The sequence below is a fragment of the Lissotriton vulgaris genome, chromosome 1_1 (genome assembly GCF_964263255.1).
Source record: "Lissotriton vulgaris chromosome 1_1, aLisVul1.2, whole genome shotgun sequence".
Classification (NCBI taxonomy): domain Eukaryota; kingdom Metazoa; phylum Chordata; class Amphibia; order Caudata; family Salamandridae; genus Lissotriton; species Lissotriton vulgaris.
This window is the reverse complement of record NC_141685.1, coordinates 565,612,342-565,756,520: the sequence shown is the minus strand read 5'-3', so window position 1 is coordinate 565,756,520 and position 144,179 is coordinate 565,612,342.

Sequence of the window (144,179 nt, the reverse complement as noted above, 5' to 3'; positions counted from 1 at the left end):
ATCCAATTTTGCAAGAGTTCAGTGGGGTGGAAGCGGGGAGGTAACCCCAGATTTCCCAGTGGAAAGGGGCGTCCGGAAAGGTTGTTCCATGGCCCCTTTACTTTTCTCGTTATTTATCAACGGGATTGTTGAGAGAATGTTGATGGCTAGTGTAGACGCCCCGTCGTTAGCGGACACCAGGGTTCCGATCCTGATGTTCGCTGACGACACTCTTATTTTGTCTAAGACCCCCATGGGGCTACAACGTGCACTAAACATTTTCGATGCTTTCTGCACAGAGCACGGGCTAGAAGTGAACGTGGGAAAAACAAAATTAATGGCCTTCTCCCCAGGTCGCAGGAATTACCCCAAGATAACCTTAAACAGCAGCAGGTTAGATACTGTCGCAGAATTCACGCACCTGGGAGTTCAGATCGCAGAGGGCACTGGCTGGACACATCATGTGGATAAAGTGGTCTTAAAACACCAGCAGCTCTCAGGTGCTTTAAGGGGGGAACACCGTAAATCTAAGACAAAACCTATAAAACCAGCACTTATAGTGTATGACGCGAAGGTCTTGGGTGCCACATTATATGGCGCGGAGTTATGGGCTTGGGATAGTCTCGCGGTTCTACAGACTTCTGAGAATAAGTTCTTGCGAGGGATCACAGGACTCCCACAGAGCACCCCCTTAACCCCATTGTTTTTGGAGCTGGGTAGGCGTCCTATTGCCGACAGAGCCCGATTGCGCCCAGTCCTCTACTGGAGACGCCTCTGGACGACTCCAGAAATAAGACAATATGCAGAGGATTTTCTATGGATAATCAAGGAAGATATCTTCCACAAGATAAAATGGCTAAAACATCTGAAGTCCATGCTAGTTAACTTAGGGTTTCCAAATCTTTGGAACAACCCTGTGGGAGAAATCTTCCCTAGTAAAGAAGCTCTCAAAGAACAATATTGGGATTGGGTGGGTGGTAAGCTGCTGAAAGACGCCAGGGCCGATTCTATGTCTGGTCGCTTCCTGGAGACAAAAATCTTTCCTGTCCTAGAAAACTACTGGGATAACATCATGGTACCAATGGACAGAAAACTCGTCTTTCAGTTAAGGTCTGGATCTATCCCCCTAAAGAAACTGACAGCTGGCTGGCACAGACCGACCAACAATTTATGTCCAGCATGTGAAAATGCCGAGGAGAGCATAGGCCATTTTCTATTTGTATGTCAAGCTTACTCAAATCCGAGGAGAAAATGGCTTACGCCGGTATGTTAAAACCTGGGGACACGCGACAGCGCAGTGGCTCTAAGAATCTTATGTACAACAACTCAGGATTCGATAGTCATAGGGGTAGCCAAATACCTGGGTTGGGCTTGGGCAATTAGACGACGGTCTCTCGGGGGAATCAGGTAATCAGGTATTCCTTTTAATTACGATTTATGTAATATTATCTATCATAAACGGATTTTGTATGTAAACATTGTATGAGCTGCACTCCATGTTTAATGAATTTTTTATCTGTAATTATGTACTATTGTGTAAATGTTTTAAATGTTATGTGCTTTTATGAGAATTGTCTCGAATAAAGCTTATACAACAAAAACAAAATTTTCCATTTTCAGTATTGCCTAAAACACATACAGGGAGTCTCCTTTATGGCTTCACTGAACATCTCTTCTATACGAATTGATACTTTAAGTAGAATGAAAGCCATTCTTTTACAAAAAACTGGGCCACTGACCTCGGCCAAAGAAACCTATGATCTACAAGTCACAAGGACTTCTGCCGAGATACATGCCCTTTTGAATACAATCTGCCCTCTACATTTTGCAGAAATGTTGGAACGAATCTTAAACATGTCTGATACAAGTGGTATTTTACATCTATTTAGGAAGGTATGTTCAGGACTGTTAGCACCTTTTCAGGCAGTCCTCGGAATACTTCCCAACTTTGTGCACTCTGTGTTTGGTGAACTGCCACTACTTTATGGAGTAGTTGCAGGGATCCTATTTTTGCTTCTACTGCTACAATATGGTAAGCCAAATCACCAACGCCACTCCAAGCACCATAGAGCGAGTTCAATGGAATGTTTTGAGCCCATCGTCCAAATTCTAGGTTTACCTCGCCTACGAGAATTAAATACCACATGGTTTCTGTCATTCAGACCAATCTGGCAAGATTGCATCTTACCTGTTTTACACTGCCTGCTTTGCGGTGAAGAATGTGTATTAGACATCTGTCTAACACTCCCATCAGTCATGCCTACATATATTGATACTCTGCTGGACCCGGTAACGGCCCATGCTCTGTGCAGTCCCCAGCGGCTACCAATTCTGATGACGGCATTCATTGAGATCTCACAGATGCAAAATGCTACTGCTAAGGTACAAGAGGAAACAACAGGCGCGTAGGTAACATCCGATACCGATACTAACATTGCTGATGCGACCAATGCAATAGAAGATTTCATGTTTTCTCCCAGCCCTAACACTGACTTATGATTTTGGCACACAGTCTTCTGAGAGACTTTGAATTTGACCTTCATTTTTTAAAAACAAGGGACTAACTCCTATGATTAATTTTTTTTCTCCAAGTTTGTATTTTTCATTTTTTTGTAACAAATAATCTGCTTATAGTAGAACTATTCATAGAGAACAATAATTCTTTGAATACTTCCAGAGACAATATATGACCTTTGTCCAAAACTAAATGATTAAGTAATCTGATATGAAATTAAATGGTTTCTGCCCTTTTTTTCCTGTATTTACAAGCCATTTCATAAATGTGTATATATGTATATTCATTCTCTTAGCATTCATTGCCAACTTATGCGTAGAATGAAACATTATTTTAATATGTACAGCACCATTGCATTTTATGCATTGCAACAGTTTTCAATGCATGTTTTACAATGCATTTTTAGACATGTTCTTAGCCATCCATATGTAGCAATGTTTTAGATATGTTTAAAATGTTTAGGATTTAGTAACATCGTACATATGAAAGTGAAGTGGGTGTTGTGTGTCGATTTAGATTCCGTATGAATTTCCCAATTCATGCCCTTATATAGGTACAATTCGCATTGCCCTTTTTTAGGCATAGAAATCCATCCCTTTTTTAGACATTGCTCATGCTAACCAAATACAAGCATGGCTACTTACATTCGTTCATCTACGTCACAACAAGTTCTTGGAAAACAAACTCTTAAGCCTTTAGGGCTTCCCCTTGCTTGGATATTGATTTCTCCATGAACTAATTTCTTATTCATGAACATTTATTCCTTAGGGGTTCATTCATGACGTTCTTATGCCCGACTTTTACGTCAATACTAGCATTCCTAAACATCTTCAAGGTATAAATATACCATCACTTGCCATGGCAAACTACGGTTCGGTTTGGACTCGGCTCGCCACGGCAAGTTCCGAAGGAAGTCAAATAGCCACCAGACACACTGACCAGACTCTGCCATCTCCTCGCAGAGAATCCAGCTCCAGTGTTTCTGACTCCCCTTGTGGGGTGTTAGAGATCGAGTCCCAGAAAGAGATACCAACATCTCTCATTCTAAGGTATGGAGCTGATTATAACTTAGAGAAACTTTTGGCAAATCTTGGCAACTATAGCTAAACCAGACTATAGCTAAATAACACCTACTTCTTCCCTCGTACTACAGCTAGGTTAGGTACACTGGGGTAGGATTATTTTAGAAGCACCAGATGAGTATTTTAGCCTGTGTTATTTATGTATGTATTTTTATGAATATATGTCATAGTTACAGATCATGCTATTGCAGTATTATTTAATCCTACTGCTCCCACTGTACGTTTTATACTTTGCATTCTGTATTACGATTGTAGCAGTTCATATCTCTTGCATGAGAAATAAGATTATTCAAGAAACCCTTTTTAATTGAAACGCCCGTCTCACTATTTCTCTGCAACTCTGTAGAAACTAAGCATGCACGATTGACTAAGTGAAACGGTTATCTATTGTTTCCACGACTCTGAAGATATTGTTCCGACTGTAAGGGAAACAAAGTTGTCATGTTTATGCAGTTGTCAGAAACAAATCTCTTCTTATTTATTGGAGAAGTTTCTACTGACCTCTGAGTTAGCTGGCACACACAAGTAATTAAGTTTAATGTACTTGATAGAGACATTCAGACCTCAGTCCTATGTCAAAACTATAGTGTATATTATTCCAATGCGCAGAGCCTATCAGATATTTAGGAACTACACTACAATGGACTATATGCATTTATTTACTACTTCATTCAATGCACTTTAATATTCCACATTTAATCATGGGTCAGGTCAGTGCGGATACGTTTCAAGTAAGAACAAATTATACATATTAAGGCAATAGATAAAACTAAAACTTACAATCTTTGTGATATAACAATATGATGTAACAAACACTATATGAAGCGTGATACATTTATCTAAACATTATAACACATTATTTCTGGAGGGGAGAAGCCTTCCATGTCCTCTCCCCTCGGGTGCCCAGCGGGTCGCAGCCAGAAGCAAGTTGCGTCGGGCATCGGGGTGAGGGGGCCTCACAGCATAGTAAAGAGGAGTGTGCCAAAGAGGCTTGTTGGCACCTATGGCGCGCAAGCTTAGTGGCGTGTCCGCAGGATGGCATATGCACCGTAGGTTGGGACTTACAGCTGCATCGCAGCTTTGGCTAAAGCTGCTCGGCGTCTTCTTCGCATCCTGTGATCTGGGCAACTTGCTTAAATTCGCCACGCTTTGCATAGCGTGTACGTTGCCATGGAGTATGAGCCTCCTTAGTGATTTGGGCACTGCACAGAGATAAATGCTGTTAAAAGGGGGGCTCGCGTATGTAAGGAATACGGATATTTAAGAACTTACTGGTATAGCCATTTTACGGCTAAAGCTGCTCGGCGTCTTCTCAGCATCCTTTGGATCTGGGCGATTCGTTTACATTTCCTCGAGCATTGCTTAACGTGTATGTTGTCATGGGGTGGAGCCTCCTTAGTTACTTATGCAAAAACAACAATGGATGGACAGAATGCAGAACAATGTCATACATTCACCCCAGTACAGAAATCAGGGCCTAAATCCATCGTTTTTTTGCACTCCACACCACCCCAGTTCAGACATGGCCATATGAAAATCAACCTTGACCCTGTGCCTCATGGGAACAGTCCAGCCTGACCTGCCAAGCCAAGTCTTTCCTGGACCGGAATCAAGCATCCTAGGACCGGTTTCTGGCTATCAGCCGTCTTCAGCCAGGATAGCTTGACTCCAGTGGTGTGGAGAGCATGGGACTCACGTCTGAGCATACCCTTCCCACTCGGGGTGACACATGCAAAAACAACAATTGATGGACAGAATGCAGAAAAATGTCATACATTCACCCCAGTACAGAGATCTGGGCCTAAATCCATCGTTTTTTTGCACTCCACTCCACACCACCCCAGTTCAGATATGGCCATATGCAAATCAGCCTTGACCCTGTGCCTCATGGGAACAGTCCAGCCCAAACTGGACCAGAATCAAGCATCCTAGGACCGGTTTCTGGCTATCAGCCATCTTCAGCCAGGATAGCTTGACTCCAGTGGTGTGGAGAGCATGGGACTCATGTCTGAGCATACCCATCCCACTCGGGTGACAAATGCAAAAACAACAATTGATGTTACTTAGTCACTGCACAGAGATAAATGCAGTAAAAAGGGGGGGAGCACACTAAAGTTTAATTGCTGGAATTTTTCTCTTCCTTTTATGTCGGCGGGAGGCGCATCACGTGAACATGGCGACAATGGTGTCGCAAGTCGGCAACTGGCAGGAACTGGTGGATGGGCAAGGTCTCGATGGCAGCAGATATTGGCAAAGGATGCTGCGACTGGCAAATGGGCAAAGTCTCAATGGCGACAGACAGCCAGGCTGCTGTGCTCCGTATGATGACTAAATTGTAGGCGGTATGCAGATTGGCTCAGGGCAGGTTTAGCCAGTTTGGTGGAGCGGGTAGCCCACTAGCAACGCAGAGCCTGCTTTGAAGAGCTGCAAAGCATCTAGCATAGTTGGTGTGGGTATTGGTATGGCCGGGCTGATGCTACCGAGGGCTGGGGGAACACAGGCTAGTGTGGTGAAGATAAGCATGGGGCAGGTTATGTAGCAGCAAGGTGCTGTGAGGGGCTTGGAAGGCAGCACACGGGGGACTTGAGCCAAGCATAAGTACCTCTAATATGAACTGGTACAGATAGCGGAAATACAGGTTTCTGCCTTTTGGATACTCTGGAATACGGAAACCTGTCCTCGGGGTGGGGGAAGGGCTGTACAGCATTGTTACCCTTAGGTGGTATCACCTCCGGCCGTGTCCGCACCCAGTATTAGCGGGGCACAGTGGGGCTAAAAAGGCAGATGGGCTACATCTGTCCAATGCAGGGCTGGAATTACTCATCCACACTATATGGGGGGCTTTAGCGCAAGATCTGGAAGGTGAAGCAGCCTTTGGGGGAGAGCGAGAGCGCCAGTAGACTCCTCGTCCTGTGGCGGGGTCCCGGGCATGGAAAATGGCGGGGACTCCTTTTGTCGGGGACTGGATTAATCCTGAAACAGGGAGGGCAGACAATGGGGCTCCGAGCTGGCATGAGAGGGGGTCCTGGACTCTCTAACCCTACCTGAGATGCCGGTGCTTGGAGGAAGCAACTTTGTGAGAGCTGGTGCGCAGTAAAAGGCGCAAATCAGTGCCCTGGTGGCCGCGTCTAGGGGGTAGACGATGGGTAGTTACCTCAAACGGAAGCAATGGAGGTGGGTTGTGGTCTGCTGGTACAACCCGCATCCCGTGGGGCTCTGGAGATCCTGAATTGTAGATACAATTGTAACCTGCAGTTCAAATGAATATTGCTTAACACAATGTTTATCAATGTGTGTTGTTTTGGTAATAAAAGTTGGTTGAATGTTGACAGTGCATCAACAAATAAAGATGGCTTTATGAGGATTGATAAAGACTACGCAACAAGGGAGTAGCCTTTTCTTTATTAACATTAATTGGGTACTTCACCACAGTCCATTACAGTAGTAAACTTATCCTCCTGGTATATATGTCCAAGTATTTGCAGCTTCACAGTTTATCAACATGTGTCCGGCTGTCCGTACTTTTACTCCTGTTCATGCACTTGATCGTAAACTTGGCAGTACACTTTATTTGGCTGTACACTTGAACTTGGCCGTACACTTGAACTTAGCCTCCTTTGCCCACTGAGCGCTCACTCTGCTGCGTCCATTTCACCAGCAGGCCACAACAGACTACAGTCAGCAGTGGCACAACTTGAAATCCAGGACACTGCATACCGCACCTGCCCACCAGGGGTACCTGAACACAGGCAGTGTCCCCCCCCCCCCCCAATATTGTACTCCAGTCCATCCGTGTTGGGTTAGGGCAGTAGAGTCCAGGACCACCAGCAGGCCAGTCCCCTCCCCACCTACCCTCTTTACACGAGGAAACTACCCCCTCATGGGGTCCATCCAGTAGCACCCTTCTTTATGGTTAACTGTCAGCGATCCGCCGCTCCTACTCCCCGAGGCCTTACTCCTCTGCCGGGTAGGTGGGTGGGTGGTCGACGATGCTCCTGTGGCCACGGAAAGGTCCGAGAGGACAAAGAGGCCGAACCACTGAGGCACATCCTTAAGTACCCTAGTCTGCCAGGATGATGACACCCGCTCGGCCACTCCTGTATCTGTCTACTTTCCCTGCCCGGTAGGAATTTTAGCCACGCGGCGCGTCTAATGGAGCCCTTCCCCTAGATGCAGGGGGTCGCCTGTTCATAGTGCGCATACAACGAGACATTCATTCCTCTACATTCTGGTCACCCCCTTCCATCCCGCTGTGCCCAAGAAACTCTCAGTCCCATGAGTGGGGTGGGTCGCAGGACTGATCTGCAGGGAGCCCCACCAGCTAAAGCTCAGCAATGATAATAGATGGGAAAACATGAAGTATTGAAATGTAACAACTGAAAAGGAATAATACACTTCTGAGCACAGGAGGGAGATATTAAAAACAGCAAGGTGGCTGGCTGTAGGTGAAAGTGCAGTGCCTCAGTTATAGAATGGAAAGATTATTCACTATGCGGGAAGGGTAAACAGCCTTTTTTCCACTTTTGGAATCTAGGTTCATCTGTTTTGGTGTGAGGACTCACTTCACTCACATTAAGGCTGGGACGAGGAAGACCAACAAGGAGGTATCGCCTTTTAAATTGACTCTACGCCTTTCTGATAAGAAAGCCTCTGCTAGTTCAATGGAACATGAATCTTTCAGAGGTCCTGGGGGATTCTGGGATAGATTTGCAGAAGATCCTGCATTGTTGATCCCTTTAAATGGCTAATCGCATGCAAAACAAGTTAGTAAAAAATTACGATAGCGTAAATTGAGTTAATTATCGCAGCTCAAGTTTGGCTCAACAGCACTTAATTTCAACTTTCAAAAGGCTACACGAACCAATGTCATCTCTTAGACTATAATGAGGAGCTTTTATTCTTTAATCAGTTCACCCAGTGTCTGCCTGTCTTCTGTGGCAGCCCTTTGAAGCCGAGAAAGATCTAACATAATTGAAGAAATGTCGAACTACTTGACTCGTTTTCTCTAAATATAAAGGAATTAAACATTAATCAGAGCCCTGCATCTCAATTAAGCCAATTAAAATTATCACAGGACGTACGGTACGTTGCAATAGGGCGCTTTAATGTTTGAATACATTATCAACTTTTACCTAATCTTTTTAAAGTTAAAGCTCTGCTCATTATCCACACCTGCGACGCTTTACGGAAGGCCATAACAAAAAGGTATTAATAACTGAAATCTCCTTGGCTGGTTTAAGTTGCTCTCTCTGTGCTCTGCATAAATATGTCAAAATATACGATAATACCATTGATTGCTGCACATAAAAAGCAATTTCCCTGTTTTTAAGAGGCATGTTTTCTTTTGCAGCGAAACTGTTATCTGTTTAATTCTGCCCCTCCTCTTCCCGTCCCCTCTTCTGCATAACTAATGGGCGCGAGGCAGGCTCTCTGCTCTCGCCGGCTGAAGTACACCCACCAAGTCCATATAATTACTAATAATTTGTAGCAAGTGTTAATTGATAAACAGCTCCCTCTGGTAGCTTAATTAAAGCTGCAGGATAGCTCGACGATTTACAGCTGGGATTGAACTCAATTAGTCAACAAAATCTGCGTAGCCTGTTCAAAGAAGAAGGAGGAACTTTCGTCTTGCAGGGCTTTGGAGGATGTGTCTCGCAGTCTTTCTTCTTTCTTTACGCCAGTGCTGTTCGACGTGATGGGCTTCGAGACACCCTTCTGTGACACCACTCACACGTTGTTTTCATTTGTTTCTGCACGCCTTTTGTCAGGCTACAGAAAATGTTAAAACTTTTCTCATTCACTACAAACTGTGCTATAAAAATGCAATTTCAGAAAGAAATGTACATTTTAGTAAAAGCGTCCTCGAAGGGCCCCTAGACTAAAGACTCTTCTTTTAGACGCACTTATTTGATCCCTGAGATGTGTTTCTAAACTGGCAGACTGCCGCCCTAATTATAAGCTAACATAGGGATGCTGGCATTAGGGAATAACTGGAAATGTGGGAGAGCAGTGTGATCTTTTAAAGTCAGCGCAGCTCGTTCAAAATTGACTACCCTTTTATCATTTAGAACAAGAGGAAGACAACAACCCAAGACTACTCGAAGATGCCCCTGCGGAATTAATAAAAAAAGAGAAAAACGTGTCATCTCTGTTAAAACTAGATCACAGACTGACTGCAAACAGCTGCCAAAACATTAATTAATTTGTTTGCTAATAAATCATGGGTTTGTACTCGCTCAAAATGCTAATATAAACAAGCAAAGGTACCGTGGGTTTTTATAATGTCTCTAAATTCCTGCTTTGCCAAAATGTAAATATACCATCATACATAATTCAAAAAGAGAAAGAACGAGGGTGAAGGCATGGATTTACCTCTGGAAGCTCCCTGCCTCGAGTGTTGTAGAGCAGCGTCTTCATCACTGTCTTCTAAAATGCAAAACAGTTGGTAGACCTTTAAACAACACACTCGTACTAAAGAATGGCTTCACATTTAAATTCAGATAGCATTAAATGGAGCATTCCACAAAGTACCTCTGCCAACCACAGATGCTTCAGTTTCACCGTTCCTGACCCTCTTCCTCACTGCAGACCTCCTTACACCAGGTGTCCACACCGTTAGCCAGTATACTATCTAATGCTTTACTGGCTCGTCCCATTACACTATGACTGCATGCTCCTCCTAACAGAAAGATCACCAAGTAAAGATCAAAAATGGTTCCCAATCCTCCACTAAGGCATGAAGAAGTTGCTGCTCCTAAGACTTTGGTGCTGGACAAAAAACGGAAGGGCCAACTCCTCTAAAAAGTGGAAGGATGTTGACACCTTCAGTATAAAGTGAGGCCCAGGTGTAAGCACCACCTTATCAGGGAAGAATCTCAGAAAGTTTCTGAACATAATAGACCCCCAACTCACCTACCCTTCTTGCAAATGTGATGGCCACTAGAAAAAATACCTTTATCGTAAAAATGTCATTGAAACATGAGAGGGCTAAAAATTCACAATCTGGGTTATGAAAAACTCCTAGTGCAGTCCTTTGAGTCAGCAAAGTAGAAATTGCTAACTGCAGATCGAAACGTTCCTGCAAAATCATGTTTCCAGGTAACCGTAATCCCAATCAGCCCACAGTGAGGGAAGCTGACCCGCAGTTGGTTGGAGCCTTGTTACTGAGGAACACCATGCTTAGGCACCTTTCAAGGCTTGCCACCATGATTTGACTCTGGAAGAGGACATCTGGTCAGTGAAGTCCTACGTGCCTGCCTCACAATTTTTTTTACCCTTAACCCTCGCATGTGCCTATTCCGTGGAGACCCAAGCATACATCACTTACCGGCCCCCGCATCCTGCTGTTGCCAGTGATGGGAAATAATGTCAGCCAACAATAACTGGTATTAGTGGTGGTCGTTGTTGGCCGCAGTTTATTAATAACCAAAACATATTAATAACACAAACTGGTTTTAAGCAATCTTCCATTTTGCGAACTGTAACCATCAATCATACATGTCATATTACAAATTATGACACCATCTTGTGATAACAGGTGTCAGTCTTTTTGTGCCCTTCTTAGTTCGAAAATGGGACTTGTACACAAACCAGTTTGTTGACAGTCTATTGGTGCTCCAGTGGTTGGTTGCCCACGCCTTCTGCGTGTTGCGGAGGGGAGCTTACCTGTTGGGAGTTAGGGCCCCAGCTCGCTACCATTTGCGCCCTGCCGTCCGGCCGGGTCTGGGCCGCGAGTGCCGTCTCCTCCTGTTACTCCCCTCTTTTATGCCGCCACGTCACCCTGCCGTGCGGCATTCAAAAGTGAGTAGCCATCCTCTTACACACCGCCCGCCGGTGTGTTTCCTTAGCCAACCAGTGTAGGATTTCCGCCACGCTGCAGGGAGGCTCACGTCTTACTGCGGCTCCCCCCCTGCATCTGGTTCGCTGGTTCGTGGCTCCCCCTTTTTCCTTTTTTTTTTTTTTTTTTTACTTGCAACCTGCGAGTGTCATTGCACCCCACAAGTTATCCCAGAACACCTTCATCCCTTTTTCGGAGAGGTGCACCCCGTCTCGACCATAAAGTTCCGGGCGGCCCGGGTGGATGAGGCCGTGCCGGATTGATTCCAGGCCATTGGCGTAGCAGAATTTGTGCATTGCGATATTTAATTTCCTCCTCGCGTTATCGACGGCCTTGTTGGAGTCGGCACCTCTCCAATGGTTCCTGCTGATCATTTTGGACCAGACTACCGTTGTGGGGCCCAACCATGCTGCTGCTTTGGTGAGATCCTTTTGAATGGCCTGCCCGACTGCTTTTCGCCCTAGCCGGGTCAGGTCGTTGCCCCCAAGGTGGATGATCAGGACGTCGGGCAGCCAGGCCGAATCTGCCATGAGGCCGTCCAGCGTTGGCAGTAGCTGCTCCCATCTCATACCCGGCTGCCCTATCCAGCGGATGTACGTTGATTTGGGCCTGCTTGCGCTGTGACCCGATTGCCGCCACCAAGACTCCATTCGGGACACGAATGAATGTCCCACCACCCAGACCAGCCGCGGGCGTCCCCCTGTCGAGAGAAAGCATTCTGTTAAGGTGGCCTGCTGGGCACCGGGTGTGGTTGAGGAGCTATCACCCTGCCGTGCGGCATCCCAAAGTGACTACCTCCCCTTCTCCCCCCTTGGGTTTTTCCTTTTTTTTTTTTTTTTTTTTTACACGAGGTGAGGGCGTATGTATGACTTGTACGCCCTGGAGCGCCATCTGCCCACCGCCTGGATCCTGTCCTCTGGCATGCCATGCTGCGCTGCCGAGGTCGCTGCACCGATCCTGAATGAATGAGAGGCAAACGATGCCGCGCAAAACCCGGCTTTACCAAGGCCTTGGCGCATTAGGGCCGTAAATTGGAACTTACTCAGGTTCCTTCCATCCTGATGTATAAAGAGGGGGCCCTCGCCAGCCGGGCGAGCCCCCATGTACTTAAATAGCCAGCATACCGCGCAGAGCCCCGCCTCTGGGATGCAATGGAGACGTACCGTCGTCCCCCTCCTTGCCCTGTCTGTCTTGGACTGTCTCAGTGTTAATTCCACGGCCTTCACCATTGGTTTGATGTCCCTCGCCTGCAGGCATTGCTGCGCTGGGCCCGACTTGTTGGGGGCTACTAATTCGCTGATTCGGAATGCTCCGTAGAAGGCCGTGGTGAATGCCGCCCTAAATAATAGCAGCTCGTATTTGTCTGATATTATGCCTGTGAGGGCTCCTAGGAGCTGCCCCAGCTTGGCGAAGTCGATGGGACGCCTGTTGTCCTTCTTTTTACCTTCAACCCTCCTCCAACCTTTTAAGGCTGTCTTTAGATAGGCCGAGGTAGTGGGGTCCTCGCCTGTGTAAAGCCTGGCAAAGTGGGCGATGGCGGACAAGTGCGCCTGGGCCCACGATCTCGTTTTCTTGGAGTTGAATGCCCATTGTACAAATTTCTTGACTGCTGTGCGAGTTTCTGCCTTGTCTTCCAGTGATTTTATGCCCCCAACTCTCATTACTGTGCTCGCGTAGGTCCTGTATCTTCTGTTTGCCTCTGCGGTAAGTGAGTGCCCTATTAGCCAGGACAAGTCTACTCCCCCAGGTGAGGTTCCGTGACGATTTGAACCCGTGTTTTCAATATTGTCGGAAATACATAATATTGGTATCAGCGAACCGCAAATGATCCATTTAGCATATCCTGGTGTTTTCGCTACGATACGAGCAAGAGTACTCCTGTAATAAACACATTTCTGATCTACCCATAGCATCCATCTTAGATCATGGCAGCCATTTTGTGTTCCTTGCCCACACATACGCAATACCCTCTGATCACTTCATTTCGATTAAGGACACGTAGCCTTAGCCGGAGATTCACCTCTCTAGTGACACGTGCACCTTAGACCAGAACACGCTGTAGCTGCATGACTCGACAAAGACTGCCTCCTCTGCCCGAGGCCAGCCCTGCTGAACTGGTTCTCGTGTCCGTTGGCCTGATCATGATTAGGCGGCCGAAGCTGGTAGCCTTGCCCATTTACAACCCACAAACATTTTCTCATCCTGCTTTTCTATCTTCTGCACCTGGCTCTGCTCCTTTCCTTCTGGGCCTTTATTAGGGGGAGGTAACGAAATTTACGATGAGGCGGTCCGGGTCCTGAATGAAAAACTGACATAGGATTATGATGGAGAAGTGGGAACCTCTCGTTCGTAATGTTTTGTCATCAGATATTGTCGACGATTCCTGTGCAACGCCAAATATTTATTGTTTAGGAAACCAAGGTTTGGGAATGTACTAACATGTGGAGAATTTGCCCGAAGCCCAATTTTCAGTATATAAGGAGCAACCCTCTTTGTACAAATCGAACAGGCTCCTAGACACTGCCCATGCGTAGTTTCTGTGACTTCTGTGTCCCTGCAGTAATAAACCTTTGGTCTTTGACGCCACCATCGAGAAGCCCGTGTTTCTGTTTATTTGTGCACCAAGACAGGTGGAACTCCGGGGTCTTTGGGTGTTGTTCCCTGACACCTCTGGACGGAACCAAAAAGTCCAGAACTCCAATTGGCGCCCAACGTGGGGCGACGTCATTCGGTACCGGTCCAAAAGCCTGAAGAGTTCGAGAAGCTTCGTGTGAAGATTCCTGAGGGAGGCGCCCCACTTCATCGATCCCGGCATATCGCAAAAGTGGCCCGAAGTTCTCTTCCACGAGGGTTCCCGTTCAGGACGGCTGCAGTGGGCCGTTGCCTTGACCGTCGCCCTGTCTTGGACCCGAGGTGCAGTCCTTAGTACGGCGAAACGTGACGGGTTTCTCCTTGGTGACGTCTTCAGTGCCTCAGTTAAGTATTTAGTGGTTGCTAGCTGGTTACTTCGTAAGGGTTGTTAAAATCCTTTTTGGTTCTTGGTTTGGTTTGGTTTCGTAAGATTATCACTGGTTGTTCTGGTTACGATAATCTATTTGGTTTAGTTTGGGTATCGATACATCAGTTCGCTTTTTGGTAGGCCTAAGTTCTTGGTTCAGGTGCACATATCTGTTTCTTGTTTTGTTTGTTCTGTGTTCCGGATTGCAAGAATGGTAAGTCGGAGAAATTGTATGTTGTCTTGTTTTGGTTGCAACAATGATTCACGATTGGAGGACTCATGTCTGGTTCCTCCGATTGGGACTCCCTTATATGATCTGTACTGTAAGCATGGTGTGGGTCCTATATCTTATAATGAGGTGTGGGTCCGCTATACGGAAAAGGACGGTGTCCTTAGTTGGCCACTGCATGGTAGTTTTGAACCCGAAATCCTTGATAATTTAGAAGCAAAATTGTTTAGGAAGAAAGTCCGGCCGGCAATGTTTGATTCTTTCCGTTACTGGCGAAAAGAATCTAAACAGAGAGAAATTAAAAGGTTGAAGAAAGAACAGAAAGAACAAGAAGAGTTGACTTTGGAACAAGCGGCTAAGCAGCTGCAAGTCAACGAGTCTGAGAAAGCTATAGAGGTGGCCATTAGAGAGCATAATTTAGCGATAGACAAGTGCTATCCTGCCTTGCCATCGAAAACAACTAAGATACTGGAGGACCCCGAAAACGATCCTCTGTTGTCTTATCTGTTAAGGTCACCTCCACCGTATGCACAAGGTGCTACGGCTCCACCTGTACCAAATGTGCAATTGCCGGTTGCTGGACAACCTGGTATTCCTGCTCCTGCCCCTCAGAATCAAGCTCCTGTACCTCCTGTGGTCAATGTGAATGTTCCTACGGCACCTCCTCTTCCTGGGTTGCCGACTTCTCTACCTATACCTGTACCGCTTACACCTACTGTTCCACAAGCTATTTTCCTTGATACTCCTACTGTCCCACTATCTGTTCCAACTGCTACTGTGTTCTCTGCATCTGCCAGTATGTTGACTCCGCTTTCTGTTCGTCGAAGAATCACTGATTCTGTCTCTAGTATTCTATCTCCTTTCTATAAAACTTTAATTAAGACTCCTACTTCTGACTCTGTTCAAAGACGTAGTCAGCTTCCGAGTACTGAGGAACGGGGAATATTAGATTCCACAGCTCTCAGATGGATTTCGAAGAGTAGGAGATATAGCACGAGAGATGTACTAGATACATTTATGCAGTGGAATGAACCAACACAACAATATGTTTTTGACGAGATGTGCTCTCTTTTACGTGAGGAACTAGAAGAGGATGACTCTGAATCGAATTTGGAAGACTTAATTAAGGTTCAGAAAGAGTTTGCTGCAGGAATGATAGTAGGTCAAAATATAAAGGAAGCGATGGAACTGATTTTAAGTTATAGAAATGATCCATCACTTCGTTCACCGAGAGACTTAGAGAAAGGTAGTACGAAACAGACTCGCCAATATCCAATGAGGGAGGTTCCTCCGATTTGGCGCGATGCTGTGCAAGCTGATGCAGTCCTTGGTATTGCAGCCGCTCCGGCGCAATTCCAGAGAGTGTGGATACACATTCCGTGGAAGCGAGCCGAAGTGTTAGCGGTGAAACAGGCCTTGCCAGATCCGCGTAAGAATCCTGCTGGGTACTATAAGGAGTTAGCGCAAACAGTTGAGGCTTGTGTAATGAACCTAGCGGACATTGACATGTTATTTGGGAATGTAGTTCCGCAACCAATTTGGGCTAAAATTCGTAAAGAGAATCATCCAGTTGCCCTAGGTGGTGATTGGGCAGCTATCATTGCAGCGGATGGTCAGCAAATAGGTGGTTCCAAACCTGAACCTCTAATTGCTAATCTTCCAGGTAGGATAATTGACTTAATGAAGACTCTGATGCCCGCATTGCGTGTTAACTGGGACAAGTTATCCGCATGCAGGCAGAAGAAAGACGAAAGTGTCTCCAACTTTTTCTCGAGGTTCGAAGAGACTTTTGTAGATCATAGTGGTCAGGATATGAGCACAGAAGGAGGACAGAGACTGTTTGTCGATAAATTTGTACATAATTTGTTACCTGAGCTATGCAACAAATTAAAAGATTCCGAGAGTGCGTGGGCTGTCTCCACAACTGCGCAAATACTAGCAACTGCACAGTATTATGAAAATAGGGATAAAGAGGAGAAAGAGAAATCAGATAAGAAAACGAAAGACTTAAAGACTAAAGTTCTCTTGCAACAGGCGTATCCGCCTCGTATGAATCAGACTAATACGCAGCAAGGGTCATATCAAAGGACAGATTATAGTTCACCGAGACCTCAATATCAGTGGAACCAGTGTGCGTACTGTAAAAAAGAAGGTCATTATAAAAATGAGTGTCCAGTCTTAGCGCAAAATAACGCAGCAGCAGCTCAGAGAGGTTGTGGTGGTTTTGTGCAGAATTCTAGAGGTCGAGGACGAGGTGCTATGCCTCCACAGACGAATGATCGCCCTTCCAATCACTTTGATCAACGAAATGGACAGTCTGCCCAGCAAAATAGATCTCAACAGTATCTTGTTGAAGACTATTGTGAAGTGGATGAGGGATTTCAGCAAAATGGGTACTAGGACAGCCATGGACAGAGAGAGGGAGTAGTATCAGTTCCAGTGGATCAGAGTGGGCCTTATGTCGCAGTAGCAACATCAGGTGTAGTCGAACCGTTTCTGTTGGATACTGGTGCAGCAAAAAGTTCTATCATTCATGCGAAACTCCCTGGCGCACCTTTGTCCGGCTCAACAAATGTTTCTGTAGGTTTTTCAGGCGCCCCCGTTTACAACCCCATATCTGGTCCTTTGTCCATTTCTGTTGGACCGTGTCAATTGAAAGCACCCCTGATTTTGACTACAGGTTGTAATGAAAATCTGCTTGGTTTAGACTTATTAAAACGCCTATATGCGACATTGTACTGTTCTCCGGAAGGAGTACAGCTTACATTGGGCAAAAGAATCACCTCTCCGATGTACTTGTCAATGGATGCACTCCCGCCAGAGCTGCGTTCGCTCCCTGATACTCTTTGGGCGACTGGTCCTAACGATGTAGGCCTTTTGGAAATACCACCATATGTAGTCACTTTGAAAGCAAATGTAAAATTTCCACGAATTCCTCAATACAAAATATCTAGTGAAGGTGAACGTGCACTTTTATTGATTGTACAAGATTTGATCAAGAAAGGTGTGGTTGAAGAAACTAGAGGAAATGTCTGTAACAGTCCTGTATTACCGATTTTGAAACGTACTGATCCGACAAAGCCTCCAGTGTATAGGTTTGTCATTGACCTCAGAGAAGTTAATAAAATTGTGGTCCCGCAGTTTCCTGTAGTTCCAGACATTACTGCCTTGTTAACATTGATTCCTGCTACAGCCACATGGTTTTCAGTCATCGACTTGAAGAATGCCTTTTTCAGCATTCCAATAGCCGAGGAAAGCAGAGATATTTTCGGCTTCTGTCTAGGAGGTCGAAGCTTCAGATTTAAACGCGCTCCACAAGGCAATTGTGAGAGCCCATCCATTTACAGTCAGGCATTAAAAAGTCAGTTAGATTCTTTTGTACTTCCTCAAGGTTCTGCCCTAGTGCAGTATGTAGACGATCTTCTAGTGGCTGCCGATGACAAGGAAACTTGCAAAGCAGCTACGATTTCGTTATTGCATCATCTGTCTAATTTAAATCACAAGGTGTCACCTTCGAAAATGCAATATTGCTGCCAAGAAGTGACCTACCTAGGTCATCTCTTGTCAAAGGAGGGAAGGAAGTTGACCCCAGAGAGAATAAAAGCAATTACGCAAATGAGTGTTCCTCGCACGCAGAGAGAAGTGCGTGCCTTTTTAGGTATTACCTCTTACTGTAGGCAGTGGATCCCAAATTTTTCTCTTTTAGCAAAACCGTTGGTAGCTTTGACTGGGAAAAATGTTCCGAGTCCGGTGCCATGGTCTGATGAATGTCAGGAGAGTTTTTCTGAGTTACGAAAAGCATTGTGTTCAGCTCCTGTATTGGGCACACCCGATTACAGCAAACCATTCACGCTCTATGTTCACGAGAGAGAAGGTTGCGCGTTGAGTGTTCTGACACAAAAATTTGGTGATAAACAACGCCCTTGTGCGTATTTTTCATCAACATTAGATCCGGTAGCCAGAGCGTTACCTAGTTGTTTGAGAGCTACAGCGGCTGCTGCGGCTTCCATTCGACAATCTGCTGGTTTGGTGATGAACGACATGCTAGTGGTTATGGTTCCTCATGCTGTGGATACACTCATGAATCGAACTAAGACACAACACCTTACCAGTGCGAGATTATCTGGCTACGAGCTGACACTGCTAGCAAGTCATATTCAGATTAAAAGATGCAATGTATTGAATCCAGCAACATTGTTGCCGGCTAATCAAGAGTCGAGTGATTCCGAGCCCCATGATTGCTGTTTTAGAACTGAGGAAGAGACAAAAGGGCGAATTGATTTAAAAGACACTCCGTTGTCAGATCCAGATGGCACGTTGTAGGTTGATGGGTCATGCTTTAAATTGGAGAATGGTGATGTGACTGCTGCTCATGCGGTAACGACTTTGAGAACGATTGTGGAGACTGCAAGAGTGAGTCAGAATTCTGCCCAAGCTGCAGAATTAATAGCTCTAACCAGAGCGTGTATTTTAGCTAAGAGAAAGAGAGTGAATGTGTTTACAGATAGTCAGTATGCGTTTGGCGTGGCCCATAATTTTGGCCGTTTGTGGAAAGAAAGAGGTTTCATTACGTCCCATGGGACTAAGATTCAACATGGTCAGCTAGTTAACGACTTGTTGGAATCTCTAACCTTGCCGACTGAAGTTGCAATTGTGAAATGCAGTGCTCATAAAGCAATCACGGATGATGTTGGTCGTGGGAATGCTTTTGCTGTTGAGACCGCTAAACAGACAGCTAGAGACATGATGAGTAGAATGTATGTTGCTACGTCTGCAAGATGGATTTCTGAGTCTGGGATGTGTGAGGATACAGTGGAAAGTGTGAAAGAGATTCAGAAAGAGGCAACTGAGGAGGAAAAACGTGCATGGAAAGAAAGTATGGGCAAGTTGGATTCGAGTGGGTGTTGGATTGATCTGTCGGAACAACAGCGTTGGATGTTGCCTGATGCGTATGTGCTTGCAGTGGTGACAATGGCGCATGGAGCAGCGCATATAAGTTCTAAAGGAATCTGTAAGATGTTGGCTCCAGTCTGGAAGAATGATGGGATTAGTAAATGTGCAGAGAGAGTGGTGAAAAATTGTATGGTATGCCTGATGCATAATCCTGGCAAGGGAACCCCAACTCCTGCTGGTCACTTCGCTCCTCCTTCCTGCCCCTTTGAAGTGATTCAGCTAGATTTCATACACATGGATCGCTGTAATAATCTAAAATACGTCCTGGTGGTAGTCTGTGCATTTTCCAGATGGATCGAAGCATATCCACTAAAGGACAATACTGCCCTATCCACTGCCAAAATTCTTCTCAAAGAATATTTCCCTAGGTACGGAATGCCACGGATTGTATGGTCAGATAACGGAAGTGAGTTTATAGGGAAAGTTATGCAGAGTGTGTGTGCCGGTTTGGGCATTAAACAAAAATTCCACAGTGCAAACCATCCCCAGTCTGCTGGTTTGGTTGAGGGTTACAATGGCACCCTCAAACTAAAACTAGCTAAAATACAGGCATCCACGGGTTTATCCTGGCCAGACGCACTACCCTTGGCTTTGTTATCCACGAGAGCGACTGTACATTCTAGAGTAGGGCTTAGTCCTTACGAAATTATTTTTGGCCGTCCGGCGAATGTTTGGGGAGTGCCTAGGCCAAAGGAGTTTTGTTCTCTAGAATATCCTATGTTGATCGATTACCTTTACGACTTGACTGCTAAATTGAGTCTTATTCACCAACAGGTTTTCGATGCATTGCCAAAGCCTCCGGGGAGTCCAGGGCATCAACTGAAACCCGGCGACCACGTTGTGGTCCGAAATTTTACGAGGACAAAGAACCTTCAACCCAAGTTTGTCGGACCTTTCCAGGTGCTGCTTGCAACGAGGACTGCCGTTCGTGTGGCTGGACGTAAGCACTGGATACACGCAACTCATGTCAAACGTGTACCTTTGCCACTTCCTTACGACGATTGGGTGAAGAAGGGAATTGGTGCCTCTGAATGCAAGCAAACGCCTAAGTTTATCCCTTTCAGCGATGCCGAATTGATAACTGACACTCCGAACTCTGACTCTCCTCCTGAAAAGACTCCTTTGAACTCTGAACACTTGTCCTCTGCATCAGAAAAAACTCTGTCATCTGCGAACCTGAACACTGCAACAGCTACTAGTGATACGTTATTTGCCGATCAAACAGTTCCTGCAAAGCTGAGATACAATTTACGACCTCGTAATTAGACAAATAAAGCAGGCAACTGCCGATTGTGATATTTTGAAATTTTGAACTTTTGCCTTCAGCCAGGAAGTTTGCTATTGTTTTTTTTGTTTTTAAAATTGCCTTGCCGTCTGGGTAGCCGTAGGGTCGTGGCTGTGTGCCTAGTTGAATCTGCAGGGGTCTGACACAAGGTCGATCTTTCTGTTGGTTCTGGGAACTCCCAGGGCTGATAGAGGCATTTTCATCTACGTACACATCATCAGTGGTCGCGAGCGGATTGTAGAAGATGGAGCTTCCTGCGCTGCAACGAGAAAATGTGATTTATGTTCGCAGAAACAGACTTTACAGAATCCTTCATAGTAAATGTTTTCTGGTGCAATGTGCTATTACATTTTTGATTGTTTTGATAACATTGGTGGGTGGAATAGTCTTTGGTATGAGTTTGATTGTTATGCCAGTAACTACAGTACCTCCCCTTGATCCTGCTACTTCTACTGTTTCTTCCATACACTCTTTTCACTCGTTTCCTGAACATGAGCAAGCTCGACGCTCAGAATTCATCAATAACACTTTTGTACAGCTCTTGCACCAACACCAACTGGTAGTTAACACTACAGACTGCTGGGTGTGTGGCTTGATACCCCACACTATGGATAAAGGTATTCCCTATCTGGTTTTGCCTTTTAGCTATAATGGATCATTTCAGGCCCTTCAAACCATCTTTGCTTATGCCCTTGAAACCTATCCTCCGCGTCCACCACGTTCCACTAAATATAACTCTACCAACAAAGCTTTAGTCCAGGGAATTATTGACATGATCAAGGACGTCAATAATACTCCATCTTACCCTAGAGACGAATTAAGAGTATATTTGAGTTGGAATTCTTCAGAGTATCGCCTTAGTTTGGGAGAAAGCAAGCGCAAAAGCTCCACTCCAATTTGGGTCGTACCTCACCGAGGTCAGGTCTGTTTGCAAGGTAATGGGAGAAATCCAAGAGCTCAGCTAGGGAGGAGTGAGTGCGTAGAGACATACGTGTTTCCGTCTAACTCTTCCCCTGCTTTTCTTACTGCTAGGGGTACCTACTTCATCTGTCAAGACAGAGCGTATACATGGTTGCCTGCTGACTTTTCAGGATCATGTTATATTGCTCGATTATTGCCTCCAACTTACACTGCTTCATCTGATTATCACAAGACCAGAGTAGCAAGAGGTGTCTTCAGCAAGGAAGATACCGCTGGTCAGGAAGCTGGAGACTTCTTCAAGGGTTTCCTTCCATTCTGGGGGCCTATGGCCAATAGTAAAAACATACGTCAGCTAACACGGGTAGTTGAATCTACTATTACCGAAACTGCTGGTGCCCTTAGCAATTTGACAGCTGAGCTTCAGGCGGATAGACTCATGACGTTGCAGAACCGTATGGTTCTAGACGTAATACTTGCAGATCGAGGTGGGGTATGCAGAATGATCCAATCGAGCTGCTGTGTCTTTATTCCCAATAATGCTCCAACAGTCTATGAAGCGATCTCTAAGCTACACAAGATTTCCGACTCTATACACGTAGACAAGGGAAACTGGTCCTTCATGGAGTGGTTTTGGACTCTGATATCAGCGTGGGGATGGAATGTTCTGATGGTCATTGGTGTCATCTTAGTATTCCTATTCTCATGCTGTCTGATTATCCAGTGTGGTCCTGCTTTGTGTAGTCTTTGTGCTGCAACCTGTTTTAGGAAACCACCTGCGTTTGGAGAAAAAGCACGAGAAAGGATGATGATACAACAACATGTCACTGACCTGATGAGCATAGAATTAGACTCTGACATAGACTGAGTAATTGCCTATGTAAGGGCAAAAGGAGGGTCTGAGGTTCCGTGACGATTTGAACCCGTGTTTTCAATATTGTCGAAAATACATAATATTGGTATCAGCGAACCGCAAATGATCCATTTAGCATATCCTGGTGTTTTCGCTACGATACGAGCAAGAGTACTCCTGTAATAAACACATTTCTGATCTACCCATAGCATCCATCTTAGATCACGGCAGCCATTTTGTGTTCCTTGCCCTCACATACGCAATAACCTCTGATCACTTCATTTCGATTAAGGACACGTAGCCTTAGCCGGAGATTCACCTCTCTAGTGACACGTGCACCTTAGACCAGAACACGCTGTAGCTGCATGACTCGACAAAGACTGCCTCCTCTGCCCGAGGCCAGCCCTGCTGAACTGGTTCTCGTGTCCGTTGGCCTGATCATGATTAGGCGGCCGAAGCTGGTAGCCTTGCCCATTTACAACCCACAAACATTTTCTTATCCTGCTTTTCTATCTTCTGCACCTGGCTCTGCTCCTTTCCTTCTGGGCCTTTATTAGGGGGAGGTAACAAAATTTACGATGAGGCGGTCCGGGTCCTGAATGAAAAACTGACATAGGATTATGATGGAGAAGTGGGAACCTCTCGTTCGTAATGTTTTGTCATCAGATATTGTCGACGATTCCTGTGCAACGCCAAATATTTATTGTTTAGGACACCAAGGTTTGGGAATGTACTAACATGTGGAGAATTTGCCCGAAGCCCAATTTTCAGTATATAAGGAGCAACCCTCTTTGTACAAATCGAACAGGCTCCTAGACACTGCCCATGCGTAGTTTCTGTGACTTCTGTGTCCCTGCAGTAATAAACCTTTGGTCTTTGACGCCACCATCGAGAAGCCCGTGTTTCTGTTTATTTGTGCACCAAGACAGGTGGAACTCCGGGGTCTTTGGGTGTTGTTCCCTGACACCTCTGGACGGAACCAAAAAGTCCAGAACTCCACAGGTCCCAAAGGCACTGTGGAAAGGGGGTCATCTCCCTGTCCGCCCCGGGTACCAGCTCTCTGAACCGCTTCATTTGGGACCGGGATAGTGCATCCGCTGCCGTGTTCTCTGACCCTGGCACGTGGCGTGCCTTCAGCTCCAGATTCCCCTCCAGCTGCAATTTAATTAACCGCCGCATTAGCCTCAACATGTCAGGGCATCTCGCTGCGCCTCTGTTAATGGCCTGCACTACTCCCATGTTATTTGACCAAAGCGTGAGTTTCAGGTTTTTTATCTCCTCTTTCCAAATGGTCAGTGCCACAATTATTGGGAACAGCTCGAGAAACGTGATGTTCCTAGTGAGCCCCTGCGCATGCCACTTGTCTGACCACTGGCTGGCGCACCAACTGTTTCCCAGGACCGCGCCGAACCCCAGGCTTCCGGCTGCATCCGTGTAAAGAGCTATCTGTTTGGCCGTCACCCACCCCTCTCTCCAAATCCGCACCCCGTTAAAATCCTGTAGGAACTCGTCCCACACCTGCAGGTCCTGTTTTACGCCTGCACTCAGCCGGATGTGGTGGTGTTTGTGGGTGACACCGGCCGTTAGCCCTGTTAGGCGCCTAAAAAATACCCTGGTGGGAGGGATTACGCGAGCCGCGAAGTTAAGTCTACCTATCACTCCTTGGATATCCCTCAGGGTGGCCTTCTTCCGACCCCGTAGATTAGACACTTCTTCGCGAAATTCCTTTACTTTGTCTGGGGGCAGCCTGGCAGTTCCTGCTATGGAGTCCAATTCTATGCCCAGGAACGTGAGTCTCGTGGTCGGGCCTGTCGTTTTCTCCTTTGCCAGGGGGACCCTGAGAGACCTGGCTAATTCCTCGAAGGCTGCCAGTGTACTAGCGCACACCGAGGATCCTGCCGGGCCTGTGAACAGGAAATCGTCTAGGTAGTGCAGTTTTTCACCTTCCTGGTGCCCGTCGTGAAGCGCCCATTCCAAGAAAGTGGCGAACTGCTCAAAATAGGCACATGATATCGCGCAGCCCATGGGCATGGCTTTATCAATAAACACATCCTCCCCCCATTGGAAACCCAGTAGGTGGAAACTGGAGGGGTGGACCGGCAATAGGCGGAACGCTGATTCAATATCCGCTTTCGCCATGAGGGATCCTATACCTGACGCCTTAACCAGTGCGATTGCGTCATCGACTGACGCGTAGCCCACTGAGCAAGCTTCGGGATCAATACCGTCGTTCACGGAGGAACCCTCCGGAAATTATAGGTGGTGTATTAGCCTGAATTGCCCTTTCTCCTTCTTGGGGACCACGCCCAGCGGGGAGACGACTATGCCTTCGTGCAGCTCCTTTGAGAGGGGGCCCTCGACTCTACCCAGGTTCAACTCTTTCTCTATCTTAGCGCTAACAACCTCGGGGTGTTGCCTTGCTGACTTCAAGTTGTTTGCCCCCGCTAAGGGCAGTGGGCCCTGGAATGGGATAACAAAGCCCTCCTCAAAACCATCCATCAGTAACCTGGCATCTGCTCTGTTCGGATATTTGTTCGCCAATCTGCGCAGCTGTTGTGTAATAATGGGGGATCCGGCCAGCTGGCCCATACGAATGTTCACCAGATCCCCTCCTCTCCCAGCGTTGGGGCTATCGCTTCTTGCTCTTCTCTTTCTTTTCCCCTTTTGACTCGCGTTTGGAACCTTTGCACGCCACGGTAGCGTGCCTGCCCCCGCAGCTAGCGCATGCATGTTGGAACTTACAAGAAGAGCCCCATGAGCAATCCCCTGCCTCGTATCTCCAACAGATCGCCTTAGTTGCGGTTGGGGAGTAAGATCTCCCGGTAGACCGCCTTTGATATGTACTATTCTTCCCCTTTTGGTACGAGCTCCGAAAGGGCTGGTCGCTTTTGCCCGCCCAGGCCCTAACCTCCTTGGCTGTAAGCATCTTGTGGATGAACCCCGAGACATCCTCCTCATTCCACTCCATTTCTGGGTGCCTCTGCATTTTCAATCTAAACCCTTTATCGTACTCCAACCAGGCATCCCCAGGGAACTGCCTCTGTGCTTGGTGGATGTTGGCCTCGTACAGCCATAAATCAGCAGCGCAATGGGGGAATCTTTCTACTATAATATCATGATTCTGAATGCATCTAACCAATTGTCGAAGGTGCGCTCCTTTCTGGCCCCGCGCCTTTCTCTCCTGTCCTCATCCTTCGTGTCGCACGTGGTTAGGTCGAGCCCCTCTAGCTGTATTTCCAGTAGTGAAAATATGTCAATGAATTCCTTGCGCCATATCCTTTCTTTAACCACAAGGGGGATGAGACATGCTAAGCCGGTGGCTTTCGTAGTCAGGGACGCCGGACCAGAGGATGGCCTGATGTAAGGATCGTTGACTAGCCCGCCCGGAGGTGGGCTCCCTGACGCGGGACCGTAACCCCACCCGGGTAGCAAGGAGATTTGCTCACCTTGGGCGGACAAGCCTACCTGTTCTTGCACTCTCGTCTGCCGGGCCCACCCTGGGTCGACCATATGCCATGTCAGACCTGCCGCTTCTTCTGCGCGCTGCTCCCTAGGCCGTGCTATTACTTGCCCTGTGCCATTAAGTAAGCCTGGCGCCAGCGATTTCAAGCATTCTTTTACGATGTCGCTAATATGCTCACCCTTTTTCCCCTTGCTGGTCGTCTCACCCTGGTCACCGACATCCGGTCTCGACGGAAGAGGTTTCTGACGTACTTTCTTTGGAGGGTTCCTGTTGGATGTCCTCTTCATCGGCGTGCTTTTGGGTTTCTTGGGTGCGGAAGGCCCTGGTTCTTCCTCTGCCTGGTCCTCTGGTCTGTTCTCCTTCCCTTTACCAAAGTGAGGGTGGAGCCAGTCGTCCCCGTGGATGGCCGATAATTCGCGGATCTTCTTCAGTACCTCTGCCATCTCGTCTGGCTGGCCTTCCGACATGTTGTGACGCCTCTGCGCACTTTTGCGTGGCTTCTTGGTTTCTCGCGTCTGCGTCAGGCCGTCCGCTGAGGCACAGCCAAATGCGTGTGCTCACCCCGGGCTCTGAGCTCGCCGCCCTCCTTCTGCTGGTCGCTTCACCTGATGCGATCCGGCGCCTTCCAAACCTTCGCGCTATCTTGCTTCGGGGGAGCTGGAACGGCGCGCCGTACTCCACGTGGTGTCCTCGGCGACGATGACCTGGATCTCCGACAGGGCCTCGCCTTCTTCAGCTTCGTCCTCCACCGCGTCGACTCCTTCCCTTCAGTCGTTGTTGTTGTCGCGCCGTTCTCCCAGCTCCTCGAAGGCGTTGTGCTTCTGCTGGGAGGGCGGCGGCGCTTAAATCCTCTTGAGCCCTCCATGAAGGCCTCAGGTGAGCCCCCCTGATTGGGGGGTTCGAATAACGCCAAGTTGACCATTGGGCGCCCTTTGGGGGCGCCCAGGTCAAAGGGTCACTTCCGGTCGGGTGGCTGGTGCGCACCTTGCTTCCGCTGGTTCCTGATTTAGAAAAGGGGGTGGTGATGAACAGAGTGTCTGAGTTAAATAGACCACTCTTACCCAGTCCAAAGATCAGGGCTTGATCCATCACCGTTATTTATCTCACTGCCCCATCCCAGCTCAGAACCTGGCTATATGCAAATCAGTCTGTCCCTGGCCCAGTGCATCATGGGAACAGGGCAGACTAAACTACCAAGCCAATTCTTCACCAGAAAGGAGACAAGCTACCGGGGACCGGTTTCTGGCATTTCAGCCTTCTTCGGCCCGGCTTGCTTGAATCCTGATGGAGCAGTGAGAAAGGGACTCATGTCTGAGTATACCCTGCCACACCTATAGTGGCCAAAAACGATTTAGAAAAGGGGGTGGTGATGAACAGAGTGTCTGAGTTAAACAGACCACTCTTACCCAGTCCAAAGATCAGGGCTTGATCCATCACCGTTATTTATCTCACTGCCCCATCCCAGCTCAGAACCTGGCTATATGCAAATCAGTCTGTCCCTGGCCCAGTGCATCATGGGAACAGGGCAGACTAAACTACCAAGCCAATTCTTCACCAGAAAGGAGACAAGCTACCGGGGACCGGTTTCTGGCATTTCAGCCTTCTTCGGCCCGGCTTGCTTGAATCCTGATGGAGCAGTGAGAAAGGGACTCATGTCTGAGTATACCCTGCCACACCTATAGTGGCCAAAAACGATTTAGAAAAGGGGGTGGTGATGAACAGAGTGTCTGAGTTAAACAGACCACTCTTACCCAGTCCAAAGATCAGGGCTTGATCCATCACCGTTATTTATCTCACTGCCCCATCCCAGCTCAGAACCTGGCTATATGCAAATCAGTCTGTCCCTGGCCCAGTGCATCATGGGAACAGGGCAGACTAAACTACCAAGCCAATTCTTCACCAGAAAGGAGACAAGCTACCGGGGACCGGTTTCTGGCATTTCAGCCTTCTTCGGCCCGGCTTGCTTGAATCCTGATGGAGCAGTGAGAAAGGGACTCATGTCTGAGTATACCCTGCCACACCTATAGGGGCCAAAAACGATTTAGAAAAGGGGGTGGTGATGAACAGAGTGTCTGAGTTAAACAGACCACTCTTACCCAGTCCAAAGATCAGGGCTTGATCCATCACCGTTATTTATCTCACTGCCCCATCCCAGCTCAGAACCTGGCTATATGCAAATCAGTCTGTCCCTGGCCCAGTGCATCATGGGAACAGGGCAGACTAAACTACCAAGCCAATTCTTCACCAGAAAGGAGACAAGCTACCGGGGACCGGTTTCTGGCATTTCAGCCTTCTTCGGCCCGGCTTGCTTGAATCCTGATGGAGCAGTGAGAAAGGGACTCATGTCTGAGTATACCCTGCCACACCTATAGTGGCCAAAAACGATTTAGAAAAGGGGGTGGTGATGAACAGAGTGTCTGAGTTAAACAGACCACTCTTACCCAGTCCAAAGGTCAGGGCTTGATCCATCACCGTTATTTATCTCACTGCCCCATCCCAGCTCAGAACCTGGCTATATGCAAATCAGTCTGTCCCTGGCCCAGTGCATCATGGGAACAGGGCAGACTAAACTACCAAGCCAATTCTTCACCAGAAAGGAGACAAGCTACCGGGGACCGGTTTCTGGCATTTCAGCCTTCTTCGGCCCGGCTTGCTTGAATCCTGATGGAGCAGTGAGAAAGGGACTCATGTCTGAGTATACCCTGCCACACCTATAGTGGCCAAAAACGATTTAGAAAAGGGGGTGGTGATGAACAGAGTGTCTGAGTTAAACAGACCACTCTTACCCAGTCCAAAGATCAGGGCTTGATCCATCACCGTTATTTATCTCACTGCCCCATCCCAGCTCAGAACCTGGCTATATGCAAATCAGTCTGTCCCTGGCCCAGTGCATCATGGGAACAGGGCAGACTAAACTACCAAGCCAATTCTTCACCAGAAAGGAGACAAGCTACCGGGGACCGGTTTCTGGCATTTCAGCCTTCTTCGGCCCGGCTTGCTTGAATCCTGATGGAGCAGTGAGAAAGGGACTCATGTCTGAGTATACCCTGCCACACCTATAGTGGCCAAAAACGATTTAGAAAAGGGGGTGGTGATGAACAGAGTGTCTGAGTTAAACAGACCACTCTTACCCAGTCCAAAGATCAGGGCTTGATCCATCACCGTTATTTATCTCACTGCCCCATCCCAGCTCAGAACCTGGCTATATGCAAATCAGTCTGTCCCTGGCCCAGTGCATCATGGGAACAGGGCAGACTAAACTACCAAGCCAGTTCTTCACCAGAAAGGAGACAAGCTACCGGGGACCGGTTTCTGGCATTTCAGCCTTCTTCGGCCCGGCTTGCTTGAATCCTGATGGAGCAGTGAGAAAGGGACTCATGTCTGAGTATACCCTGCCACACCTATAGTGGCCAAAAACGATTTAGAAAAGGGGGTGGTGATGAACAGAGTGTCTGAGTTAAACAGACCACTCTTACCCAGTCCAAAGATCAGGGCTTGATCCATCACCGTTATTTATCTCACTGCCCCATCCCAGCTCAGAACCTGGCTATATGCAAATCAGTCTGTCCCTGGCCCAGTGCATCATGGGAACAGGGCAGACTAAACTACCAAGCCAATTCTTCACCAGAAAGGAGACAAGCTACCGGGGACCGGTTTCTGGCATTTCAGCCTTCTTCGGCCCGGCTTGCTTGAATCCTGATGGAGCAGTGAGAAAGGGACTCATGTCTGAGTATACCCTGCCACACCTATACTGGCCAAAAACGATTTAGAAAAGGGGGTGGTTATGAACAGAGTGTCTGAGTTAAACAGACCACTCTTACCCAGTCCAAAGATCAGGGCTTGATCCATCACTGTTATTTATCTCACTGCCCCATCCCAGCTCAGAACCTGGCTATATGCAAATCAGTCTGTCCCTGGCCCAGTGCATCATGGGAACAGGGCAGACTAAACTACCAAGCCAATTCTTCACCAGAAAGAAGACAAGCTACCGGGGACCGGTTTCTGGCATTTCAGCCTTCTTCGGCCCGGCTTGCTTGAATCCTGATGGAGCAGTGAGAAAGGGACTCATGTCTGAGTATACCCTGCCACACCTATAGTGGCCAAAAACGATTTAGAAAAGGGGGTGGTGATGAACAGAGTGTCTGAGTTAAACAGACCACTCTTACCCAGTCCAAAGATCAGGGCTTGATCCATCACCGTTATTTATCTCACTGCCCCATCCCAGCTCAGAACCTGGCTATATGCAAATCAGTCTGTCCCTGGCCCAGTGCATCATGGGAACAGGGCAGACTAAACTACCAAGCCAATTCTTCACCAGAAAGGAGACAAGCTACCGGGGACCGGTTTCTGGCATTTCAGCCTTCTTCGGCCCGGCTTGCTTGAATCCTGATGGAGCAGTGAGAAAGGGACTCATGTCTGAGTATACCCTGCCACACCTATAGTGGCCAAAAACGATTTAGAAAAGGGGGTGGTGATGAACAGAGTGTCTGAGTTAAACAGACCACTCTTACCCAGACCAAAGATCAGGGCTTGATCCATCACCGTTATTTATCTCACTGCCCCATCCCAGCTCAGAACCTGGCTATATGCAAATCAGTCTGTCCCTGGCCCAGTGCATCATGGGAACAGGGCAGACTAAACTACCAAGCCAATTCTTCACCAGAAAGGAGACAAGCTACCGGGGACCGGTTTCTGGCATTTCAGCCTTCTTCGGCCCGGCTTGCTTGAATCCTGATGGAGCAGTGAGAAAGGGACTCATGTCTGAGTATACCCTGCCACACCTATAGTGGCCAAAAACGATTTAGAAAAGGGGGTGGTGATGAACAGAGTGTCTGAGTTAAACAGACCACTCTTACCCAGTCCAAAGATCAGGGCTTGATCCATCACCGTTATTTATCTCACTGCCCCATCCCAGCTCAGAACCTGGCTATATGCAAATCAGTCTGTCCCTGGCCCAGTGCATCATGGGAACAGGGCAGACTAAACTACCAAGCCAATTCTTCACCAGAAAGGAGACAAGCTACCGGGGACCGGTTTCTGGCATTTCAGCCTTCTTCGGCCCGGCTTGCTTGAATCCTGATGGAGCAGTGAGAAAGGGACTCATGTCTGAGTATACCCTGCCACACCTATAGTGGCCAAAAACGATTTAGAAAAGGGGGTGGTGATGAACAGAGTGTCTGAGTTAAACAGACCACTCTTACCCAGTCCAAAGATCAGGGCTTGATCCATCACCGTTATTTATCTCACTGCCCCATCCCAGCTCAGAACCTGGCTATATGCAAATCAGTCTGTCCCTGGCCCAGTGCATCATGGGAACAGGGCAGACTAAACTACCAAGCCAATTCTTCACCAGAAAGTAGACAAGCTACCGGGGACCGGTTTCTGGCATTTCAGCCTTCTTCGGCCCGGCTTGCTTGAATCCGGATGGAGCAGTGAGAAAGGGACTCATGTCTGAGTATACCCTGCCACACCTATAGTGGCCAAAAACGATTTAGAAAAGGGGGTGGTGATGAACAGAGTGTCTGAGTTAAACAGACCACTCTTACCCAGTCCAAAGATCAGGGCTTGATCCATCACCGTTATTTATCTCACTGCCCCATCCCAGCTCAGAACCTGGCTATATGCAAATCAGTCTGTCCCTGGCCCAGTGCATCATGGGAACAGGGCAGACTAAACTACCAAGCCAATTCTTCACCAGAAAGGAGACAAGCTACCGGGGACCGGTTTCTGGCATTTCAGCCTTCTTCGGCCCGGCTTGCTTGAATCCTGATGGAGCAGTGAGAAAGGGACTCATGTCTGAGTATACCCTGCCACACCTATAGTGGCCAAAAACGATTTAGAAAAGGGGGTGGTGATGATCAGAGTGTCTGAGTTAAACAGACCACTCTTACCCAGTCCAAAGATCAGGGCTTGATCCATCACCGTTATTTATCTCACTGCCCCATCCCAGCTCAGAACCTGGCTATATGCAAATCAGTCTGTCCCTGGCCCAGTGCATCATGGGAACAGGGCAGACTAAACTACCAAGCCAATTCTTCACCAGAAAGGAGACAAGCTACCGGGGACCGGTTTCTGGCATTTCAGCCTTCTTCGGCCCGGCTTGCTTGAATCCTGATGGAGCAGTGAGAAAGGGAGTCATGTCTGAGTATACCCTGCCACACCTATTTTGGCCAAAAACGATTTAGAAAAGGGGGTGGTGATGAACAGAGTGTCTGAGTTAAACAGACCACTCTTACCCAGTCCAAAGATCAGGGCTTGATCCATCACCGTTATTTATCTCACTGCCCCATCCCAGCTCAGAACCTGGCTATATGCAAATCAGTCTGTCCCTGGCCCAGTGCATCATGGGAACAGGGCAGACTAAACTACCAAGCCAATTCTTCACCAGAAAGGAGACAAGCTACCGGGGACCGGTTTCTGGCATTTCAGCCTTCTTCGGCCCGGCTTGCTTGAATCCTGATGGAGCAGTGAGAAAGGGACTCATGTCTGAGTATACCCTGCCACACCTATAGTGGCCAAAAACGATTTAGAAAAGGGGGTGGTGATGAACAGAGTGTCTGAGTTAAACAGACCACTCTTACCCAGTCCAAAGATCAGGGCTTGATCCATCACCGTTATTTATCTCACTGCCCCATCCCAGCTCAGAACCTGGCTATATGCAAATCAGTCTGTCCCTGGCCCAGTGCATCATGGGAACAGGGCAGACTAAACTACCAAGCCAATTCTTCACCAGAAAGGAGACAAGCTACCGGGGACCGGTTTCTGGCATTTCAGCCTTCTTCGGCCCGGCTTGCTTGAATCCTGATGGAGCAGTGAGAAAGGGACTCATGTCTGAGTATACCCTGCCACACCTATAGTGGCCAAAAACGATTTAGAAAAGGGGGTGGTGATGAACAGAGTGTCTGAGTTAAACAGACCACTCTTACCCAGTCCAAAGATCAGGGCTTGATCCATCACCGTTATTTATCTCACTGCCCCATCCCAGCTCAGAACCTGGCTATATGCAAATCAGTCTGTCCCTGGCCCAGTGCATCATGGGAACAGGGCAGACTAAACTACCAAGCCAATTCTTCACCAGAAAGGAGACAAGCTACCGGGGACCGGTTTCTGGCATTTCAGCCTTCTTCGGCCCGGCTTGCTTGAATCCTGATGGAGCAGTGAGAAAGGGACTCATGTCTGAGTATACCCTGCCACACCTATAGGGGCCAAAAACGATTTAGAAAAGGGGGTGGTGATGAACAGAGTGTCTGAGTTAAACAGACCACTCTTACCCAGTCCAAAGATCAGGGCTTGATCCATCACCGTTATTTATCTCACTGCCCCATCCCAGCTCAGAACCTGGCTATATGCAAATCAGTCTGTCCCTGGCCCAGTGCATCATGGGAACAGGGCAGACTAAACTACCAAGCCAATTCTTCACCAGAAAGGAGACAAGCTACCGGGGACCGGTTTCTGGCATTTCAGCCTTCTTCGGCCCGGCTTGCTTGAATCCTGATGGAGCAGTGAGAAAGGGACTCATGTCTGAGTATACCCTGCCACACCTATAGTGGCCAAAAACGATTTAGAAAAGGGGGTGGTGATGAACAGAGTGTCTGAGTTAAACAGACCACTCTTACCCAGTCCAAAGATCAGGGCTTGATCCATCACCGTTATTTATCTCACTGCCCCATCCCAGCTCAGAACCTGGCTATATGCAAATCAGTCTGTCCCTGGCCCAGTGCATCATGGGAACAGGGCAGACTAAACTACCAAGCCAATTCTTCACCAGAAAGGAGACAAGCTACCGGGGACCGGTTTCTGGCATTTCAGCCTTCTTCGGCCCGGCTTGCTTGAATCCTGATGGAGCAGTGAGAAAGGGACTCATGTCTGAGTATACCCTGCCACACCTATAGTGGCCAAAAACGATTTAGAAAAGGGGGTGGTGATGAACAGAGTGTCTGAGTTAAACAGACCACTCTTACCCAGTCCAAAGGTCAGGGCTTGATCCATCACCGTTATTTATCTCACTGCCCCATCCCAGCTCAGAACCTGGCTATATGCAAATCAGTCTGTCCCTGGCCCAGTGCATCATGGGAACAGGGCAGACTAAACTACCAAGCCAATTCTTCACCAGAAAGGAGACAAGCTACCGGGGACCGGTTTCTGGCATTTCAGCCTTCTTCGGCCCGGCTTGCTTGAATCCTGATGGAGCAGTGAGAAAGGGACTCATGTCTGAGTATACCCTGCCACACCTATAGTGGCCAAAAACGATTTAGAAAAGGGGGTGGTGATGAACAGAGTGTCTGAGTTAAACAGACCACTCTTACCCAGTCCAAAGATCAGGGCTTGATCCATCACCGTTATTTATCTCACTGCCCCATCCCAGCTCAGAACCTGGCTATATGCAAATCAGTCTGTCCCTGGCCCAGTGCATCATGGGAACAGGGCAGACTAAACTACCAAGCCAATTCTTCACCAGAAAGGAGACAAGCTACCGGGGACCGGTTTCTGGCATTTCAGCCTTCTTCGGCCCGGCTTGCTTGAATCCTGATGGAGCAGTGAGAAAGGGACTCATGTCTGAGTATACCCTGCCACACCTATAGTGGCCAAAAACGATTTAGAAAAGGGGGTGGTGATGAACAGAGTGTCTGAGTTAAACAGACCACTCTTACCCAGTCCAAAGATCAGGGCTTGATCCATCACCGTTATTTATCTCACTGCCCCATCCCAGCTCAGAACCTGGCTATATGCAAATCAGTCTGTCCCTGGCCCAGTGCATCATGGGAACAGGGCAGACTAAACTACCAAGCCAATTCTTCACCAGAAAGGAGACAAGCTACCGGGGACCGGTTTCTGGCATTTCAGCCTTCTTCGGCCCGGCTTGCTTGAATCCTGATGGAGCAGTGAGAAAGGGACTCATGTCTGAGTATACCCTGCCACACCTATAGTGGCCAAAAACGATTTAGAAAAGGGGGTGGTGATGAACAGAGTGTCTGAGTTAAACAGACCACTCTTACCCAGTCCAAAGATCAGGGCTTGATCCATCACCGTTATTTATCTCACTGCCCCATCCCAGCTCAGAACCTGGCTATATGCAAATCAGTCTGTCCCTGGCCCAGTGCATCATGGGAACAGGGCAGACTAAACTACCAAGCCAATTCTTCACCAGAAAGGAGACAAGCTACCGGGGACCGGTTTCTGGCATTTCAGCCTTCTTCGGCCCGGCTTGCTTGAATCCTGATGGAGCAGTGAGAAAGGGACTCATGTCTGAGTATACCCTGCCACACCTATACTGGCCAAAAACGATTTAGAAAAGGGGGTGGTTATGAACAGAGTGTCTGAGTTAAACAGACCACTCTTACCCAGTCCAAAGATCAGGGCTTGATCCATCACCGTTATTTATCTCACTGCCCCATCCCAGCTCAGAACCTGGCTATATGCAAATCAGTCTGTCCCTGGCCCAGTGCATCATGGGAACAGGGCAGACTAAACTACCAAGCCAATTCTTCACCAGAAAGAAGACAAGCTACCGGGGACCGGTTTCTGGCATTTCAGCCTTCTTCGGCCCGGCTTGCTTGAATCCTGATGGAGCAGTGAGAAAGGGACTCATGTCTGAGTATACCCTGCCACACCTATAGTGGCCAAAAACGATTTAGAAAAGGGGGTGGTGATGAACAGAGTGTCTGAGTTAAACAGACCACTCTTACCCAGTCCAAAGATCAGGGCTTGATCCATCACCGTTATTTATCTCACTGCCCCATCCCAGCTCAGAACCTGGCTATATGCAAATCAGTCTGTCCCTGGCCCAGTGCATCATGGGAACAGGGCAGACTAAACTACCAAGCCAATTCTTCACCAGAAAGGAGACAAGCTACCGGGGACCGGTTTCTGGCATTTCAGCCTTCTTCGGCCCGGCTTGCTTGAATCCTGATGGAGCAGTGAGAAAGGGACTCATGTCTGAGTATACCCTGCCACACCTATAGTGGCCAAAAACGATTTAGAAAAGGGGGTGGTGATGAACAGAGTGTCTGAGTTAAACAGACCACTCTTACCCAGACCAAAGATCAGGGCTTGATCCATCACCGTTATTTATCTCACTGCCCCATCCCAGCTCAGAACCTGGCTATATGCAAATCAGTCTGTCCCTGGCCCAGTGCATCATGGGAACAGGGCAGACTAAACTACCAAGCCAATTCTTCACCAGAAAGGAGACAAGCTACCGGGGACCGGTTTCTGGCATTTCAGCCTTCTTCGGCCCGGCTTGCTTGAATCCTGATGGAGCAGTGAGAAAGGGACTCATGTCTGAGTATACCCTGCCACACCTATAGTGGCCAAAAACGATTTAGAAAAGGGGGTGGTGATGAACAGAGTGTCTGAGTTAAACAGACCACTCTTACCCAGTCCAAAGATCAGGGCTTGATCCATCACCGTTATTTATCTCACTGCCCCATCCCAGCTCAGAACCTGGCTATATGCAAATCAGTCTGTCCCTGGCCCAGTGCATCATGGGAACAGGGCAGACTAAACTACCAAGCCAATTCTTCACCAGAAAGGAGACAAGCTACCGGGGACCGGTTTCTGGCATTTCAGCCTTCTTCGGCCCGGCTTGCTTGAATCCTGATGGAGCAGTGAGAAAGGGACTCATGTCTGAGTATACCCTGCCACACCTATAGTGGCCAAAAACGATTTAGAAAAGGGGGTGGTGATGAACAGAGTGTCTGAGTTAAACAGACCACTCTTACCCAGTCCAAAGATCAGGGCTTGATCCATCACCGTTATTTATCTCACTGCCCCATCCCAGCTCAGAACCTGGCTATATGCAAATCAGTCTGTCCCTGGCCCAGTGCATCATGGGAACAGGGCAGACTAAACTACCAAGCCAATTCTTCACCAGAAAGTAGACAAGCTACCGGGGACCGGTTTCTGGCATTTCAGCCTTCTTCGGCCCGGCTTGCTTGAATCCGGATGGAGCAGTGAGAAAGGGACTCATGTCTGAGTATACCCTGCCACACCTATAGTGGCCAAAAACGATTTAGAAAAGGGGGTGGTGATGAACAGAGTGTCTGAGTTAAACAGACCACTCTTACCCAGTCCAAAGATCAGGGCTTGATCCATCACCGTTATTTATCTCACTGCCCCATCCCAGCTCAGAACCTGGCTATATGCAAATCAGTCTGTCCCTGGCCCAGTGCATCATGGGAACAGGGCAGACTAAACTACCAAGCCAATTCTTCACCAGAAAGGAGACAAGCTACCGGGGACCGGTTTCTGGCATTTCAGCCTTCTTCGGCCCGGCTTGCTTGAATCCTGATGGAGCAGTGAGAAAGGGACTCATGTCTGAGTATACCCTGCCACACCTATAGTGGCCAAAAACGATTTAGAAAAGGGGGTGGTGATGAACAGAGTGTCTGAGTTAAACAGACCACTCTTACCCAGTCCAAAGATCAGGGCTTGATCCATCACCGTTATTTATCTCACTGCCCCATCCCAGCTCAGAACCTGGCTATATGCAAATCAGTCTGTCCCTGGCCCAGTGCATCATGGGAACAGGGCAGACTAAACTACCAAGCCAATTCTTCACCAGAAAGGAGACAAGCTACCGGGGACCGGTTTCTGGCATTTCAGCCTTCTTCGGCCCGGCTTGCTTGAATCCTGATGGAGCAGTGAGAAAGGGAGTCATGTCTGAGTATACCCTGCCACACCTATTTTGGCCAAAAACGATTTAGAAAAGGGGGTGGTGATGAACAGAGTGTCTGAGTTAAACAGACCACTCTTACCCAGTCCAAAGATCAGGGCTTGATCCATCACCGTTATTTATCTCACTGCCCCATCCCAGCTCAGAACCTGGCTATATGCAAATCAGTCTGTCCCTGGCCCAGTGCATCATGGGAACAGGGCAGACTAAACTACCAAGCCAATTCTTCACCAGAAAGGAGACAAGCTACCGGGGACCGGTTTCTGGCATTTCAGCCTTCTTCGGCCCGGCTTGCTTGAATCCTGATGGAGCAGTGAGAAAGGGACTCATGTCTGAGTATACCCTGCCACACCTATAGTGGCCAAAAACGATTTAGAAAAGGGGGTGGTGATGAACAGAGTGTCTGAGTTAAACAGACCACTCTTACCCAGTCCAAAGATCAGGGCTTGATCCATCACCGTTATTTATCTCACTGCCCCATCCCAGCTCAGAACCTGGCTATATGCAAATCAGTCTGTCCCTGGCCCAGTGCATCATGGGAACAGGGCAGACTAAACTACCAAGCCAATTCTTCACCAGAAAGGAGACAAGCTACCGGGGACCGGTTTCTGGCATTTCAGCCTTCTTCGGCCCGGCTTGCTTGAATCCTGATGGAGCAGTGAGAAAGGGACTCATGTCTGAGTATACCCTGCCACACCTATAGTGGCCAAAAACGATTTAGAAAAGGGGGTGGTGATGAACAGAGTGTCTGAGTTAAACAGACCACTCTTACCCAGTCCAAAGATCAGGGCTTGATCCATCACCGTTATTTATCTCACTGCCCCATCCCAGCTCAGAACCTGGCTATATGCAAATCAGTCTGTCCCTGGCCCAGTGCATCATGGGAACAGGGCAGACTAAACTACCAAGCCAATTCTTCACCAGAAAGGAGACAAGCTACCGGGGACCGGTTTCTGGCATTTCAGCCTTCTTCGGCCCGGCTTGCTTGAATCCTGATGGAGCAGTGAGAAAGGGACTCATGTCTGAGTATACCCTGCCACACCTATAGTGGCCAAAAACGATTTAGAAAAGGGGGTGGTGATGAACAGAGTGTCTGAGTTAAACAGACCACTCTTACCCAGTCCAAAGATCAGGGCTCGATCCATCACCGTTATTTATCTCACTGCCCCATCCCAGCTCAGAACCTGGCTATATGCAAATCAGTCTGTCCCTGGCCCAGTGCATCATGGGAACAGGGCAGACTAAACTACCAAGCCAATTCTTCACCAGAAAGGAGACAAGCTACCGGGGACCGGTTTCTGGCATTTCAGCCTTCTTCGGCCCGGCTTGCTTGAATCCTGATGGAGCAGTGAGAAAGGGACTCATGTCTGAGTATACCCTGCCACACCTATAGTGGCCAAAAACGATTTAGAAAAGGGGGTGGTGATGAACAGAGTGTCTGAGTTAAACAGACCACTCTTACCCAGTCCAAAGATCAGGGCTTGATCCTTCACCGTTATTTATCTCACTGCCTCATCCCAGCTCAGAACCTGGCTATATGCAAATCAGTCTGTCCCTGGCCCAGTGCATCATGGGAACAGGGCAGACTAAACTACCAAGCCAATTCTTCACCAGAAAGGAGACAAGCTACCGGGGACCGGTTTCTGGCATTTCAGCCTTCTTCGGCCCGGCTTGCTTGAATCCTGATGGAGCAGTGAGAAAGGGACTCATGTCTGAGTATACCCTGCCACACCTATACTGGCCAAAAACGATTTAGAAAAGGGGGTGGTTATGAACAGAGTGTCTGAGTTAAACAGACCACTCTTACCCAGTCCAAAGATCAGGGCTTGATCCATCACCGTTATTTATCTCACTGCCCCATCCCAGCTCAGAACCTGGCTATATGCAAATCAGTCTGTCCCTGGCCCAGTGCATCATGGGAACAGGGCAGACTAAACTACCAAGCCAATTCTTCACCAGAAAGAAGACAAGCTACCGGGGACCGGTTTCTGGCATTTCAGCCTTCTTCGGCCCGGCTTGCTTGAATCCTGATGGAGCAGTGAGAAAGGGACTCATGTCTGAGTATACCCTGCCACACCTATAGTGGCCAAAAACGATTTAGAAAAGGGGGTGGTGATGAACAGAGTGTCTGAGTTAAACAGACCACTCTTACCCAGTCCAAAGATCAGGGCTTGATCCATCACCGTTATTTATCTCACTGCCCCATCCCAGCTCAGAACCTGGCTATATGCAAATCAGTCTGTCCCTGGCCCAGTGCATCATGGGAACAGGGCAGACTAAACTACCAAGCCAATTCTTCACCAGAAAGGAGACAAGCTACCGGGGACCGGTTTCTGGCATTTCAGCCTTCTTCGGCCCGGCTTGCTTGAATCCTGATGGAGCAGTGAGAAAGGGACTCATGTCTGAGTATACCCTGCCACACCTATAGTGGCCAAAAACGATTTAGAAAAGGGGGTGGTGATGAACAGAGTGTCTGAGTTAAACAGACCACTCTTACCCAGACCAAAGATCAGGGCTTGATCCATCACCGTTATTTATCTCACTGCCCCATCCCAGCTCAGAACCTGGCTATATGCAAATCAGTCTGTCCCTGGCCCAGTGCATCATGGGAACAGGGCAGACTAAACTACCAAGCCAATTCTTCACCAGAAAGGAGACAAGCTACCGGGGACCGGTTTCTGGCATTTCAGCCTTCTTCGGCCCGGCTTGCTTGAATCCTGATGGAGCAGTGAGAAAGGGACTCATGTCTGAGTATACCCTGCCACACCTATAGTGGCCAAAAACGATTTAGAAAAGGGGGTGGTGATGAACAGAGTGTCTGAGTTAAACAGACCACTCTTACCCAGTCCAAAGATCAGGGCTTGATCCATCACCGTTATTTATCTCACTGCCCCATCCCAGCTCAGAACCTGGCTATATGCAAATCAGTCTGTCCCTGGCCCAGTGCATCATGGGAACAGGGCAGACTAAACTACCAAGCCAATTCTTCACCAGAAAGGAGACAAGCTACCGGGGACCGGTTTCTGGCATTTCAGCCTTCTTCGGCCCGGCTTTCTTGAATCCTGATGGAGCAGTGAGAAAGGGACTCATGTCTGAGTATACCCTGCCACACCTATAGTGGCCAAAAACGATTTAGAAAAGGGGGTGGTGATGAACAGAGTGTCTGAGTTAAACAGACCACTCTTACCCAGTCCAAAGATCAGGGCTTGATCCATCACCGTTATTTATCTCACTGCCCCATCCCAGCTCAGAACCTGGCTATATGCAAATCAGTCTGTCCCTGGCCCAGTGCATCATGGGAACAGGGCAGACTAAACTACCAAGCCAATTCTTCACCAGAAAGGAGACAAGCTACCGGGGACCGGTTTCTGGCATTTCAGCCTTCTTCGGCCCGGCTTGCTTGAATCCGGATGGAGCAGTGAGAAAGGGACTCATGTCTGAGTATACCCTGCCACACCTATAGTGGCCAAAAACGATTTAGAAAAGGGGGTGGTGATGAACAGAGTGTCTGAGTTAAACAGACCACTCTTACCCAGTCCAAAGATCAGGGCTTGATCCATCACCGTTATTTATCTCACTGCCCCATCCCAGCTCAGAACCTGGCTATATGCAAATCAGTCTGTCCCTGGCCCAGTGCATCATGGGAACAGGGCAGACTAAACTACCAAGCCAATTCTTCACCAGAAAGGAGACAAGCTACCGGGGACCGGTTTCTGGCATTTCAGCCTTCTTCGGCCCGGCTTGCTTGAATCCTGATGGAGCAGTGAGAAAGGGACTCATGTCTGAGTATACCCTGCCACACCTATAGTGGCCAAAAACGATTTAGAAAAGGGGGTGGTGATGAACAGAGTGTCTGAGTTAAACAGACCACTCTTACCCAGTCCAAAGATCAGGGCTTGATCCATCACCGTTATTTATCTCACTGCCCCATCCCAGCTCAGAACCTGGCTATATGCAAATCAGTCTGTCCCTGGCCCAGTGCATCATGGGAACAGGGCAGACTAAACTACCAAGCCAATTCTTCACCAGAAAGGAGACAAGCTACCGGGGACCGGTTTCTGGCATTTCAGCCTTCTTCGGCCCGGCTTGCTTGAATCCTGATGGAGCAGTGAGAAAGGGAGTCATGTCTGAGTATACCCTGCCACACCTATTTTGGCCAAAAACGATTTAGAAAAGGGGGTGGTGATGAACAGAGTGTCTGAGTTAAACAGACCACTCTTACCCAGTCCAAAGATCAGGGCTTGATCCATCACCGTTATTTATCTCACTGCCCCATCCCAGCTCAGAACCTGGCTATATGCAAATCAGTCTGTCCCTGGCCCAGTGCATCATGGGAACAGGGCAGACTAAACTACCAAGCCAATTCTTCACCAGAAAGGAGACAAGCTACCGGGGACCGGTTTCTGGCATTTCAGCCTTCTTCGGCCCGGCTTGCTTGAATCCTGATTGAGCAGTGAGAAAGGGACTCATGTCTGAGTATACCCTGCCACACCTATAGTGGCCAAAAACGATTTAGAAAAGGGGGTGGTGATGAACAGAGTGTCTGAGTTAAACAGACCACTCTTACCCAGTCCAAAGATCAGGGCTTGATCCATCACCGTTATTTATCTCACTGCCCCATCCCAGCTCAGAACCTGGCTATATGCAAATCAGTCTGTCCCTGGCCCAGTGCATCATGGGAACAGGGCAGACTAAACTACCAAGCCAATTCTTCACCAGAAAGGAGACAAGCTACCGGGGACCGGTTTCTGGCATTTCAGCCTTCTTCGGCCCGGCTTGCTTGATTCCTGATGGAGCAGTGAGAAAGGGACTCATGTCTGAGTATACCCTGCCACACCTATAGTGGCCAAAAACGATTTAGAAAAGGGGGTGGTGATGAACAGAGTGTCTGAGTTAAACAGACCACTCTTACCCAGTCCAAAGATCAGGGCTTGATCCATCACCGTTATTTATCTCACTGCCCCATCCCAGCTCAGAACCTGGCTATATGCAAATCAGTCTGTCCCTGGCCCAGTGCATCATGGGAACAGGGCAGACTAAACTACCAAGCCAATTCTTCACCAGAAAGGAGACAAGCTACCGGGGACCGGTTTCTGGCATTTCAGCCTTCTTCGGCCCGGCTTGCTTGAATCCTGATGGAGCAGTGAGAAAGGGAGTCATGTCTGAGTATACCCTGCCACACCTATTTTGGCCAAAAACGATTTAGAAAAGGGGGTGGTGATGAACAGAGTGTCTGAGTTAAACAGACCACTCTTACCCAGTCCAAAGATCAGGGCTTGATCCATCACCGTTATTTATCTCACTGCCCCATCCCAGCTCAGAACCTGGCTATATGCAAATCAGTCTGTCCCTGGCCCAGTGCATCATGGGAACAGGGCAGACTAAACTACCAAGCCAATTCTTCACCAGAAAGGAGACAAGCTACCGGGGACCAGTTTCTGGCATTTCAGCCTTCTTCGGCCCGGCTTGCTTGAATCCTGATTGAGCAGTGAGAAAGGGACTCATGTCTGAGTATACCCTGCCACACCTATAGTGGCCAAAAACGATTTAGAAAAGGGGGTGGTGATGAACAGAGTGTCTGAGTTAAACAGACCACTCTTACCCAGTCCAAAGATCAGGGCTTGATCCATCACCGTTATTTATCTCACTGCCCCATCCCAGCTCAGAACCTGGCTATATGCAAATCAGTCTGTCCCTGGCCCAGTGCATCATGGGAACAGGGCAGACTAAACTACCAAGCCAATTCTTCACCAGAAAGGAGACAAGCTACCGGGGACCGGTTTCTGGCATTTCAGCCTTCTTCGGCCCGGCTTGCTTGAATCCTGATGGAGCAGTGAGAAAGGGACTCATGTCCGAGGCGCCCAGAACCAGTTTACCCCACTGCTGGCACCACGAGGATTATGGCGCCGGCCTTCAAGCCTCCCCCCCTACGGGAGGGTGCGGCGGCCTCTGCAATGTTGTATGGACCAGGATACTGGAAACAGTGCTCCTATGTGCACACTTCCGTAGCTAGCCCTGTGGATCAAGCTAGAGAGGAAGAGCCTTGGCAGAGGGCACTAACTTTTACAATTGTTGCGTTAGCTATTTCCAGAGTAAAGTTTGTCCTTTCTTGTTGGAAGCGCAGCTGTGATGGCACCTGTAAGACAGTGGAATATTATTGGGGGGAGCAGATACCCACTTCAAGGAATAATAACACTAACTTGTCAGGGTGAACCCAACATCACTTAATTAATCTGAGCTCAAATGGTCAGCACAGAGCAGACAGGGTTAACCTGGGGCAATTTGTAAAATATTTATTCAGTATGAAAACAGTATTAAAACCAAAACACCATACAATAAAAATCTCAAACTGAATTAGAAAAATAGAGATAAAATTTAGTAAACAAAATGACACCAAGATGACAACAGTTCAATAAGAGGAGCCAGAGATATGAGTTTTTACATATTTAAGTGAGAATACTGCCAAAAAGCACTAAGCACCAATGACAATGGTCGCAGTAGACCAGATGTCAGTCCAACCTTGATGGAGTGTGGGTAGATACACAAACCAAGTTCATCCAGGTCAAAGATTTTAGCTTCTGACTTAGGCCTTGATTTAGAGCTTGGCATAAAGGTTACTATGTCGCAAGATATCCTGTCCGCTGAAATATAAATTCCATAATATCCTTTGGGATTTATATTTTGGTAGACGGGATATCCGTCACTGTTGTGATGGAGTAACCCTCCTGTCAAGATTTAAATCAGGCCCTTAGTCTTTTGAGTTCTAACTTTTCAGGGTTTCTGAAGCAGCTCATCAGGATCACGTCTAAAGCTCCCAAGACCTCACGGAAAGCACTTAGGGGTAAGGACTGATTCTAGCAGAGGCTGCCAGTAAGGTCCAGTCAAAGTCCAGCTGCTACTTGTCAGCTGGACACTTCAAGAGAAAAGGCCTTTTGTAGCTTGTATCCCTGTAGTTACATAGGAGGTCAGTCATCTGGCCCCTGCACTCCATTTCTTTGTCCTGGGTGCAAGAGGGAGCAAGTACAGTCATTCAGGACTCCGTTTGGGTCACAGACAGCAGGCATAGTCCTCTCCTGAACTTCTGCAGGTCCAGAAAGGGTTCTAAAGATGGTGCCTTGGGGTGGCACATTTATAGTTGGCACCAATTAGTGGGGAGTTGAGGGGATGACTCCTGACTCCACCCTAACCAATGGGGTAACATTTCCGTGAAGTAACCCTGCTAACTTTTTCAGAAGTTCCTGTCTGCACCTGTTTGCAAACACCCTGACTGTGCCCCTCACTCCTAAAATCCAACACGAGGAAAGGGTTCCTCGAAGTCAGGTAATGTATGGTTCAGCTCCTGCTGAAGCCATTGGTTTTGGTGCCAAAAGCTGTGAGAGAGGCAAAGCTGGTTTTGTGGCTGCCAAGAGTGTTTTGCCCATCAGATAGTATTGGCACCATGCCTGGTTCAAGGTTTTATCTTTGGACTTCTTTGGAAGCCAAAATCCTCCAGCGGGGCAAGGATGGTAGCTTAAGCTTCACAAGGATGGATGCCTTTACTAGAAGGTCCAGCTGAACCTATTTTCAGCATGGCAAAATAAGCTCTATAGTGGGACAAAGCAATTTTTCTTTCCCACCTTGGGTGCAACGTTTCTGGGTAAGCCTCATACTTTCTGCCATTTCTTTTGAACTGGAACTAAAGAGAAGACTCATTTTCAATTTTCTCCAACCACTAGGAAATTTCCTACCTACCTCCTTGGGTCAGGTTTCTAGTAACCAGGTCTCTCTCCAGCTAGGTCTTTTGCCAGATTTTTTCTCTGTGGTTAGCTGCCCCCCCCTGAAGTTAGGAGTTCTTCTGCTTTTTGTGTTCCTGAAAGAGGAAAATATGAGACCAAAAACATGTGCTGGGAGAGCAGTTTCAGTCCCTGGGTGCCAGGAAGAGTCATAAGCCCTTGAGAGACTTGAGAGAATCCTCATATTCCATCAGGAGTGAAGCTTTTTTACCAGCAATGTGGAGCCATTGCAGGTACAGTAATGTTCTGAGGAGTTGGTGGTGGTTGGTCAGGTGCCAGATGTATCTCGTGCACTAGCCAGTGATTGAAGACATTTTGCCACTTAATACTACTATTTATCTTAGTCCTCCACCATCTTTTACAGCACTTGATATTTGCCTTAGGGCAAAATTCCCCAGGATCCCTGTTTTAATATGGGAGAAGCCTTATACTACAAGAAAGACATATTTATCAACTTCTTAGCCACTCCCCTATTTAGATGAGCTATCCTCCCACCTGGCATGGTCCACACTGGCTCTTGCCCCCCTGTGACTAGAGCTTGCCCGTATAGCAAGATCTTGGGAATCAATATGAGAGGCCCTCCCTGGCATCTTCAGGTAAACAATAATGCTAATATTGTCCTGAGAGCCATTCCTGTCCAGTCACAAAAAACACATACCTTAGAGGCAGGCATTTGTCAAAACTGGAGGTGTGATGAGTGGCAGAACTGTTTTTCTGGCTCAGGTAAATATTCATAAAGATTATTTTCTACTCAAGTTATCAAAATTTGATATCAGCATTGTTGGACTTGGCCCTTTTTGCAGGGTCATCCCTGAACTTTTTGCCTTCATCCCGTATTTTGTCTGACCTGTTTTTGTTGGTTTTATGACTCTGGGCACTTTACCACTGCTGATCAGTATTAAAGTGCATTTGCTCTCCCTATTATCAATTGATTTATGGATTAGTGACTCCATGATTGGCTGGTTTGGTTTACTTGTCGGACCATAGTACAGTGCACTGAGTGTACCAAGGGAGATCCTAGTCAACCGTGTCGAAAAGATGGGCGTGCAAGGCCTGGCAAAAGATCTGCTAGCGTCTTTTCTAGCAGAGAGATCCCAGGCAGTTATACTGGGCCAGTTTGAATCCGCTGAGATATCACTGCCATGTGGGGTACCTCAAGGTTCATCCCTGAGTCCGACACTATTTAATATATATGTGTCGGACCTTGCCAACACCATCAAAGCGCACGGGATGAACCTTACCTCATATGCGGATGATACACAGCTGATACTGGCTGTCAGAAATGATGGGGAAACAGTGGCGGAAAATTTCAAGACAGGTATGCTGGCCATTGGAAAGTGGATGTCAGCAAACTGTCTGAAATTAAATTCCGACAAAACCGAGGTGGTCACTTTTGGCCACCTCAGCCCTAGTTGGTCCCCAACCTGGTGGCCATCATCTTTTGGAGCCGCACCCAAACCAGTCACGAAAGTGAGAAATCTGGGTGTCGTCTTTGATGACAATCTAAATTTCATGGCTCACGCCAATCAGACGGCCTCTACGGCTTTTTACAAGTTAAGTCTGGTGAGGAAGATCCTTCCTTTTCTCCCTACAAATGTGGGAAAGACACTGATTAGCGCTTTGGTCCTATCAGCACTGGACTACTGCAATGGATTGTTTGCAAACGCCCAAGTTAGGATAATTAAGAAAATGCAAACAATCCAAAATGCAGCAGCCAGACTTCTCCTTAACATTCCTAAATTCAAGCCTATAGCAGAATCATTGAGGAGTCTTCACTGGCTTCCTGTCAGGAATCGAATTAAATTTAAGACGTTATGTATCGTCTACAAGGCACTACACCATCAAGCGCCTCAATTCCTGTGCGACCATCTTGTCCCATATACTCCCACTCGAATGCTACGATCAGCAGGACAGAATGACTTGGTAGTGCCACGGACTAGGCTGGTCAACTGGGGAGACAGACGTTTCCTAGTTGCCGCCCCAAGATTATGGAACAGACTTCCACAAACAATAAGATCAAGTCCAAACCTAATGTCCTTTAGGAAGAAATTGAAAACTTGGCTATTTAACCTCTGAAAACTTTTCTAAGCTCATATAGGAGGGTAATACAGTACAGCGCCGAGACGCCTGCGGGCAATTGTTCGCGCTCAATAAATGCTAAAAATAAATAAATAAATAAAGGGCTTGTAAATCAAATGCTGCTGGTGGGCTTGCAGCACTGGTTGTGCCACCCACAGAAGCAGCCTGTAAAGTGTGTCTCAGGTCTGCCATCGCAGAGCTTGTGTACAGTCTGGTACTGCCATGTTGACTGGGCAAATACACCCACTTTCCAGTCCCTAAACCTTCCCTTTTCTGCATATTAGTCACCCCTATGGTAGGCCCAAGAGCAGGGTGCATTGTAGGTAAACAGTAGGACATGCCCTGATGTGTGTGGCATGTCCTCATTGTGAATTACAGCCATTTTCGTTTTTCACTATTGCAAGGCTACTTGTTCCCCATAGGCCAGAATGGGCAGTTTGATTATAACATATTATAATCCTAACTGACTCAGGGAACTAGGTAGAATGTCGAGGTTAGTATGCCTGAACTCAGAATGATAAAATACATCTTTTAGTGAAGTTGGATTTAACATTCTGTGTTTGAAAATACCACTTTTAGAAAGTAGGTATTTTCTTGCCTAACTGTCCAAGCCTGCCTCTGCTAGGTTGTGTATACCTTGTCTGGAGTTTGAGAGACAGGGGTTGGGGGATTCCAGGAGACAGGGTGAGTCAGCACAGGGCTGAATAACTCTATCTGCTTGAAGATGGGTGGGAGGAGTTGCACCTGGGACCTGAATAGTGCTGGGCCTGCCTTCCACAATGCTGGCTCCACCTCCTGTGTTGCGTCTGATGTCCCTGGCCCACACTGTCAAAGGAAAGAAGGAGTCTTGTCAACAAAGTGCCCCAGGACTACACAGAACTGGTTTGGACTGGGTACAGGACCCTAGGCCTTCAGAGGACAAGGGATTTGCTAGTATAAATATGGGGACCCAAACCCCAGAGAGTTAGATCACTTTTGGGAAACAAGAAGAACCTTTGCTGAGGAGAGGAACCAGAGAAATTGAGGAGGAGACTATCCTTAAACTGAGTGCTGTTTGGGGGATTGACCTGCAGTGGTTGCCTGACTGCCAAAGAAAGGAGAAAGGACTTTGTGCTACTTTCAAATCAACTTGTAATGGATCTCCAAGGGCTTGAGATAGAGCTTGCCTCCTGCTGAAGTCTCAGGGACAGCAGACTTCATCAACCAGCTCCCCTGCCTTCTCTTGATGGGAATTGAAGTGCCTGCTGTTAAGCTGGGCCTTCTGAGAGACTGCGTGTTACTGGGAGCTGGTAGCACGACTCATCTCCAGAGCAGAGTGTCACCGTCTCAGCAGATGCCTTCGCATCACCGGAGAAGCATGCCGCCGCCGCTGTCGCCATCGCATCACCCGAAGCGCCTCGCATCCCCGGAGAAGAGTGTTACCGTCGCAACAGATGCCTTTGCATCACTGGAGAAGCATGTTGCTGGGCCTGTCGTGGCTCAGAAGAATTGTTGAGTCGCTGCACGGCCATCGGGCATGCACGCAGCGTTGTGCATCAAGAAGAAGACGACATTTTGTTTCATTGCACTGGATCTTCATCGCATCACGGCACTGCTGGTCGCATCGCCACAGAAGCGCAGTAAGAAACCAATGCATCACCTCCCCACACGGAGAAGAACCGATGCATCCCCTACGCAACAGCAGGGACCCGACGGGTCAGCGTTCTTGCGTGTAAGGAACCGACGCATCACCTTCCCTGCAACACTTTCGTTGTATAGCATTACGCATCCAAAGGTACATTGAACTCAAAGTGTCGCATTTTACATCTAACGAGAACTAAGCTATTTCTACCATTTTTAAGTACAGTATTATGGATTTTTGTCGTTTGTGGTCCTGTGTTATGTCTATATAAAAATGCTTATGTTTATACTACAACTTGTGTGGTGTCCATCTGTAGTGTTGTCACTGGGTTACTGTATGTGTTCACAAATGCTTTACACACTGCCTCTGAGATAAGCCTGCCTGCTCGTGCCAAGGGGGTAAGCAGGGGTTATTTTAGGAGTGTACCCCGTTACCCTGACTAGACACAAGGTCCCTATTTGGTCAATGGTACCTACCTCTGCCAACTAGAGATCCCCAAATCTAACAGCCATTAATTCAGATTTGAAAATTAAGAAGGAAATAACTTTTAATGGCTCTACTAGCATTTTCCTAGACAGTGATGTAGAACCCAGAGGCTCAAGAGAACACATTAGGATATTGCAAGACCACTTCAAGCATTCTAGATGCAGGTAGTGTGCCTGCAAACTAGTGCTGAACCCCTGAACAGTAAGACAGGTCAGGGGATCCCAAATCTTGGCTCTTGTAAATTGCTGCAATTCGAAGTTTAGACAAAGCCTGCACATACCACACTGTCTGGTGGCTAGTGAGTTCTGGAAGAGTAGGGGATCTCACTAAGGTGAAATAGCACATGTTCACTTCTAGGTATATTGTTCTCTCTCATCCCTCCTCTGGTCTCTAATCAAGGATGATGAGAGATTCTTTGAACACTGAATTTGAATTTGAAAGGAGTTCATAAAGGACAATACTACTACCACCAAAGGGATGCCCTGGTGCTAAACCCAAAAAATTGAACTGAGAAAAACTCCTACCACGACTTTATTTCCTTTCTGAATACAAAGTAGTGTGGTTCTTTATGAATATATTATTAGAGAGCGTTCCAAGTTTGATTGCCTGATAGAAGAAAGATCCCCCTCCAATTCTAGATTTTCTGAACCAGTGTTCTTCCAGCATCAGATTAGAGGAAAAGCATAGAGTTTTTTTTGCCACAAGACCTTTAGTCACTAGTGCTTAGCGGAAAAGACACAAGGCTTAAAAAATAACTTTTATTTCAAATCAGCAACAGTTTTCTAATGTGACATCTAATGAAGAGATACCATGGGAGACTTAAAAGCAACCAGGCTGCGGCATTCTGCACCTTTTGTAATGTATTCATAAGGTCTGGAAGTATACACCTACATGCAAAGCATGTTCAAAAAGGTCGCATGTGGGCAGCTAGAGTTGCCAAGTTTAGACTGAATAATGTTGGGCTCTAAGAGGAACCCTGTGGCACCCTTCTCGACAAAGGGTGCAAACTAGAATACATGTTTCACAGTTTGAGCTTGATGTTCCAAATTAATGCTAGCCACGTCGCGACTCTCTCTTTAGTTCCATTCTGATTCAATGGTTTTGTTATGTGAAACCATATCACACACTTGATTGAGGTCTAATAAAAGAATCACTGCCCTTTCTCCAACATCCGGAGTCTTGATTTGAGCTTCAGTAACAGCAAGTAACCCTGATTCTGTGCTGTAATGAGCGCAAAACCCTGCCCAGGCTGTATTGAAAAGATCATTAGTTTCAATGTTTTGAGTCAGTTGTCTGTTCATCACCTTTCAATACTCTGCAAAATATGTGAATGATAATAGGCTGTAATTACTCAAGTCGGGGTCAGCCAAAGTATCCAGTATGAATGTTAAGCCATCATTATATATAAATAATTTCTCCTTAACAACAATGAAGAACTATCTGACACATTTTTCCTGTGCACATATTAGAAAGGGAAAATATACATCTTACTGACTTCTCCAAAGTTGACTATTTGGGTTTCCTGTGTCTTTATAACAGGAACGGTCAGCAGCAGGCAAGACCAGCAGTATATCAGTAAGGCATCAGGCCAGTCCTAACCTTGAAGGAATATGCAGCATGCAGAACTGTGTTTAGAAAGGACTGTAGAAGGATCCTGTAGGGATTCAATATGATACTTGATGTTATTTAACAGATTCCTTGCACCACTAGGAATTGTGTCGCAAGAAGAGGGTATTGTATTGAAACCTCTGGGCCATAACAAGCTGGACAAAATTCCAGAGTTGATAGTGGGTACAAAAGAAGGCAATGAATGTAAAATAGGCCCTGTTGTGGATGTGAATCTCCACTGTGGTTATATAATATAATAATAGCAGGTGTAATCTGGGGATCCCTGGGAGATGGGAGAGAAGGAGCCCAGACTACTGATGGTGGAACACTTCTTTAGCTATGTGCCCAAAGTCTCTCAGACCTCTAGTTTCCAGTTCATCCAGTTTGACTTCCTTTATATGTTGTAGCTCCCACCTAAGTGGATTAGCAGGACCTACCCGACAGCCAACACCCTCTGCCCTGGACACGACGCAAGAGATGCTGTGTTGTACCACATGGTGTTCCTGTGTCTGGTTTTAAGGGAATACTGTAACAAGATTATGTAGTCAGTTTGTCCTGCCAATGGCAGGAAACACCTGAATCACTGGAATGTGTGCCTACTTGGCCTACTTCTGCGTTCCTGGGAAACAAAAGTCAGCAACAGATAAATAGCTCTAGCACCCATAATTGCAAAAAGATAAGTTGCCGTGGAATGAAAATCAAGAAATGCCCCTAGCCTAATAAGATGATTAAGTGATGTACAGTTGTGAGCTGAGATGGAAACGGCTTTATTGTGGTTGGAGGGGGAATAGGGTGTAGCAAGGGCATATATGGTTGCAGTAGGATTTGTTGGATGGAAAGGGGAATGGGAAGCTGCTGTGAGTGTTGGGCCTATTTGCCCTTCCAATCTGTGCGTATGCTTTTGCAGCTGAGTGATTAGTACATGTAGATCTCTCATCGACCCTACCGGTTTACACGTTAGTGCCGAATGAACTTGCAATCGACAGTGGGTAATGATACTTATTTTGGGGGTAGAGGGAGAGATGACCGGTCAAATTAGTTGTTTAGATGGCTGTTGTTGCTAAATAATATGAACTTTCATACTAAGCAAATATGACATGGTGATGGAATTTTCATGAACTGTTGAATGTGTACCTTTCATGGTCTAATTTCCATTCCAATATCCTATACTGGATGTCAATGTGATGTAAAAATAATGTTGTTTTAGAAATAAAGTTAGACAGAATAATGCCCAGTACCTGTTCAGTATGGATGTTTTCTGCAAGGAAGCTCTCCTCTGGAATAATATTATTTCATATTAAAACATAACTTAACGTTTCTGAGCTACAAACAAACATTAATGAATTTCTAGTGTGTTTCATGACTTTAATAATCTTTTTTTCTCTCTTCTCCTCCCAAGCTTCTTAAAAAATTGCAAGTAGATTCAATTTGGCTGCCATTTAAAAATGATACAAAATAGCATTTCAAGATGCCTGCCCACCACTATTCCTTCTTTCAATATATGCACCTCATTTCTACAAGGGTATAGAGACAAAATATCGACTCCAAAATATCGACTGGACATAATATCGAGTTTAAAATATAGACTGGACAAAATATCGACTGGACATAATATCGACTACAAAAATATCGTTTTTCAGGTAAGTGAAGTAATATCGACTGTATAAAATATAGATAGCAAAAATATCGATTTTTTAATAATATATAATATTTTATAGTGTATTTTTATGTAATAATATGTGTGAATAGTGTGTATTAATGTTATAAAATATTTTATTACATGAATTTTGTTTTGATAATAATTGCGTAATGTAATTCTGTAGCGGGTTGTGGGTTTATAGGGGAATAGGGTAGGGAAGTAATTTAATAATAATTAATTACTTAATATATGTTTGTTAATATTTTTAATTATTAATTAATTGATAATTAATTAATATTAATTAGTTAATTAATTAATATAATTTTGAATATATTTTGTATTAGTAAATAATTGTTAATTAATTAATTGTAATTAGTTAATTACATTAATTAGAGTACATTTTTTATATATATAATTTTGTGTTATTTTTAAGTAATTAATTTTGATAACATAATATTAATTATTAAAATAATTACACCTAATGTTGTAATATATTTACTTTATTGTTATTGTTAATTAATAATTAATTGGTAATTAAATAATATTGATACATTTTGGGTAAAGGAGCATTTTTAGGGTTCAGGGTCAGTTTTCAGTTCATGGGTAAAGGGGTATTTTTAGGGTTCAGGGTCAGTTTTCAGTTCATGGGTAAAGGGGTATTTTTAGGGTTCAGGGTCAGTTTTCAGGTCATGGGTAAAGGGGTATTTTTAGGGTTCAGGGTCAGTTTTCAGGTCATGGGTAAAGGGGTATTTTTAGGGTTCAGGGTCAGTTTTCAGGTCATGGGTAAAGGGGTATTTTTAGGGTTCAGGGTCAGTTTTCAGGTCATGGGTAAAGGGGTATTTTTAGGGTTCAGGGTCAGTTTTCAGGTCATGGGTAAAGGGGTATTTTTAGGGTTCAGGGTCAGTTTTCAGGTCATGGGTAAAGGGGTATTTTTAGGGTTCAGGGTCAGTTTTGGGTTTTTGGGTAAAGGGGTATTTTTAGGGTTCAGGGTCAGTTTTGGGTTTTTGGGTAAAGGGGTATTTTTAGGGTTCAGGGTCAACAAATCAGATTTTAAAAAATTATTTTTATTATTTTCATTTATTATTTTATTATTATAATTTAATTTAAGTCGTTTTAAGTATATTTTAGTAATTAAAATTTAATATTAATTTAATTTAACACTGTTTTTAATAAAGGCGATATTTTTTACATCTATATTTTTGTTAACGATATTTTGTACTCGATATTTTTGTACTTACCTGTTTGTAGATACAAACTCGATATTTTGACTGTCGATATTTTGTCCACGATATTTTGGCAAGTCGATATTTTGTCAGTCGATATTATTTCAGTGATCCTTCTACAAGCAATGTCAAAGCCAATGCTTTTAGCAGTCGAGAGAAGGTGGACAGGAGAACCTGAGGGAGAGAGAGGCAGGGAATTGGGGACAAAGAGTGGGGGAGGAGAGAGAGAGACCCAAAAATACAGAAGGAGAAAGAGGAAAGAGCTGTGCACTGAGTGGCAAAGCTCATATGCCACAGAAATATGCAAAAAGGAAAATAATGCAGCAGCGGATAGATTTACTGAACAGTCTAAAAACAGACTGAAACGAAAATGTTCAATGTGGGAACAAGTCTGGAAGTAAGGAGAAAAGTTCTAAAAATGGGAGCAGGGAAATTAAATTGACAAGAAAGTCATCTAATCTTGAACAGGGCCAGAACCAAAGCCATTCTTCGTAAATGTGAGAAAAGCTGTCACATCAAGAGCGGGGAATAGAAATAGAGTAGAAGGTCATCCAATTTGGAGCAAGAAGCACACTTAAAGTTGATTCTAAGTACATGTTAATGTATTGGTTTTACTGCTATCTGTGTTAGATAGGTCAAACTAACCACAAAAAGAGGGTTTTGATTGAATCTTGGTCCAAACATAGGGGTTGACGGTAAACTCCGCTCTGCCGGCAGAGTTCACAGAGTTTTGCTAGAGCTAGGAGTTCTGAAAAAGCTCCGATATCCGCTGCGTGGTGAAGTATTTCTTGTGCGTGCTTCACCAACATTAAGTTGACAAGTCTGAAAAATTGAGTGCTAGGACGAGTCCCAGCACAGTTTCTCAATGCAGTAGGTCACAGCAGGCCACTACCGTTCCCGTTGAGAATGTTGCAGCTAGAGTATAAAATCTACTTGAGTGGCAGAAAGAAGCAGCAGCCTCTGGCACAGGCCATGGTTGCACTACCTGTTTTTATGTAACTCTTCAGAATTAGACGGACAAAAACTCCACAAGTTCAGCCCATCCCTATTCAAAAGCCCTCAGGATTCTGATAGAAAAAAACTCCACAAAAAAACACAAAGGGCCTCATTACGATGTCGGGTGGAAAGCCTTCGATCAGCTCTGAGGCTTTCCACCTGAAATGGTAGGTTTTCAGTCCAACCGCCATATTAGGATGAAGGCAGTTGGAGGTAAACCTGCAGGGGGGATTCCAACGTAGGCCGTTCCAGCATGAAAAGGCTGTCAGAAAGCAACATTGGGGCTTTGGCACCTATAGGGCCCCCTAAACATCCCTGCACATTGTGCAGGGATGTTTCAAAGCCTCCATTTCTCAATGGAAGCTTCTGCTGTGGGCCTTTTCCGCCCACCGCACAAGCTTCCATTCAATCAATCAATCAGGGAATTGTAAGCACACTACTCACGAGTGGGGGGTCTCAAGTCGCTAGGGGGGTAAGCAGCTCCATTCAGTCAAAGAGCCAGATCTTGAGTGTGTTCCTGAAGCTGTACAGGGCAGGGGCACTTCTGATGTCAATCGGGAGCTCGTTCCAGGTCTTGGCCATGATGTAGGAGAAAGCTCTTCTTCCTGTTCAGTCTCTGCGGATAGGTGGGATTTCGGCGAGGGCAGGGTTTCTTTTGGGTACGTGGAAGGAGATTCTCTCGTTGAGGTATTGGGGTCTGGTGTTGTGGAGGCATTTTTAGCCTTGGGTGAGTATCTTGAAAGTGACTCTCTTCTCAACAGGGAGCCAGTGGAGGTTCTGTAGGTGTTGGGTGATGTGTTCGTGTTGAGGGATGCTGAGGACAAGTCTGGCTACGGTGTTATGTATGGTCTGGAGCTTGTAGAGTACTGACTTGTTGATCCCGTCACAGAGGGAGTTTCTGTAGTCCAGTCTGCTGGTTATGAGTTCATGGGTGACGGTCTTCCATGACTCCCGTGGGATCCATTTGAAGGTCTTTAGGAGGTTGCATAAGGTCTTGAAGCAGCTGGAGGCGACGGCGTTCACCTGTCGGTGCCTGGAGAGGGAGGAGTCGAGCACGATGCTGAGGTTCGGGCATGGTCTATGGGGGTCGAGTGGCTGCCGAGGGTGGTGAGCCACAAGGTGCCGTTGTCCCATGCGGAGGAGAAGGGTCCGAGGACGTGGACTTCTGTCTACTCCGAGTTGAGCTTCAGGCAGCTGTTGCTCATTCAGGATGCGATGTCCTGCATTTCTTGGTGGAAGTTAAGTCTGATGGTGGTGGGATCTTGGTGAGGGAGAGGATGAGTAGGATACTATGCTGGGGCCATGCTGTCTGACGATGGCGGCGAGGGGGGGACCATGTGGATGTTGAAGAGAGTGGGACTGAGCAATGATCCTTGGGGTACTCTGCAGTTGATTTCTGTGGGTTCAGAGAGGAAGCGTGGCCGTCCGATTCTATGGGCTCTGCCGGTGAGAAATGAGCGAATCCAGTCAAGGGCGTTTCCTTGTATGCTAGTGTTGTGGAGTGTGGCGGTGAGTGTGCAGTTGGAGACGGTGTCAAACGCGGCTGAGAGGTCAAGTAGGATCAGGGCCGCGGTGTGTCCTTGGTCAAGGAGGGTGCAGATGCCGGCTGTGGCAGAGAGTAGGGCAGTCTCGGTGCTGTGGTTGCCGTAGAATCCGGATTGGGAGGCGCAGAGGATGGAGTTTTCTTTGATGAACCTTGTTAGTTGTGCGTTGACGGTCTTCTATTGAGGTCCCTGGGATCTGCTGAGGGCTTCTGGAGCAGGGGTCTGACTTCCACGCATTTCCAGTCATTGGGAAAGGTGCCGGTCTTGAAGGTTGAGAAATGGAGGCTTGTGGCCGCACTATTGGCGGTCCCCTCAAAATACTTTAGTCGGAAACGCTGACCTGAAGTCGGATGTTTCCTTCCTGCAACAGTTTTTTCTTCCTGACATCATAATATGGCCCAAAATAATTGAATGTGAAGCACCGCACATACATAATTGTCAGGAGGATTAGTTAGCATTGGCTTAATCTTAAAAATTCCTGTCAAATTCGGAGCAAAAGTATTAAGAGCCTTATGATGATTACTTTTATCACTGTACTTTCATGTAGGAGGCATTAAGATTTACTTCTCATCCATTATAACTTTGGCAGTTTCCAGCTGATGAATAAGTTGCAATAGCAAAAATAGTTACTCAGAGAATCCGTCTCTTAGGGGGTTACTTTCTCTAATTCAAAAGAGGTACTTTATCCAAAGCCAAATAACATTTATGATTAAATTATGGATTTCAGTTGGATGTTCAACTAAATTTAGTTGAATAGCTACTACTAAGTAAGCCTTGTAATTGTACACATCAGCAAATGACTTTAAATTATTTATTGGTACATAGATTGCCAGAGGATGCTGTGATTTTATATGACTAACTAGAGTAGCGCCAATAGAAAATTGAAACAGCTCATATCATTAAAGTAATTGTCTGATTTGATGATGGGATATCCAATACAATATCCAACAGAAACAGTCCAAATGCAGCTCTGTTAGTGAAAAGAGCTTGTAAGAAACTGTAGTATTAGTTAAAGGGGATGAAAACCTACTTCAAATACTACTCACAATCCTTACAAGGGTGAACTACTAAAGTGACTAAATTAATTTGAGCTCAAGCCCCTGGTACCTGTGGCACAGAGCAGACAGGTTTAATTTGTAGTAAATTACTTTATGCTGCATTCAAACAGTAATAAAGACAAAACACAAACCTCAAAAATCCCAAGCCAAATAAGAAAAAGAAAATATATTTTAATAAATAACATGACACAACACCAAAATATCAAAAATCCTATAAGTAGAACTGTAGTTATAAATGTTTTAATTTTGAAATAAAAATAGTTCCAAAAAGCACAAAGCACCAACTGCGGGGATCTGGTCATGCTGTACTAGGCCAAAATCAAAAGACAAGGTCGACTACGATGGGTCCCCAGGTGGATACAGAGACCAGATTCTTCTGGGTGGCAAGTTTAACTTCTGAATTCGAGATGTTTATGGGGAAAAAGTGGTTGTGGCCGAGTCTTTGGTAGAGCACGCTGGTTCTGAAGTGGGCTTTAATGATGGTGGGCTGCTGAAATTTGAGATCTTTATAAAAAGTGTAATTTCCAAAATAGTAATATAAATTCCGACATCACCGTTATGTTGGATTTTAAATTACTAATAAAAAGATCCCTTTGAGTATTTTTCTAGCTATTCCCAAACTGAATTGGAAACTTTTTAACTGTTAAAGTGTAAACCTGTGTTAACCCATGGGAGAGCCACCCTTGCCACATTGAAAATTATTTTGGAAGTCTTTACTGTCAGGACATGTAAACCATTAAATATACATGCCCTACTTTTAAATACCAGGCAACCTACCTTATGAGCTTTTAAAACCTGCATTAAGGGTGACTCATACGCATTAAAGAGGAAGGTTTAAACTTGGCAAAAGATTTATTTGCCAGGTTGAAATGGCAGTTTAAAACTACATAGCAAGGCTGCAGTGGTACCTGGAGACATGTTTTCAGTGCCACTTTAGTGGGGGCACAATGAGTGCTGCAGTCCACTGGTTTATCTGCCCTGTACAGGCAATGCCACATACTAGGTACTTACAAGTAAATTAAATGTGCTAATCAGGTGTATGCCAATCTTCCCATGTTTCAAAAAGGGAGCACAAGCCCTTTACCTCTAGTTGGCAGGGGTAAAGTACACAGAGGTTTATGGCCAACAAACACAGGTTCTACAACAGGAGTCACAAATCTGGAGGGATATCACACAAAGTCGGTAATTTCCAACAAGCCTCTTGACTCCTTTACTCTATCAAGGTATCACAGCACCATCTCAGGCTCATCATTAAGTAGCGCATCCAATTTAAAGTCCTTTGTATCATACATAAGACTCTTTTGATTGATATGCTAGCTTTGTAGGCACCTAAAAAAATATTTCCAGCAGATCTTTACATTCCATTGATAAGCAAAGAAGCTGTGGATGTTGTTTTCCTTTTTGACAGTTAGATTATCAAACTCTCTTCCAGATTTCGTATATCTAGAAAACTCTCTAGGGGCATTCAAATCACAACTGAAGATCTTGCTGTTCCGTCAGGCAGTCAGCATACATTTACCCCGTCATGCCATGGTGTCGGGCTTCCTTTGTTTGTTCCTTGAGACCTATGGCACTACGGATTTCATTAACATCACTTATAAACAATAGTCTTTACCTATTCTATATCCAATATATTAAAATCAACCTGCGTAAAACTTGAACATCTTCACCAAATTCCTGAAATTCCAATAGAAATAGTTTATTGAATTGAGAAATCTGATTCACAATAATGATACTGTAGAAGTCCACTCCCGTAGTCCTTTTTACCATTCGTTGCTCAGAAGAAGTGAAGGCGTGGGAAGGAATTATATTAGAACTAAAATGGGTGAATCATATTACTCCCACTCTTTCCCATCTTGCCTAAATAGTGGGTTCACATGACTTTAAAAGACTGAGAAGTATGTCATTTGAAATTAGGTGGGAATTTCCCCGTAGATCATCACCAAGCAAATTCCGTAGCACTGACCACCTACTTAGGAGTGCTGTTGTAACACTGAATTGTCCTTATGTCGCAAATTATTCTCCGCTGACTTGTGACTTGGGGATGTGGACTTCTGGCACTTGGCATAAACTAACCATACATTTTTTTATAAACCATAGTAATATAAAAAAAATATTAAAACCAGATGCCCGAAATCCCAAATAGACTACCAGTCTCTAACAGACTTCAACAATGGCATTGTTACCTCTCACCCTCTGATTGAAGCTCAGGCAAAGGATGCCGGTAGGAGTTAATTATAATGTCTCAAAGCCATGTTGTCATTCCATAGATATACTGTCAGTACCATGGCCAGCTCCTTAAGGGAAGGGCTACATATTGACAATGCCTTGGCCTAAGGGGGGCCTCACAGTACCATCCTCATGCTGTTTGAGCCTTACACCGGGATGACGCAATCTAGTAAACTGGAGCAAGGGGGGAGAAGGATAGATAATGCACGGACTAGCAGACACATTGCCTTCCACTGGTTTTACAATCCGCCAACTAGCACCTTAGTCAGATATTTGAGAAGGCAGGGGCTGTACCTGGATAGCCTCCTTCAGGTCGTGCAACCAGTGAATCACCATGTTAGTTAGACCTTTGACTGAAGGGCTATACACTGATGGATTGGCAGACCTGGCTGTGTGCTAGGCCTTACAATAACTGGTATATCGTTTCTTCTGAACAGTTAGCATGACCTGCCCATTTCCAAAAATATAGAGATAAAGTAGCCCTTTTGTATTTCTGTTTGCAATTTTAATATAAATCAACACAACAGCTGTATAGATTTGATAAACACCTGTAAACTATCCACTTATCAAGCTAGTGCGGAGATAAACAAATAACATTAGGACCCTGAAGCTGTCTTTTACATATTTATTTGACACTTTGTAATTATGTTCACCTTTATATGAGGGACGAAAACATTAGTTTTCTTAATCTATCTGTGCTAACATGAATTTAGTTGCTCTGGTTTATGTAAAGAAAGAATCTACATCCCATTATTAAAACATTCACTCCAGACAAATCAGATAGGGTTTTTAGCTGTATTTGGTAACTACTAATGGTCTGTGCAATCATGCGAGTTGCTATTGTAATAGAAAATGAGGACAGCAAAAACTGAATTGTGGGTTGGGAATGTGTTCCTAGGGCATCATTGTTAAATCTTTTTATTTACTAACTCAGATATGTCATAGGCTACCATATCAGATATGTCACATGCATAAAAAGTTATATGATTTTCTTGCATTAAATAGTACCTGTTATGGGTGGGTGAACTATCTGCGTTTATAGATCTGAATAATACTGTTGTGCAGGCGCAAAATATGTGCAGCTTCCACAGTCATAAATTCAGCTTAGATGTGAAAACCCAGTGAAAATGAGATGAACATCTGCACCCTCATACTTTTGCTGTTTTTCACAAACATATTGATTGTCTTTTCTCTCAAGTCTGGATTTATTAACTTACACCTGACATACCTGTGTGTGAGTACTGTAGAATGTACAGTAAGGATCATGGACATCATGCATTTATACAGTGTGTATCTACGAAGGGAAGAAGCAAGCACATTTTCCACAACACAAGGAACTCCACACACGTGAGGCTAGCAGACTTGTTTTGGAAAAACATGAAGATAGTAAACAGTATCTGAAACATACGTGCAAAGTTTTGTGAACCTGGTAAGCAGTGATCAATCCAGTCTGTAGGCATAGTCACACACCTGAAGATTTGACTTCTTTATGAATTGGGGCCTGTTTTCTCAACTACATTTTTTTACAGACTAGGACAATGGGAATCTTTCTTTAGAAGATGCAAATTATAATGACATAAGTACACGATTTTAATGTAGGCAGCCAACATAACCCAAGATAAAATTTCAGCTGGTGACCTGATACATCATCGTATAGTGTAGTGTAGTTCCTATTTTCCCTATAGGCCCTGCGCATTGGAATAACATAAACAGCAGTGTAGACGTAGAAGTGCGGTCTTCAAGGTCTCTACTGACTATGCTAAACTTAATTGGGTTTGTACGAACTAGCTCAGAGGTCACTGGAAACTTGCTTGATTGAATAGGAAGTGATCAGCTTCTCTGGCACAGACAAGAAGGGATTCAGTTTTCCAACAACCGCATAAACATGACAACTTTTCTCCTTAGAATAAGAGTCAATCTCTAGAGTTGTGTGAAACAATAGACAGTTATTTTACTCAGTCAGTTGTGCAGATTACTTTCACCAAGATGCAGAGAATAGAGAGACGGGCGTTTTCAATAAAAGGTATTATTTATTGAACAGTCTTTCTTCTCATGCAAGAGAAATGAATTGCCACAATTGCAAGACTTGTTATTATAAAAAGTGCGTACAACAGTAAAAGGAGGATTGCAAAATAATACTGTAAAAGCATTGATATGGTTTCTAAGCCATACAATGGTTAAAATGAATAAGATATATACATTCATATATACATTAGGCTAACGTACTCAACTGGTGCTTCTAACTACTCCTACCCCAGTGTACCTGACCTAAGCCTAATACTTGGGAGGGAGTAAATAGCAGTTTAAGTTAAGTTGGTTTTGCCAAGGATTTGCTTCAAGAATTCTCTCTAAGGGTTTAGTCAACACCATACTTCTGGAATAGAATGTTGGAGTTCTTGTATCTCCTTCCAGGACTCGATATCCCAGTTACTCGCGAGAGTAGGCTGGATACGCCGGAGCTGGATTTTCTCTGCAAGAGAAAAGACAGCGTCTCTCTCAGCGCGTCAAGGAGGAGGAGGGGCAGCATCTGTGGGCTGCTTGCATCTGCTGGGCTCTGCAAGGGACAGCTGTTCGGCTCCTGTATTCACCACACCGTCGAGCTTGCTTAAGGCAATGTTGGTAATATTTATACCTGAAAGGTGCCTTGTTTGACGTAAGTTTTTGGACATAAGACGTCAATAAAGATGTCACAAGGAAGTGATCGTTCTTGCAGTGCTCATTAGAGTTCTATTACTAATCAAAACATAGCAAGCGGGGCTTTCCCAGGTTGCTGGGGTTTTATCTTGTTGAAGAACTCGGAGTTTAATCTAGGAGTCTAAGATAGTGGCTTCTGCTGTGTCATGTACTGTAATGAGCTGCAGAGGCGAGTTTTTGAACTATGGCTGAAATATGGCTCTGATCGTTTATGCCATTATAGGGGTATGAATGGATTATAGCCGTATAGGGGCATAAGATCACAATATTGATCGGGGTCCTAGATTAGAACACGACACCCACTCCACGATTTTATGTCCATCAAATTACTAAAAACTAAAGCAATAAGATGCATGTGTAACATTACCCACCCCAAAATACATATTTGCATTTGAAATGGCGTATTTGAAATACATGAAAATATAGCTGCTGTACGTCTTTAAGCATAGAGATCATTCAAAAATTATAGCATATGTAATCAGTTGAACGATTTTGCAAAAAAATTACACATGAAATATCTATTTATACAGAAAAGAAGGGCGAGATAATTTCATCACATATAAATGCATTTGCTGTAAAATGTGCTAGAGGCTGAGGTAAAGTTATTTTGTCTCTAGATTTACTAAAAATAGAAGTTCTGTTCTTTATGAATAGTTCTACTTTAAGCAAAGAATTTCGTGCTAGGAAAAAGGTAAATATTTTGAAAAAGTGTTCAATTAAAAAAAAAAAAATTTCATGATGAATGGGGGAATAGAGTTCCAACGCTTTTTCAGTATTTTATGTTGATCAAAACTGAAGGCCGAATTCAGAGTTCATGGGAACGCTATGTGTCGGAATGCTTTTCAAAAATTATTGTTTCTGTTCAGGGGAGAACATCATATCAGACAGGCTCTCAAAGAATTGGTCTACAAAATCAGGTGACAGTTCGACCAAGTTCGATAATGCTGTAACTTGGCAGGTGTGAGAATGATTGCTATCATCGATGTCTGGATCAGCAATGCTCACAGAAGGTCGTACCTGGGTGATGTTGCTTTTATTTCTCGCTCCACTGTCACCACCTAATCGTAGCACAGGAGTCTCAACGAATGCCATCATCAGGATTGGTAGCCGCTGGGGACAACACAATGCGTGAGCCGTTACAGGACTTAGCAAAGTATCGATATCCATTGGTACTGCTGATGGAAGTGCAAGACAGGTGTCCAACACGCATTCATCTCCGCATAGCATACATCAAAGCACAGGTAAGATGCAGGTCTGCCATATAGGTCTGAATGAAAGAAACCAGGTCAGGTTTAGATCTCTCAGCCTGGCCACACCAAGGACTCTAGTTATTCGGTCCCGGTAGCGTACTGCTAGGATCGTTTCTTCCATCCCTGCTGGAGTCATGTCTGAGTTTTGGCTTGCCATATCGGAGCAGGAGGGTCAAAAATAAAATCCCTGCTACAAGTCCCAAAATCAGGGGTATGCCGCCAAAGACTGAATATACAAAATTGGGAATGATGCCCAGAATTGCTTTGAATGGTGTTAGAAGTCCCGTGAAAATCGTCTTAAATACGCCTGAGATACCTACGGCATCTGACATGTTTAGAATTTGGCTAAGCATTTCTGTGAAATGCACGGGGCAATTTGTTGATAAAAGATCAAGTATCTCCGAAGCCGTCCTTGCAACTTGGAGATCATACATCTCTTTTGATGACATGATGGGCACTGTTGTCTGTAAAAGCACAGACTTCATTCTCCTTAAAGTATCAATTCGAATAGAAGAGACATTCAAACGAGGCCAAATCGGAGTCTCGGAGTCTCCAGGGCCGTTTGGAAACAATGCTTGCATACAGCATTTGACCATGGAAGTTACGCTTACGAGATATGCTTTCCCTGGCAAAAGGCCACAACAGCTGTGATCCGTTATTAGAATGTAACTCCCGTTAGAGAGCTGCTTAAAGAAAGGCTCTATCTGTGTTACAGGTGTGACATGCTGGTGGCATGAAAGGTTGTTAGAATTTCCTTCACAGGCCCATGTAAATTAATACCCTGGCACAAAAGTATACCGCTTAGTGAATGTTTGCAGTTTTCACCACTAAGAAATACATTTTTGTTGCTGTCACTATAGCAAGTGTGTGTATATGGTAATTTCCATGCTGACTTAATGTACCCTTTACCCAATCGTTCATACTGGCCAGTCGGTATATATTCAAGGCAATTTTTAAATTGGAAAGTTGTTATCGGAATTGTGATAATCCCGTGTATTATCCATTCAATGACATGACTTTATGACATTGTCAATGGTAATCTCTCAAGTTTTTTGATGCTCAGGATTGTATAGTCTGCTCCTTTCTGTGCCAAGCTGATTTGTTTATCAGTAAGGTTAAAGATGGAAAACAATGACGTTGTGTTGATTAAACGCCAAGGCACATAGCCTGAACGAAGATTTTGCAGCGTCCAGCCTAACTGTACAATAGAACGTAATTGTGACTGGCCATGCTGTAACATTAGCAAGTCTTTGTCTATTATATCTATGGCAGATGATACAATACTGTCCAGTGAATATATTCTGGAGGACAGAGTCATTAACCCATTGTCCACAACAGAAAGTGATTTTTCCAAATTAATACGATCAATTTCTCGTATTTTTTTCTGCTGTTTCAAATTGTGTGACTTTCCAAGCCTCGTTGTAAGCAGCATATATACTGGTCGCTATGAAACGTTTTTGACGCTGTTTGCGTGGTCCCAGAATGAAATCGCGTAAATCAGCACAATCTTTAAGTAAAGATAAGTGTAGCTTAATTTCTGCCAGTGTGGATGTTTCTAGCCATTCGAGGCACAGTTTCCCTACACTGTATGTTGTTACTATCCCTGGATGTTGTCTCTGGGAGTATCTAGGGTCTGGTCTGGTCATTGCTAACCCCTGTGTTTTATTCAGGAATCTATCTTGACAGTTATTCGTGTCAGTAGGCCAGATTAACCACTTTTTCCAATCAGGATGTGTTCTGTTTAAATGTAAAATTTTAGATACGTCTATTTCAATATCTGTGGTTGCATTATCAGGTATTGGCTTTGGAATAGACGGTTTGTTAAGGTCTTTAATCTTAGCTAGGCCAAGACAAGTTGTTTGATGAATTGTGTCATTTAAGAACATTATTTGCTCTGGGATCATGCAGTCTCAAAATAATGCTTCTAGACCTTGTACCTGCCATTCTTTTGTACCCCAGATGGTTTTTGTTTCAATGTTATTCTTCCAAAAATCAAAACCAAATGTCATCATTTTTTCATAAAATGCTTCTGAATATATCAATTTAGTATTTGTCAACATGGTTTTGGTCCCTGTTTTATCCAACAGTTTATAATAAAACGTTTCTGCATCACTTGTGTTAAACCCTGAGAAGTACTGGAATTTCTCATAGAATGTTTTAGAACTACTTTTAGGTGGAGTCGCACAATGTTCCCATCGGTTATACTTAAAAACATTTCTAGGTTGTGCAGATTTATGTAAGTAATGGTCTCCGTAATGTGAGAAACAGTACATTTGTTCATAATTAGACGAACCTTGTAAACAATCATGTTCTGTAAATCTTGCTAACAACACTAAATCAGACATCATATTATTTATACTTTCAAAATCCCAATCATCAGAAAATGTACTAGGTTTTACAAAGTCACTTAAGGAAACCTTGAACTGGTGAGGATATTTCAAGATTTCGACCGGGCCATATACTTCATAGTCAGTCTTGTCCCATACTACCCCTCCGGGTATTGGAATGGCTGTGACATTTACTGTTGATAGTTCTCTTTTCTTCACATGGGATGATCTGTGTGGTTTCAGGACTAAGTTGAAGTTCTGACTTGCTGTGTCCATTGAACTGTATTTTCCCTCAATGAATTTTCCCAAACAAAGTACCATGATGAGCCAAAGCAGGAGGAAAAATATACCTAGACCAAACCAAAACTCTAACCATGGAGAAATAAGGTAAATTTCCTTGAGTTGATGAAAGAGTTATGTTGCTTTTTCTTTAAAAGTCTTTGTTTCTGGGTTACTTCAGGGTCGCTTTGATCTTCCGAAAAGGTATCGAAGTTGATGAAGTAGCCAGAGGCAGTTCTGTCAATTGTTGGAATTGTTTTCTCAATTTGTCTTTCGGTAGCACATTCTGATGCCACGTCATTGTAGACTGGTGTTTCATGACAAACTGTTTCAATCTGTGTTTCAAGAGGCACGAGTTCCATGACATTATTGCATAGTCCCTCTCTGTGCGCTGTAGGTTTATCAAATGTGATTAGTCTTTCAGTTTGAACCTCTTGGATTGTTGCAAATTTGGGTATTCTGTTGTTTCTCGGGAGTCCACTGGGCCTACTGTTGATTATAGGCCACATGCTTGTGGTTTTACCAGGTCGATTGATACAACTCTGTTCTCCTTTTTACCAGCAAGGGGCGGTAGTACTACTGATCTTGTTCCGTTGATTGCCAAGACAGGTACTGCTTTTCTGTAAGAAGGCCCAAATTCCTTCTTCACCGCCATTTTTTCTCTGACTAGATCCCCAATCTTTGGAATCCAGACAGGTCTTGCTGGGGCTGGTGGTGCCTCTTCAGTGGTAGTTGGCTGTTGCTTTAACTTTATGTTGCTTAAGGATTTTCTTGTTTCATTCAAGTCCTGTAAAACAACCAAGCAATCTTTGATGTCAAAGTCTTTATTCTTATCTTTTACCACTGATGCCTGACTATCGAGGTCATGAACATAACCGTTTTGGCGTCAGCCGAGCGCTGGGGTCACATTTTTTAAGTGAGTTTTAGTCTAAATGATATACAATGGACGCATTTCTCTTGTTCGATTCTGCTTATAGATCGCCTTATGCTTTCTATTAGGGTTCCTGACACTACGCTGGCCGGTTCTCCACTGCGATCTCTGTTACAGTCTTCGCAATTTTTTGCAAAATAATTAATATCTACGCTCATTCCCGGCCACCAGTACTCTGATTGTAATTCAGTCAGAGATTCCCTGATTGTTTGGTGTCTCAGACCCAACCCCATATGTGCTTCCTGTAATAGGAAGATTCTCCTGTTCGTGTTTGGAATTACCCTATCCCCCACTCCAGGGATTCGAGCAAAAGGAAGGGAGTTTGCATCTATTACGTATGCATAATTGAGTGGATAGTTCACGGGTAGTGCTGCACAGTCGCCTTTTAAGGACGACTTTACTGCCAGCATGGTTTCCCGTCTATGTATTTTTCTGAACGCTTTTTTGTGGCTACGGAAGCCGGTTTAGTCGCTTCCGCTGTGGCTGTATTAGCCAATGATTTCCCTGCAACGTGAACGCCATCACGTTGATGACTCAGAGTGTGTATCACGTGAGTCTTTTGTAGTTCTTTCTGTAAAAGAACTACCTGTTTCCAAAGCATTTTATGCTTGATTGTGGCACCTGTGTCATCTTTGTAATCATTTTGAACCCAGCTCTGTAAATTAATATTGTAAGAGTTGACGCAAAAATGCGAATCGCACACGATTAGTGTCAGGAATTCACGTTCTGCATTTTCAAGCGCCATCTTTAAAGATCTGATTTCAGCTCTATAAGCCGAACAGTTTCTCACTGATTCAGTTTTTGTTATTTTCGGTCTGAATTTACCGCACAGCCAGCGACCTTTAACAATCGCGCCTGCAGCATCGTAGGATTTGTCTTCTACATTGTAGTGCTGTACAAATCTGTCTGTATAGATCATACAGGAGTACTGTTGGAGAGGAAGAATTTCGATTGGCAGAGGATATTCTTGTTCATAAGTTAAATCATTCAGTTTTTTCATGTGCGGGGCGAAATAGTATTTCACGTCATCCCCAGCAAGAGAATTTTCCCACTGTATCCATTTCGGATCCAGTGACACTGTAGGCAGGTTTACTGGGCTGAATAGCACCTCGAAGGCGGATTCCCCTGTGAGGACATTGATCCTTTTGCCATGTGCTAGTTCTCGTTCTTTAGCTATAGCAGTTTGCACTGCTTTCACAGTATTTTCTGTGAGACTGAATGTTTTTTCTGCTTGTGTGTACAAGTGAGATTTGTAAGAAATTGGTACCGTTTCTCCCTCATTAGAGGTCAGGTACGTGAATCCGCATCTTCCTGGGATGACTCGGATTACAAGGTTGCGTGTGTTGTCACGTCTTTCTAATTTTGTTTTTTCTAACATGCCTGTTTGCAGTGATCTCAAAATTTCTGTGTGTTTTTGAGTCCAGTTGATTGCTTTAAAATCAGGTTAAATTAGTTCGTAGAGAGGTTTAACCCTCTCCGCATAATTTAGAATGTAAGTTCTTCAGAAACTCAGGAAATCTAGAATCGATTGTAAGTACTTCAGCGTTTTCGGTGCTTGGAGTACAGCGCACTTCTCTAAAAAGTTGTCCGCTAGGCTTTTTCCTTCACTTGATAATTCGTATCCTAAAAATAATACTGTCAGATGGGCAATTCGAGACTTTTTAAAGTTGAATTTGTAACCCTCTGCTGCGAACCCAAGTATTATGGTGTTCACCCTTTTCAAGTGAGTATCCAAGTCGTCGTCTGTGAGATAGATATCATCCACATAAGATAATGCCTCATCATCATATATTTGTAGTAACTCTGTTACTCTGGCTGAGAATAGTCCTGGGCTGTTCTTGAATCCCTGTGGGAGCCTACAGAAATTTTTCTGTGACCCCATTATTGAGAAAGCGGTCAAGTACCTGCTTTCTGGTGCAATGTTTTGACAAAAGAAACCATTAGATATATCTAATGTCATTTTATATTTTTTGCGAACAATGTTATTCATTAGTGCAGCACTATGCGAATTTTGTACTGCAAATGTTTTGCAACATGAGTTAAGGTGTCTGTAGTCCAAAACTAGACAATATGAATTGTCTGGTTTGGAGACAGGAAACAAAGGATTGCTCATTTGAGAGGTGCATGTTTCAATCACCCCCTGGTATTCAAGTTGATCTAAAATCTCCCTGACCTGCTTTTTAGCTTCTTGCTTAACTGGGTACTGCCTTTGTGCAGTAGGTTGATTTTTTAACTGGATTTTGTGAGGAGGAGAGTCCTCATCCCATCCTACATGATTTTTATATAATGCTGGTGCCTGGGCTACTGCCCATTTCCTTGCACATATATATTTAGTGTGAATCGGAATGTGATTCGAGAAGGCAGGCATAATCATTTCTTCGCCATGAGGGCACTCCCTGACAAACTCTGGGGGGCAATCTTTTTCTGCTAACAGGATATCATAGCCTTTTGAGAGGTTATCCCAAGATAGACCCCTTATTTTCCTAGTCTTATCTCCATCTATACGCAGTGTTATTTCGTATATCTTATGAGGTTCGCTAACTCTGGTGTCGGCAGTTTCTACTTGAATGTATTCATTCGTGCCCACTGTCTCCAGATGACTCATCAGGATCTTGCGAGCTATGCTGATTTCTGCTGCACTGTCTAGCATTGTCTGTGCCCACTCCCCGTTTTTCAACTGTGTCCTCAGTGTTCTCGGCATGTTCGATTACTCTAATACTGGCTACCTTCTTTCTTGGAAATTGTAACTTTTTACTTTGAGCAGGTTCCTTGTCTTTGGACTTGGTGTGCTCTCCTGGGTCTGACCGTCCTCTTCTTTCCGATTTCTGCGAAAAAGATCGAGAGGGACGTGTATCAATACTTTGATATCTAGCAGGCTTTTTCAAGTTATCCCTATTTCTAAGGTTATTTCTTTTCTCAGAGGGCTCCCTCTGGGGAGACTGGTGTTCTCGAGTCGTAGTTCTTTCCCTCCGTCGAGGAGACCTTCCTCTGGGCTGGAAGACTTTTTCCTTGGGAGTGGATTGTTTATTTCCATCCCAGCTCTTTTTAGGAGTGTTTGAATTATTTTTAATAAATCATTTTTCAGGATTTTCGAGTAGTTGGGGTTTTACGGGTTTTCCACCCAAGGTGTCTCTACCTAATTCTTCATAACATTTTTCTATAATTCTGGCAAGCTCAATTGGTTGATCTGTTATATCTGTTTCCTTCAACTTCTGGCGAATCGCCACAGATGCTGCTTATCCTTTTATATTGGCTAGTAATATAGCCGAGACCTGCTTGAAGTCTTTCAGTAATTTCATACCAAGAGTTAAAGCAGGTTCTGGACCGTATTCATTCTGAATCAGTTTTAGCACATCTGGTATTACCGCCATGGACGGAACACCATGTGTTTTTGTGTAAATGGAAGCAAAGACTGTACCCCAAGTGTCACAGTCCTCCACGTGTGGTGCGACCCCAATTGGAAGGCAGATGGTCAGAATTCAGTTTTTCTCAATAGGGGTAGTATTCGGAAATACTGCCTCTATTTGAGTAATTTTCTGCGCTAACCAGAAAGGAATTTGTTCCCTGTTTTATGGGTGTTTTACCAAGACATGATTGTATGTTCTGTTGTGTAATTTTATTTGTGTTCCCCTGAGGAGGGGTCAGCTGTGGGACATTAGCAGCTGTTTGGACTGTCGCAGTCTGCATTACATATTGGACTAATTGTCTATGTATTTTAATTAAGGTTTTTAGCTGTATTAACAGCTCTTCTTTCGACATTTTTGCAATGTCCGGATGTGGTGTGTAGCTGGCTAGAACCGGCCACGTTGCTCCTGGTCTACCTAGTGGACCGAGCCTAGTAATATGATCATTGTGTTTTAGGGCGCCTTTAAACCAGAGCAGGTGCTCTTGGTATTTTAATGGGATTTCAATCTCCTCGAAATGAGCGTACTCTTCCGGTCGATCCCCTATTTTGTAATAGTGGAACTCATGTGTTGCGGCTGGAAATTTTATCCAAGAATAGAATACCTCTGTCTGCCGATATTCGTGTGCCTCTATCACGAAGACGACTGTGCCACCTTGTGTGGTCAGTCCGTTTTCTATAAGTTTTAACGTTATAGTTTTTCTTATGTTGACCGGGATGATTATCGCACCCTGTTCAGTAATCCCTGTACCATCGGGACCCTGCTGAGTTGCATTTACTGCGGCCTCAGTGGTTCCGTTGTTACCGCCTTCTCCTGGCATTTTTACTGTCAGGAAGGTCTTTTGTGGTAGATCAGGTTTTCGAGAAAACAAAGATTAGGTGCACAATATTTTGGAACACTGTATCCTTCAACGTTGAATAAACCAGAGCTTTACATAGGAATCTCTTCCTACTAAGTTCGGGCGGATTTTAACCTTTTACCCACTCCAGACATCTATTGGAGTATTTACGGGAGAAAGGGTTTGTGTGAAAAAGCACGACTGAGTTACTCTAACGTCTTGCGTTAGTTTTATCGCCTTACCAAACGTTGGGCGCCAGGTAGTGTAGTTCCTATTTTCCCTATAGGCCCTGCGCATTGGAATAACATAAACAGTAGTGTAGACGTAGAAGTGCGGTCTTCCAGGTCTCTACTGACTATGCTAAACTTAATTGGGTTTGTACCAACTAGCTCAGAGGTCACTGGAAACTTTCTTGACTGAATAGGAAGTGATCAGCTTCCCTGGCACAGTCAAGAAGGGATTCAGTTTTCCAACAACCGCATAAACATGACAACTTTGCTCCTTAGAATAAGAGTCAATCTCTAGAGTCGTGTGAAACAATAGACAGTTATTTTACTCAGTCAGTTGTGCAGATTACTTTCACCAAGATGCAGAGAATAGAGAGACAGGCGTTTTCAATAAAAGGTATTATTTATTGAACAGTCTTTCTTCTCATGCAAGAGAAATGAATTGCCACAATTGCAAGACTTGTTATTATAAAAAGTGTGTACAGTAAAAGGAGGATGGCGAAATAGTACCTTAAAAGCATTGATATGATTTCTTAGCCATACAATGGTTAAAATGAATAAGATATATACATTCATATATATATTAGGCTAATGTACTCAACTGGTGCTTCTAACTACGCCTACCCCAGTGTACCTGAACTAAGCCTAATACTTGGGAGGGAGTAAATAGCAGTTTAAGTTAAGTTGGTTTTGCCAAGGATCTGCTTCAAGAATTCTCTCTAAGGGTTTAGTCAACAACATACCTCCGGAATAGAATGTTGGAGGTCTTGTATCTCCTTCCAGGACTCGATATTCCAGTTACTCGCAAGAGTAGGCTGGAAACGCCGGAGCTGGATTTTCTCGGCAAGAGAAAAGACAGCGTATCTCTCAGCGCGTCAAGGAGGAGGAGGGGCAGCGTCCGTGGGCTGCTTGCATCTGCTGGGCTCTGCAAGGGACAGCTGTTCGGCTCCTGTATTCACCACACCATCGCGCTTGCTTAAGGCAATGCTGGTAATATTTATACCTGAAAGGTGCCTTGTTTGACATACGTTTTTGGACATAAGACGTCAATAAAGATGTCTCTAGGAAGTGATCGTTCTTGCAGTGCTCATTAGAGTTCTATTACTAATCAAAACATAGCAAGCGGGGCTTTCTCAGGTTGCTGGGGTTTTATCTTGTTGAAGAACTCGGAGTGTAATCTAGGAATCTAAAATAGTGGCTTCTGCTGTGTCATGTACTGTAATGAGCTGCAGAGGCGAGTTTTTGAACTATGGCTGAAAAATGGCTCTGATCGTTTATGCCATTATAGGGGTATGAATGGATTATAGCCGTATAGGGGCATAAGGTCACAATATTGATCGGGGTCCTAGATTAGAACACGACAATAGTAGGCATACATCTGTAAGTTATTTTGTGTGTCTGTAAAAAAGGATAACTTCTAATATTGTTAATTCCGAAAAAAGCAAAATTAAAAAGTGTAGTTTATTATTATGTTGTATTTCTATAGCATTACCTTGTTTACCAGTACTAATCTAGGGCATGACCTACTAAGAGATCATTCTCAAAAAGGGGTTCTTAATTTTATACTGACTTTTTGTGAAAATTGTTTAAAAAGCGACCTATATATAATTAGGTTACATTACACAATCACCATTTGCAGGTGGTAGCAGAATGACCTGCTTAATTAATATTAATTAAGTAGGTCGCTATTTGTGACATCATATGATAGCCACAAAATACAGGGACGGTGCAAGGGACAGCAGACCGCTATCATCATGTTTGCATTTCCAAATGTATTTTATTTTAAGAAGCCCATGTTCCTAAAAGGAACTAGTGATGCTTACAAAAAATAAAAGTTATTTAAGAAAGCAACACAGGAGCAGGCAGTGGTCCCAAGAACCACACCCGCCCCTCCCTAGCCTCAACACAATCCCAAAGGAAAAGGGCCATCAAAGTGACCCCTTCCCCTTTGCAAATGAGTTACCACTTCAATGTTTTGCTGCTGGGATTGCGGTGGCAAACTATTGTTACATTGCATACCAAATCATAATTTAGAAGAAATGTTCCTTTGGTGCCCCAACCTAATTGTAATTCAATATGAGTTGCAAAACCCATTTTGCGGGTCAGATAAATAAGTTACTTTCCGACAGCCTTTCCATGTTGGAAAGTCTGACATGGAAAGGCTGTCAGAAACCAACATCAAAATCCTGACAGTGGAAAACCCATCCTTAACCACATGGCTGCTGGGCGTTTCCCCCCCCCCTGTGCTGGAAAATGCCATTTTAGTGGCACCATGACGAGCTCAGCTCGTCATCAGCACACGACACCCATGGGTGATGACGAGCTGAGCTCGTCATCAGCATCGAAAGGGTTAAGGGATTATGAGGCCATTCTAACTGGCCTGTCGGATTCCATGTCAGATTGACTATGTCAGATTGACCAGCTGGTTTAAATTTCATCCGCCGTCATGTTAATACGGCGGTCGGACTTTACAATGTCCGCTGACCGCTAGTCAGAGGTTTACCGACTGACATCTTAGGCCCTAGGTGCTTTCATTCATGTTTATAGGCTCAGTCAACGTTGGTTAAGGCTATCCCAAGTGAACCACAGTTATTTGTTGGTATACCATTCTGTGAGATTCAGCACTAAGTTCTGGGCTAACACTTTAAGAAAATCCACACTCTATCCCACTTGATCATTATGTTCCCTACACATACTCTAACTAAACCATATTAAGGAGTCTGCACCCTGTTTTAGCCATGGTTTTTTTGTGAGGATCCAAGCATGGGGTGGCACTATATCAGTGTAGATAGTACCTTTCCTGACATTTTATTTATTTATTTAAGAAGTTGAAGAAGTGACTAGTTATTCAGGTCCTTTGTGTCAAGGCCAGGTTTTTTCAGCAGTGGCGTGACGTGTCCAAATTTGAGGCAGTCTGGAATGACTCCGTTTCTCAGGGAGCTGTTTATGATCTTGCACCAGAGCGGGGCTAGGGAAAGTTTCAGATTTTTGGTCAGTTGGGGGGTAAAGGATCTAGGACGTGAGATGATGGATTGGAGGTGGAGATCAATTTGACTATCTCTGCTTCCTGAATGGGGTAGAAAAGTAGCCAGGTTTGGTAGGTGGTTTGGGAGCATTATCATATGCCCCAGACGTTCTGCTATTGGTGGGGTGGGTGGTGTTGGTGTCCAGTGAGAGCTCAATATTGATGGTCTTGTCATTAAAGAAGTTGTTGCACAGTTCTTTGGAAGCAGGCACTGAGGACAGAGCGGGCTTGGAGGTTTGTTGCCTGATGATGTTAAAGAGCTCCTTGGGTCTGTTTTTTGCGCTGTCTAGCGTGGTGCAGAAGAACATGTTTTTTTGTTCTTGATGTGCTTGTTGCACTTCCTGTGAACTGCTCTGAGTTGCTCGTGAAGAATAACAGGGCGAGTGGGGTTGGTGGGGGGGTTGGTGGGGTGGGGTGGGTGGGATGGGGGCACAAAGAAATCATTCAGGCGCAAAACTTTTAAATGCATTCTGTGTAAATCATATATACGCATACTCACACATTTAAGCACACTTACAAGTATTAAGCATTGTGTAGAGCAAAACCAAAGGATCTGTACTTCCTTCTACCCTTTTCCTAGATGGCTAACATAGATTTATTGCGAATTGTCTCAGCTAACATTTGCGGCCTGAACGAGTCCTCTAAAAGGCAAAAGGTGGCTTAAGGACTACAGTCTCTTGGGGGGAACATCATTTGTTTACAAGAAACTCACATAGAAGGTTCACAAAAACACTTATTAGACACTTTAGGGTTCAAAGTAGTTGGGGCCACCACACAGGGTGCTAAAACAAAGGGGGTCGGAATCATGGTTGAAAGAAGACTCCCTCTCAACAACCCCCGGACTAAATCTGACCCATTGGGGAGATAGGTTATTACTGTGTTTCAGCTCCCCAACAATTCTTCTTTTACCCTCTGTTCAATATACAGGAGCAACGCTGATGATCTTTAACCAGGTCTCCGGGGAACTAGCACACTGGCCCACCCCCATTATTCTGTGTGGCGACCTTAACATTCATTTACCCTGTAACTGGGAGGTTGATAAGAAATGGAGATATAAAGGCAGGAAACCTCTAGTTTTCCAGGCTCTAGCCAATCTCGCTCAGGCCCATGGACTGAGGGACGGTTGGGCCAGCCAAAACCCCACTCAGCCCGGGTATACTTTTTTTTCGGCACCACACCAATCACTAGTCAGATTAGATTACTTCTTTATCTCAGCCTCACTTGCCAATAGTTGCACCATTGATACCGCACCCCGTTTTATGTCTGATCATAATCCCCTTATTATTAACATCAAGGGATTTGGGCAATGGAAGGAGGCGACCAAATTGAGTTTTGAGAAAGCGCGTTTGCACGACACTAACTATCAAATGTGGTGCACAGACATAATATCGAGTCCAAAATATCGATTGGACATAATATCGAGTTGTAAATATCGTTTGGACAAAATATCGACAGGACAGAATATAGATATCAAAAATATCGTTTTTAAGGTAAGTGATGTAATATCGACTGTTAAAAATATAGAAAGTTAAAATATCGAAGTATATTTTATAGATAGTTAAAAATATCGATTTTTTAATAATATCAATTTTTATAGTGTTTTTTTATGTTATAATATGTGTGAAAAGTGTGTATTTATGTTATAATTAATTTTAATTAATGAATTTTGTTTTTATAATTATTGCGTAATTTAATTCTGTAGCGGGTTGTGGGTTTATAGGGGAATAGGGTGGGAAGTAATTTAATTATAATTAATTAAATATGTACATTTATTTATTGGTATTAATTTTTAATTAATTGTTAATTAATGTATATTTTTTAATTAATTAAATTTTAATTGGTAATTAATTTTAATTAATTGATTAATTGGTAATTATGTAAATTTTACTAATTTATTTTCTGTAGCGGGTTGTGGGTTTTTAGGGGAATTGGGTGGGAAGTAATTTAATTATAATTAAATATGTAAAATTATTTATTGGTATTTATTTAGAATTAATTAATAATTACGTTTTTATGGGTAATTAATAAAATTTTAATTGCCAATTAATGTAATTTAATTGATTATTTGCTAATTATGTTAATTTTAATAATTCATTTTCTGTAGCGGGTTGTGGGTTTATAGGGGAATAGGGTGGGAAGTAATTTATTTATAATTAGTTAAATAATTAAATGCATTTACTTGTATTTAATTCGAAATAATTGTTAATTAATTTTTAATTATTACATCATTAATTGTTAATTTCTAATTAATTTGTATTAATAGGTACCTAATTGAAATAATTATTGTTAATTAGTAATTTTAATACATTAATTATTATATTATATTAAATTGGTGATTTTTTTAAAATAATTTTTTATAGATATTAATTTATAATTTGTTTATAATATATGAAGTATTTACTTTCCCAAATGTTGTATTCTCTGGAGTGGGAATAGTAATTTTAACCCTTACGCTATCCAAAGCTTTCCCTACTGTTGCACTCTTTGGAGTGGGAATAGTAATTTTGACCCCTACGCTATCCAACCCTTTCCCTACTGTTGCACTCTTTGGAGTGGGAATAGTAAATTTTACCTCTACGCTATCCAATGCTTTCCCTACTGTTGCACCCACTGGAGTGGGAATAGTAATTTTAACCCCTACGCTATCCAACCCTTTCCCTACTGTTACACTCTTTGGAGTGGGAATAGTAATTTTTACCCTTACGCTATCCAACGCTTTCCCTACTGTTGCACCCACTGGAGGGGGAATAGTAATTTTAACCCCTACGCTAGCCAACGCTTTCCCTACTGTTGCACTCTTTGGAGTGGGAATAGTAATTTTTACCCTTACGCTATCCAACGCTTTCCCTACTGTTGCACCCACTGGAGTGGGAATAGTCATTTTTACCCGTACGCTATCCAACGCTTTCCCTACTGTTGCCCTCACTGGAGTGGGAATAGTAATTTTTACCCCTACGCTATCCAACGCTTTCCCTACTGTTGCACCCACTGGAGTGGGAATAGTAAATTTTACCTCTACGCTATCCAACGCTTTCCCTACTGTTGCACTCTTTGGAGTCGGAATAGTAATTTTTACCCTTACGCTATCCAACGCTTTCCCTACTGTTGCACCCACTGGAGGGGGAATAGTAATTTTAACCCCTACGCTATCCAACGCTTTCCCTACTGTTGCACTCTTTGGAGTGGGAATAGTAATTTTTAACCTTACGCTATCCAACGCTTTCCCTACTGTTGCATCCACTGGAGTGGGAATAGTCATTTTTACCCGTATGCTATCCAACGCTTTCCCTACGGTTGCCCTCACTGGAGTGGGAATAGTAATTTTTACCCCTACGCTATCCAATGCTTTCCCTACTGTTGCACCCACTGGAGTGGGAATAGTAAATTTTACCTCTACGCTATCCAACGCTTTCCCTACTGTTGCACCCACTGGAGTGGGAATAGTAATTTTAACCCCTACGCTATCCAACGCTTTCCCTACTGTTGCACTCTTTGGAGTAGGAATAGTAATTTTTTACCCTTACGCTATCCAACGCTTTCCCTACTGTTGCACCCACTGGAGTGGGAATATTAATTTTTACCCCTTCGCTATCCAATGCTTTCCCTACTGTTGCACCCACTGGAGTGGGAATAGTAATTTTAACCCCTACGCTATCCAACGCTTTCCCTACGATTACACTCACTGGAGTGGGAATAGTAATATTTACCCCTACGCTATCCAACGCTTTCCCTACTGTTGCACCCACTGGAGTGGGAATAGTAAATTTTACCTCTACGCTATCCAACGCTTTCCGTACTGTTGCCCCCACTGGAGTGGGAATAGTAATTTTAACCCCTACGCTATCCAACGCTTTCCCTACTGTTGCACTCTTTGGAGTGGGAATAGTAGTTTTTACCCTTACGCTATCCAACGCTTTCCCTACTGTTGCACCCACTGGAGTGGGAATATTAATTTTTACCCCTACGCTATCCAATGCTTTCCCTACTGTTGCACCCACTGGAGTGGGAATAGTAATTTTAACCCCTACGCTATCCAACGCTTTCCCTACGATTGCACTCTTTGGAGTGGGAATAGTAATTTTTACACTTCCGCTATTGTACGTTAATAATATTGGATATTATTTTATTATATTTTGTTACTATATATATATGTTTTAACAAATATTAATTACATTTTTTTATAACTTTCGTTAATTATTTAATTATTATAAGTTAATTTAAGTATTTTTAAGTATATTTTAGTATTTAATTTTTAATATTAATTTAATTTAACATTGTTTTTAGTAAAGTCGATATTTTTATAAACTATATTTTAGTAAACGATATTTTTAACTCGATATTTTTGTACTTACCTGTTTGTAGATAGAAACTCTATATTCTGTCTGTCGATATTTTTTCAACGATATTTTTGATGGTCGATATTCTGTCTCTCGATATTATGTCAGTGATCCATCAAATACACATGCAGGGATGGATCCAGGAATTCCTGGAAATAAACATTGGCTCTGCCTCCCTAACAACTGTATGGGACACCTTAAAGGCGGGGGTCAGAGGTGAAACTCTAAGGTTCTCAGTGTGTAAAAACAAAAAAGAAAAACTCCTAATGAGTGATTTGCAGGACAAATTAAGGATAGCAGAAACCAAACTAGCTGAACTGTTTCAAGCAGGACAAGACATCCAATCTGTCCAAAAAGAAGTAGTCCTTGCTAAGGCTGAGATAGTGGCCGTTTTCGCTGAAAAAATCGTAGCAAAAGAGGCAGTTACAAGGGAAAAAAACGATGAGTGTAGTGACAGCATTGGGCACCAACTGGCCGTCAGGACTACACAACAGGCGACCAGTAGTGAAGTACACGCAATAAAACCTCCTTCCGGGACGGAGACCAAAGATCCTAGCTCCAGAGGGTATTCCAGTATTTCTACGCCAGAAAAAAATGATCTGGCCAGTGAGATAATCGAGAGTGAGATCACTAACTACTTTAATGAAATCGAACTTAAGCTGCTCAGCTCAGAGGATAGCGAGTTGTTAGATCTTACTCCAACTTGGGAGGAAATCCTGGAATCCCCTTATAAGTCTTCCGGACGGAAAAGCCTCAGGCCTTGACGGTATCCCATTTGAGTTTTATAAGATCTTTGCCCCACAAATCAAAACAATTTTCACAGACGTAGTAACCTCTATCTTTAATGGGGCTCCCCCTCCGGCTTCTTGGGCAAGTGCCAGAATATCTATATTTCTGAAAAAAGATAAATCCCCTTTAGATGAGTTCCTATAGGCCCATCACTCTTATTAACTGTGATTCTAAAATCTTTTCAAAGGTGATGTCCTCTAGAATCTCCCACGTAGTCGAGTCATTAGTGTCAGAATGGCAACATGGCTTTATTCCCAAAAAAGGGACAACTGAATACGTCAGGCGGGTGATTAACCTGTTTGATGCCGCACAGGCTGCCGGAGACCCGATGTCACTTACATTACTCGATGCCAAAAAGGCATTTGACCGGGTTCCTGGCGATTTTTGTGGAGCGTTATGAACAGGATGGGATGTGGGAAGAAGCTCATACAGGCGGCGCAGGCACTTTACTTTGAACCAACGGCTTGTCTAACCATAAACAGGCCACCAACTGGCCATTTTAACATCTCTTGGGGTACCAGGCAGGGTTGCCCCTGCTCCCCTCTGCTGTTCGCTCTTTACCTAAACCCATTTATCAAACACATTGAAAAAAACTTTAACATCTTACCAGTTAGCTTCCAGAGTATTAACACTAAAATCCTGGCGTACGCTGACGATCTGGCCATCACTTCTCCCGACCTTGCAAACACTATACTAGCAGTAGAACGTGAGGCTCATAAATTTAGGAGACTATCTGAATACGCCCTGAACAAAAATAAAACACAAATAATAGTCAACAACCAAATTACTTGGACTGACAGCAGGGTGGTACCTAAGGCTAAATACTTGGGGGTGCTCATCTCATCCAAGATGGATGAAATTGTAACAGACAACCTAGTACCTCTTGCTGCTCAGACTAAGAAGGCCCTAAAACAAATTGATAATCTGCACTTAACACTAGTTGGCAGATGTAATGTCATAAAAATGACATACTTCCCAAAACTTCTCTATTTCTTCCGCATTATACCTTTGGAATTCAGAAAAGCAAATTTGCTCAAATTTCAACAAATCTTCACGCAGTTCATCTGGGCTTATTCTCAACCTAGGCGGGCATTAAGACAGTTATCGCTCCCGAAAGAACGAGGAGGCTGGTCCTTCCCCAACATTATACCATACTATTGGGCCTCAGTGCTGCAGTACAGCTCTGAATTAGTGAGAGAACCAACTATCCCGAAAGCACCAGGGCTTCCCTCGCCCTTTCAACTCTTACTGGGCGAACAGCATTGAGGATGCTTGCTTCGAGAGATCTTGTATGGATATTACAAGCGCGTACGGTTCAAGACTCTAATGAATTCCTATAAAGTTTTCCGCCACATTCGTAGAACCTTCGGGCTGGGTAGATTCAACTACTATTCTCCCACTTCTAATAACAGTAACCTACCAGCCATCTTTGGAAAATCTTACTTTTCTGACTGGCATAGGGCCGGAGTCATGAAATTAGGGGACTTGATTACTAGCGAGGGAATCAAATCTTTTGTCAGCTTACAGTCTAAATTTAGTCTGAAAAATCAAGATGCCTTCAAGTATCTCTCCATTCATGATTTCCTCTCCAGGAAGGTTGGGGGAACTTGAACTTATGCATACACTGCGTAACACCATGATCCCCCGTATCGGTCTTATATACAACATACTTAATAGACAAACCCCAGATGATCTCCAAACCGTCTCAGACAAATGGCATACAAAACTTGACTCCCCTCAAAGTATCTTTTACAGCTCTCTAGCCTTTTCACAACAGATCCTACTCTCTGCCAAACTACAGGCACAACATTTTAAAACTATTTTTTTCCTGTATATGACGCCTAGCAAGATTGCCAAATGGGGGGCTGGCAAAGGGACGCTGTGCCCTCGGTGTTCGGTGTTCGGATGTTGGGGCAATTTCAATCCACATTTTTGCAACATGTCCGAAACTTGCCCCAATACTCTTCAGAATACAGGAATTGCTAAGCGAAGTCACTAACCAACCCATTTCTTTAAACCCCACAGTTATTTTGCTGGGGATTCAGTCTGATTCTCCTAGGATTAAAAAAGAAGGACTAGTCTTGATTGCAATGGCAGTGTGGAGGATCTGTATTGTCTCTGTTTGGCTGGATGCTGACCCCCCTTCTTTCTCTCAATGGTTGGCCAGATTAGTTGCCACTTATCACCTAGAAAAAGCTGTTTACGCTAAAAAAGGGCGAAAAAGCCAGAAAAAGGGCCAGGAGGTTTGGGAAAAACTTCCCTCTTGGTTAGAACAACAGGGGTAATCAGGATAACCTCTTTCTTAGGGTTTTGCTTTTCTCTCGCTGCTTGTCTCTTCTTGGTTTTGTTTTCTTTTTGCTCTTCTCTTTTCCTTTTTTGCTGTTTCTTTTTTTCCTTGTTTATGCTGCTGATAATAAGCCATTTTGCTTTCATTTTCTTTTCTGCGCCTGTCTCTGTTAAAACGTTGTGTTTCTCAATTTGAGGGGTGGGGGATGAGGAGGGGGGGGCAGGAACGACAATGTGTCTGTACCTTTTTCTCGCTTTGACTTGCAAAATAAAAACTTGTTCCTCCAGCATTTTTCCGTGGCTCTTAGTTGTCTCCTTTCAGAGTTGATAGCAGAGTTAAACCATGATTTGGAAGGAGTGACCCTGATTTTTTTTATTTCAGGGGGGCTATTTGATCAAGCATGGCCACCATATTTGAGTTGTAGAGCGAGATGAGTTCAGTTGTGGTGAGGTGCTCATTGTCACTTTGGAGGAGCGAGCTTATCTTTTCTGCTAGGACAACAACGGGAATCTGGGTTAGATTTCTAGCCCATTTCGGGAGGGTCTTTTACATGTGGCTGGGATAGCACTTTTTGGTTGATGAGGAATAGGATGATGTGGTGGTCCGACCAGTCCACGGGGAGGATGTGGTTAATCGTAACTGTTTCTCCTCTGAGCAGTGCTGGGATATATTGTTGTCACGGAGAAGATTGTTTAGAGTTTGAATTAGCGAGTTGTTCACTTCATTCCAACATAGGTTTAGGTCACCAAGAATTAAGTTGTTAGAGTCTCCGAGTGAGCAGTGGGCAGTCAGGTCGAAAAAGTGTACCCCGAATGCGAAGGTGTTGCCTGGGGGGTGGTAGAGAAGATGACAAATATTGCTCTATTATCCTTTGTCTTGATGTTGGCGGTAAGACATTCGAAGGTGCTGTACTTGAAGGTGGCCATTTCCACGATGGCAATGTTGTCCTTGTGAAAGATAGCTACACCTCCACCTTATTGATTCTTTCTGTCTCTGTTGATAATATTAAAGCCTGGGAGCACAAGCATATCCAAGCTTGGTGAGGAGAGCTCATTTAGCCAAGTCTCCGTGATGTCTATGTCATGAGAGAGGATGGCTTCTGCTAGTTCAGTTGCATGCTTGGAGGCTGATCTCCAGTTTATGAGCATGCAGTTGATGGAAGACCCTTCTTTGCTGAGGTTTTTTCCACGGGGGGCCCTAGGTATGGCAGTGAGGAAGGGTGGGGGTCTAGAGGAGTTAGGGAGGGGGTAATCTCTTCCAAGACCCGTGATCACCTGGATCTTGGACATGTCTTTTATTGTAAGGTATAATATGCTAAGGTTGCACATATTCTGTTAGGGTAATTTTTGGTGCTGTGTAGATTATTTGTGTTAAGCAACTCCATGGTATTCCTGTTCTAAACCTGGGGAGGATGAAACTATGAGTAGACCCCCTGAGATTCAAACCTCTGACCAGGTGTCATGGACGTTAGTGAATCAGGCAATCATCTGACCATGAGAGACTTTAAAGGGGCCAACACGTGTAGAGGAAAAACAGCTCTCTTTACCCTGCCCCATACCATTAACAATCAGCAACAATTGACATTTCAGAATAATAGTTTGCTTCATGTCAGCTGGAATTTAGAGATCTATTGTGACTTAACTCACCGGATGGCCCCTTCAAAACTCACTTGCCTATAACAATATCCTTTTTGAAAAATATTTTGTGAAACTTAAAAAAAATGCTGACATTGTTTTTGAAGTGTGTGTTTTGTGTGTAATCCTTGTTGTCACCAGCATTTCTTATAAAATTGCTCCAAAACAGTGTCAAGAGACCGACCAAGTAGCAGCTGTGCACAGTACATGTCAGGGCTATTGCCAATATAACCATGTTTTTACTCTCAGTGGCAACAGATTGTCATTGTTAAAAGTAGCCTGAATGCAATCCACAATGTTAATCAGCGATATTTTAGTTGATGACCCACAATACATTTTGTGTCAGCTTGAATAAATCCATGTGATGTTGCCTGGAGTGAAAGACAGCTTACCGCGAGTAGTTTTCAGAATGTTCAAGAATACACTTTTGCTGTAGTGGAGGCAACGCTATAAGATACACGAGAATGGAGCAAATAAATAATAGTTCACATTGCTGGAGTGAGACCAATTATCTGTCTAGAAGCTGTCACATTTAAAAGTAATGTTTAGCTGTCTTAAAATCTTCTTTTACAGGAATGTGTAACAATCCTGGAAGTGGCTGCAAGCCTTTGTCAATGCTTGCTTTATTTTGTCATAGTTTTTGAAAAACAGTATTGTGGGTGAAGCTGTTGGTCTCTCCACAATATTTATATAAAAGAAATACAAAAAATGGTACACATTGCCACCGAAGTTCCTTGGTACTGAAGGATCTATTTTGAAGGTGGATAAGCGCCCTGTGAAAAAGTACAATGTCATGACTTTCAGTGAAGTTAGCCAATGCTTCGTGCTGTAGTGCGAAACAAAAATGTGAATGCCACAACAACTGAGCGATGGATGAAAGCCCCTACAAGTATGTATAATATAGATCTAATTTTGGAAAAAACGATAAGGTTTTGTCTAATACAATACCTAACATGCACTGGTAAAGAGACTGGAAGTGTCAGGCCAATCTGAATACCTCCAGTGCACTAAGAATAGGGTTTTCAGTAATGTTGCAACTGCATACAATAGAGGGAGAATATGTGGCATTATGGGCAGAGCTGTTGAATTTGGAACCGGGAAACTAGGTTCGAGTCTTGGCACCAGATAACATCCTGTGATTCTTGGCAAACCACTTGCATCCATATGTACGTTCAACTGGTCATACTTTGAGACCAGTATTTTTGTGACCGGTGCAGTAATTTGCAAAGTGACCTATGAACTAATAGGACAATTTGCAAATTACCTATTTGTAGTGGATCACAATTCTACCTACTTCATGAATATTAATGAGGTAAGCGGCAAATTATGACCCACTAGGTATTGCAGGTATCACAGGGATGGTGGCCTGATGACTTCCATGTCTGTAACTGCTTTTAAATAAAACATGTATTTTCTTTAAAATTTGTAGTGGATCACAATTCTACCTACTTCATGAATATTAATGAGGTAAGCGGCAAATTATGACCCACTAGGTATTGCAGGTATCACAGGGATGGTGGCCTGATGACTTCCATGTCTGTAACTGCTTTTAAATAAAACATGTATTTTCTTTAAATGCAACCCAGTTTCCCTAAAGTAAAATAGGATGCGTTTAAACACAAAAAAAAATGAAAAGTGCAATTTTTATTTTTTAAAACTCAGCAGTGGTCCCAATTTTTTTGGGCCCAACATTCACAAAGGGTAAGGTGCCCCTCAGGGACACCTTTCTGTTTTCACATAACTTACCACCTCCTCAAAGGATCTTAATATTTTACGACCGGAATTTGGTTGCAAAACATTAATACATACTATTCTAATACAGTATTGGGAAGGTATGCACTAAACATGCCCCTACCAAATACAGAATTGGCATTTGGTTGTACACCCAAGTTGATATTTAGTAATGTGTTATGCAATTTGGGCTTGATGCATCAGAAAAAAGATCTCCCCACTCCTAAATCAAAAAAAAGAATGTGACCTTGTGTAAACCTTCCAATACCTTTTGATTCAGTTTGTCCTATATAAGACTATAAATAAATAAATGAATCATATATGAACAATACATCATTCATAATGTCTTTATTTCAAACTTAGCCTCTGAACTAATATTGCATACAGTAAAATGATGAATAGTTTAGCAATGACCAGAAGGACCCATGGTCTCAAATGTACATGGTCATTCTCAAAGTATAGTTCATATAACATGTACTGTGCCTTATTGGTGTTGGTGGTACACTTTTCACAATAGCCCAAATCTGTCTATCATACATTTGAATGTTTGTGTAATGAGGACAAAACTGTGTTGATGCTTTCTCAGAATGCAGGGCTTTATCAATTTAGCCAGCCTGTGGTATGATATGATGATATGATATGATAAGAAGATATATAAATATTTATAAAGATCCCTCTTTCCCTAATGGGGTGACCCATAGTTAATCACGGAGTGACAACCTGCAAAGCAGAATTAGATGGAGGTAAGGAGTAGAGCTGTGAACTGTTTTCATAATGTTCGCCAGCTTCGATCGACCGGCCACGCCCTCGCCGCCGTCCCCCGCATCCGAAGAGCCACCACAGGGGGAAGGTCCTTCTCCTACCTCGCCGCCAAGACTTGGAACTCCCTCCTGACCCACCTCCGCCTGAACCAGGACCACCTCGCCTTCAGGAAGCAGCTCAAGACCTGGCTGTTCGAGCAGTAGCGGACCCCCCTCCCCTAGCGCCTTGAGACCCTCCGGGTGAGTAGTGCGCTATACAAATGCTTTGATTGATTGATTGATTGATTAGATGATTCTGCTGTTGACATAAAGCTATTGTTGGCCCTAATCCTTATTTGGTGGCTTAGAATAAGAAGGTGCATCCAGTAATTTGAATAATTAGAACTGTTCATGGTACAGGACAATCTGTCTTTAGCAGATCAAGAGAACTGAGAAGGTTAGTGTTGGAGTGGCAGTTTTGAGGACAGACTGCTGCCTTTTTGAAGAAAGCTCTGTGACAGAAAATAAGAACTTCAGAAATAGAGCTTTTGGCAGTCGGAAGTCAGTGAAGAGTGTCAAACTGATAAGCAACCAAGGCTGAATGAGGTATATCAAGACTATGGCAGGCTGCAGAGTTTTTACCATATGCCTGTCTCAAAGGCTTTCTGCACTTTGGTGGTCCACCATGTTCCTCTAATGCAATATTTGTATTCACAGAGAGCACTGATGAAAAATACGATTGATGGTAACTCCTAGGCATAGAACAGCCAAGTTAGCTGTTGTGTGGGAATCACTCAGCATTTCACAAGACAGAAATATTGGGATGATGCCATCAATGCTTTTGTAGAAGAAAGACATATATCCTTCTGGGTTTGTTTTATTTTCAAAATATTTTAAGCTAGTGAGGTCAGGTTAATGAATATTCTCTTTTGGTCCCATCTTATACTGCAGTTTTAAACTACCTGCACTTCCCAACTCTTCCCACTCCAACACCTAACACTCATAAGGGCTTTGGTAAAACCAAACCCTCTAGACTTCAAAATATTCTTTTGTTCATCATCCCTTTGTTAATGTTCAGGTTCTTCAGATAGTAATCTTTTATCAATGGTTTAAGGTTCAAGTCTATATAAGTGAAACCCAACACGTGCTTGTAATTGCTCATCTGGTGACAATGGATACATCTTTGGAGCTCAAATGCAGTGGACACTCATCATAGATTGCTTCCCCATTTAGGTAATCAAGACCCGTTTCACGTTGCCCTCCATGTGCCATGTGCTGTTTGAGTACTTACAAACTTGCGAGAGCTTAAGATACATTTCTAGACCTATGATGAACGTTATGGGCAACTATAGCAATGCTACTGGTGGGCTTGCAGCGCTGATTGTGCCACCGACCAAAGTAGCCTTTCAAACCAGTCTCAGGCCTCTGCCATTGCAGGGCCTGTGCGTATAGTGATACTGCTGCTGTGACATGGCACCTAAAGTGTGTGCCACGTCTGTGACCCCTCCCCTTTTACTACATGTCGGTTCCCCTTAAGGTAGGCCTTAACCATCCCTATGGGCAGGGTGTATTGTAGGTAAAAGGTAGGACATGTACCTTAAGTATGTGACATGTCCTGGTAGTGAGAAAAAGCCATTTTGTTTTTTTCACTGCTGTGAGGCTGCCCTCTCATAGGAAGCATTGGGTATTCCCTGATAAGTGTTTCAGTGGTAATTCCAGATATGAGAGGAGCAGCTTGGTCAAGTTTGGTATATTTGGAATAGTGATAATAAATGCTACGCAATGGTGTGAGCAGATTTATTATTCCTATTTTAGAAGTGCCACTTCTAGAAGTTTGAAAAACCGCTGTGGGATGTCCTTATGCACCAGAAACGGCAGTGCTCTTCATGGCCCAATATGAAAAAATATTATTAGAAAACAATATTCCCTTCAGAGATAAAATAATACAATAGTTACAATACAATGACGATATCTGGCTCCTGTGGCAGGGGAGCCAGATTGAATTGAAGTCGTTGCATGATTGGCTAAACGCCCGCCATAGGGACATCACATTCTCTGTACAGTCAAGAAAAACCAAAATTACTTTTTTAGATGTTGAGATTAGTACAGTAGCAAACCAGTTGAGAACATCGCTGTACAAGAACGACAAAGAAAAAAACGAATTTTGCATCACAAAAGTGCCCATCCTAGAAGTCTTAAAGAAACCCCCCTGTATGGGTAGCTGTTAAGAATTAGGAGAAACTGCGCGTAGGTCCTTGACTTTGAAGAACATGCAGCCACCTTTTGCAAAGAAATGGTGAAAAGGGTCTACCCAAAAAGCTATTAAAGCACTTCACAAAAAGAGCGAGATTTACACCTCGCGAAAGTTTTCTTCACGTGAATGAAAAGAAAGAACTTGATAAATTGGTTTTGTGACTATGTTTGGTCCAGACACAAATACATTTAGACAGATTATACTCAAGCTCATATTTGCTATGAAAAAAAATGTAAGCATAGGACAACAAATAATGCGCACAGACATTTCTTTACCCAAACCAAAAAGTGACTTATTATCGAAATGGAATTTTAAGCCAGTAGAGGCCACCACAAGTTTGGCAATTGCGTGGCTTGTAGCAGTACCGTTTGAAGGCACAGAATTCAAACACAATAGTATAAAGTGGAAACACACTGACTTCACTAATTTCAATACTAAGAACGTAGTTTATGCCAAAATATGTCCCTGTCAGAAAATGTATATAGGGAAGATAAATCAAAAGGCAAATACCAGGATTACACAACACAGATCAAGAATAAAAAAGAAGGTGACCACTGCTCCAATGGTTGAGCATTTCATTAAAGAATCTCATAGCAAAAATGAATTCCAATGGACCATTTTGACGACAATTAATGCGGCCAAATGACCAATTGACATCGAAAGTGCACTACTTCAGAAAGAGGCTTATTTAATCTTGAAATTCAATAGTACTTTTACAGGATTGAACAGTATGACTGAGCTGACTAAAATGTAAAAATTCTAAAACCCACAATGCACCACTGTGGGAAATGGAATAAGATTGCTTTGATTGGCTAGCACAAGTAGCTCCACAATACCCAGAAACCTCCAAGAAACTTTATTAGAAGAAGTATTTGCGTAAAATGGCCTCCATCATTAATGGTACCCCAGAGTTTGACATGGACTAAAAGATATTTGAAACTGTGGTAAGCATAAGATAATAAAGATTAGAATCATGAGATAGTTAATGGTATGGAGGCTAGAATAGATAATCAGACTTGCATATTCAATTTCAGGCAAATGCGAGTGAGAAAAACTCAAACGCAAAGAACAAAATCGGCGCTCAGCGCGAATACTGAGAAAAGAGGTAGGCACATGACACAGTGTAACCACTAAGTAAAAAACATTGTTGCAAGGTCAGATTGGGTAAACAAAGGTGTTTTTCCCATAGACAGGAGGCGCTGGTACAAAAACTTGCCACTGTTACACGTGGTCTGAAGAAATCGTTCCACAAACAGGTATTCAATCTTTTTAAATACTTTAACGATTGTTCAAATACTAAAACGCAAAGCTCTTGACTAAGAAAACTACAATACGCACATATCTTTTGCAGGCAGCAATACATAAAAAAAGGTCTTAGGATCCTTTACTGAAGTAAAAGGCAACTCACAAGGTAGGAAATCATGAATGTAAATTGCTAATGCGATTGAAACGTTCTTTATGAATATCACTGATAAAACCTCCATGTTTTTTAGAAACATGAAGGCCTCCAAACAAAGAGATCACCTGTAGCACAGCCAATTGAAGTGTTGGGAAGAAAAACTAAGACTGCTCAGGTACAATAGATAACAACCAAGGGTCAGTAGAAGGAAAGTAGAAAAGGAAGGAGATTCTAAAAAAATGTCTTTTATGTCACATATCCTTTACAGAAAATAAGAAAGCCCTGATGTGAATCCTGGGAAAGAAAGCCTAGGATTCGAACGCATAGGCACATCAAAAAATGCACACAGGAATGATGGTTTAATTCCAGTTTGAAATTAAGGATTCATTTCTTTTTTCTAAATTTTAACCAGTTTCCCTGTGCTTAAATGGATACCAGATGTACACATTAAAAAAAAGTCTAGGATCACAGATTTGTCCACCGGAATCAGTGGAATGAGACATAAGTAGTTGATGCTTGTATGTTCTGTCCCAAAAATATTGTGTTTTCACATGTTTTTGTAAAAGTGTCTTGTGATGTTTTATATATATTATGATTTATCACTTGTAAATTCGAATTGTTTTATGAAGTGATTGTAATGTAGATACGATGGGACAATATTCTTTTTCATGTCCAAATGTATGAATCAAAAACACTAAAGATTCAAGTAAAAGGTATAAAGAAAATACTGGTACAAATATAAAGAGAATGTATTTGTCCATCAAGCAGAAATTATATATGCTTTCATAAAAACTCGAGGTATAGGTTTACCCCTAATTGTTTTCACACTTCTAGAAGTTTTCATTTCTGTGAGCTATGTGTCTACCTGCCTGATGTGTCTTGCATGTCTGGCTTTAGAGTGACGGTGGCTGGTGAGGTGTGTGTGGCTCCAGGGAGGGTAAGCGCTAGGCTGAATGGGAGATCTGCATTTGGAGTAGTGAGAGGAGTAGTCCCCTAACCCTGAATAGGTCTTTGCCTGCCCAGGTGAATGCGGGCTCTGCCCCCCTGTGGTGTGTCTGATAACGAGCCCCCACCTGACAATAGGGAGGAGGAGCCCTGTAAACAGAGTGCTCCAAAAAAAAACAGAACCAGCTCAGGCTGGTTCCCCAAACCCTGTGCTTCGGGCAGACAAAGGAAAAGGTGCATAAATATTGGGGCTGTGACCCCATGAAAATGTTGTGCTTTTGTGCTTCCTGGTGACTTGCTGCTGCTGGGCCCCTGGGGGAAACACCACAAGGGGCTGCCTCCCTGCTGGAGGGCCGTGTGAGCTGGCCTGCCTGTGCCCAGCCTTGTCCCCTTGACCTGTGGGGTCCCAGCACCTCATGAACGCTATATCTTTATTTTCTTGCTCCAGTACGAGAGGAGCGTTTTTGCTTTAATTTGCAGCACTGGGCTGTGACAAATTTGGAAGGGAATCCCGACGTGGGGATTCCCTCGCATTGTGGGTGCATCTGTAGCAGTACAGGGGTTCACCCCGCACTGCTGCTGTTCATAGTAGCAGGAGCCCACCCACATGGATGCCTTACTAGAGGTAGACTACCCTGCATTTCTGTGTATTTAAGGTGGGAGCCTACCCCGCTGTTTTGTGCCCCTCCGAGCGGGAGCCCACCCCGCAGTGGTGTTATTTTCCAAGCTGGAGCCCACTTCCACTTTGCCAAAACTGAAGCACGGGAGCCCACCCCGCAAATTGCAGCCACCAAAAAAGAGCCGCCGCCGCTGCGAGCAGCGACCAGGAAGTCAGACAAGCGCCGCTTGTCTGTGGGCGGGGTCTGCCATCAGCTGACCGGAGCCTTGCAGGCTCCATTTCCACCACCCCCTTCAAGAGAAGCCGCCCGGAGCCTTGTGGGCTCCACGTCGAAGCCCCATGTCTCAGGACAGGGACAGGGCGAAGTCAGGAGCGGGCTCCGGTGGCCAAGGCAGGAGATCAAGGTACATTGTTGGTGCCTTCTCCCTGCAACCGGAGGAGCCCCAAAGAGCCCAGGTGAGTGGGGGCTAAGCGGAGAGCTTTTTGTGATGCTCCCGAGGTACGTTTAGTGCCAGTGCCAGTATTGTCCTCCACAGCTGCACCGCAGTTGCGGGCCACTGCAACGTTTGGACAAGTTTATTTTCGGAGTCCCAGAGGGAGGCTTCCATGGCACAGTGGTGCCAGTGCCATTTTCCTTTGGGGGAATTTTTGTTGATAGACTCCCTGAGTGGGTCTTGCCAGGCACAGTTGGTGCCAGTGGTCATTTCTCATCAGCTGCACCGCCCGTTAGCGGCAGCTGGAACGTAGGGCCTTTTTCCTTTCACTGGGATGAAGGAGTAAGATCGGCTCCTCTGCCCCAGCGCAGTACGCACTTTGCTTTTGCTGCTTTTTCAGCCCTAGGGCTAATTGAGAAGCCCTATCTGTGCGCCCTGACATTCTGGACAGAGGGCATTTTGAGCCCCAGTGAAAGGCCAGTTGGCCTGGGGGTAATTTTGGATGATTATGCCTAATATGATGATTGCATAATGTGTTTATGCTAATGTTATGCCTAATGTGAATGCCTAAAGTGATTTATGCACCATGTGTTGATGCAGACATAATGCGATTATGATGCAGGTGATAATGCTAAGTACAGTATTTTACCAGTAGTCACTGGTTGTGTTTTGTATGTGCTACTAGTGCTTTCTAAAAGGTTCTGACAGTGGCCCGATTGGCCCTGTCATGTGTATATAATCCCCTGTAAATATTGCCTAATGCCAGTAGGCACAGTGTATATGTGTGGTTATGATCTAATGTGCTTTGGATAATACAAAGGCAAGTCTTTTATATAACCTTGTGTGGAGTTTCTTTTGTGGTGGTCTTAGTGTGTTGCTACTTTGTGTGTGTGTTGCGCGAACGCTTTACACATTGCCTCTAGGATAAGCCTGACTGCTCGTGCCAAGCTACCAAGGGGGTGAGCAGGGGTTATCTTCAGTGTGTGCCCTGACTATAGTGGTGGTTTCTGCATGGCTTTGGCGCAAGCCCTAGCAAACCAGAAATCCCATTTCTAACAATGCTACTTTCAAATATTTAAATGACTGCATCCTGTTGACAACACACTCTTTCTGAAACTCAAACACTTTCTTTTTAATTGCTGTGTGCAGGGAAACTGGGCATTTCCCTGGTGGCATGAAACCCTTGGGGGTCGGTTTTGAAAGCTCAAGGCTGCTCCTGTTGCCTCTGTCATTTCCCCCAGCTCCCTGAGGGTAATGGCAGAAGGTGTGGGATGTTTCAAAGGAGAGAAAAAGTGTCAGGAGGAAAGGCATAGAAACATCATTCAAAGAGGAAGAAGAAAGAGAGGAGAGTGAGAATGGATAGAAAAAAGAGAGAGATTGTGTGAGGAAACAAGTGGGGCTAGTTTGAACATTTTTGCCAGGGCTTTTTTTGGTTATCCGTCTGTCGTTGGTCTTCTACCAGCTATCAAACTGTGGTCTCTTACCCGCATGACGGGTTGTACATGGCAGGTTTGGGTGCAAGCCCTATATAATCTTGGTTCTCAATCCTGTTTTCAAATGGCTCCTTCTGAGCACTTATCCTTGGGCAATTTGATCAACCACACTAACTAAATGTTCATGGAAATGGTCTGAAGGCATCATTGCTAAATTAAATATAACTACAAAGCCTACTGTTGACCCTAAGGATGAATTTGTTTGTTTTATTTGTCACTGCTCACCAATCAGTCATCAGACTAAATGGATGTGTGCTCCTTAATTGTTTATCTGTACCACAACACTGGTCCATTGAGGTTTATTTGCATACAAAAATCAGAACATTGTTTTTTGTTACATAAATATGTCTGTTGTGTTATGCTTTTTTTTGGAAATCTGGGAAGTAGAGTTCTGGAGGATGATCACTTGCCACACTTGATGACCAACATACTTCCCACATCCATAGTTGTATCTTCTAGAGCCTTATCATTTTTGGGTATGAGATGGTTATTCATTATAATCATCTATCTTTATATTTTCTGAGGGAAGATGGCTCCTTCCGACCATGACAACTGCTTCACTGAACATGCTTGCGAAAGATACCCTGGCTTCAGGACATGGCAGATACATTTTTTCCAGCTTGCTGATTTCTGGTCAAAATGTTAAATATCCTTAAAATTTCAAAACATTTTTTTCACTCGTTCATAATACTTTTTGTAATTATGTTTTTGGTTTTCTAAATTTTTTATATTTTATTTAGTTGTTAATATTTTGTAATTTAATTGTTAATATGCTGTAAGTTTTAATAAAATGTATATACACACATACCTCTCTCTCTCTACATAAATATATACATCTATATATCTTTATCTCTCTCTCTCTCTCTCTCTCTCTCTCTCTCTCTCTCTCTCTCTCTCTCTCTCTCTATATATATATATATATATATATATATATATATATATATATATATATATATATATATGTATATAAATATATATAAATAAAATTACAAGTGAATATATAATTCTTCACTTTGATTCAGACCAAAGGGAGTAAAGGTAATTTTGGATGATTATGCCTAATATGATGATTGCATAATGTGTTTATGCTAATGTTATGCCTAATGTGAATGCCTAAAGTGATTTATGCACCATGTGTTGATGCAGACATAATGCGATTATGATGCAGGTGATAATGCTAAGTACAGTATTTTACCAGTAGTCACTGGTTGTGTTTTGTATGTGCTACTAGTGCTTTCTAAAAGGTTCTGACAGTGGCCCGATTGGCCCTGTCATGTGTATATAATCCCCTGTAAATATTGCCTAATGCCAGTAGGCACAGTGTATATGTGTGGTTATGATCTAATGTGCTTTGGATAATACAAAGGCAAGTCTTTTATATAACCTTGTATGGAGTTTCTTTTGTGGTGGTCTTAGTGTGTTGCTACTGTGTGTGTGTGTTGTGCAAACGCTTTACACATTGCCTCTAGGATAAGCCTGACTGCTCGTGCCAAGCTACCAAGGGGGTGAGCAGGGGTTATCTTCAGTGTGAAGTAGTGTGAAGTAGTAGTGAAGTAGTGTGGCTCACTGGTTAGAGGCGGCGGACCCGAGAGCAGAGGACGGCCCGGGACCAGGGTTCGATTCCCGACGCGGCAGGTTTCTGGACCAGGGTCAGCGGACTCGATAATTCTCTCGCCTCGGTGCCCACTCTGATCAGCGATCACACTCGGCAACTCTGGGCATTAGCTTGCCTCATCTTCACTAACGGCCCCACCAGACCGCCGGGGATGCCTGGTCTCACCCTGGAGATACCCATTAAGGGACCATCTCTCAGGGAAGCCAGGAAGGGTTTCGCAGCGGTCGAAGCGCCTTGGGACCCTACGGGTAAGTAGTGCGCTATATAAATGCCTATACATTTACAGTGTGTGCCCTGACTATAGTGGTGGTTTCTGCCTGGCTTTGGCGCAAGCCCTAGCAAACCAGAAATCCCATTTCTAACAATGCTACTTTCAAATATTTAAATGACTGCATCCTGTTGACAACACACTCTTTCTGAAACTCAAACACTTTCTTTTTAATTGCTGTGTGCAGGGCAACTGGGCATTTCCCTGGTGGCATGAAACCCTTGGGGGTCGGTTTTGAAAGCTCAAGGCTGCTCCTGTTGCCTCTGTCATTTCCCCCAGCTCCCTGAGGGTAATGGCAGAAGGTGTGGGATGTTTCAAAGGAGAGAAAAAGTGTCAGGAGGAAAGGCATAGAAAAATCAATCAAAGAGGAAGAAGAAAGAGAGGAGAGTGAGAATGGATAGAAAAAAGAGAGAGATTGTGTGAGGAAACAAGTGGGGCTAGTTTGAACATTTTTGCCAGGGCTTTTTTTGGTTATCCGTCTGTCGTTGGTCTTCTACCAGCTATCAAACTGTGGTCTCTTACCCGCATGACGGGTTGTACATGGCAGGTTTGGGTGCAAGCCCTATATAATCTTGGTTCTCAATCCTGTTTTCAAATGGCTCCTTCTGAGCACTTATCCTTGGGCAATTTGATCAACCACACTAACTAAATGTTCATGGAAATGGTCTGAAGGCATCATTGCTAAATTAAATATAACTACAAAGCCTACTGTTGACCCTAAGGATGAATTTGTTTGTTTTATTTGTCACTGCTCACCAATCAGTCATCAGACTAAATGGATGTGTGCTCCTTAATTGTTTATCTGTACCACAACACTGGTCCATTGAGGTTTATTTGCATACAAAAATCAGAACATTGTTTTTTGTTACATAAATATGTCTGTTGTGTTATGCTTTTTTTTTGGAAATCTGGGAAGTAGAGTTCTGGAGGATGATCACTTGCCACACTTGATGACCAACATACTTCCCACATCCATAGTTGTATCTTCTAGAGCCTTATCATTTTTGGGTATGAGATGGTTATTCATTATAATCATCTATCTTTATATTTTCTGAGGGAAGATGGCTCCTTCCGACCATGACAACTGCTTCACTGAACATGCTTGCGAAAGATACCCTGGCTTCAGGACATGGCAGATACATTTTTTCCAGCTTGCTGATTTCTGGTCAAAATGTTAAATATCCTTAAAATTTCAAAACATTTTTTTCACTCGTTCATAATACTTTTTGTAATTATGTTTTTGGTTTTCTAAATTTTTTATATTTTATTTAGTTGTTAATATTTTGTAATTTAATTGTTAATATGCTGTAAGTTTTAATAAAATGTATATACACACATACCTCTCTCTCTCTACATAAATATATACATCTATATATCTTTATCTCTCTCTCTCTCTCTCTCTCTCTCTCTCTCTATATATATATATATATATATATATATATATATATATATATATATATATATATATATACATATATATATATATATATATATTCACTGAAAAAACCATTGGTTATAGACCATATATAGTTAGGGATTTGCATTTACAAAACCTTAATTTACTCGCACAAAACCATTGAAATTCGCATATATAGTTAGTTCCACTAACTATATATCGCGCACCCGCAATCCACTGCTGATGATGTCACATATTACATCATTCATGACATGGTCAGTGACATCACTGATGACATCACTGATGACATCTCAAATGACATCACTGATAACATCTCATTTGACATTACTCATCACATCACTGATGATATCATCCATGTGATAATACGATGAACCTCTTCAGATTCTAATATAACCTTAGATACAATCAGTGTAAACTCACAGACTGTCACTCGTCCATGGAGTTACTCACACACCTAGTCACTCATGCAGAAAATCAATCACACCTCCATTTCCTCAACTATACAGTTATACACACCTTACTTATTCAAACATATACTAACACATATTTACTCTCTTATACAATCCCTGATACAAGTTCACAATGATCCATACAGCCACTCACACATTCACTAGCTCTTATGCACAGTTATTTATATATGTCAACTCTCACATGTACTGTGTTTTACATATGTACTTACTTTGACATGTAGCACTGAGATATCCATTGACTCACCAATACACTCATGCACACAGTCAACCGCCCATACAGCTGTTTCCACATGCACTTCTGAACCCATACATCTAGTGAATCAACTGCTCACACATCTATGCACAGTCATACACCTCCCAGCCACCCACACACACACTCAGTCTCCTATACAAATACTTGGGCAACCAATCAATAACCCATATAGCCACTCATATAGCTACTGATCAACACATGCAGCAGCTTACACAACAACAGACATAATGATGCACAAATTAAGACAGTTTAGTCACTAACCCATGCACTCAGTGAGACACATTTAATCACTCACTCATACAGTCAGTCATGCACCCACTAAATCCTTCATCCAGACACTTATACATCCACTCATTCTTCAATATGTAAGACATATTTTAACTTTACAGAAACATACAGTCACTGGATGTTGTCATCAGTGATGTCATTTGAGATGTCATCAGTGATGTCATCAGTGATGTCACTGACCAAGTCATGAATGATGTAATATGTGACATCATCAGCAGTGGATTGCGGGTGCGCGATATATAGTTAGTGGAACTAACTATATATGCGAATTTCAATGGTTTTGTGCGAGTAAATTAAGGTTTTGTAAATGCAAATCCCTAACTATATATGGTCTATAACCAATGGTTTTTTCAGTGAATTTTCAAGGTTTTGTAAATGCAAATTCCTAACTATATATGGTCTATAACCTATGGTTTTTTCTGTGAATTTCATTGGTTTTTTAAAAGCTAACATCTGTAGCTGTAAAATGTATTCTTCTTTAAATCTTAAAATATATTTTAGATGTTTATTAATAATTTTTTTTAAAATATTTTTTTTCTTCGCTTCCAGTTCGCGAACCGGGAAGCTTTCCGTTAGCTCATCTTGATGCCGCGACCTAGTCCGCGAACCGGTAAACGTTACGTTAGCGCAACTGTGACGCGTCGCGGAAGCGCGACGTATCACGTTGTCGCGTAATGCGTCTAATGACGCGCCGCGTTAGCGCTCCCGGAAGTGCTCCGGACCGCGATCCGGAAGCGATCCGGGACGCGGCGCGCACCGCGTAACGTAAGCGGAACAGGTCATGTGACTTGTTTATCAAAGTTTTCATTGGTTCATTTCACTTTTGGTTTCCAAATGATGTATGACTAGGTCATGTGACCTAAAAATAACACTTTTCATTGGTTCAGAACTTTTGCTTTTCCCAAATCATGTAAACCCCTCCTTCTTTCCTCACTCTGACTTTCATCTTGGTGAGAGAAAGACCATTTTCCTGGAGTTCAGCAATGGCTTCTATACTTGCTGCAGCTGGTGCACCCCCACCACCACCTCCACCTCCTCATAAGAAGAGAGGACCACCAAGTCAATTCATCTCCAACAGAGAGGAGGAAGAGGAGGAACAAGAAGAAGAGGATAGAGATGAACCAGAATTTATACCGGAGTTGCCCCGTGTTTCTAAAAGGAAAACAAGTTTCATATGGCAGTTTTTTTCCATCCCTCCAGGGGACAAGAAGGTCAATGCTAAATATGCCACCTGCCTCATCTGTAAATACAGATTGTCTAGAGGCACAGAGAAAAAATATAGTATGGGCAACTATACTATGCATCGCCATATGGCCAGGTGGCATCCCTTAAACTACAGCCGGGCAGAGTTAAGGGACCTACAAGATAATCCCCCGACAACTCCTGTGGCCAGATCTACGTCAACAATATCTTTGACAGGAAGAGAGGCACAGGAAACTGTGCCAAACATTCAGCCAAACTTTAAACATATGAAGTTTACCTGTATATATTGTGGTGCTATGCTCTCGTATGGGAACATGAGCGTGAACTTGATCAATATGGTGTTCGAAAACCATAAGTGCCCTAACCCACCCAAGCAGTAATTTTTTTTTTGCTCCTGTTGAGCCCTTTTCAATGCCTGTTTTTTTGTTGTTTCCCCTCCATAAAAAACACAAAAAAAACATAAAACTGTTCTAAAAATACAAAAAAATCAAAAAATGTTCAGAAAAAAAAAAAAATAAAACAACAAAAACAAAAAAAAAAAGTTCTTTTCAGAACTACCTCCCCTTTCAAATAAAATTGCTAGAATGTTTATCACTCTGGCAAGCTCTATTTCTTTTGGTTCGCTTTCCCGTTCGCTGCCCGGTTCGCGAACTTGAAGCGAACCAAAAAAATATTTTTTTAAAAAAAAGAAGAGTTAGTATAAGGGAAGTAAACAAAGAGTAATGTTAAAAGAAAGACAGCTATAGGGAGTAAACCAGAGATACTGTTTAATAGATCTATTTATTAATTCAGGATGACGATAAGGTGTGATCTGTCCTGAGGTTTGTTTAAGGTGAGACCTACTCAGGGTTACAGATCAATTTTACACTTGTTGAAGAATACAGAGCAGATAATGCATGTGAAGGCCTACCAATGAAGTAAGTCATGTCCTCTTATTACATCATTCATGACATGGTCAGTGCCATCATCAGCAGTGCATTGCGGGTAAAAAGAGTAGAAAACATTTACCTTATAATTCTTGTTACCTTTTTAAAATATTTTTTCATACTTTCAATCTGTAAAAGAGAGAACAAACATTTCCAAAAATATTAAAACATGTATTTAAAAATTAGAAAAGACAAGGGAAAAGGTTCAAGAACAAACAGTTTTTCAACAACTTTGACATTTACAGAAGCCTCTGCTTCTCTACGTCCCCTACACAATCCTAAACATATATATTTTAAACAAACTGTATCTTGATGTTGATGAACTGAGGCCTATTTTGGAACATGGTGCTTCTTTTGCACTGCTAATGTCTCACAATAGTGATGCAATAGTAGCGCAAAAAAGATGTAAAGCCATCATAAAATTGAGTCTAACATTTTAAATGATTGTTTCAGGATGCAAATAAGATGTGTGCTTTCAAGAGCTTTCTTTGAGGTGAGGCCTATTCATTTTTTTTTTAAAAAAACAGTACCCAGAAGTACAGCACTGTAAGCATTAACATTGACACTTACAGAAGACTCAGTTTCTCCATATCTACCTCACATTTCTAAATGTATATCATAAGTACAAAAAGCAGAACATTAATTATACATGTTAAATGGTTTATTTTTGCTGTTCTCAGAATGTATCAAATTTCACTTAAATCAGTGACTTGAAGGTATTCATCATGTAACAGCGGGGAAATAAAACACAATCAAAATGATTGTGTTTAAAAAACCCATTCAACATAAGAAATCTGAATTCAAAACTCCTTAAAATTAACTTACTTTCAATGACGTCGAAGGATGTCCTATGAACAGCGTCCACTGTGTTGTGCTATAAATATTGTCAGCCCGCCACTTTCTGAAAGAAAACCTCCAACGATTCGAAAAATATGTTACATACAAGAAAAGACTTCTTACATTCTACCACATGTTTCCACTTGGCCAAATCATGTTGCAGCTATTCACAAGTCTTGTAATTCTTCCAATCAAATCCCGTCATTTTCTATTTTCGCAACTTTCAAAAAGAAAACATTTAAGATAATTTTCACAATCCTGGACTACTAATATCTTACCCTTCTTTGTCACTCATGTTCTCCTTTTCCTATGACACTGATACTGCTTACTATGAAGCAGACTTACTTGCATCAGGTTTATATAGTCGGATTTTACAAAATGACATTATAATTAAAAGTTTTGGACCAATAATCTAGACAGCATTGCAGACTTACATTCCCTCAACTTCATGAACATTTTGCAATTCTTCACAGGAAATCCCGAGATTCTTTCTTTAAAATTTTGGTTTTAAAAACACCAGGTAAGAATTTTTAAGGTCAAACGGCAATTTTTTTTTGAAAGTTACAACGGAATCATTGCAGAATGACCAGCCGTTTCGAGACTTTAAATAAGCTGTATAATGTCCTGAAGTTGTTGAAGGACCATCGTGATAGATAATTGCTACAGTTACAAAAGTCCTTCCTGATATTGAAAGCTGAGAAGCCACAAATTTTTTTATTAAAGTTGACAATTTTGATCCATCAGGCCTACATCGTTGCATCATTAAAATGACATACTGTCCATATCTACGTATAAGTAATGTTGACATCATTTCAGATTTACATTGGCTACACTCCATGTTGTGATCCGCTGCATTTACTAGCTTATTAAAGGAGACTGTTTTACTGTCTGGCAAAGTTAAATATATAAATCTTTCTGAGTCTACACTAGTAGTACTTGATACCCTACAATTCTCGCAGTCATGCTGCCATTGATAAGAAAGCCCAAACAGGTGATCTACATCTACACCCTCATCTTGCAATATATCAAGCATATACATTAAAAACTCCTGACAATCTTGCTGATTATTTTCAGAGAAGTCTGTTTGACCTGAACATTCATCTAACAGATTACGAACTTCAGACACACTTTCTACTTTTGTTCGATCAGTGCTACATTTCTCGAAAACAGAATTCAACAAACAGCATAAAATTTGTTCTGAATTCAACAGAATCTGTTCTTTTAAACTCTCTAGTGAAAAGAGAACATTAACCACTACATTTGCATAGCAGTTGACACCAGAACTGTTTTCAAATTGAAAACCGACAACATCTTCAACAGAATCCACTTTCTTTCTGCTAACAATTTTCGGCTCATTGACTTTTAGTCTTTTTGCAACAACCTCCCTACTATTACTGCTATTTCTACGTTTCCGGCCTACCACACGTTTCTCAAACAAAGGATATTGAGGCAAATGTGGCGCATACTCTCTTCTTAACCTATTGTATTCCTTAACACAATCTAGATCCGCACAAATGTTTGTGACATCACAGTCAATCAAGTACAATCCCGATAAAGTTCTAACTCGTGACAATGCCACATATGCCATACCCTCCTTGAACACAGAACTGCCAATATTCACCAATGCACAGTCTACACTTAAACCTTGCGATTTATGGATTGTCACCGCATATGCCAAGCAAACAGGAAACTGTTTACGGCGAACATATAAGTCTTTAACAAGCAAAAACCTAGCAGAACAACGACCAATTTGCTGTACTTCCTCAATGCCATCAAATTTAATTCTTAAAAATTCTACTCCATCTCTATTTCTGTATTTCTCAAATTCAACAACATTACCCATTGATCCATTTACCAGACCTCTTTCTACATGTAAATTCCTTCTCAAAATGATTCGGCAATTTAAACACACATTCAAAGTCTTTTCAAAACCCGCTGTTTTAGATATAGTCTTCTCTAATGAATCTAATTTTGATTTCAAATTGTCTGACAAAATAATTGTTGATCCCATATGCTCTAATTTGTCGATAGCTTCAAGTTTCACAATCTCTTGATTTTCTAAATTCAACATTTTGTTGTTGAAGATGGCACATTCTGCAAGAGTTGGCATGAGACATATCCCGGATTTCTTCTCAGTAATTTTCTGAAAAATATTCTCAGGCACAATCTCTTGTTTGGGATATAAATTTGACAGTAATCGTGCATTTAAAGCTTCTTTCCCATGCTCGGTCACTTTTCCAATTCTAATATCTTGTAGAATATTCTTGTAATCTTCATCCTTTGCCTGACGCGTATTTTGATGCAGTTCAGCATAATTGAAGTTTAACCATATATTGACGTTGCCAATGCTCCCTAGACACTTCCTGGTATCTTCATGCGTGAGTATTTTGAACACAGGTTGACCTTTTACTGGTGTCAGCTGCAGAAGATCTCCGAAAACAATGATGTGTTTCCCACCAAATAACACATCATATTCAGTTTTAAGTACTTCTTGCATTCTCAAATGCACAAAGGCAAGCATGACATTGGAAACCATGCTTACTTCGTCAATGATAAGTAGTTTCATTTTCCTCAAGACTCTTGAAACTTCACAGCAAGCATCTCCAGATAACTTGTTGTATTGTAATTTGTTGTCATGCTCCACCGGCAGCATCAGTAGACGATGCAAAGTAATACCTTTAATGTTATGTGCTGCCAGTCCAGTAGGAGCGGTGACAACACAAGACAGCGATGACTCAGTCCTTTCCTGCAAATAACAAGAGATTGCTTTAATGAGGAAACTTTTTCCAGTTCCCGCTTCTCCACTCACGTACAGTCGAACAGGCTTCAACGATGTACATGAGCACTTGTTCTTCTCATGACTTAATCCGTGCTCAATTTCCTTGGTAACTTCATCATATATTTTCCTCTGCTCAACGTTGAGTTGTTTTTCCAAGTCTTCTAAGTTAACTGAATCCTCCTGAGCATGTGCCATGGCTCTTTCTACTTCATTCATAGCAGTGGCAGCTTCATTTTCGATAATAGGTCCTCCAAGTGGATCTTGACTCAATGAAACAGAACTCTGACTGTCCTGAGAACTGTCTCTGGCAATCTCGGCTGCAATCGTTGCTTCCTGCTCAATTTCCAAAGTTAGAATTTCTTGATATTTAGAAAAAGCAGGACATTCTATGGACTCCTTGGCTGCATTGAAAGAGTCTTCGTAACAGAGGAAATCTCCAAGCAGTTCCTCTTCTGCACGCCAAGGCTTGAAAAGTTGCAAAAGTGCTAAATAAAAAAACTCCTTTTTTTCTGGAGATTCACCACTCAATTTTCGATGGTTTACTAATTGGCATTTTCTTTGCTTGACCAGGCATCCCTCACTTCCAATTACAGCATACACTCCTTTCTCAATATCTTCTTTGATGTTCCTCTTGAATATATAATTTTGGAGAACCTCATATAGACAAACATTCTCAAGGTGACTGCTTCGATTTGGATAATATGTATCCAACATGTTGGTCTTCAAAATGTCGGTACTGTTTGGTTCCTTTTCTGCCAAATACTCAATTTCCCGGACAGGTTTTAGAACTCGATTTCGCGTTGCAGCAAGACCAAGACTCGCCCAAACGAGACTCCTGGATTTGGCATAGAGACTTGCTGAAGACAATCGATCAGAACATTCGTAAGCTCCGATTTCTCGATGCGACAACATCTTTAGACTGAAACTGTACAACTTCTTGCTGAGGCTCTTTTCATGGGAAATGTCCTCCCACATATCCTTCAGTTCGGTCTTTTCTTTTTTGGTGATGTAAGATGTCACATACCGAGCCACAGCCATACAGTTGTCAGCCACAAACTGTATATCCATGTTAGCATTCCACATGGACAAAATCACTGGGTTGTAGTCATTGATGTACTTGGACTCTTCGTTCCTTTTCAAATTGTATGTATTCTTGGGTGATTTCCTCGTCACATTATGTCGCAGCGAAGACATCAAACTGTTCACTCTTCCTTTAGAAATCACCGGTCGTGGAAAGTTGAAACGACATTTGGTGTAGAACTTGTCCTTGTTTCTGAATTTACGACGACAGTACTTTCCACAACGATGGCTTTGGAAACGTAGAACTTGTTCTCTTAGACTTTTCTTCTCCGTTGCGTTTGGAACAGCACACGTAGAATACTGTTCTATGAAATTCATCACTAAGTCATCCGGATCTGTTCCAAATTTAGGTGCATCCTTGATCCACAACAACATATGTATATGAGGGGCACCTCTTGCTTGGTACTCCTTTCTCCAGAAGAAATCCAACACCTCTCCAAGAGGTGGATTCTTTTTATTTGTGATGAAAGACATCATAGCTTCAAATCTATGATTGAAGTACCTGCATACATTCACTGGATCCAAAGAACACAGTTCTCCAGGTGTCTTGAATTCAATGTTTTCAATATTTCCATTTGCCTCTCGTAGAAATTCAAGTAAGTCTTCCCAGCCATACTCGGCACAGCTCAGAGTGAGGAACCATGTTGGAGTTCCTAAGTTCCTCAGCATACATTTTAAATCACCATGACGACGGTACCAGTACTCATTAGTACCACGCTGACACGCCATGAGATTAATTAAGTGAGAATCCAAAATACTGTCTTGGACATTGACTTTATGCATAAAGTCACTTGCCGAGATGTTTTGCATCTGTATACCACTTTTTAAAATGTGCTTCACTGCATATGACAGTCCTGACAGATCGCTTTCAAACAAGAGATGAAACAAATAGGGAATGCATTGCCGAAACCTAGGATCTTCTGCATACAATCGTAAAGTCCGGTATTCAGACGCAGGAATTTGATGAGGTCGCTCATCATATCTTCCTCCTTGACCTGTGGGAAATAGCTGTGGGAAACACCGAGCTTCCAAACTTTCCTCCCAAACACTAATGGGACTCCCTTTGGCTTGTTTCATTTGAAACAACTCAATAGCATTCCCCATGACTTCCTTGGAATGCAAAGGATGAACACTATAATGTTCATATATTTCTTCACTTTTAGAGGCCTCTACTTTCTCAATTTGGCCAGCACACAAATCGCTATCCTCTTCATCACTTACTTCCTCTTCTGCAACATATACATTCTTATAGTACTTATTATTTTTCTTCAAATACACTGTTGCCTTTTTGACTTTCCTAACATCCACTAAATCTTGCCATATTTTCTTATTCTTTGTCGGAACCCCATTAACCAAGATAACCAGAGGTTCCTCTTCCACTTTTTCTATTCCAATTGTGTTAATGTTTTTGTTCAAATCTAGAGGCAAATAAACAACTCTTCCCTTTAATCCTCTCTGTAAATCTGCTGGAGGCAACTTCCCTGTCTTTGGCTCCATTCTTACAATAGCCTGAAAGGGATGGATACTTTGAATCAAAATAGATTCATAAGTATTTAAATCCTTCAATTCAGAAGGAATCTCAACCAATTCCAGATTATTATGAACTGCCCTAGCAGGCATCTGGTTTTGGTTTAATTTATTACAACAATAAGTACACACACGTTGATCCGATCCCAAATCAAAATAATTTTCTACCATCAAGTATGTGGCAAAATCCTTCCATTCACTATTATTTTCCCTTTCACTTTTTGCATATAAATCCACTACCTTAGTCTGATTCTTATAATAAGTGCGTCGACAACATACACAAGTGAAATTAGGCCTCTCACTTGATTTCATCTGAAACGTGGCAATTTCCTTCTGAAAATTATCTGTACTGGAAACCTGTACATTATCTTCCACATTACCCTCTACTTCAGGGTCAATTTGAACATTCTCATCTTTACTACCAAAGTAACAAAACTCAATTTCTTCACAAATATTCTTCACATCTATTTCAGAACCATGCAAAAGAGCAGCACATAATTGTTTAAGCATAATTGCTGGACTCTTAGCATAATACAACATTCTCACTAATTTTCTCACTTTATTATGATGCACTGCTAGCATCCTGAAATGATGAAAAACACTCTGGCATACTCTCCTGGAAAGACAAGCCAGTGAATGACCACGCAAACCTGTCATTTGTCTCACTCTGCAAGGATCTAAATCTTGCAACAACTTCATTTTCTGCTTCAAACTTTTCTTATTAAATGTCCGTATAAAATCACAAAGCAAATTGATGGAAACCTGTCGCACACTGCAAATAGAACTACACTTCCAAATGTACACAGGACCCTTAGGACGTCTTCCTAAAACCTCATCACTTAGCGCCTCTTCTGTCTCTGTTGTCACAAGTTGTTCTTTTTCAACTGGACAACCATCCTTCACTTCATAAGCTCGACCACTGGTGTCAACTGCAAACACCAAATCATTATCCTGAAAATAACTCTCCTCATTAAAAAATGCCTCACAACTTGAACTATGCATCCATTCTCCGGAAAAAACTTCACAAAAGTTAGTACGATTTACTACTCTCTTCCATCTACTTTTTGTTTTGAAATCAGAAATTACCTTGCTTAGTTTCCTAATTCTATTGATTACCAAAATAAACAACTTTCGCTTAATTTCAAAAGCATGATCAATAATTTTCTCTACATTTTTCTTCTTCTTATAAAATGCCGCTTTCTGTTGGCCTTTCTTTTTAATATTTTTCAATAAATTAACTAATATCCTATTACGGAACATTCGATTTCGAATGTCCCTAAACTGTTGTTTCCTTCTACTATCATGCACAGAGTTATCTCTTCCTCTACCAGTAACATTTGTGATGGGTCTCTCCTTTCCATTTAAATTACTTTTCTTTTTGTGGACTGAAACATTTTTTTGAGCAAAACTTTTTTTACTACAAATATTTCTTAAGAATGATTTCGTGCTCTTACCCGGACCTTTCTTGGTGTTTTGACAAGTATTTGGGGAAGAGGACTGCTGCAATAAAACATCATCCTGCTGTCTTTGACGTTTTCTAGCCTTTCTTATTCTACTTTTTGTAGGCATTTTCCAAACTATGAAAGAATCTGCAGTTGAATCTGTGGAAAAATATAATATAAAATGTTATTAACCACTATTACCAAACAGTAAATAAATAACAGTCATCTAAAACTTAATGCCGTACTAATTATTTAACATAGCAAATGTTTTCCACCAGCACTGCATCACAAAAATGACACTCAATGGTACAAAACAGGCATACAACAATCATAAATCACTCCCTAATATTTTAAATGATTAATTCAGGATGACGATAAGATGTAGCCTATCTAAAGATTTGTTTAGGCCCAGATCTTTAGACTGGGGTGAATGTGTGTCATTGATCCACATTCAGTCCATCACCTGTTTTGTTTATTTGAGGTGAGGCCAACACATGGTTGCAGATAAGATTTTCACTGAAAAAACACCAAGGTAAAAAAACATGTGAAGGCCTACCAATGAAGTAAATCATTAAATGAAAACCAATACATTTCTGGAAATATGCACTGCTAGTGCTTCATAAGATATTTTGGGTCATATTTATAAGGCATTTGAGTGTCTATTATGCTATTTTACGTTCTTCATGGTGCAAATTTATTGTAAATACGCTCCCACCTGCGGTTGGCAAATTTAGATTTTGATTATGGGAGTTACATAGGCATGTTAATAATTTCCCAAAAATGGTGTATGACCCCAAACAACCTTTGAAGCAAATGCTCTTAGCCATGTTATCCACCTCCCATTGGATAACATGGCTAAGAAGTGCTTGCAAATGGGAAAAAAAACGGCCGCAATGCATGAATATCGCAGAAAAGTCAGCGATATTCATGCATTTTCCAGCAAATGCTCTTAGCCATGTTATCCACTTCCTATTAAATAACATGGCTAAAAACTGCTCAGGGCCCCATGAGGAACGCTTTCCATTTAAAAAGGGAAAAATAACATCAAAGACACTAAAATGCCTTCTAAATATGACCCCAAACAACCTATGAAGCTCTAACAGTACATATCCTGAAATTTAATTGATTTCAAAATTCGTTTTTAAACACAGCATATAAATCAATTGTATACCTGCATTCATGAAGAAATGACTAAAAATGTCCTTGAGACACATGAAAGTGTTTTCTGGAATGCCCTAGCACCATTTTTGGGACACTATTAACATGGCTAGGTAACTCCCATAATCAAAATCTAAATTTGCCAAGCGCAAGTGGGAGCGTATTTACAAGACACTTGCCCCAAGAGGAACGCTTTCCATTTAAAAAGGTAAACATAACATCAAAGACACTAAAATGCCTTCTAAATATGACCCCAAACAACCTATGAAGCTCTAAAAGTACATATCAAGAAATGTAATTGTTTATCACAAATGCGATTAAAAACGGCCGCAATGCATGAATATCGCTGAAAAGTCAACGATATTCATGCATTATCCAGCAAATGCTCTTAGCCATGTTATCCACCTCCCATTGGATAACATGGCTAAGAACTGCTCGCAAATGCGAAAAAAAACGGCCGAAATGCATGAATATCGCAGAAAAGTCAGCGATATTCATGCATTTTCCAGCAAATGCTCTTAGCCATGTTATCCACCTCCCATTGGATAACATGGCTAAGAACTGCTCGCAAATGGGAAAAAAAACGGCCGCAATGCATGAATATCGCAGAAAAGTCAGCGATATTCATGCATTTTCCAGCAAATGCTCTTAGCCATGTTATCCACTTCCTATTAAATAACATGGCTAAGAACTGCTCAGGGCCCCATGAGGAACGCTTTCCATTTAAAAAGGGAAACATAACATCAAAGACACTAAAATGCCTTCTAAATATGACCCCAAACAACCTATGAAGCTCTAACAGTACATATCAAGAAATGTAATTGATTTGAAAATTCGTTTTTAAACACAGCATATAAATCAATTGTATACCTGCATTCAAGAGGAAAGGACTGAAAATGTCCTAGAGACACAGAAAAACGTTTTCTTGAATGCCCTACCACCATTGTTTGGACATTATTAACATGGCTATGTAACTCCCATAATCAAAATCTAAATTTGCAAAGCACAAGTGGGAGCGTATTTACAAGACACTTGCCCCATGAGGAACACTTTACATTTTAAAAGGAAAACATAACATCAAAGACACTCAAATGCCTTATAAATATGGCTCAAAACAACCTATGAAGCTCTAGCAGTACATATCCAGAAATGTAATTGATTTCTTAAATCGTTTTTAAAAACAACATATCTGTTTCAGCTTACATAACAGACCATGGAATGGGCTCCATGTACCACAATAACTTGTGTTACTGCATGCCAGAATGCTACACCAAATATGCAATTACAATTTCTCTATGAAACTAATTCTATTAGTATATCACTAGAGACAAAACCACATTTTAAAAACACAGCTTTCTTCATCATTTTCTCCTTAAATCATACTATTCTCTATCTAAATTAAATAAATCTTTTCTCACCTTAGCAAATATTTTTTGAGTTTTGAAAACAGTCTCAGAAATACACCAAATTGTCTTCAGCAGAAGAAAAAGGATGCACTCCAAAGGCTGCAGCTATTGAAAGCACAGAAATACAGATATTCATTTCACATATCTTTCATATTAGCCAATCATACCTCTTCCCTCACTTTTTTCAAATCAAAACCCTTCCCCCCTCTGCCCTCTCTGCCTTGTTTCCATAGCAACCACCTCCTGGAAGACCTCTCATGTTTGCAAATTCACACAACAATGTTTCAATTGAACTCTGAACTCTCAGTGCACCTGCGTATCCAGTGCAATCTTTCATTAAATGTTTCTTCCTTGACCATTCAAATTACATGTTTCAAAGAACACATCCATGCACCCTAACTTTCTGTTTTCAGAAATGGAAATGCACCAATCACTGCTAATGAATCATTAGCATTGGAAATCCACAGTTTTTTTTCTTTAGAAACTCCTACTGTTTCAACTGCCCTTTCATTACCACACTTCATCTGACTGCAGAACAACCTTCTCCCACCATGTTTAAGGTCTGGATTGTTGGACATAGTTACATCCACTGGGCTCAAAGGTATGCTGAGAACAGAAATTTACCTAACCTCAATTTACAAGATGTGGAAATTAAGTGGTTGGGCCAAAGAGGATTAAAATGTCACCAATTGATACCATCGGTGAAAACCTTTATGCATTTGCCAAAACCTGACCTGTTAATAGTGCACTGTGGAGGTAATGATTTGGGCACTTTGACAGGGGTAGGTCTGGAAATGCTTTTAAAGGACACCTTTGAGCAATTAATGGCACTTTTTCCTCAAACTGCCTTAGTATATTCCAATATATGCCAAAGACAGAAATGGAGGTGGTCCAACCAATTTTGTCCACAAATTGAGAAAGCGAGGAAGCATGTAAACAAATCTGTTTCAGCTTTCATGAGAGACCATGGAATGGGCTCTCTGTACAACAATAACTTGCGTTACTACATGCAAGATATCTACAGAGGAGATGGAGTTCACTTCTCAGATGAGGGCAACAGAATTTTCATTCTGAATTTAAGACTGTGCATTGGTACCTACTTATAAGTACCTAAATGTACCATAAACCCAAAAGCTCTTCTCAGAGCTACCCTTCATCTGATCACTCACAATTATTATTTTTTTCTAACTTTTTTCACTAATTTTCCACAAAATACGCTCCCCGGGGCGCTACCCGGTTCGCGAACCGAAAGCTAACCTCGCGGAATTTTTAAAAAAAATGTTTTTTTCCGCACATATAAGCCTCTTAAAAAAAATGTTTTTTTTTCCGCACATATAAGCCTCCTCAGCCCACCCTCAGAAAAAACCTAGGGGGTCAAGATAAGTCTACCATGACCCCCTTCTACCCATTCTAAACATTATTTGCCCTCCATCTTGTATCTTAATGCGACCGAACAACAAAATGGTGGACTCCCGTGGTCGCTAACAGGTGGGAAAGTAATTTACAGAAAAACGACTAGAGACACTCTCACCAAATATAGATTAGCTCATACTACATAACAATCCCTTTCATTTTCACAAATTTGATTGAAATTCCATTTAGCCATTAAGCCTGTAGACCTCTCTAAGTACCGTGAGGTAAATTACTTCACAAAACACATCTGAAGTGTTGGAATTGACAACCAATGAAAATGTTACTTTCATTTTCAATTTTTTTTTCCTGACATTTGATTGGTTATGTACCTGAATATATATAAAGGAAGAAAAGGAAACACAGCCATTTTGACTACTACTTCCTGAACTACATTTCAAGAGCCTTTTCACCTCCCTGTAAATTAAATTGATAATTTGTAAGTGGCACTTTAAATTAATTTGTAAAAACGTTTTTTGATAATTATTTACTGTCCCCCTGCTATAGTTATAGATACAGATAGACTCCTCTGTTATATTTATTGATTGACTTACACTTCTCTGCTATAATTATGAATTTACTTACTTTAACTTCACTGTTAAAAAAACAGAACTACCTGTCTGAACTTAAACCCAACAGTGCCCTAACTCTTCTAATTTAATTATTTTTTTTATGCAATTTACAGCAAAAAAATGGAAGGGGAGCAAGAAAAAACTAATGTTTCCTTCGAGATTACATCCGAAGACATTGTAACTGAAGAAAATGTGGATGAAGATTTTATGGATCAATCTTTTGACGAACAATTTATTCAAACCTTACAAGAGACAGAAACATCCATGTTTGACGAGATACCAGATGATATAATGCTGGAAGTTTTAATGAACTATGAAAATAATAAATAATTTTTTTTTAAATCAAAATAAATAAATAAATAAAAAAACGAACAAAAACAACAAATAATTAACATACAGTATTAGAAAAGTCTATCATTCTTTTATCCATAAAGTTCGCTGCCCAGAACGCTTTCCGGTTCGCGAACTTGGCGCTTACCACGCAAAAAAAAAATTTTTTTTTTTTTTTGGGACACTCCTAGGCCCTTTTAAAACCTCCACATAAAACCTAGGGGGTCAACGAGGATCTACTATGCCCCCTTATGGTAATTTCCCCCTTTGTTTTTGCCTCCTCTTGTCTCTCGATCCTACCGAGAGACAAGATGGCGGCCGCTCCGGACTGTTTAGAATGTTGACAGACACCGGAGGGCCAATCAGCTTCGCATCGCAAAGTTCCGATACGCGAAAGGTTCGCTAACCGGATCGCTGCCCGGAGCGCTGTTACAGATATATATCTTGATTTAAACGTTAATTTCTCAAAATCCACTGAAGCACATATATTGAGACCTAGCAAAGGCACATCGGGCTAACAGTCCCTACAATTTTGCCAAGTTTCGTGAAAATCCATTCAGCCGTTCGGGCTAAAAGTGAGTCCAACCGCCCTATGGAAATTAACATGGAAAAAACGTGTTTTGGGACCCCCCTTTTATCTCGGCCCCCCCTCCACAAAACCCCCCCAAATTTTCAAGGGCTGCTCAGAAACAAAATGTGCCATTTTCCTGAAAATTTCAGCCAATTCCGTCCACAAACGCCAAAGTTATTAGGCATAGAATTTTCAGAAATCCCATAGGGAAAAAATCCTAACTATATATACCTACTGGCGACCGCCAGTAGGTATATATATATATATATATATATATATATATATATATATATATATATACATATATATATATATATATATATATATATATATATATACATATATATATATATATATATATATATATATATATATATATATATATATATATATGTATATAAATATATATAAATAAAATTACAAGTGAATATATAATTCTTCACTTTGATTCAGACCAAAGGGAGTAAAGGTCCTAAAGTTCAAAATTTGTCTTGACTCTCGTTGCCTCAGTTTTTTCTCCCTGTTCCCCCCTCTTTCACTGAGAGGTATCATTAAGAGTGCATGGAAAGTCAATGATTCCCAATCTCCTTCATGTTCCATCTCCATGTGCTGCATTGAAGTGGGAGGGAGAGGCTTGCTGCTGGTGATGGCCTCACCTGTGTGAACTAACCGTAGGAGGTCACCAGAGGTGAGACAAGCTGAGAGCAAGCAGGGTTGAAATGAATACTTGCTTCCGGTGTTCAACAGGTGAGCATCCTGGCACCAGAGGGTGATGTGTCTATCCACAGTGCCCGAGTCTGCCCCGTCCGGCCTGCTTGAGGGGGCATCAACCACTTTCAAGATGTCATCGACAAGGGTAACAAGCGGCAGTGAAAGCGTTGCTTTCACTTCCGCTTCCAAAACCAACATGCCCGCAAATGGTGTGCGCAAGCGCACCACTGTGAGCCTGCTTTCAATGATCGCGCCTGTGACTGGGCACAATAATTGAAACCACATGGCCTGTTGGTGTCTATTACGTGCACCAAGTACGTAATAGACACCAGTAGGCCATGGCAAAGCAATCCGCCCGCCTTTGGCCAATTGCGTGCACTGTTTTATAAAAAGACGCATTCAAAGGCCAATGGGGTAACACAAAAGGAAAAGCACACGCACGAGCGTGTGCGATTCCTAGGTCAATTTTTCATGTACTAAAGATCTCGTGCTGCACGAGCAGTGCTGTGCGCTACAATGCAGGTGCAAGACCTAAAAACAGCATCTAGATTCAAATATCGTGGTTACAAAGATCATATCATCAAAAAGGGATGGTCAAGAGCGAATCAAAAAACCAGACAGGACATTCTAAAGATAAAACCAAAACCACAAACCACTGAACGTAAGATTAATTATGAACTATTCCTGTGAATCAAAACAAATTGCTCAGGTACTGCGAAAAAATTGGAAATTGTTACAACTTGACCCAACAGCAGGAAAGATGAAGTAGTAGATAGTGAGTAGTAGGGAGTGAGTAGTAGAGAGAGAGTAGTAGAGAGTAGTAGAGTAGTAGAGAATGAGTAGTAGAGAGTGAGTATTAGAGAGTAGTGGAGTAGTAGAGAGTAAGTAGTAGAGAGTAGTGGAGAATATTCCAAAGTTTGGCACAGCACCACTTGTACAATAAGTCCAATCAAATCATATCACTTAGAGTCCTTATTGAAGCACTCAATCTTGGTGTATATTCAAATGCTTTTATTTTCCTTAAGTTTATGTACCACAGCCAGCCGAGGCGTTTCTTTCTGTACAACAGAACTTCTTCAGGGTGTTCTTATTTCCTTCAAGTTATGTCGGTATCCTGTTGTCATATAACTAGATATTTCTTCCAAATGTTAGACGAGACGTAAGTACATTCTTATTCAAAGTGACTAGGTATCAATTTTACCCACACAAATCAGGCAGACTTGAGTAATTTATAGGCATGGGCGAATTTTGCGAATCTCGCGTTCTCGAATTTTGCGGATTTGCGAACTCGCAATCCGCAAAATCCGCGAATTCTCACGAATTTGCGGATTCTTTTTTTTTTATGTTCGCACGGGTTTCTGCAAGTTCGCGAGGGTTTTGTACAATTTCGCAAATTGCGAAATTGTACAAAACCCGTGCGAACTTGCAGCAACCCGTGCGAACACAATTACATGAAGAGAAAGAAGCTCCTGGTCACAGGAACAGCACGGGGATTGCGCTCATGAAAGTCAAGGATGCAAAGGCCTCTCTACTACTCACTCTCTACTACTCTCTACTCTCTACTACTCACTCTCTACTACTCTCTCTCTACTACTCACTCTTTACTACTCACTCTCTACTACTCACTCTCTACTTCTCACTCTCTATTACTCTCTACTACTCACTCTCTACTACTCTCTCTCTACTACTCTCTACTACTCACTTTCTACCACTCACTCTACTACTCACTCTCTACTACTCTCTACTACTCACTCTCTACTACTCTCTCTCTACTACTCTCTACTACTCACTCTACTACTACTCTCTACTATTCTCTCTCTCTGCTACTCACTCTCTACTACTCTCTACCACTCACTCTTTACTACTCTCTACTACTCACTCTCTACTACTCACTCTACTACTTACTCTCTACTACTCACTCTCTACTACTTACTCTCTACTACTCACTCTCTACTACTCACTCTACTATTTACTCTCTACTACTCTCTACTACTCACTCTCTACTACTCACTCTCTACTACTCACTCTACTATTCACTCTACTACTCTCTACTACTCACTCTCTGCTACTCTCTCTACTGCTCTCTACTACTCTCTACTACTCACTCTCTACTCTCTATTAATAACTCTCTACTCTCTACCTCTCTACCTCTCTCTACTTCTCTCTCTACTAGTCTCTACCCCTCTACCGCTACCTCTCTACCTCTACCTCTCTACCTCTACACCTCTACCTCTCTACCTCTCTCTACACGCACACACATATACACATATATACAACAGAGACAAATCAAGGCGATCATCAATAGGCATTGGCCTATTTTAAAAACTGATGGTTTCTTGAATTCTAGAGTCTCTGATAAACCGGTGGTCACCTTCAAACGAACATACAGCATGCACAGTGAATTAGTTAGATCCAGCCCAGAGCTAGTAAGAGGCAGTGACTGGCTCACCAAAAAGGGCTTTTTTAAGTGCAGCTCGTGCCGCGCTTGTAAATTTGGGCAAAACACCACCCATTATGACAATCCTTTTTCTGGCGCCAAGGTGGCCATCAGGGGTAATTACAATTGTCGCACGGAGTTTGCTGTATATGTCTTAGCGTGCACCTGTGGCCTGAACTATGTAGGTAGTACCAGATCACAGGTGCATGTGAGGATATTGCAGCATCTCCGGGCAATAGTCAACCATGACCCCACCTACCCAGTGGCTCGTCATTTTGACATGGTTCATGCCAGGGACCTGGCATGTTTAAAATACTATGTCATAGATGCGGTACCATTTCTGAGACGGGGGGGAGACCGGGATAAAATCCTCAGAAGATTAGAGACCAAATGCATTGTAGCGTTAGACAGTAAACAACCAAATGGACTTAACGCAACTGAGGACTTACACAACTTCCTGTAATCATTGGTTGTCCTAATTGGCGTAGATTTCCCCCTAGAAATATTTCTCCTTCATACGCATTTAGAAGGGTGAAGTTTGTCTGATTATTAAGTCTTGAACTAACGTGACAGCATATATATTTTTCGGAATGTGTCCAAAAAATTCTGATTGATGATAGCCCTCTGAGCTTTTGGGATTTAACATACTTGTCAGACAGTGATAAATCATACATATTGTACATACCATGTTAATACATGTGTTTTAGTTACACTGTCAATATATTGTCCCCCATATATTTTTCCCTTTCTAAATCCTTTTTTAGGGACTGTACATAATATTTAATCATTCTCCTTTTTTCCATTTAGCTATTATCTTTGTCACTTGTATGGGCACATACACAACATGAGCACAAGTTAGAGGTGATTAAGTCACATCCAATGTATATATTTAGGCACTTATAGTTTTGTAAATAGTTGTATATAGGTCTTAATATTTATGAAATGTGTAAATTCATGAATTATGAATTTTAATAAATATTGTAGACATTAGCTCATGGGCATTACACAATTTAGCTGTCACCTATATGTATCATCACATGATTTAAGGCTTATGCGTAGGTCTTTTTGATACTGGATTGCAAATTTGTACATGAGCACTAGGCACTTTATATCTGTCAATTTGGACTACTGCATTCAAGCAGTGATTTTTCCAGTATTAATATTTTTACAGCTCGCAGGGCGGGTGCTTCTGCATTCAAGCAGTTACGATATTTTGATAGGCCGGTATAGAAATACATGCAATAACGTCTATTGGGAATAAGACTATGTTCATAACGATATATGAACTTTTTGGTTTTAAACATTACGACTGATTTTTTGACATGGAATTGGATGTATTTTTTGTATATAATGTACTATACACTATATGCGTAAACAATCTTACATTTAATTAACACTATCATGATTTGTGACTTCACTGCAATTTCAGTCGTTTGTATTCCCCATGTTTAAAGTTTGCACTCATTTCTATGTCTATGCAATAGTCATGTGATGCACAACAGGAGGTGTGGCCCTTAGGAAGGGTCAGGGAAAAAAAGCATATAAATTTGAAAGGTGGACTGTTTCAAAAGGTGTGTGAACAAGAGTACGTGGTACTCGAAACGCGTCACTTGAAGGGTCTCAAATAAAAAATCATCCTGCCTGCAAAACGTGGGGTCTGCCCTCATCTTTCGCCGCGCTGCGCTGTCGGCGTGGAGGTTCGAGGATTGTGCTTCATATATATATATGCATATATATGCATAAGCATTTATATATATGTATGTGTATATATATACATACATATATAAACATATATAATCTGCATATCTATATAAATACAAATATAAATGCATGCATACATATACATATATGCATACATATGCATGTTATTTACATGAAAGTTTTAAAAACACTAATAAAAGCAAAGCTAAAATGCCACCTCATTACAAACAGAATGGCTTTAACTTAAAAGAGGGCGAGATCTATTGCATTTTCAATGCTTGTTTACTTTGGCACCATCAAGAATGCATTCAGATGTGTCACACATTTGCCATAAATTCTGAATGTTAGCACTCTAGTTGCTCATTAGATCACTGTAGTAAAGCTACTGCTCACCAGGGAAGTCTGCTGCTGGTGTTCAAAGTGCATGTTTCAGTCTGCATGTCAGGATTTTTTTAATGAAATAGAAGAGGATTTGAGAAGTCACTCAAAATGTGCCCTAATTTTTCTTTCTGAAGCACTAATCATACTTTCTATGGCAACATGAGCCCCCTTATTTTATCCTTTTTAAATTAAATGTTTTCAGACTTACCACTTCATTCCAATCAAGATGGCTTCTGTTGTGCCATACTTTTGTCATAAGTAAGACTGTTAGCGCTCTAGTTGTTCTTTAGAACACTCTGGGACATTCTGTCATTGGGCTATACTTGGGCTACATCTGGGTGATATTTGGGATACATTTGGGCTCTTTTGTCTCTGGTGGCCATCTTGGGAGACTGCATGTCAGAATGTTTTAATGAAATAGAAGAGGATTTGAGAAGTCACTCAAAATGTGCCCTAATTTTTCTTTCTGCAGCACTAATCATACTTTCTATGGCAAAATATACCCCCTCATGTTGTTCCTTTTTAAATTAAATGTTTTAAGAGTTACTACTTTATTCCAATCAAGATGGCTTCAGGTGTGCCATACCTTTGTAATAAGTAGGACTGTTAGCGCTCTAGTTGTTCTTTAGAACACTCTGTGACATTCTCTCATTGGGCTATACTTGTGCTACATCTGGGTGATATTTGGGCTCTTTTGTCTCTGGTGGCCATCTAGGGAGACTGCATGTCAGAATTTTTTCATGAAATAGAAGAGGATTTGAGAAGTCACTCAAAATGTGCCCTAATTTTTCTTTCTGCAGCACTAATCATACTTTCTATGGCAAAATGAACCCCCTCATTGTGTTCCTTTTTAAATTAAATGTTTTCAGACTTACCACTTCATTACAATCAAGATGGCTTCTGGTGTGCCATACTTTTGTCATAAGTAAGACTGTTAGCGCTCTAGTTGTTCTTTAGAACACTCTGGGACATTCTGTCATTGGGCTATACTTGGGCTACATCTGGGTGATATTTGGGCTACATTTGGGCTCTTTTGTCTCTGGTGGCCATCTTGGGAGACTGCATGCCAGCATTTTTTTTAATGAACTAGAAGAGGATTTGAGAAGTCACTCAAAATGTCCCCCAATTTTTCTTTCTGAAGCACTAATCATACTTTCTATGGCAAAATGAACCCCCTCATTTTGTTCCTTTTTAAATTAAATGTTTTCAGACTTACCACTTCATTCCAATCAAGATGGCTTCTGGTGTGCCATACTTTTGTCATAAGTAAGACTGTTAGCGCTCTAGTTGTTCTTTAGAACACTCTGGGACATTCTGTCATTGGGCTATATTTGGGCTACATCTGGGTGATATTTGGGCTACATTTGGGCTCTTTTGTCTCTGGTGGCCATCTTGGGAGACAGCATGTCAGAATTTTTTAATGAAATAGAAGAGGATTTGAGAAGTCACTCAAAATGTGCCCAATTTTTTTTCTGCAGCACTAATCATACTTTCTATGGCAAAATATACCCCCCTCATGTTGTTCCTTTTTAAATTAAATGTTTTAAGAGTTACCACTTTATTCCAATCAAGATGGCTTCAGGTGTGCCATACCTTTGTAATAAGTAGGACTGTTAGCACTCTAGTTGTTCCTTAGAACAATCTACGAGGCTGCAGTAGAACACAAAGGAATCAACTGACAGTCTCTGTCCTTGTTGTATGTACATGTTTTACTGAGAATGTCAGACTTCATTCTCACATGACTGAGGAAGATAATGTGAATTTACAGAAAATCTGCTTTCAGTTTAGCTTAGAGATCCCCTTCCAAACCACTGTGGGAAAAGCATGAGATAATAGTTTTCTTTCAAACATGATTCATGATATCCCAGCAGAAGGCTTTTTCACATGGTAAAATCACCTTAGAACACACCACAATTCCTAAAATGAGTATGGTACCATCAACAAATGATTTATAATATAACTATTAACTACAATGCTTTTTAATGAGGTGCTATCATGTATATTAGTTCCAAGATGGCTGCCAACACTTCTTGGATGAAGTGCTGACAGCCAATCAGATCTCACGATGAGATGTGTGGTTAGGCTCCGCCCAGATATATATGTGTTTTTGAAGTTAATTTTCATAAAACCCACTGGAGCATTTTTCACCAAATATAGAAAAGGCACTTCTGCGTACCAGTCCCTACAATTTTGCAAAGTTTGGTGTAATTCCATTCAGCGGTTCGGGCTGTAGCCTTGTCTATTCGTCCTATGGAAATTAACATGGGGAAAACACGTTTTAGGACCCCCCTTTTTTCTTGGCCCGCGCATGACGAATCCCCCCGAAACTTCCAGGGAAGAAGCGGAGCGGAGCTGGCCTAAATGTTGGAAAATTACACGCAAATTCCTCAACCGGCGCCAAAGTTATTCTCAATAAAATGTTGCGGATTTCCTATGGTAGCTAGGTCCTAACTATATATATATATATATATATATATATATATATATATATATATATATATATATATATTCACTGAAAAACCATAGGTTATAGACCATATATAGTTAGGAATTAGCATTTACAAAACCTTATTTTACTCACACAAAACCATTGAAATTCGCATATATAGTTAGTTGCACTAACTATATATCGCGCACCCGCAATCCACTGCTGATGATGTCACATATTACATCATTCATGACATGGTCAGTGACATCACTGATGACATCACTGATGACATCTCAAATGACATCACTGATGACATCACTGATGACATCTCAAATGACATCACTGATGACATCACTGATGACATCTCATTTGACATTACTGATCACATCACTGATGATATCATTCATGTGATAATACGATGAACCTCTTCAGACTCTAATATAACCTTAGATACAATCAGTGTAAACAGACACTCACAGACTGTCACTCATCCATGGAGTTACTCACACACCTAGTCAGTCATGCAAAGAATCAATCATACCTCCATTTCCTCAACTATACAGTTATACAAACTTTACTTATTCAAACATATACTAACACATATTTACTCTCTTATACAATCCCTGATAAAAGTTCACAATGATCCATACAGCCACTCACACATTCACTGGCTCTTATGCACAGTTATTTATATATGTCAACTCTCACATGTACTGTGTTTTACATATGTACTTACTTTGACATGTAGCACTGAGATATCCATTCACTCACCAATACACTCATGCACACAGTCAACCGCCCATACAGCTGTTTCCACATGCACTTTTGAAACCATACATCTAGTGAATCAACTGCTCACACATCTATGCACAGAGTCATACACCTCCCAGCCACCCCCACACACACACTCAGTCTCCCATACAAATACTTGGGCAACCAATCAATAACCCATATAGTTACTCATATAGCTACTTATCAAAACATGCAACAGTTTACAGAACAACAGACATAATGATGCACAAATTAAGACAGTTTAGTCACTAACCCATGCACTCAGTGAGACACATTTAATCACTCACTCATACAGTCAGTCATGCACCTACTAAATCCTTCATCCAGACACTTATACATCCACTCATTCTTCAATATGTAAGACATATTTTAACTTTACAGAAACATACAGTCACTGGATGTTGTCATCAGTGATGTCATCAGTGATGTCTTTGAGATGTCATCAGTGATGTCATCAGTGATGTCACTGACCATGTCATGAATGATGTAATATGTGACATCATCAGCAGTGGATTGCGGGTGCGCGATATATAGTTAGTGCAACTAACTATATATGGAATTTCAATGGTTTTGTGTGAGTAAAATAAGGTTTTGTAAATGCGAATTCCTAACTATATATGGTCTATAACCTATGGTTTTTTCAGTGAATTTTCAAGGTTTTGTAAATGCTAATTCCTAACTATATATGGTCTATAACTCGTGAATTGTCTGCGCTGTTGCTGAAAATCCTGCCTGCTTTGTCCGCGCTACAGGAGTAGCTGATTCACCCCTTGGCTGGCTGTCTGATCGGCTTGGAAGCCGGAAATCACCGCGTGTTTGCAGAGGAGGGAGAGGCGCTGGCCCCGGGACTGCGAGGACCAGCATACCACAACTCCAGCTGGTCCTCTTCCCGTGAGTGCCGCGCCCCCTCACCGTGACACGCCCCCAGCCGAGCCCTTCAACTTCTCGCGGCACCCGCTTCGCGGGTGCCACTCGTGAATTGTCTGCGCTGTTGCTGAAAATCCTGCCTGCTTTGTCCGCGCTACAGGAGTAGCTGAATCACCCCTTGGCTGGCTGTCTGATCGGCTTGGAAGCCGGAAATCACTGCGTGTTTGCAGAGGAGGGAGAAGCGCTGGCCCCGGGACTGCGAGGACCAGCATACCACAACTCCAGCTGGTCCTCTTCCCGCGAGTGCCGCGCCCCCTCACCGTGACACGCCCCCAGCCGAGCCCTTCAACTTCTCGCGGGTGCCACTCGTGAATTGTCTGCGCTGTTGCTGAAAATCCTGCCTGCTTTGTCCGCGCTACAGGAGTAGCTGAATCACACCTTGACTGGCTGTCTGATCGGCTTGGAAGCCGGAAATCACCGCGTGTTTGCAGAGGAGGGAGAGGCGCTGGCCCCGGGACTGCGAGGACCAGCATACCACAACTCCAGCTGGTCCTCTTCCCGCGAGTGCCGCGCCCCCTCACCGTGACACGCCCCTATACCTCAAAAGCGATCTATAGTACGCGTATCGCGGGACGCGCGCGGGTCGGAGCCCGGGGCGAAGGGCGGGCCGTCTGTGGCCGTCCGGGGACGCACGAGGACGGGACGGGCCCCCCTCTTTTATCTCGCTCATCTCTACAGAAAAAAGCTCTTCTTCAGTAAGATACTAGGGGAAACCCAAATAACCTACAAACAACATCAGAATATACTTTTATCTGCTTGTGAAGCAATATATATAATAAATCAATCAACGTATATAGGTTAATAAATGGGCTTCAAAAAACTGCGCTCCCACATGATATTTATGAAAAGAATGGGGACTGAGAATGCGGTACGGAAATCCTCTGATAAAGCCATAAAACCTGGTCGTATAACTCAAACGCCGGCAATCAGTACATACTTCACTACACTTACAGCTAAAGACACTCAAGAATCGAATACATCAGGCAAAGAAACTTCTCTCAACGTTTCCGTAATCATAAGGGAAGCTGAAAGCACTTCAATGATACCTAACTCACAATCTAAATTGGGTCACCTGGAGCCCGATTCAAGTAATAAATTACTTTGTACTCCAAAAGATCTACAAAACCTTGACCAGGAACCGTCTACTCTAAAAACCTCAACACCTATAAAAAATAGAGGGAGCTCAATGTTATTTGAAGACTCTAATGTTAACAAATCAAACCTAGGACCACAAAAGTCGGAACATGGAACAAGCCATAATATCCAGGAAAAAACATCTCCTCCAATCACCTCACTTGATCTTTCATCGGATCCTTTCAACTTCAAAACAAATAATAATATCATTAGCACAACTTTACCTATATCTAAAGCCTTGTTCTCGCTGCAAGAGATTTTGGAATCAGTTCTCTCTTTTCTGGGAAACATTCTAGAAAACTCCGACCAAACTTGGACGTTCAAATAGGGATATTAAAACATCTAGTTGAAGAGAAAAAGAAAAAAGATTTCTTCATAGTAGAGGAAAATAATATACCAACGAAAATCAAACTTGAGCAACATGACATACTAAAAGAATATAATAAAGACCAGAAGAAAAGAATACCCGATTTTGGTACTCAAACTTCAAATACTCAAATACAACAAAAACAAAAGACGGATAATCCAAACGATTCAACAATATATTCCCTAAAAAAACTTTTCAGAGAAAAACATCAGCAAAAAATCAAACATTTCCCAATATTTACAAAAAGAAGTGAAACAAACATTCTTGTAAATGATTCTGCACTCGATACTCAGGTAATACATACTACTAATATATCAAATCAAGAAAATTGAGAAATGACAGCTAAAAAGAAACAGGAAAATAACATAGAAGGAAGGAAAAGAAGGAGGAAAAAACCAGCAAGAAGGATTCAAAAAAAGAAAACTCACAAACTAAAGTTCCGAAAATCAGTTATAATACAAAACTTAGAAGAGGAACAAGCCGATAATATAATAGCATCTCAAAACACTGAAAAGCTAGCAACTAGTAAAAACTTTGAAGAAAACACGCCACAATTAGATCCAAGAGCAAAAGAATATGTCCCTATCAGACTTCTAGAGGAACCAGATCAAACCAACAACAAAAAAATCAGGGAAGTCATAAACAGGTACAAACAAAGAGAGAAAGAGCCTTCCTCCAAAATTCTACAATTTGAGGAACTTTTTCCTAGTGATTCAGCTCCACTTAATAGAGGAAGGATAATACATCTATTACGACATATTAAGTCTCTACAATCATTGAGCAGTAATGAACTTGATCTAGTAATCTTTCCCATCAAAGACAATATTAAACTAGTAAGGGTAACATTCTGGTCGTCTGTTCTTCCAGAGATTATACTTAACGAAAAGGAGACACTACACAAACATGGATACGATGTAGTGGAAAGAATGGAACCAACGGTCAGTAAAACTCCAATCGGGTATAACGTTCAAATACATGCACTCTCTAATTCACATGGGAAACAATTCCAAAGAAATTACGAGGTGATAGAAGATCAAGAAATCACGTATTCAGATATACACTCTGTAGGGCAAGAAAAACTAAAAATTCTGGTGGACAAAGGTCAACGGGCAGTTTGGTACCAAGCTCCTAAAAAACCTGACAATGATAACAGCACAAAATCCTGGGCTTGGGTTTCAGAGACTCTGAATAGTAATAAAATCAAGAGCACTCAACAACAATCTGTTTAACACCGGCATAAAAATAACCTCCTGGAATATCGCAGGTGGAATTAAGAACAAACTGTCCACGGCCACGAGAAATCTGCCGGATATTTTGATCCTACAAGAAACGTGGGCAACTGAACCTATCACTTTCAAAAACTATTATGTATACGAAATTCCAGCAACAATTACTCAACGAGGTCATGCTAAAGGCGGTTTGGCCATCCTACTGAGTGAAGAATATCTGTGGGCACAGGAACTACTAGATACTAACCTAGAAAACCTACAGTGCATCAAAATCTCCGCTAAAACATACAGCACGGCCCACCCTAAAACAATTCTCCTCTTTAACGTATATGCTCCTCCAGGTAAAAAGCATGATACAACATTCTTAGAAATCATGGAAAAGATCGAGACTATAACAGAAAACCATCCTCATTCATCCTTTTTAATTGCCGGCGACTTCAATAGTAAAATCTCTAATTCAGAAATCAATAAGTGGGCAAAACAACACTTAGAAGAAGGAATGGATATCATAACCCCGCAATTCCCTGAGGGCATACTAACTGATAAAAGAGGGAAATTGCTATTATCAACATTGACTATCCTTAATGGAGTAATAGTGAATGGTAACATGGAAGGGGACATTCCAGCAAACTACACCAGGCGGGGCAATGGGACTTCATCTATTATAGACTACATAATTAGTAGTACGGATCTGCTAGATACAGTTACATATCTGCTTAACCAGTTTTGCCAAGAAAGTGATCACGCACTAATGCATTTGACAACAGATTGGTTACCTAAATCTTCTGCAGCCTGTCACATCATCTACCATAAAAGCAATATAGTGATAAACAGCGAAAAGAGACGTATTTTCTGGAATTCTTCGACCATTGACAAAATCACTTCACTGATTGATCATTCTCAATTTTTAACGAAAATATTCTCTGAAAATCCTGTTGAAAACTTTGAATTTATCATAAAAGATTTCAGAACTCTCATCTTAAATATGACAGCAAAGGATGCAGCAGGTAACAGTAAGAAGAAAGACAAAAATATGCGCACTTTCAAGAACTCTGAAGTAAAGAAAAAGTTAAATAAATACATACGCGCCCAATATATGAATCCTACACCATATATAAAAAAGGAAATAAACAAAACGAAAAATCAACTGAGACGTGAGAATCAAAGAAATAAAAAAGCTTTACAAGATCGTAATTGGGTCGACATCCAGATAGCAGCGAATAAGAACAACCAGCGCAAATATTGGTATCTAATAGCAAAACTCACTGGATCAATAAAAAAATTACAATCAATACCGGTCCCTCCGAACGCCTGGGAAACTTTTCTGACAGATCTTTACAAATCAAACTCAATAGTTCCATCTGAAAGTAGTGAGGTTAATATCAAAGGAAAAGATAAATGTCCAATAAATAAAACAACAGCAATATCGGTTGAACTAAACATACGTAATGCAAGAACAACGGGTGCTTCTGGCCCTGATCAGATTCCGATCAAAGCATTACAAATTGCCCCGAAGGAATGGAGTCAGCTGCTTTATCCCCTTTTCAATTATATTTTAGATACTGGCCAAGTACCAAAATCATGGCAGGGAAGCATTATCATCCCCATTCACAAAAAGGGAAGCAAAACCCAAGCAAGCAATTACCGCCAAATAGCACTTATTGACGCCGTGGGCAAAGTATTCGCAGCAGAAATTTTACATCGTCTGAAAGAATGGGCTTTCACGACAGGCCAGATTCCGATGTTTCAAGCAGGTTTCAGACCTAAACATTCGGTAACAGACAATATCGTAGTTATCCAGGTCATTCTCGACAAATATGTAACCCAAAAAAGCCAGGTCGTCTACGCTGCATTTATAGATTACTCTACAGCGTTCGATCGGGTAGACCGACCAACACTATGGAAAAAATTGAGGAAGCTTGGTATACACGAACAACTGCTACAATCTATAGTAAGCTTACATACCAACACTTGGTGTCAAGTTCAAATGGGGGGAGAAAAAGGCTATACGAAAAGAATTAAAACCGAAAATGGATTAAAGCAAGGGTGCCTTTTAGCCCCGATCCTATTCTCCCTCTACTTAAGTGACTTGTGTCACTACCTGCAATTGGGCTCCAACCTACCTCCAAAAATTGCTAATCAAAAAATAAATGTTCTGCTATATGCTGACGACATAGTGTTGTTGGACCTCACTCCTTTTGGATTACAAATGTCACTGGATATTCTGCACAACTACTCCAAAGAAAACTATTTAGTCCCAAACATCAAGAAAACAAAAGTGATAGCCTTCTCGGGGAGGAAACAAAGCGCCAAATATACCTGGAGTTTAGGAGGAGAAAAGATAGAAGAAGTTAAGGACTATCCCTACCTCGGCAGGATCCTTTCTAAAAATTTAACCAACACAACGCAGTTGAAAAATTTACTAAGGAAATCAGATATACATGCCGCGGCCCTCCAGAGACTCTATAGCGCAACAGGGAACAGACATTTTTCCTCACTGATAAACATCTACAGAGTAAAAATACCACCTGTACTATCCTATGCGACGGAGTACATACCCATAAAACAATGGGCCTTTATGGATCGCAAAGATTTTAAGAAAAATTATGAAAGTGTCAGATGCAGTACCTGTTCAAGCACTGAGATTGGAACTATCAGTCACAAGCTCCTATACCGTAGCAATTGCAAATGTAATTAGGTGGGCCTACAATTTATTGCACGCAAAAGAGAACACATTAAGGTCATTGCTGAAAAAAGAAACTTTTGGGTCTGACGCTAAAAAGCAAGTCTTCTTAGAGAACATGACTGAAGCATTTTGCATAGCAAATATTAGCACTGAATTGTTGCTTACTTGGTCACCAGCACAACTAAAACTGTTTCTAAAATGCTTCACCCCAAAACTAAGCTACGAAGTGGACTCTCGACACTGCAATAAATTACCTACTTATAAACCCTTTGTCGACCTACTAGAATATAAACAAAGCCGGTCCTACATTGGGCTTACCTTGACACATGGCGCAAGGAGAACAATTGCTATGCTTCGATTGGGCATCCTTCCCGTACTATCATTTACCTCAAGATGGCTTCCGGGAGGATCTCCTTTATGTACACTGTGCGCAGGGGGTGATCAGACTTTGGAGCATGTTCTATTTGTATGTCCGAACCAGAATGTAATCTTAGCCCGTACTAGATTCCTAGAACCTATATATCGTTCCTGTAGAATCATAATGGTGAGAGAACTTATAAGTCTGTGCAAACAACCTCCGAATGAATTTGTTTGTTATAATCTGTATACATTTTTGAAATCCTTTTTATCTTTGTATTGATAAAATGGAATCTCTTTTAAATATGTAACATGTAGAAAATATTTTGTGGTCCTCTGTCGAGTACCAGCACAAATAAAACTTTTTGACTTTGACTAAAACTTTTTGACTTTTGGTCTATAACCTATGGTTCTTTCAGTGAATTTTCAAGGTTTTGTAAATGCTAATTCCTAACTATATATGGTCTATAGCCTATGGTTTTTTCAGTGAATATATATATATATACATACATATATAAACATATATCATCTGTATATCTATATAAATACAAACATAAATGCATGCATACATATACTTATATGCATACAGATGCATGTTATTTACATGAAAGTTGAAAAAACACTAATAAAAGCAAAGCTAAAAAGCGACCTCATTACAAACAGAATGGCTTTAACTTAAACGAGGGCAAGATCTATTGCATTTTCAATGCTTGTTTACTTTGGTTCCATCAAGAAGGCATTCAGATGTGTCACACATTTGCCATAAATTCTGAATGTTAGCACTCTAGTTGCACATTAGATCACTGTAGTAAAGCTACTGCTCACCAGGGACGTCTGCTGCTGGTATTCAAAGTGCATGTTTCAGTCTGCATGTCAGAATTTTTTTTAATGAAATAGAAGAGGATTTGAGAAGTCACTCAAAATGATCCCTAATTTTTCTTTCTGAAGCACTAATCATACTTTCTATGGCAAAATTAACCCCCTCATGTTGTTCCTTTTTAAATTGAGTGTTTTCAGACTTACCACTTCATTCCAATCAAGATGGCTTCTGGTGTGCCATACTTTTGTCATAAGTAAGACTGTTAGCGCTCTAGTTGTTCTTTAGAACACTCTGGGACATTCTGTCATTGGGCTATACTTGGGGTACATCTGGGTGATATTTGGGCTACATTTAGGCTCTTTTGTCTCTGGTGGCCATCTTGGGAGACTGTATGTCAGAATTTTTTAATGAAATTGAAGAGGGTTTGAGAAGTCACTCAAAATGTGCCCTAATTTTTGATTCTGCAGCACTAATCATAATTCATATGGCAAAATATACCCTCTCATTTTGTTCCTTTTTAAATTAAATGTTTTAAGAGTTACCACTTTATTCCAATCAAGATGGCTTCAGGTGTGCCATACCTTTGTAATAAGTAGGACTGTTAGCGCTCTAGTTGTTCTTTAGAACACTCTGGGACATTCTGTCATTGGGCTATACTTGGGCTACATCTGGGTGATATTTGGGCTACATTTGGGCTCTTTTGTCTCTGGTGGCCATTTTGGGAGACTGCATGTCAGAATTTTTTAATGAAATAGAAGAGGATTTGAAAAGTCACTCAAAATGTGCCCTAATTTTTCTTTCTGCAGCACTAATAATACCTTCTATTGCATAATATACCCCCTCATTTTGTTCCTTTTTAAATTAAATGTTTTAAGAGTTACCACTTTATTCCCATCACGATGGCTCCAGGTGTGCTATACCTCTGTAATAAGTAGGACTGTTAGCGCTCTAGTTGTTCTTTAGAACACTCTGGGACATTCTGTCATTGGGCTATACTTGGGCTACATCTGGGTGATATTTGGGCTACATTTGGGCTCTTTTGTCTCTGGTGGCCATTTTGGGAGACTGCATGTCAGAATGTTTTAATGAAATAGAAAAGGATTTGAGAAGTCACTCAAAATGTGCCCTAATTTTTCATTCTGCAGCACTAATCATACTTTCTATGGCAAAATATACCCCCTCATGTTGTTTCTTTTTAAATTAAATGTTTTAAGAGTTACCACTTTATTCCAATCAAGATGGCTTCAGGTGTGCCATACCTTTGTAATAAGTAGGACTGTTAGCGCTCTAGTTGTTCTTTAGAACACTCTGGGACATTCTGTCATTGGGCTATACTTGGGCTACATCTGGGTGATATTTGGGCTACATTTGGGCTCTTTTGTCTCTGGTGGCCATTTTGGGAGACTGCATGTCAGAATGTTTTAATGAAATAGAAAAGGATTTGAGAAGTCACTCAAAATGCGCCCTAATTTTTCATTCTGCAGCATTAATCATACTTTCTATGGCAAAATATACCCCCTCATGTTGTTTCTTTTTAAATTAAATGTTTTAAGAGTTACCACTTTATTCCAATCAAGATGGCTTCAGGTGTGTCATACCTTTGTAATAAGTAGGACTGTTAGCGCTCTAGTTGTTCTTTAGAACACTCTAGGAGGCTGCAGTAGAACACAAAGGAATCAACTGACAGTCTCTGTCCTTGTTGGATGTACATGTTTTACTGAAAATGTCAGACTTCATTTTCACATGACTGAGAAAGATAATGTGAATTTACAGAAAATATACTTTCAGTTTAGCTTATAGATCCCCTTCCAAACCACTGTGGGAAAATCATGAGATATTAGTTTTCTTTCAAACAATATTCATGATATCACAGCAGAAGGTTTTTTCACATGGTAAAATCACCTTAGAACCCACCACAATTCCTAAAACGAGTATGGTACCATCAACAAATGATTTATAATGTAACTAATGTCCTAAAACCCTCTATTAACTACAATGCTTTTTAATGAGGTGCTATCATGTATATTGGTCCCAAGATGGCTGCCAACACTTCTTGGATGAAGTGCTGACAGCCAATCAGATCAGATGTGTGGTTAGGCTCCGCCCAGATATATATCTTTTTTTGAACCTAAATTACTCAAAATCCACTGGAGCACATATATTGAGACCTAGCAAAGGCACATCGGGCTAACAGTCCCTACAATTTTGCCAGGTTTCGTGCAAATCCATTCAGCCGTTCGAGCTAAAAGTGAGGCCAACCGCCCTATGGAAATTACTATGGGAAAAACGCGTTTTGGGACCCCCCTTTTTTCTCGGCCCCCCCCTTGATGAAACCCCCCCAAATTGTCAGGGGCTGCTCAGAAACAAAATGTTCCATTTTCCTGAAAATTTCAGCCAATTCCGTCCACAAACGCCAAAGTTATTAGACATAGAATTTTCAAAAATCCCATAGAGAAAAAATCCTAACTATATATACCTACTGGCGACCGCCAGTAGGTAATATACACATACATATATATATATATATATATATATATATATATATATATATATATATATATATATATATATATATATATATATATATATATATGTATGTATATATATATATATATATATTCACTGAAAAAAACATTTGTTTCAGGGGCATTATAGTTAGTTGGACATTTCACTTGTACAAAACCATATTACAAATATATATACAAATGTTGTTGGAAAGTTATGTATGGTAAATGGCCATGCGTTCTAAAAAACATGTAGACGATCCACGTCGTTGTAAGGAAACAGAGGCTGTTCTGTTTCATCACAACGGCGTGCACCATCCCTCAGAGAAGACGTGAAACAGGAACCACGAGGTGAGAGGAACCACGAGGAGTGAGAGGTAAGGGGATTGGGCATGGAGTGGGGGTTTCTTTTCTAGGGTTTAGGGTAGAGCAGTGGTGTTTGGGTAGTTTAGGGGGTCATGCAGGGGGTAGTGTTTTAGGGTTTAGGGTAGTGCAGTGGTGTTTGGGTAGTGTAGGGGTTCATGCTGGGGGTAGTGCTTTAGGGTTTAGGGTAGTGCAGTAGTACAGGGGGTCGTGCTGGAGGTAGTGTTTTAGGGTTTAGGGCAGTGCAGTGGTGTATAGGTAGTGTAGGGGGTTGTGCTGGGGTAGTGTTTTAGGGTTTAGGGTAGTGCAATGGTGTTTGAGTAGTGTAGGGGGTCATGCTGGTAGTAGTGTTTTAGGTTTCAGGGTAGTGCAGTGGTGTTTGTGTAGTGTAGGGGGTCTTGCTGGGGGTAGTGTTTTATGGTTTAGGGTAGTGCAGTGGTGGTTGGGAAGTGTAAGGGGTCGTGGTGGGGGTAGATTTAGGGTTTAGGGTAGTGCAGGGGTGTTTGGGTAGTGTAGGGGGTTGTGCTGGGAATAGTGCTTTAGGGTTTATGTTAGTGCAGTGGTGTTTGGGTAGTGTAGGGGTAGTGCTGGGGTAGTGCTTAGGGTTTAGTGTAGTGCAGTGGTGTTTGTGTAGTGTAGGGGGTCATGCTGTGGGTAGATTTAGGTTGTAGGGTAGTGCAGTGGTGTTTGTGTAGTGTAGGGGGTTGTGCTGGGGGTAGTGTTTTAGGGTTTAAGGCAGTGCAGTGGTGTTTGTGTAGTGAAGGGACCATGCTGGGGGTAGTGTTTTAGGGTTTAGGGTAGTGCAGTGCTGTTTGTGTAGTGTAGGGGTTGTGCTGGGGTAGATTTAGGGTTTAGGGTAGTGCAGTGGTGTTTGGGTAGTATAGGGAGTCGTGCTGGTGGTAGTGTTTTAGGGTTTAGGGTAGTGCAGTATTGTTTGGGTAGTGTAGTGTGTCGTGCTGGGGGTAGTGTTTTAGGGTTTAGGGTAGTGCAGTGGTGTTTGGGTAGTGGAGGGGGTAGTGTATTAGGGTTAAGGGTAGTGCGCCCAACCAGCCACAATATCCGTGGACAAAGGGGATCCTGACTCTTTTGAACGCTCCGCCAATTGAATAATTTGGGTCAAGGGCCAACAAAGGAACAAAGGAAAAGACACCACCCTCGGTCAACGGAGAGGATTCCTGTCCTAATGTAACTACGAGGGAGGGGACTAGGGCAGAGCAGAGTTTGGACCAGGGACTCCCTAAAGAACAATGGGATGTGCAAGATATAGTAAAGGTCGTGGAAGGAAGTATAAAAATCCTCTCATGGAATGTAGCCGGGCTAAAGAGTAAGCTACTTGTACCGGAGTGGTCCTCTTTTATAGCGACACACGATATTTGTTTGATGCAAGAAACTTGGTCCCTAGAGGAGAGTGCCAGTCCCGGCTTCGCAACCTACGATATCCCTGCAGTCTCCGGGGCGAAGGGCAGCCCCTCAGATGGTCTTTCCATATGGGTAGGCTTACACTTAGGTGTGCAGGCTACCCATGTGGATACAAAATCCCCAGATATCCAATGTGTCTTACTAAAGCCCGTTAATAAATCTAGAGTTGCTATCATAAATATCTACTCTAGACCCACCGTGAATGGAAAGGAATCGAGCACTATTAAAGCACTCAACCTTTTCCTTCAGGCACTTCACCCCATAACTTCGATAATTCTCGGCGGGGATTTCAATTGTCAGTTCGAGCCCAAGACTCGGGGCTTAATTTCCCTCGCTCACCGCCTAGCAGCAGAGCTAAACGCTGGAGTGGGAAACGCCCAAACTATCGCCACCATCAGCGAGTGAGCCGGTCCTGTGGCCACGCCCACTCGCTCGAGGCCATGCCCACTCCGCCCTTAAAAACCGAGCTGATTGCAAGCTCCGCTCAGATCGTACTCCTGAGGCACAGCCGGGAGCATTGTTTTTAACAAACTGCACTGAATTTTAACCTTGTGTGTGAAATTTGTAAACTGTAAAAACCTACCTTTCTACCCCGACTGCACCAAGACTGGGGGCTTAATTTCCCTCGCTCACCGCCTAGCAGCAGAGCTAAACGCTGCAGCGGGAAACGCCCAAACTATCGCCGCCATCAGCGAGTGAGCCGGTCCTGTGGCCACGCCCACTTGCTCGAGGCCACGCCCACTCCGCCCTTAAAAACCGAGCTGATTGCAAGCTCCGCTCAGATCGTACTCCTGAGGCACAGCCGGGAGCATTGTTTTTAACAAACTGCGCTGAATTTTAACCTTGTGTGTGAAAATTTGTAAACTGTAAAAACCTACCTTTCTACCCCGATTGCACCAAGACTGGGGGCTTAATTTCCCTCGCTCACCGCCTAGCAGCAGAGCTAAACGCTGAAGCAGGAAACGCCCAAACTATCGCCACCATCAGCAAGTGAGCCGGTCCTGTGGCCACGCCCACTCGCTCGAGGCCACGCCCACTCTGCCCTTAAAAACCGAGCTGATTGCAAGCTCCGCTCAGATCGTACTCCTGAGGCACAGCCGGGAGCATTGTTTTTAACAAACTGCGCTGAATTTTAACCTTGTGTGTGAAAATTTGTAAACTGTAAAAACCTACCTTTCTACCCTGACTGCACCAAGACTGGGGGCTTAATTTCCCTCGCTCACCGCCTAGCAGCAGAGCTAAATGCTGTAGCGGGAAACGCCCAAACTATCGCCGCCATCAGCGAGTGAGCCGGTCCTGTGGCCACGCCCACTCGCTCGAGGCCACGCCCACTCCGCCCATAAAAACATGTACACTTCACGTACGCGCAGCGGACGGGCGCAGCGGGCGCGCCGGAAGTGCGCAGAAGGCGCGCCTAAGGCAAGCCCGTCTGGGCCCGTCCGGGCCCAGCCGGAACCAGGCCCAGGAACTCTGCCGGATTTGCCTTATGACCGTTTGGTGTACACAAGCGACATGCTTCGGGCTCTTCACCCGGAAAAAAATCCAGAGTGTCAATATATCCACGCTGAAGGTAAACCCTTTATCAACTGCGCACGCTGTAACCCAGTCGAACAGATCTCAGGAAAGCCCGGACTACAGATTGGCCTCCCTAACTGCCGTTCCCTCCCCAAGCATGCGCATGAAACCAACCTGCTGATACAGGACCTAAGCCTGGACGTACTGTTTCTCACAGAAACCTGGCTCTCTGCTAGCACGGACTCTGACATTGTCAATGCCCTACCCTCAGGCTATCTTATTCAAACCCTGCATAGACCTAAAGGGAGAGGAGGGGGGCTGGCAATAATCCATAGAGAACACCTTGTCTGCAGAACCAGCAGTGCCAACATTGAAGATTGCGAAAGCTGCCACTTCGCCCTCCAAATTTCCCCGGCACACTCCCTCTCAGGTCTGCTGATTTACCACCCTCCGGGTAATCCAGGGAAATTCCTCAACGCCCTTACTGATACGGTGTCACAATCAGCTTCCTCCACCCCGAACTTTCTCCTCATGGGCGACCTCAATCTTCACCTTACAGACCCCACAGATTCTACAGCATCTGATCTCCTTCAGGACTTTATGTCATTTAACATCCGTTTGGTCAATAACGGACCCACCCATGACAAGGGACACCTCTTGGATCCCGTCCTTACCAACATCGCGGATATCACCACGGGCCCCCCCTCCCCCTTCCTTGGACAGACCACTTCCTAATTCCGATCTTCTGGCATCTACCTATAGCACCCCCCAACCCTCCAAAATCCGAGTCACAGACCGACGTTGGCACAAGCTTATACCGGATGAATGGGCCAGTATTCTTTCAGATTCTACACCCGCCCTCTCCACTGATCCGGTCACTGCCGATGAACAGTTTAATTCCTGGCTCACATCCTCATTGGATAAACTCCTCCCCAATACTACCACTCTCAAACACACCAAACGAGTGAACCCCGCTCCCTGGTACACTCGGCGCTTAAATCTCTGCGACAGGAATGCAAGAGATCAGAACGTTCCTGGAGGAAGGATAAGTCTAATGTAAAGAAGGACGCCTACCATACTGCATTACAAAGTTACAAAACTGCCCTCCGCAAGACCAAAAGTCTATTCTTCCAAGAAAGAATAGAAAACTCCGCCTGCTCCAGTATGGAATCTTTTACGATTTTAAAAGAACTCCTTAAAGTCCCAGACCCCGGGCCTAAAAACCCACCTGACCCCAAGGCAGATCAGGAAAAATGCTATAAATTAGCTAATTTCTTCCAGGAGAAAATCCAGAAAATCCTCGACTCTATCCCAACTACAAACTCGAGCGAGGAAAAAGTGATCAACAATATTCCTACCCCCCCCTGTCTCACCTCTTGGGGACAAGTGACTGCCGAAGATGTCGAAAGCACGCTTAATACCATCAAAAGCGGATCTCCCAGGGACCCTGCCCCGCTACGCATCCTCAAGAGAGTAGCACCCACAATTGTTCCCCCCCCTCACCCATCTCATCAATGCCTCATTTCAACAGGGAGTCGTCCCCTCCAGCTGGAAGGCGGCAGTCGTCAAGGCATTACTAAAAAAACCTTCCCTGGACCCTGCCGACATGGCCAATTACAGGCCAATCTCTCTTCTCCCGGGAACTAGCAAGATTGCCGAAAAGATTGTGAATAGAAAACTTTCACAATTCTTAGAGATCAATAACCGGCTTAAAAGCTCGCAGACGGGATTCCGCCCAGGGCAGTGCACCAACATCGCCCTCCTTGCGGCAGTGGAGGAGGCCAGAGCACTTCTAGACGCGGGAGGATCAGTGGCAGTGATCCTCCTCAACCTCAGTGCGGCCTTCGACACCGTCAACCACCAACTCCTTATCCACCGACTCAGGAGTGCTGGTGTTGAAGGGACCGCACTGTCCTGGCTATCGTCCTTTCTGGATCAACGCTCCTTTCAGATCTGGGAGAATAACACCCGTTCCTCCGAAACACCCCTCCAATGTGGCGTGCCTCAGGGCTCTTCCCTGAGCCCCACATTATTCAATATCTACATGTCCCCATTGGAGGAGGTTGTCATCCTGTTCGGAGTGAGTATCGTCAGCTATGCTAACGATACACAATTAGTGGTGTCCCTTTCTCACCCAAGCCAACAACCTGCGGACCTTTACAACTGTCTGACACAGATACAAGGATGGATGAACAGTTCATCTTTGAAACTTAACGGTTCAAAGACTGACATTCTCCTCCTTGGTCAGAAGGGGCTCTCTCTTTCACAGAACATCTGGCCACCTTGTCTGGGCCCGCCCCCTGATCCGAAACCAGAGGTCAAAAGCCTGGGTGTGTGGCTTGAAAAAGATCTATCATTCTCAACACAAGCAAAAAAAGTAGCCGGGACGTGCTTTGGGCTCCTCAAGTCGACTCCCTCCCAACTCGCAAAAACTGTTGATCCAAGGCCTGATACTATCTAGGCTCGACTACAGTAACTCCATCTACCTAGGCGCTCCTGAGGCAACCTTGAACAAACTACAAAGGATCCAAAACGCAGCCGCCCGGATCCTCACCAACACTCCTGCCAGAGCCTCGGCCAAACCAGCCTTGAAGCTTCTCCATTGGCTCCCGGTAAGAGAACGTGTGAAGTTCAAGACCCTCTGCCTGGCACACAGACTGCTTCAAAACAAAGGCCCCCCAATTTTAAGAAAATTCATTAAACCTTATAAAGACCCAAGATCCCTACGATCCGATCAGGAATATCTCATCTTCACTCCCAGAGTTAAGAAGGCTCGCACAGGTGGAAGGCGCTTCTCGGTCCACACTGCACGCCTTTGGAACGCCCTACCCCGCGACCTTAGAACAGAACCTAGCTATCTACAATTCAGAAAGCGGCTGAAAACCCATCTCTTTCCTTAAACTCTGACCCCGCCCCTCCTGCCCACACTGATCCGCAGCTGTACTGATCTTAGCGCTGGGATACTCACGGGTGACTACGCGCTTTATACATTTTTTTAATAATAATAATAATAATCCGAGTTGTGTGAGGAGGATGAGGTCGACTCGCTTTGGCATATTCCTGCCCCAAGGATTGCCCCGGTAAAGGCCTGGACCTCGCTAGTACTACAAATCAAATCCTTGACCCTTGCAATGTCTCTGCGGGCATGCAACGGAAGGGCCAACAACGAAAGTTCCGGCCTACCCACATATAATAGGACAAATCGTACTTCCACCATTGATTATCTCATGCTGGAAGCCAAACATTGGGACAGGTTCAAAGACTTTAGTGTTGTTCCAAGGCACGACAGCGACCACAATGCGTTGGTCCTGACGCTTAAGCCTGGTGCATTTGGATTAACTAACCCTGATTCTAGCTCTAACTTGATAGTACCACCCTATATTATATCAAATAACAGGAGAAGGGTTAAATGGCCTTCCTGTCTGGACTCCCCTACCCGTCTTGCAGAAATCTACCTGATTGCTATCCCACTATTAAGTGATATGGGTAATACCACCTCTCATGGGCAGACTAAAGAGAATCACAGAAAGTTAGTTGAGAGTCTAGGGGATGTATTTTATCCGGTTAGTGGGACTAAGTTGCGTAGGACCAAAACACATCCCTGGCATGACCACGCCTGTAAAAAATCAAAGAAAGATCTTCTTACAGCAATTAAATCTAGGGACATCCTAAAAATTCGAGCATCAAGACTACTGTATAAGAAGGTACTCATCAGGGCTAAGAGTGAGTGGGAGGAATCCAGATGGGATGAGTTGAGACAGGCACTCCTCTTAAAAGATTCTAAGACTTTTTGGGCCATCGCTACCTCCTCGGCGGGAGGCGAGAGAGACGCTGGGGTCTCGAATATCGCTCCCAAAGTGTGGGAGGTACACTTTAAGTCACATTACACAAGTCCCGAGATGGAGGGAACTGTGTGTCAAGGTCGGGACAAGTTGTCCAAAGTGGCTTTGGTCCCTCGAACCTGTATGGCCCAGGATCTCCGGCATGAGAGTCGACTGCCGGGGGTCCTGGGGCCTGGGGTTCTGGTCCCCCGGACCTGCACGACCCAGGACCTCCCGCAAGAGTATCGACTGCCGGGGGTCCTGGGTCCTGGGGCTCCCTCCTGTCATAATCAGGACATCATGCGAGCTCCCGAGATTTCCAAGGCCCCAGACCCCCTGTACGAGTATAGACTGCCGGAGGCCTTGGGCCCTGGATACCTGACAGAGCAACAGGATGCCCATAATAGGACCGCCACTAATAGTTTAGACCCCATCTCCCTCAGGGAAGTTGGATTGGCAATTGAGAGACTGCTTCCGAATAAAGCCCCGGGTCTTGACAAGCTCCCGGGAGATCTTTTTCGTTCCCAGCCAAAAATCTGGGCTCCATACCTGATGGTCTTGTTTAATGCGTTTTACAGGGTTCTGCATTACCTGAGACCTGGCTGGGAGCTGAGATTGTTCCGATTTTTAAAAAGGGCTGCCCGCTCGTCCCATCCAACTACAGACCAATCAGTTTACTTGACACCACCCAGAAGCTGATGGGCCGAATCCTACTCAATAAATTATTGGGCTGAATGGAGGAGAATAAAACTTTGACCACCCTCCAAGCCGGATTTAGATCAGGGGTCTCGACCTTGGGCCAGATCTTTCGGCTCCAGGTCCTATACTGGAAAACTGCAAGAATAGAGGGTGGCAGCCTCTACCTTGTTTTTGTGGACCTGCGGGCCGCATTCGATCTGGTTCCTAGGGAGAGGCTCTGGACGGTGTTGGAGGAGATCGCGTCTCCCTCCCTACTTATTAGATGCCCTAATCAGACTTCACACTGGGAATTACGCACAGGTGAGGTGTGGGAAGAACGGGGAATTATCAGCTTGCTTCCCTGTCACCCGGGGCGTACGCCAGGGCTGCGTACTGGCCCCCACTCTTTTCAGCTTGTATGTTAATGGCCTGATAGATAAACTTAATTGTGTTAGGGACAACGATGCTCCACGCCTGGCCACTGGTAGGGTGCCCGCTCTGATGTTCGCAGACAACTCTTTGTTGTTGTCGCGGGCATCATCGGGCATCCAGCGGGTCCAGGACGGGTTTGTCTCCTTCTGTGCCTCGCGGGGATTGGAGGTCAACGTGGAGAAAACCCAGTTCATGATTTTCAATCCCCCGAGGAAAACCCGCCGAAATCCCACACTGAATGGAACTCCACTAGAGCGAGTCAAGACTTTTATACACCTGGGGGTCACGTTGACTGAGCACTTTGCATGGGACCACCAGGTTTCTAAATCTTCCCTGAGACTTGCACAGATTATGGGAGGCATAGGCAGACTTCACAGAGCCTCAACTTTCAAACCAGTTACCCCTGCACTTGAGATATATAAAACACAGGTCAGGTCTGTAGCTTTGTATGCTGCAGAACTTTGGGGACACACAAACCTATGCAACTTACTGAAGGTTGAACAGGCCTTCATGCGACATCTGGTTGCCCTTCCCCAAAGCACGCCCCTTGTACCACTACGCTTGGATCTGGGCTTGGAACTCATTAACAAATTGGTAGCTGCACGACCTCTGCTCTACAGAAGAAGGCTCTGGTCTGTGCCGGAGCTTGTATCCTTTAGAACAGAGTTCATTACAATTTGGGGGCAGCTAAGGAATAAGAACATACCCTGGCTGGCACATGTAAAGGCTCTCCTCTACCAAATTGGTCTACCCCAACTATGGGACACACCAGAGGACAGCTGCACGAGGATGCAAAGGACTGTACTAGTGGCGGCTGTAAGATCGCATAACCTCAAAATGCTACATTGTTCGACTTCCCTGGGCAGGCTGTCTACTGAGTTCCTACTGATGAAAGCCGAATCCAGGACGGAGGTGTTTCTGAACCTAGTGGAGCCTCCACTTGCAAGAAAACTATACATCCAACTGAGGCACAGCTCTATACCGATTGGGGCATTGACATCCAGATGGGCAAAATTGATGGAGGCCAACTGCCCTGTTTGTAAATACTGTAGGGAAGACATTGTACATATTTTCTTTTTCTGTCCGGCATATAGCGAAATTCGGAAATGCTGGATTATTCCATTATGCAAAAACCTGGGTTTCAGACATTGTGTACTAGCTTGCAGAGTTTTAACCTACGACACCGCCCCTCCCATTGTTTTTGCTGTTTCCCAATTTTTACTTGGCATGTGGCGGAGAAGAACTGTTTTTATTAATAAGAAATAACGGTCTATTGCTTTTCATCTGTTCTCGTCTTTGATAACTAAAGTTTAATAACTTTTTAAATTTCAATGTATTTATGATTTTATTTCTGTGCCTGTACATATTTTATTGCACTTTTATGGTCATTGACCGAAATAAAGTTATCAAAGTAAGTAAGTTAGTGAAGTGGTGTTTGGGTAGTGTAGGGGTAGTGCTGGGGTAGTGTTTAGGGTTTAGGGTAGTGCAGTGGTGTTTGTGTAGTGTAGGGGGTCATGCTGGGGTAGATTTAGGTTATAGGGTAGTGCAGTGGTGTTTGTGTAGTGTAGGGGGTTGTGCTGGGGGTAGTGTTTTAGGGTTTAAGGCAGTGCAGTGGTGTTTGTGTAGTGAAGGGACCATGCTGGGGGTAGTGTTTTAGGGTAGTGCAGTGCTGTTTGTGTAGTGTAGGGGTTGTGCTGGGGTAGATTTAGGGTTTAAGGTAGTGCAGTGGTGTTTGGGTAGTATAGGGAGTCGTGCTGGTGGTAATGTTTTAGGGTTTAGGGTAGTGCAGTGTTGTTTGGGTAGTGTAGGGTGTCGTGTTGGGGGTAGTGTTTTAGGGTTTAGGGTAGTGCAGTGGTGTTTGGGTAGTGGAGGGGGTAGTGTATTAGGGTTAAGGGTAGTGCGCCCAACCAGCCACAATATCCGTGGACAAAGGGGATCCTGACTCTTTTGAACGCTCCGCCAATTGAATAATTTGGGTCAAGGGCCCTACCACCTCCAAGACCTATCAATTCCTTTCTTGGGATCCCTCATATGCTTGGAGAAAATGGTACATCATTTCCCATCAATTTCAGGCGTATGTGCCACCTTCCCCTTCAGTGAGGGCCTGGGGCATTCTTCCCTTATCCTATTCCTAACCTCCCTTTCAAGGGGTTGATAGATTTTCCTCACCACATACTCTGCCACTTTGGCATCAGGGGTCCACTCCACCGACCTAGGATGGTAAATTTGGGTGGGCTCGAACATGTCAGAGTGGACCCCGTCCCTAACCGGGGACTGAGAGGAGTGGGACTCTGGGCGCCAGGGACGTCCCGAGTACTTATCCTCATCAGAGGAGAAATTGTCTTCCAATACACCCTCTCCCTCCACGGCAAACCCGCCATCAGGGTCTACAATAGTGGTGACCTCCTCCTCCCGGCAGGTTGCATGTTTTAGCGTTAGCACACTCTTAAGGAAGGTCTCCGTAAGTTTATCAAATCCTTCCAAGTGCCCCGTGTTATGCTTAACGGTCCTTTTATTCCCCATCTGGGAGCGAATGGGACCCGCCACCACCAGATCTGGGTCGCTGAACACCCCAGGGATACTTTTCACCAGCTTATCAACCTGATCCCTAAGAGGAGCCAGCGCCCTAGAAATAGCCAGAGAGAGGGCTTGGTCCCTTGCTGGAGGGAGAAGTTGGGGGGCAATTCCTCCTCCACATCCTGGTAGGAGGAGTAAAAATGGTCTTCAAGAGAAGACATGAGAGCAGAGGGTGTGAGCACAGAACAAATGCCCTTAAAATCCTTAAAGCAGACCCTTCACTGGTGCTCCAACAGCTGGGCTTTCCCTGAAGCTGTTATAAGAATAGACTGAGGCGCAATACCAATTACCACCACCAGATCATTATCGTAGGCGCGTGGGAAAATCACCGCGTAGCGGTGTCAAAATTAGGCGACGGTTGGTCGGGAATCAAGTGGACACTAAAGGAGTGACCGGATTCCCAAACGCGTGTAAAGACCAGCGGGAGCGCTCGACGGAGCTGCCTCGCTCGAACCAGACGCGCCTGACAAGATCTCACCGCGTGCAGAGCGCACAGTGGGAGAAACTGCGAGGGGGAGAACACACTCTGGCAAGAGCCTACTGTGCAGGGAATATGAAAATAACAAGGCAATAATGCTAATATTGTGCACAAGAAACCGCTATATAAACAGCAACAACGTCAGATTAAGCCAAGAATGTAAGGAATGTACTTAACTGACGAGCAGTAAAGAAAGAGGAAGCGGAAGGGACGTCACAATATTATGTACGATGGACTGTGATATGATTGGACTATAGTTGCCTTGGAGACTACCCTCTAATGGTTCATAGGTTGTGTAGTCTTTTGTTTAATGATTGTTGTTTTACACTGCTATGCAAATAAAGTGAGGAAAGATAAGCATAATCCTCACCTCCATCCTGCCATAGAATTCATTTCGATCTGATTTAGAAACATAGATCATAAAAGTGTACATAAAAACAGTAAATCCTCTTTCCTAATACAATACAGTGAGAATGAATTAAAACAAGTAGGTAAAAATGGGTGTTACAAAGCCCAGTTCAGAGCAACTTCAGATTAACAGAATTGTAAAGTTCAATGTTTCGCAAGATCAATCTCATGTACTGCATGCAAAATACGCAATAAGTGGTCCAAGTAAGATGTAACGCTCCAATACCTGACCAGTCTGCACTATATAAAACTTTAGAAAAAATAAAAATAAAAAGTGTTTTGCACACTTCTGTCATTGATCTGTATGTGTGCTACATCTGGGTGATAATTGTGCTACATTTGGGCTCTTTTTTCTCTGGTGGCCATCTTGGGAGACTTATTTGTTATGAATTTTCCTAATTTCCTCATTTACTGCAGTCTCTTCATGAGGAAATGCTTTCAGTTTTTTCCTTTATTCCATCAAGAAGGCAGACAGACGTGTCACACATTTGCCATAAATTCAGAATGTTAGCACTCTAGTTGTTCATTAGATCACTGTAGTAAAGCTACTGCTCACCAGAGAGTTAACTGGATGTCTACTGCTGGTATTGAAAGTGACTTTTCCAGTGTGCATGTCAGAATGTTCTAATGAAATAGAAGAGGATTTGAGATCTCACTTAAAAAATGCCCTACATTTTCTTACTGCAGCACTAACCATAATTTCTATGCAAAATGAACCCCCTCATTTTGTTCCATTTTAAATTAAATATTTTAAGTGTTATCAGTTTATTCCAATCAAGATGGC